At 47.3% G+C, this 127,757-nt stretch overlaps 6 protein-coding genes and 1 non-coding gene across 25 annotated transcripts; 4 read left to right on the top strand and 3 right to left on the bottom strand.

The window, feature by feature from the left end:
- Positions 1-1,710: 1,710 nt before the first annotated feature.
- On the bottom strand, positions 1,711-25,311 carry LOC122369215 (general vesicular transport factor p115-like). 2 transcript variants are annotated; one of them, XM_043343773.1, is made up of 17 exons: positions 25,283-25,311; positions 23,181-23,278; positions 21,798-21,932; positions 19,526-19,622; positions 19,018-19,168; positions 17,984-18,080; positions 17,124-17,659; positions 16,502-16,659; positions 15,051-15,256; positions 13,963-14,085; positions 13,301-13,411; positions 11,532-11,712; positions 11,127-11,245; positions 9,788-9,932; positions 6,767-6,996; positions 3,028-3,621; positions 1,711-2,799 (listed from the first exon to the last, which is right to left on the bottom strand). In XM_043343773.1, exons 2-17 carry the CDS (start codon positions 23,256-23,258, stop codon positions 2,779-2,781), a joined length of 2,982 nt encoding a protein of 993 aa, XP_043199708.1. In that variant the 5' UTR covers positions 23,259-23,278; positions 25,283-25,311; the 3' UTR covers positions 1,711-2,778. The 2 variants fall into 2 exon arrangements, with proteins under 2 accessions (XP_043199708.1, XP_043199707.1); XM_043343772.1 differs by lacking the exon at positions 25,283-25,311 and adding an exon at positions 23,460-23,497.
- Positions 23,763-31,651, top strand: LOC122369216 (growth hormone-inducible transmembrane protein-like). Of its 5 annotated transcripts, none has more exons than XM_043343774.1 (8): positions 23,763-23,911; positions 26,648-26,843; positions 27,835-27,946; positions 28,540-28,681; positions 28,952-29,127; positions 29,750-29,871; positions 30,333-30,504; positions 30,921-31,651. In XM_043343774.1, exons 2-8 carry the CDS (start codon positions 26,660-26,662, stop codon positions 31,003-31,005), a joined length of 993 nt encoding a protein of 330 aa, XP_043199709.1. In that variant the 5' UTR covers positions 23,763-23,911; positions 26,648-26,659; the 3' UTR covers positions 31,006-31,651. The 5 variants fall into 5 exon arrangements, with proteins under 5 accessions (XP_043199709.1, XP_043199711.1, XP_043199712.1 ...); XM_043343776.1 differs by having other exon boundaries at positions 23,780-23,899; XM_043343777.1 differs by having other exon boundaries at positions 23,909-23,941.
- Positions 31,652-38,500: 6,849 nt separating this feature from the next.
- LOC122369217 (DNA-directed RNA polymerase III subunit RPC4-like) lies at positions 38,501-41,564 on the top strand. The gene is made up of 7 exons (XM_043343780.1): positions 38,501-38,581; positions 38,821-38,965; positions 39,181-39,254; positions 39,542-39,646; positions 39,935-40,051; positions 40,466-40,612; positions 40,883-41,564. Exons 1-7 carry the CDS (start codon positions 38,531-38,533, stop codon positions 41,009-41,011), a joined length of 768 nt encoding a protein of 255 aa, XP_043199715.1. The 5' UTR covers positions 38,501-38,530; the 3' UTR covers positions 41,012-41,564.
- A 1,065-nt stretch (positions 41,565-42,629) lies between these two features.
- LOC122369211 (cytosolic carboxypeptidase-like protein 5) lies at positions 42,630-63,091 on the top strand. Its single transcript, XM_043343756.1, has 17 exons — positions 42,630-42,866; positions 43,183-43,314; positions 45,566-45,673; positions 45,885-46,030; positions 46,366-46,473; positions 46,907-47,899; positions 49,916-50,075; positions 50,743-50,881; positions 51,226-51,436; positions 53,510-53,622; positions 53,906-53,999; positions 54,429-54,597; positions 54,938-55,074; positions 55,704-55,821; positions 56,251-57,385; positions 57,684-57,801; positions 61,031-63,091. Exons 2-17 carry the CDS (start codon positions 43,206-43,208, stop codon positions 61,316-61,318), a joined length of 4,146 nt encoding a protein of 1,381 aa, XP_043199691.1. The 5' UTR covers positions 42,630-42,866; positions 43,183-43,205; the 3' UTR covers positions 61,319-63,091.
- On the bottom strand, positions 50,374-50,447 carry Trnat-agu. The gene has a single exon. It is a non-coding gene; the product is annotated as a tRNA-Thr (tRNA).
- Positions 63,092-81,089: 17,998 nt separating the features above from the next.
- Positions 81,090-118,396, top strand: LOC122369213 (core histone macro-H2A.1-like). Of its 6 annotated transcripts, none has more exons than XM_043343766.1 (10): positions 81,090-81,603; positions 111,046-111,252; positions 112,106-112,212; positions 112,527-112,611; positions 113,002-113,106; positions 113,955-114,028; positions 114,355-114,535; positions 115,001-115,066; positions 115,733-115,841; positions 116,267-118,396. In XM_043343766.1, the coding sequence occupies exons 1-10, from the start codon at positions 81,348-81,350 to the stop codon at positions 116,427-116,429; spliced, it is 1,353 nt and encodes a 450-aa protein (XP_043199701.1). In that variant the 5' UTR covers positions 81,090-81,347; the 3' UTR covers positions 116,430-118,396. The 6 variants fall into 6 exon arrangements, with proteins under 6 accessions (XP_043199701.1, XP_043199704.1, XP_043199703.1 ...); XM_043343769.1 differs by lacking the exon at positions 81,090-81,603 and adding an exon at positions 109,314-109,358; XM_043343768.1 differs by lacking the exon at positions 81,090-81,603 and adding an exon at positions 109,450-109,523.
- Positions 82,276-108,257, bottom strand: LOC122369212 (broad-complex core protein isoforms 1/2/3/4/5-like). 9 transcript variants are annotated; one of them, XR_006254375.1, is made up of 7 exons: positions 108,069-108,238; positions 105,001-105,186; positions 104,428-104,604; positions 103,563-104,067; positions 102,996-103,064; positions 85,485-86,465; positions 85,250-85,349 (listed from the first exon to the last, which is right to left on the bottom strand). XR_006254375.1 is itself a non-coding variant. In XM_043343760.1 (6 exons), the coding sequence occupies exons 2-6, from the start codon at positions 105,184-105,186 to the stop codon at positions 82,810-82,812; spliced, it is 1,179 nt and encodes a 392-aa protein (XP_043199695.1). In that variant the 5' UTR covers positions 108,069-108,241; the 3' UTR covers positions 82,276-82,809. The 9 variants fall into 9 exon arrangements, 8 of the variants coding, with proteins under 8 accessions (XP_043199695.1, XP_043199693.1, XP_043199694.1 ...); XM_043343760.1 differs by lacking the exons at positions 85,250-85,349; positions 85,485-86,465 and adding an exon at positions 82,276-83,051 and having other exon boundaries at positions 108,069-108,241; XM_043343758.1 differs by lacking the exons at positions 85,250-85,349; positions 85,485-86,465 and adding an exon at positions 83,233-84,629 and having other exon boundaries at positions 108,069-108,235.
- Positions 118,397-127,757: the final 9,361 nt, after the last annotated feature.

The following is a 127,757-nucleotide window of genomic DNA, read 5'->3' on the forward strand; positions in this document are numbered from 1 at the left end:
GATACTTCATCTGAAGTATCACCATATTTCCATTGCACTTCATCTGATATCATCTGAAGAAGTATTGACAGAAGAGTTAGGTATAATATCCGTCGCACCTGCATGGATTTCAACGCGCGCATCCCACCCAAATAATCAAAGTAGCACATCATGCGAGCGCCGAGCTCAGTGCCCCCCCCCCCCTCACATTTCAAATGCGACTGTGTATCTGCATATGATTTGTCAGGCAACGCATGTCGACAATCAAACACACCTTACACAGACTCACTCATATGCAGGCCGACGGCATTCAACATACATTCGGCGTTAGAAACGTGACCGGTGACCGGGGCTGGGCGAGTCGGCGACTTCCAGGAAGACCATGCGTGCCACTTTCTAGCACTCTGCAGGACACTCTGCACTGTGCAGGACATGGCTGCTTGGTAACGCCCCGGTATGGGCTGAGTTGACTGAGTATGTGTCAGTTAGCATAGTTTGACTGACAGGACAGTAACATATCAGGCTGGCGTGTGATTCAAGTGGGTCAAATGGTGCATTTGTCCCGAACACATGAGCAAATAAGTAGCATCAGGAACGGGTCTTCCTATTCGCTCAGCATAATCCATTCATAATACGGATTCACATACTCTGCTCTTGTATCCCCGGTCCTTGCCCGGCGTGGCTGCTTGACTAAATGTCAAGGGTTAGATGATCGTATGTATTAGAACTGGAGTGAGACATATATGACTTGTTATGTGACAAATGTAAGGCTGGGATAAAACCGTCGATAAAATCGTTATTCGTCGCAACCTGGCGATGGGTTTAGTTGGGTAATGCTCGCAGGGAACTCGTTTTAGTGATGTTACACGGTTTAAAATACCGTTTAAAACCGGCAGCCGTTAGATAAAAGGCCTAAAATCTCGATCTTGGCACCTGCTCACTCATTACCGTTCGGGTCCCACCACCGATATGATGCAATAAATCATCAAATAGAGATGTGCACCAACTCCTCGTAAATCGAAATATGGGCGACAGACAGTGGTTGCAACTTGCAAAGTTGCACGACTGCATAACTACATATATTTGCTGGGGAGAGGAGAAGAAGAGAGAACAGTCGATAACGTACTCCGTGTCTGCAAACACGATCGTGATAAACCACATACAGTTGTTGAAGGGAGAGCAACTCTATTACCTCCTCTCGTCCCGTGTTTAAAAAGACGATCGTTTATTTGTGGTCAGTGGTGGGGCGTTTTTTTTTTTTTTTAGTGTCGAATGATTCTCACGAGTCACGACGAGCATCGTTGAATGAAGGATGAAGGAATACCTTCATGCATTTTTCATCCATTCTCGACTCTTTCGTCCATGATTTAAGAGATACGATTAACAGTGCGGACTGCGGCTTCTGTTTTGACGGTAATGTACATACAAAAATAGGGCTGAAAACATCAGACGGGGCTGAAAAGTTAAGTCATATGGCAAACACTGCCGCAAAATGGCTCTGTTCGGTTGTTTTAAATTCTAGCATAGCAACAACATATTTAACCAAATTTATCCACTTCATACGACAAAGCGAATCACTGTTCATACATAGGCAAAGAAAACCACTTATTTAAGCACCACTTGGCAAGTGTTTGCAAAACAGTGCTGAACAGAATGCATAATGTATGTACTCGGGCTCAGTCATGCATAGGGTCAAAACACAATCAATCAATTCAAAGTTAACACAAGATGTGAACCATTTCAATGTATTTGTTACAACCCCACGTGGTCAAAATACAGGGCGGCGAACCTTTTACAGCAGGCAGCTTTGGTAGCATAAGTTTACACCAATCCATCACAAAACAGCATTATCTAACACTCATCGGGAATCAGGACTCACACCCCCTCCAATACGGAATCATAACCGGCGTCGCGAGCCTCACAAAAGGCTTGCCTTTGCCCCTCACAAGTCCCAACCATATCATTCCTCACATATTCAGCCTTATTTCAATAAATATGCTACCGTGCTACTTGCCCTCAATAGCAGCTTGTCAAGAGCTATGCGTCATATGGTGCCTTTTCGAATAAGCACGCGCTGATGAAAAACCTCGATACGTAGTGCTTCTTTTTGCTGTGCAAAAAAGGAAAATCGGTAGCACTAGTGTGGGAAACCCAATACGAGAGAATCGAGAGAATAATTGAAGATCTATTTACCAAACAGACCTGTTTCAGTACCACCATGGCAAAATACTGTATTTTGGCCCCTGGTAAGACACAAATACGCACCGATCACTTTCATCATTTGTATGATAAACTGTCTTATCACCGATAGTCGCAGGCCTTCAGAATAGTCATATTTAATAGCCTCGCTCACCCAATTACCATTGGAACTCGCCACTTGGACAGTTAACTACATTGGGAATGTGAAAAAACATCACATCACACGCACCGATCACAATTCACAACCGACACCATATATCCGTTCTCTCCTCATTTAAGCAGATATTTACGCTCGCTAGCTCTTGCCTAGCTAGCTCGCCCAATCTGAAGAAATACGTCATCGCTTTGATATCTGACACGACAAGCCTGTTTTTATCGCTTCGTGTTATAATGTTCCACTGTTTATCAAAGACGACTTGACAACAAAAATTCACCAATAACCATGGGTTTCATAGGCGGCAAGGTGCGTCAACTACGCTGGTACACTCGGTGCACCACGGCCCTTACCGGTGCAGAGTACACTCGGCGCGCCACGCCCGACCCTGTGTACGCCATTGCACTGCTTCTGTCGTTCTCAGAAGGTCGGGAGCATGATTTTCTTCAGTCGTCATCGTCTTCAACCTGTTGAGAGGAAAAACGGAAAGTGAGTGTTTGTCCCCAGCCTCCAACGATCACCCCTCCCCTCCCTTCCCCCAGCCAGTGTCCGTATAGTTTTCACCCCCCCCCCCCCTCGACCAGTGTCCGCAATTCCCCCCCCCCCCCAAGTGTCCGTAGTTTAACTAACCCGGTTGTCCATAATCCATATTTCTTATTAAACATCTTCCAATAGTTAGCCGGAGTTCAACTCACCTCCACTCCCAGCTGCCGGAGTTTCTTCTTGTACTCCTCCTGCCGCGCCTCCTGGTCTGTCAGCAGCACCAGCAGATCCTCCTGCTCCCTCCTCAGCTCCTCCAGCTCCTCCCCAGCTCCCCTCAGCTCCCGCAGCTCCTTCTCCTGAGCTGACAGCTTATCATGGAGCTTCCGCAGCTCCTCGGAGGCTTCTGAAGTCGCCGCCGCCGCTGGCGCCACCTCAGATGTGGCCTGGGTTGTCACAGACGCGGTCGAAGCGGGGAAGATAGAGGGCGCTGAGGAGGTCTCAAACTCAGCAACTCTCTGGCGTAGCTGTGAAAGCTCGGCGGCGCTAGGAGCGGTGGACAGCTGAGCTTCCAGTTCGCTGACTCGCTGTCGAAGCGTAGAGGCTTCCAACTCGGCCTCTGCCGCGCGCTTGATGGCCTCTGAGAGCTGTGTGGAGTCGATGGAGGTTTGAGAACCACTGGTGGGAGTGACCTCGGCCAGGCCGTTGACCCCGCCGGAGAGCCGCAGGGTAGCCAACTGCTGTTGGAGGTCGGTGACCTGGTGCCTCAGGGCGTTGACCTCGGTGGAGTCGGATGAGTCTGGTGCAGCCTGGTCGGTAGAGAACAGATAATTGGAATGTCAGAGAGGGAAAACGGAAGTGGAACGTTCTCGATTATTTCAACTTCCAACAGAACACTAGTGAGTGACAAGCGGTTACTTTACAAACGGTCCGACCAAACACGAATGGCAAAACGTCAATCTTCAAACAGGTAATAAAGTAAGTGCTATAACACACATAAGTTTATAGTGGGACGCGTGCAAAGAACGAAACGTGTTAGCAGGGCGGACCACCACACGCAGCGAAAACTTCGTCAGCCTGTCCAGAGGAAAGCTCCGTAACAATGAGCAAACCTCGCACCCAGACCCAGCCAGGGGCGGTCGCAGACTTAGAGTTTGGGGGGGGGGCCAACTTGGCAAAGGGGCCCCTGCGCTGACCCGGGGGGCCCAGTGCTAACTTAAAGGGGCCCACGGGCGTAGTGCACGGGTGCAGAAATCCAGGCCATGGCCGGTGAAGCGGGGGGGGGGGGGGTAGGGAGCGGCACTCGAGCGGAGGCTCGTTGCGAGCTTTGAGGATGTTCCATGTCGAAAAGGTACCGATAAGTGCATTTTAAAGCATTGATAATGCCAATAACTCACGCAAATGTGAATGGACTACCGCAAAAGTAAAGACGGCTAACTTTGCCATTTTCTGAGATCATCGTGCTAAAACTTTTGACAGTGGGTCATCGGTATCTGTTCACTGTTCAATCACACGTGTTCCGTTTCATTTTTGTTTTTTAGGTACTTGAGCACAAATGTAAGTTTTGAAGACCATTACTTTTTTTTTATTTTTTTTATAAATTTAGCTCGAATGTTTGAATGGACGGATTGACAGAGCCGGAGCCCACGCTAAGCAGAGCTTGTTGCGTAGACCCCGACCCCTACCGTCCGATCGCGCAATTCCGGGTATCGGGAGAATTTAGATGCCAAAGTTTAACGTGCCCTTCAAAGCCGGACACGGCCTGCCCCACTCAACTGACTTCAACTGGCTGCGGCTGCTCCCACCAACCGCAGACCATCCCCGTCAGGAGTCTCAAAGCTTACAGTAGCAAATGCTTCGAAAGATGGATAGTGGGCAAAATATCCTAAATTTGTCGTGCTGCATGGAAAGTAGTGTTGCTGAGAAAAGGGGGTTTGTTCCAGATTATTGTGGATGCAGAATACATTGTCTGCACCCTATGCAGAATTATTGTTGGTGCAACTGCGCCCACTGCACCCATGGTTCCTACACTTATCGGCCCATCGATTGCGCTTCAGCGATACCTATCGCCTAGAGGCTGCAATGGGGCCCTTATAGTACGGTGTCAGACCCCCAGAGGCCGGCGTTGGATCCAAGGGTCAGCGAAGGGCCTCAAAGGCCCCAGGTAGGGCCCCAGAGGCTGATGTGGGCCTTCAGAGGCAAGTGCGTGACGTCCAAAGGTAAGGCTTGAGCCCCCAGAGAACATAATAGGGCCATCAGTGGCCGGTGTAGAGACCTCATAGGCCAGTTTTGGGCCCCCTCAGAGGCTAGTGTGGGGCCTCAGGTGTCGGTATGAGGCACTTAAAGACCGTTACGGGTCCTCAGAAACCGGCATCAATCCTTCAGAAGCCAGTACGGGGCCCTCAGATGCACATAAGGGTCAGTTTGGGTCCCAGAGACAGAAATGGGACCATCAGAGGCCGGTGTGGGACCTTTAGAGGCTGGTTTGGGCTCTTAGGGGCCAGTTTAGGGCCCTCAGAGACCAGTACAGGGCCTCCAAAGGGCAGTTTGAGACCATCAGAGACCGAATTGGGCACTCAGAGGCTAATCTAATGTGGGTCTTTACAGGCCAGCATGGAGCCCTCAGAGGTTAGCGTGGGCCATAAAAGACCGACATGGGCCGGCGTTGGACCCCAGAGGCCAGTAGAGGCCAAGATGGGCCCTCAGAGGCCGATGCGGGCCCTTAGGGGCCGGCATCAGGTCTTCAGAAGCTCGTGCGGGGCCCTCAGAGGCTAAGGTGGGTCCTTACAGGACAGTACGGGCCCTCAGAAGTCAGTGTGGGGCCCTAAAAGATCGGCATGGGCCGGCGTTGGACTCCAGAGGCCAACAGAAGGCCCTCAAAGGCCAATATGGGCCCTCAGAAGCCGATGCTGACCCTTAGAGGCCGGCATCGGGTCTTCAGATTCCAGTGCGGGGGGCCCTCAGAGGCTAATGTGGGCCTTTACAGGCCAGCATGGGGCCCTCAAAGGTCAGAATGGGACCCTAAAAGACTGGCATTGGCCGGCGTTGGACCCCAGAGGCCAGCAGAGGGCCCTCAAAGGCCAAGATGGGCCCTCAGAGTCCGATGCGAACCCTTAGAGGCCGGCATCGGGTCTTCAGAATCCAGTGGGGGGCCCATAGAGGCTAATGTGTGTCCTTACAGGCCAGCATGGGGCCCTCAGGTCAATGTGGGGCCCTAAAAGACCGGTATGGGCCGGCGTTGGACCCCAGAGGCCAGCGGAGGGCCCTCAAAGGCCAAGATGGGCCCTCAGACGCCGATGCGGGCCCTGACCGGCCGGCATTGGGTCTTCAGAATCCAGTGCGGGGGGGGCCCTTAGAGGCTAATGTGGGTACTTACAGACCAGCATGGGGCCCTTAGAGGTCAGTGTGGGGCCCTAAAAGGCCGGCATGGGCCGGCGTTGGACCCCAGAGACCAGCGGAGGGCCCTCAACGGCCAAGATGGGCCCCAGAGGCCGATGCGGGCTCTCAGAGGCCGACATCGGGTCTTCAGAATCCAGTGCGGGGCCCTCAGAGACACTTAAAGGTTAGTCTTGGGCCTCGAGAGACAGAAATGAGACCACCAGAGGCCGGTTGGGCCCCTGAGGCCGGTTTAGGGGCCCTCAAAGGCAAGTGGAGGGCCCTCAGAGGTCAATGTGGGTCCTCAGCGGTCAATGTGGACGCTTGACCGCCACTGAAGGGCCCTCAGAGGTCAGCTGTTAATGGCTGGCGTGGGTTTCTCGAGCCTCGTGACAATCGAATACGGGCCAGGGCCCCTTACGGCCATGGGGGCCCATCGGTTGTTTGGGGGGGGCCAAATGATATGATGGCCCCCCCTGATTTGCCTTTGGGGGGGGCCATGGCCCTGATGGCCCCCCCCTGCGACCGCCACTGGACCCAGCATGCAATGCTTCCATTCAGGGCTGCGGCAATCCCCACCTGCTGCTGTTGCTGCTCCTGCTGCTGCACAAAGTACTGCTGCCACTCCTGGTGTTGTGTCTCCATCAGCTGTTGGAGTCGCACATTCTCAGCCGAGAGTTCCTCGCAGCGACGCTCCCAGTCGGCGCTCAGTGCTGCCATCTGTTGGCTGTGCTCCTCAGACAGTGCTGACATCTTCTGTCCGGACGGGGAAGCTGTAGTGTCGATCACTGGCGCTGGCCGGTCGGGGTCTGGAAAAAGGATTACGTGACAAAAGATCGTAAGACAAAAGATCGTATGGAAAAAGATCGTACGAAAATGATCGTAAGATGAAGATCGTATGTTGTAAAAGATCGTACGGTAAAAAGATCGTAAGCAAAAGATCGTAAAGCAATTGATCGTATGCAAAAGATCGTACGAAAATGATCGTAAGATAAAGATCGTATGTTGTAAAAGATCGTACGACAAAAAGATCGTAAGCAAAAGATCGTAAAGCAATTGATCGTATGAAAAAGATCGTAGGAAAATGATCGTAAGATAAATATCGTATGTCGCAAAAGATCGTACGACCAAGGATCATAAGCAAAAGATCGTAAAGCAATGGATCGTACAAAAAAGATCGTAGGAAAATGATCGTAAGATAAAGATCTATGTTGTAAAAGATCGTTCGACAAAAGATCGTAACGTTACGTTCGTAAAGTAAATAATCGTATAGAATAGTGTTGTTACGAGCGAGCGAGCGCGGCGCAGCGAGCGAAGCGAAGTCTTTTTTTGAATATAACGGGAAAATCTCAGTATGAGCGGCCCGGCCCGGCCCGGCCCGGCCCGGCCTGTAACGCTTTTGAGAGGCTTATATCTCAGCAACCGCTGGACCGATTGGCCTGCGGTCTTTTTTGCTGGGTAGCCCCATCCCTTCTTCCCCGTAATTGACTACTTTTGATACATCTCAGTGGCCGTCGTGGCACGTGCCACGTGAGAAGTCAAGGGTGTTCAAGCAGTTTTGCAAAAGTAATGATTTTGAGAGGCCCATATCTCAGCAGCGGCTTGAGCGATTGCCTTGCGGTATTTTTTATAGGTTAGCTGCATCCCTTCTACCAAAGGTCGGATACCCTTGATCTATGTGAGTGACCCCCAATGCACGTGCAAAATACAAAAAGAAGAGGTGCCAAATTTGTTCCCATTTCAGTAACTCGGTAATTAATGGGGCGATTTCGAACCAATGATGGACAATTGACATCTTTAAAGGGACTATCCCACCTTCAAAAAAGTCCCGTTTAGGATTCGGAAATGTTACTCAGGATATTGTGATGAATTCTGCAAGTTTTTACGCGTTTTCATCGTAGACTTTTTGAGATATTGCGACTTTTATATTTCTTCGTGACGTCATTTGGATCGGATCTGTGACGTAATGAAGGATTTACTTCATGTCAATGTGGGGGGGAAATTTTGCAGCAAATATATTTACTAACTAATATTTACTTACTAACATAATATATTTATAAATATACGCCGAATTCAACTTATTCGTAAAACAGGTCGAACGCGTGAAACGGCTGATGACGTCATCAAATGGCCGTTAATAGTTAAGAGATAGGGCCTTAGCTAAGGCCCACTTTTCAAATGAAGGGAACGAATTCCTTTAACACCACGAAACTGAGGATATTGCGACCAGGATATATAGTGGTTTCTGAACCTGGCCGCCAACTTGGCTATCTCAACTCAGAACTAATGCAAAGGTGGGACAGTCCCTTTAACCGGCCTTCGATAACAATGACTCCTATAACTAGGATTGGATTGACACTAGGATCCTATAACTAGGAGAATTGCGACTTCGATAGTGATAACGCGATAAACATCTGTTGATGACTCGTAAAGCGATGACGATTCAATATGAAAATGTAACAGTGCGAAGGAAAAAGTATTTTTAACGCCGTTTACTTCAGCCGCTTAAGCAACATTTTAACCTTCCAGGCGGTGGGGGGGGGGGGGGGGAACATGGGTTTAGTTGTATTCACTTCAAATAGGTACATGAAAACGGCAGCACATACATTCATTTATTCGGCACATATACAACGCGTTGCTTTTAGGTGTCATTGAGCCATCTAAGCTCTAAAATAACATCAATGTATGGTCGAGCTTACGACGGCCACTTACTACGCGAACACAGAAATTGATAAGCTTTGTATGTGCTGGAGTTGGGCTGCACCATGTGAATACCATATTTTGACTGTACGATCTTTATCTCATACGATCATTTGGCGTACGATCATTTTCCTTGACGATCTTTAGCGAATACGATCTTTTGTCCATACGAGCATTATGTCGTACGATCTTTATCCATTAAGACTTTTTAGCATACGATCATTTTCTTTGACGATCTTTAGCGAATACGATCTTTTGTCCATATGATCATTATGTCGTACGATCTTTATCCATTACGACTTTTTGGCATACGATCAATTTCCTTGACGATCTTTAGCGAATACGATCTTTTGTCCATACGAGCATTATGTCGTACGATCTTTATCCATTACGATATTTTGCATACGATCAACTGCCTACGATCTTCTGCCATACGATCTTCTGCTTTACGATCTTTTGTCCGGTTACCGGAAAAAGCGACGAACCGAAAAATGAGTGACAATAAACGCAATGATGTAAAACAAAAAGGGAACGGTTGTGACGAAAGAGGTGAGGTTTCAGCCTTGATTTATTGCTATCCTAATCAATGATAAAAGCGAACAATTTAAAAACATGTCTCACACCTACAACGAGCGTCTTTCCTGGCTGACTGCTTTCACATACCCGTCTTCCAAAAGCGCCCCTGATCTATCTCTCCCATTCTCCAATCTCCCGTTAAGATTGGCTTACGACACCCCATACAAGCCCCATCTACATCCAATCTACGTTATCCACGTCTACGTCTGCCTTATCTACGTCATTCCGTCTTCTAACTTATCCCAGCCCACCCCTCAACGGTCCTAACCCGCCCTACCTTCCCCTTCCCGCCTCCCCCCCCCCCCACACACACACACACTTCACCTGTACTGATCTGGGCGCGCAGAAGTGTGTTCTGATCCTTCAGCTGCTCCACGGACGAGGTCAGTTCGTCGATTTGCAGAGCACGCGCCTCCGACTGCGCCTCCAGTACGGAGAGAGAGGAGCGGAGCCGTGCCAGCTCCTCATCCTGGGGAGAGAGAGAGCGATCTTTAATGCTAGCGAAATTAGTTTTCACATAAGCTACACGTTCTAATGGAGACTGATCCCCTAAATGCTGTCACAAACATCCTGAAAACGATGCCCAGTCAAATTAATAGCCATGGTACAACGAATTCTGACCACCCTACTCACCTGGGCCGTAAGAAAATGTTTGCAGCGCTTCGAGCATTAACTGTTTGAAGAGCTGTTTGTTACCACACCTGAGTCCTGGTCAGGTTGTCTGTAGCGAAAAGCTAATTTTGAGAAAAGACAGGCTAAAAGGGTGCAGAATCCTGCAGCCTCCGAAGCTGCTCCTACTCTACCTCAGGGGCATCCCACCCCACCGTCCACGGCCACTGTCCGCCCAACCCAGCCAGACACAGGCACTGCTCCCGGGTCTGTGACGGCTGATCACCAGGGCACAGGCGTTACTGGTGCGACCGCATCAGGTGCCACCACGGGAAACTAACCCACCCTTCCTCCCTGCCATATACTCATGTCATGAGATTTATCCAAGCCAATGCCCGAAGATTAAATCCTAGCAAAGTACGCTTCCTCCATGATCTCATTGTTTCATCTGAACTACAGATTGTGTGCATTACAGAATCCCATCTCCTAGATCACATTAAAAATTATTTTATTGCTATCCCTCACTTTAACTTGTACCGAATTCCGAAGTGATGTCACAGGCAGTGTTTATAAACATGGAGTGTGCGCCTATATCCACGATAAGCCTAAAAGTTGACATGGTGGAGTCGCCCTTGCCCAACCTGCTGACTTTTCGCCTTTCCAGCCAGAATGTGCATGTCGTCCTGGTGTACCGACCCCCATCTAACACTCCCGACAGCGACTCAACCCTTCTCCAGCATATGTATTCCCTTTGTGAAGGAAAGGAAGTGATTGTCCTTGGAGACTTTAACCTCCCAGCCCTGGACTGGCAGTCAAATAGATCCCTCAGAGCATACCCTCCCCTGGAAAGGTCTTTCCTTGATCATTTAATGCGCTAGGCCTTCACCAGTGGATTCATGACCCAACATTTCCTAGCTCTGGGAATATACTCGACCTGGTACTCACCTCAGAGGATGATCGCATTGGAGAGATCCAGATCCTCCCTCCCCTGCCAGGAAGTGATCACTGCCCAACAGTAGTTGAGTATGTTTTCTCCGCTGTTTGTTCCACTCACCTGAGTCCTGATGAGCTGTTTGTACCGCTGCACCATCTCGGAGTCGTTCTCCGTCTCCGGTGACGGAGACTGAGTGTCGCCCTCGTCATCATCCAGAGTTACCACCTTGATCACACTCCCTAAAATAGAACTCATAAACTCAGTCACACGCTTTGTAGAGTCATTAATGGACATCATACGTGCTCAGTGTTTGGAATTTTTGGTGTTTTCTACACATAAAAGCAATGTCACTGAGCATGACCTTGCGACTCACATAGCCGATTGAGTCACAGGTTGAGCCTCACAACTAATTATCAAAATCAACAAAACCATAATCATTACAGTCTAGGCAATAGCACCAAGATTCCTACACAAGCAAAAATGCAAACTTCCCTTTCACCCACCGACTTATTCACTACATCCTACCTTCGAGGTTTTTGAACAGTTTGCAGAACTCGTGCTCGAAGACGAGCTGTCTCGGCTCTCGGGCGCTGAGCTGCGGGTGTTTGAGGCTGCGACTATAGAACTCGTGTTTCATTACCAGGCCGAGTTTGTTGAGGAAAGTTTCCACGCCCACACGACGCTCGATCAGCATGACAAGATCATCCTGAGGGAAGAGATGGGAGTGGTCACTCTGGGGGCCTTAGGGCTAGCTGCTCGTCTTAACCCTATTCCTGGCGGGGGGGGGGGGGGCCTCAGGAGCCCCCCTGAGGTTTTTTGGTTATATCTCCCAAACGCGTTGAGCTAGGAAGCTCAAATTTTCTGACTTTTCCTAAAAGGCTTCTACGCAACATGTCTGAAAATTTTGAGTTGATCTGACCTCAGGTCAGGTCACCAGAGGCGGTTTGGTGACGCTACCTCAGAAAAGTTTGCAATCACGCCAGAGCTAGAGTTTTTGACCGATCAATTTCTTCTCTTCAGGGTTTAGTTAGGGTACCAGTATGTGCAATTTGTATATCTCGGAATTTTGATATCGGTGACCTAAGGTCAGGTCAATTTCGCGACCTCCCCATTATAAGTCAATGGGGGAAAAATCAACTCCCTGTTTTTACCACTAAAACGGGTCGGAATGGCCCCATATACCATACATGACTTCATATACGATCAACCTTCACTACCTTGAGGTCTGTTTTGCTGTTGGGCAGCTGTGAGGTCATGTGACGTCATCAAAGGTCACCAAAGGTTTTTGGCCAATAACTCCGTACAGGAACAAGATACAGACGCGTGGATGGTCTCATTGTGTTCAGCTCGTCAAGACGCATCGAATGATATACATGATGACCTCGAGGTCACGTGACCTGAGGTCAACCTTTGACCTTGACCTTTCGAGGTCAACATATATATCATTCGATGCGGATTGACGAGAGGATCACGATGATGCCCTTAGTTTGTTCCTATCTTGACTAATTCGAAAGTTATTCGAGAAAAACTCTCCATATCTAGTGCGCCATTTTGACTTTTTCGACCCCTGTGACGTCATCTTTGACCTGACCTGAAAATGACCTTTGTAAAAATTGTAGATCTTGGCCGTGCGTATCCGATGCCGTTTACCGCTTGTCGCTATCTTGCTTCGTTCTCGAGATCTCAGGGGGGGCCGAATCGGCCCCCCCCCCCCCGCCAGTTTCTTGTCCCGGCGGAGCCCGCCAGGAATAGGGTTAAAGGGGAGCGGGTGTGTCATTGTGGCTCTAAAAAAACTAGTTCTTGAGGAGAGGAAGAAGGGGTGAAGCTAACGCTCTTAAATTAGCTCATTCTTGAGGATAAGACGAAGGAGAGGTAGTCAGGTATGCCATGGAACTCATGCATGCAAAAATGGAAACGCTTCAGGATGCATCATGACATCTTCACAGACGAAATACTGTCCATGTTTTGGTTTAACGCACTTTGCCCGACTAAAATAAATTATATTGATGCAGTTGGGGACATGAATGGCTTTGGCACATTTACTCAAATTAAACTTGTTGATTCTAGTGACACTGACATAATGGGTGGAGACTTCTATTTCGCGTCTAGCTGGACTCGTCGTAGTCTTAGACGCGTCTAGCTGGACGGCGGCTGCGTCTATCTGGCGACAGCTAACTTTAGACGCTAACTCCGTCCAACAGTAAAGTTAGACGCCAACTTGGACGTCTGCTCAGTTAGACGCCAGTTGGACGCCAGTGGAAGTCTCCACCCCTTGCGTATTTACTGACACTAACCTTTGTGTAGTTAGTGACGGAGTTGTCGGTGCCGATGGCACACAGACCCATGATGAAGGCGCACACACCCTGACACAGCTGCTCCAGATCGTCACTCTCGTTACTGTTCAGCTGTAACACGGCCGTGACGGGCGTCACAATGCGTAACGGGGTGTCACACTATGTCACGAGGTCACAAGAGGTCACTATACAAGAGGTAACGACTAACGAGAGGTCACCATACGTGATAGGGCGTCATTATTTGCAAGAGAACACCACATTACGTCGCAAATATTATGCCTAATATCCGATATGTAAAACTTGACCCGAAATCCCGATCCAGACAAGTCTAGAGCCTTATTAAGATCCACTATCAAATCCCGACAAAATCCCGAACCGATCATGCTTTCATCGAAACCAGGCTCAAGACTCGACATTGTGCTTATGTAGAGAAGGCACCAATCGCATAGTCTCACGCAACCCAAACCAGAGAAGAGAGAACTTCGCTTTGACTTCATTTTGATTTCGCCTTTCAAGGGCACTGCCTGTTGGGGATATTGTGAAATGAACAAATAAGCCCCAATATGACCCACACCGATGGGCGATGTCTGAGCCAGACCTGACCGAATCGTCAAAATCTGACCCAATGGTCCAAATCCGACCGAGACTGTTTCTCAACTGACCTGTGACATGAGGTAGGGCACCGCGCTGGGTATTCGTAGCAGTTGAGTGACCGCTGCTGGGCAGTGAGCCAGCCAGGTCCCCAGGAGCATCAGAAGGCCGATACGTGTCTGAAGACGACTCGTCTGTGATGAAACGCACGTGGGTGTGAGGGGATGATAGACTGAAGCATTGGTATTCAGCAGAGATACGCGTTTTTAGCTGAATAAAGGGGTGAAAGAAATGGTTGTTATTCATCTCGTACTTAACATGGACGTTTTCTTAGCACACAAAATATTCTTAATACAAAATCTAAGAAGTTATTAGCAAGCATAATAAATTCAATCAATCACCGCCTATAATAAGCTCATGGCAGTTTCCATTAAACCCGCACCTGAGCCATTCCAAAGAACCGTCCTCGGCTATCTAGAGTGACCCTTTAGATCGCTCTGTACGATGAAAATAACCGGGAATATACCAGCAAGAAAATCTGAATAACAAATCTTACAATGGGTTCATCATGGTAATCCGTTTGTAATACCCATCTGTCCTATCTTCATTGTTCATGTATCTTGAATAATTCCATGTTAACAGAACGGTATGAATGACATAAAAGAATGACAAGACGTTGCAAGCAATGTAAATACGTTGAATAGGTACATTGAGGACGTTAAAGCAATCTAAATACAGGAGCGGTTGCACCGCTCACGTCAGTCGATTACAGAATGATGTTCCACTTTTCACCGGCAGTCAGTTAACCGGAAAGGTAGGCTGTGCCGCATCTGCACACGGGAGGTCGAGTGACACAGTGAAATGCTGTGACCCAACGCTCACCATAGACAAACTTTTTTTCCATACATTTTATTAACACAATTCACATAAAACACAAACAAAAATAAGCATAAAACATTTTTGTGCTCCCATCGGCGACCCGCCTGGCCAGGCCGGGACGGTGTCAATCCGTGACATAGACAAACTTAATTGTATGACAAACGGTACAACTTACCGTTCAAGTCAACTGATAGTTTCTGAGGAGTGGAACATCATTCTGCAGTAAACTGTACCATCTCCGGCGATCTCTGACAACATTCCCTCCCCCCAAGCCACCGACCTGTTGTAGGATAGTGACGCTCTGCTGAAGCAGGCTGACGGGCGGGTTGCCCACACTGGTCGCCAGCTGGACCCTGAGCAGCTGCGCGCGCTGCTCCGAGTTGCCCACCAGCGCGTGGGAGAGAGCGACCGCAGAGAACCAGTTGGAGAGAGGATCGGAGGAGAACAGACCGCCGCACAGCAGCTGACCCGCCGTGATGCCAGAGGCTGCCAGATCCAGAGAGCGCGGGGAGGGTTAGAGCAAGGGTTAGAGGGAACCCGGGAGATCATCCTGCGATTCTACATTACTTTTTATCGATTATCAATACCTACCAGTATAACGCCTTATGGGGCGACTAACGGAGCGAGCGAGAGGGTGGGCCTTGCACGTGCGAAATTTCGAGGGGGTACCTCCAACTGACTTGTGCACGGCACCCTACTAACCGGTCTCTAGCGATGTGCCAAATTTGAGCACAATCGGCCCAGCCGTTCTCGAGATCTGGAAGCGGCACCCTGCACGTGCGCACGTGCAAAATGGGTCCCAACTGACTTGTGCACGGCACCCTACTAACTGGTCCCTAACCGTGTACCAAATTTGAGCGCCATCGGTCCAGCCGTTCTCGAGATCTGGAAACGACCCCTGCACGTGCGCACGTGCAGCAGCACCCCAACCTTAACACATGCAGATGAATTATCTGATGGAGACCTAACTGTGTACCGAGTTTCAATTCAATCGGCCCAACCGTTGTGCCGTTATTGAGGTTGCAATTTTGGGGGTTCTTAAAAAAATGTCCAACTTTACCACGCGCCACGTGCGGTGGTTGGCAAGAACGCATGGTGGCCATCACACCACAGAACTTTTACGTCCAAGTGACATTCAGTAAAGAAGACCGCTTGTCAATCGGATGTCCCGTTCCTAAGATATTAGCTTTTGAAGAGCGTCCCCACGGCCGGCCGGCCGGCCGGCCGCTCATACTCAGAAATTTCCGTTAATCTAAGGAAAGACTCCGCTCGCTTCGCTCGCTCCGTAATCATTTTAAAATAATTTTTGAATTGATTACAAAATGACGAGACGTTATATCGCTTGGCTACAATCGCAAAATGTCTTCTAATAAATCTTTTTTGCTGTTCAACGCACGTGCCTGGCTACAGATAACCATCCTCTTTCTAGCAATTATACCAACCTCTTACTGTAATTCTACCAACCTTCTACGGTCTGACTGGGTAGTAGCTCTGTACCACTGCCAACTGGCCGTGGTTCTACCAACATCCTACTATAATTCTACCAACCTTCCACTGTCTGACTGGGAAGCAGCGTCTGTACGACTGCTGACTGTCCGTGGTGGTTCTACCGACATTCTACCAACCTTCAACTGTCTGACTGGGCAGCAGAGTCTGAACCACCGCAGACTGCCTGTGATGATTCTATCGACATTCTACCAACATCCTACTATAATTCTACCAAGTACCAACCTTCTACGGTCTGACTGGGTAGCAGGGTCTGTACCACAGCCGACTGGCCGTGGTGGTTCTTAAACAGGTAGCACTGGAAGCAGTAGAGCACAGCACACCGAAGAACGAACGGCTGCTTCTCGTTAACCATCGACATCAGTAGGACCACGATCGCCGGACTGGGGGAAGAGATGGGGGGGGGGGTTATATCACGTGATATGGGGTTGCATTATATTCCGTACACGATGGGACGCTCATAAAATAGCATGTGGGGGATGTCACGTGATACATATGGGGTCGTATCATATTCGGCATCGGCACACGACGGGACGCTTTATGAAATACATGTCTGAGTGGTAGAGATGCCCGGGGGTCGGGGGTTGTAAAAAAAAATGTCACGTCATATGTAATATATGATACTCAACCTATTCTAAAAAAAAAACCCTCAAAGCTAACAATTTTACATAAACTGACCCTTCCATTCTGCATGACACTCTTACTCTTTCCACCCTTCGCTCCATTGATGCACAAAACCAGTTCTCTAGTTTTTGTTTACATCCCAAAATCTCCCACCTGCAACACAAGTCCATACCCGCATCTAGCAGCTCAATCCCTCCAGGCCCTCCCCCTCCCCCAAACTCACCGTGGGGGTTCTGACGGCGCCATGACCTGCGCAAAGAACTGCTGGTTCACATCCGATCCCCGAATCACCTCCGAGACTGCATTGATGGTCTCCGTGAGAATATCGGCCGGTACCCCACTAGCCATCAGGACCTCACACAGTAGAGTGAGCAGGCCACAGGCATGCATTACTCTCTGAGCTGCTGATGTGTCTTGTTTTGGGTTACTGGGAGACACCAGCGTCCGCACCACCTGTAGCATATAGTGCACGTTGCTGACTTTTTGCGCCGACCAGCCTACTTCAGGCTCCTCAGAGGCAAGTCTGAAGAAGGGAGTCAGCTTCTGGATGTAGCTGCCCTCCCTGAAGAAGCTCTGGTTGGAGGCGTTGTTCTTCAACAGGTTTAGCATCAGGAGGAGGCAGTCTTCGACGACGATGCCACCCTCGGCGGTTCCTTCGTCTACGATGACGTCGTAGAGACGGTCGAAGGCGCCCTCGAACGCGACGATCTTCTGGATGTTGGCGTTACCCTTTGTGAGCTGAGTGAGCATGATCAGAGCCTGAGGAGGGGAGAAAATGTGTGAGCAGTGAGCACTTCCCAAATTATCACAGTAATCAGTTTTCAAAGTAACGTTCGGCAGTTGTTAGAGAAAATACGAGTATCTTTCCAATGAAGTTGAAGAACAACGACATTTGTGGTTTAGTTTTGAACATAAAGTGGATGTAACAATGTTTTTTTTTTACAAACTAATGGTTCTGACAATTCCAAGCAACACTTCATTTCTATCACGAACACACGAACTTTGACAAACTAACAAACTTCTAGCTTCACATGTCTCCAACTCACGAGCTCTCACATAAGTCTCACAATCTCACAAACTCACATCATTCCTGATGACCTCCCTGGGGTCGTTAAGCAAGTCCATCATCTTTGAGACTGCCATAGGTGCCACCAGGATCAGGTCCTGCAGTTCGCGCGGCCTGAACATGACGGGGAAAAGACGTCAGCGTCAGGACCGGGAGCATTTCGATAACGTGGTAAGTGATGATACAAAGCATGGTTCACGGAACATAGGTCACGGCTCACAATATCATCACGTCCGTAGTATGACCTAATTATTCATTAGCTAGTTCATGGTTGGACGTTGGTAGCACGAAACACAATTGATAAGCATTCAGTGGCCTTTGCCGCGTTATACCAGAAAACCAGAAAACTATAGCCAGTAGCCACTATGTCCGACGTACTATGCCAGTTTATCCTCAAATCCATAATCAACGACTTGTGACGCTTATGTTAGCATCCTCGCGAATCAGTTGATTGCATAACAACGATACTATTTGTTTAGCAAGAGCAGAGATCGGGATAGCCTACTCAGCAGTTTTCAAAGGAGATGTGAACTCTCGGTACAACGCGATGAAGGTTGGTGAAATCAGCGATCTTAGCGGGAACAAGGTCACGCCCAGCCTTTCACCTTACGCTCCCGTTTAGCTATCTAGACTAAGGTTGAAGGGTAACCAGTAATCGCAATACGATATTGACCTTGAGGTTATGGCGTAACCACACCCACGCCCACGACCGCGAGACTGGCAAACCACAGTCTGCCTTTCCTCGGTAACGGAGCAATGGATTCGATTCCACGTTTGATTCAATAGCGAATGGTTGCTGGTGCTTATAATGCCGTCAAACAATTTTTTCACTGGACTTCGGAAGAAGGTCGACATCATAAAGTATCGCACCGACATCGTCAAATCAATCGATAACCGTTCGGACCGAAACAGCCCCACGTGAGATTATCGGAAACGAACCACAATACCATACCACGACTCTTCGAATTTTATCTGTCCTCATGACTCATACGCTCACATACCTATTCCGGCAGATCATTATCATTTCCCCACCCTATTCATTCCCTCCTACCTGTTGGTGAGCAGGTTAGTAATCAGCTTCACCGATGGGAAGCGGATCTTGAAGTCGTACTCTGCCAGCATACTGACGGCCAGGTTGACGTTCTCCGGAGATTTGATGAAGATCTCCGTGAATTGATCGCCGATCTCGGGGTGGGCGATATCTGTCAGGGAGAGAATGTGGTAATTATGATGACGATGTGATAATGAGCATTGATCATGGTGATCACGATTCAACTAGTGTTGATTATAATGTACAGATGGTGGCATATACCACTAAACATCATTCAATCCAGTAGTCTATGATAGCTATAGTGATGGTAAGATGTTGAATGTATTGACGGACTGACTAACTGAATGACAGGCTGACTAGCAGACCAACTGAATTAATAACTAACAGAATAAGTGACAGACGGACTGACCGAATACACAGCCCACAGTCAACAACCTACAGGCTGACATCTTGCCGGACAGACTATTACATCGACAAACATCAAGAAACATATAAATCTTCCACGAACCTTCTTCTTCGTCGAACGGTTCGCGACATGTGATATTACACAGGGCGTCCAGAGCGTAGCTGGCGATCTCAATGTCGCTGCTGTCGTTCACCAGAACCTAGGGGAGAAGGTCAGAGAGGTTATCGTATTGTTGTGTACATAAAGCAGCTGGGCAAAGAAAGCAACTACGTGTGAAGTGAAGGTGTCCAGGGCCTCTGTCACAGCCTCATCCATCTCCTCCACATCCTCCAAGCGGCGTCCCCTGAACTTCTCGCTCAGGCTAGGGAACATCCAGAAGCCACAGATGGCCAGATCTGGACTGTGGGGAGGATGAGGGACAGTTTTGATGCCCATCTGTGTTAGTTAGCTCGTCACCTTGATGGACTTGTGGGTGGGTGCGTTGACCTGGTGCAGGTGCCCCTGGCCAAATTTGAAGAGTTCGGATCTCTTGCGGCGAATTCCCTTTCTCAACTCCCCTAGAACTTTCATGAAACATTCCTTGTTAATCATCTGGCCGTGCACGGGACCCAGCTAATGAATATAATGCCTTTTTGTCAAAATACAGGATTATTATGAGCTTCACAGTGGACCTGCTCTGCCTGGTTTTCTTGGGTCTGGGGGAGTCAGTGTGCTTCCATTGAACAATTTCTCTCTTGGTGTCTGGATCGGTAAAAATACATCCAGTTTTCGTCCCAAGTCACTGAAGAGTCAATTTTAAATGTTTCTGGGGTATTTTATCAAGCTAATCACAAAATTGTATTGCCTAGCGACCCTCAAAGTTGTCCTCACATTAACAGCCTGACCATGCTGTGCACTAGCCGCTGTGACAAGCTGCTTGCGACTTGCCGTGTTCAGGGTGATGCCCTAGCCGTCTCTTGCAACGTACAAAAACAAAATTATGCAAGTACGTTTACGACAACTGTGGTAAGGACATATGAAAGCGACAAAAATCTAGCACTGTTAATAGGGCTTTTACGAGGGCAGTCTCAAAACTTCTGGAGTGGACGACGTAAATGGGAGCAGTATAGACATTATCAGATCCTTCTGTCTGGCCCCTAATATTGGTGCCGTGCCGAAACCCGGGAATCGGTTGTTGGAGCCTGGAGAGCGTGGTCCCTAATGTCGCTCCCGGGTTTCGGCACCAGTATTATGGATCACGCTAGTAAGTGCTCATTAACCCTCGCCCGCACATGCCATTTTCCCATCCTAGAACGCACATGGGGGGGGTGGTTGCCACCCCCCCCGCGCCATTTCGTTCCTGTTGGAGATAGAGCTTAGCAGTAAAGACCAAAAAGATTCTTTGGGAAGAGACGAATCCAATGATACCCAGTTTTACCTTCTCAGGTCAGTCATTGACCTTCCAGGTCAGGTCAAACTAAAAAATGTTGTTGTTTTGGGTCACCGTTGGATATCAAGTGCGCTGCTTATCAAATACCGATGACGATGCTGTTTTCTGGTGCCAAGCCAGCTAGAACCTCTTTGTCACACTATCCGACCAGAATTTTGCTGCTGAGGTCATTTCAGGTCAAGTTAGGTCAAGGTCAATTATATGTGTTTGTATGTCTGTGTGTGTCTGTGTGTATACTGATGTGTGCACCGATTGTTTTTGGGTCCATGTCACATGAAATCATGATCTGAGAAGCTTTTACCAAAAATGCAGTCAAAAAACTTCACAAAAAGTAAATTCAGCTTGCCTAAAACGCAATTATCTTAGATGACCTAGGTTGACCTTGACCCTGACCTTGACCCCTGTACATCGTCGAACAACATGTTCCATGATAGGTGGGAGGTAAGACTGGCAAAAAAGGCCGAAATCAGGGTGTCAAAAGCTCACAAGGCCCATGGCAAACGCATGATGTTGAGAATTGGCCATTTGGGTCATGACATGACCTGAAAAACAAGGTCATATCTCCGAAACCAAAAATCACAGAAACTTGAAATTTTCAGTGGACATCAAGAAAGGATAGACGAGCAGCTATACGAAAAATCAGCCTTCTAGCTCTAAAAATGTTGAGTGCAGAGCAGAAAGACTGCCTGGGGGGGGTGGCAACCACCCCCCCCCATGTGCGGGCGAGGGTTAAATCATTTTATCATACGTCATACTAGACATTACAAATTAGTGCAGTAACCAACATAATTTACAAAACTATAAGGTTCGCAACATTTGACGCATAACCAAACAACAATACCAATTTCATTTTTGCCGTTTAAACATAACAAACATTTCGCCAACGACCATTGTTTCAAGGGCAGTGACTGACTCCAAACTTTCTCCGGTTTCGCCTCTTCTCACCTCCACCAGATCGTTCATGGCCTGGGCGCCGACCTCCACCCTAAACTTCTTCGACATGGCCTTGAGTCCGCGGCACGCATCGCGCCTGTCCTCCAGCAGGGTGGACGATCGTAATCGCTCCACCAGACGCTCCACCTGGACGGTGCAGAGAATGCGTCAGTGACGTCACGGGGGCGGCAATACACTACTTATGTCTTCGGGGACCGGGCGTCAATAATGTCACAAGGAGGGGGGGGGGCACCACTAAAATACTTGACAGCAACTTGTCACTGATGTCAGGGCTGCGGAGTCAATGGATTTTCCGTGACTCTGACTCCGACCTACGACTCCGACTCCAGCATCCACAAATTTACTCGCGCTCCAACTCGAAATCTAGACAGAACTATCGACTCCGACCCACTCCGCAAGAGAGTTGTTAAAAACGGATTTCGGAAAAGTATGCGGACTAATGGTTCAGGTGGTGAGGCATTCTTTTCTGAGTTTAACGATGTCCTTTTTAACGAAAAATAATAACTGCTAGGGGCTCCCCAAACGGCTTGAAGTGGACCGTGTTACGCCCGACGACCGGCCGGTGTCAATAAGGGCAAGAATTTAGCGTCGCGCGCAGGCGGAAACGCCTTATCGCACCGTACGCTATCAGAGCCACCGGGCGGCCGGCTGGACTATATGGCCTTGGGCTGGACGGGGTGAGAGAATTCCTGGTCCCATTTCATACAATCAGGTTGGGCTCTCCCATGCTGTCGGGGGCGGAAAGTTTCAGTGTAGTAGCAGTGCTTCTGTCGCAGCCCTGGAAGGTTTGCGCAATCAATGAAGTTTCAGTGACTCAGACTGACTCCAACTCTGGCTTCTAAGCTCCAACCGCCACTGACTCCAACACCACAGCAATGACTGGTGTCACAGGGGTGTCGCACGATGGCAATTTATTACTTCACTGGGGATCACTGGGGACAGGGATGTTGGTACTAGCAAACAGCAATGGGACCATATAACCTACAGTCATCCAGTGGGTCAGACTATGTGTGGTTCTGCAGACAAACTGAACTCAGCTTTTAAATGCTTCTAGCAACAGCTTAGGCTTTCTCAATCCGATGGTTGATGTCTGGCCAGACAGCAACACGTTGGTGTGGTCACCGGTCAAGATCTCGTTGGTGTGGTCAGGGGTCAAGATCTCGTTGGTGTGGGCAGCAGCCACTGGTGCACGGCGCATTGCACATTTACTATGATGTTTAGCAGCGAAAGCAGGCCCTGAATGGAATTTCTAATCTTAATCACACCACCATAAGGTGTGACACTAATTACAACATTAAAACCCTTATTTCAATTTGTCATTATCACTTGTGATTCAAGTTTTTACGAACACAAAGGTAGGTACTTAGTACATACCGTCTCAGCACCAGACAGTTCAGGGCTGGGCTCCGAGTGGCCCAGGACCGTCTTCAGGCCACTCTTGAATAGCTCCATTGGTATGAAATGCCGCCAATCTGGAAACAGAAATGGTGAAAAATCAGTGGCAAGGCAAACACAGAAAGTACGCACACTGTATTGGCTATTGCAACATTCAGTAAAGAAAGTAGCTACTCATTTATGCTGCTGTTTTTATCAATTGTAATAATATCAAATGCATAAATATTTGAGAAAAATGCACGAAGAGCAGTAAGCAACCGGAATCCAAGCCGACGGCGACGACGAATACCGACACCGAGTGCAGCCGAGCGGGGAAAAACCACGGAAAAACGTAAACAAACTGAGTGTCGCAAGAGCGTCAGAACATTTTTTATCAAGAAGTAAAATCGAAGACACGTCAGCTTTTAGAAGAAAAGTTCATAATTTTGCAAAATGAAAAGAAATGTAATCTTGAATATTCATTAAAATTATTAACCAATCAAATTCTGCTGGCACATTTTATTTGTGAGCCAATTCACTTTGATTATTTTCTAAGAATTTACCAGAACCATTATGCAATAGACAGCTCGATACAAAATAGACGCGGCTGCGGTCGAAAGTGCGCAGTCATTTTCTCGTGACGTGATCTTTTTTGGGAGTTGTGCGTTGTGCGCAGGGATTTTGGAAGGATCTTGATCTAATTAATTAGCTTTTCTAAGGTCTGTATCCTGGTAAGTTACGTCAAATGTCATGAGATTTAAGTAATAAGTGTTCAGAGCATAGGCCAAGGCGGCGGAACGGGGAGGGCGCCGGGGCACCGTGCCCCCCTTTGCATTTGATTTTGGCATTTTAACATAAGCCCTGTGGGCGTTGCATGGAAAGAATGGGACCAAAAGTCGGCAGTGTCCCCCCCCCCTAATTGGATGTGTTCGGCCGCTACTGGTTTTTTAATTGTGTTGGCATTAATGTACAGTTCACCCGTACACTATGGGTCTGTTCCCGTCGCTCCTCCCAAAAAATCTCGGATGAGGTTGGATGAGCTTGGAGGAGAGCCGTTTCAGAGGAGCCACGGGAACATTTTCGCGAGGAAATCAGCTGTTTGCGGGCTGTAACGGTCGGCGATTTATGGCGCGCAAACATAAATCAAGAGATAATAATCGCTTTCTAATAAAATAACCTTAGATTAATATCAAACATTACTATTTAAAGATATCCAATCGTCATCAATCACTAAAATCATTTCTACTTCCCTCAAATCTCATTTATAAACAATTCACATTTGTATTACGTGCGCCAAATATGTCTACGCAAGAGCCTCCTCCAAAAAACCAACTTTCGTTTGGGATGAGGGAGGAGGCAAATAGTGGTGGTGAGATGTGAACTCACCTGTTAAACTCACCTGTTAGGTTTCCACAACCTCGGCTCGTAAAGGAAGGAGTGGAAACCTATTGCGTGCAGAGACGCGCCAATTCCTTGGGTGGGCAGATGGCTGGGCCTCAGGCAAGGAATTGGAATGGTGCGTCTGCATTTGGTAAAACACTGAAAAAAGAAAACTGGTGCGTGTTTTAAGTGCCAGAATCCTAGACAAGATGATCAATTATGTAAATGAGAAAAGAGGGTACCGAAATGTGATACGTTCTCGGAAGGAAAGGTCAGGATAGGTAACCTAGGTTAGTCCACCCGGTCCAGCTCGAGAAGGGCGGGCAGCAGCTACCTAGGGGGTAAGGGCGGAATATGATAGGTAGCCCAGGCGCGTATAACCCCGCCCCAACTTGGGAAGGGTGGGGCGCTTACCTGGGGGGGGGATGAAGGATGAGATGTGGATCGTTTGCCTTCACTTATCCTGTGTGTTCGTACAATCTACTGCCCAGTGCGGCTTTCAGTCCCTTTTTAAAATCAAGATGAAATCAAGTGAGCTTGGAGGAGCTTGGAGGAGCGACGGGAACGATTTTTTGAAACGAGAGGAGGTTAGAGGAGCTTGGAGGAGGTTAGAGGAGCGACGGGAACAAACCCTATGTGTTGAATGCTGCCTCCCTCTGAGTTCTGCGGGTACAGTGAAGGATAGGTACAAAATTGGGTAATTAGCATGTCTGTGTACACACCATCCTATCAGCTGTATCATGAAAATATCCTAATCTTTATCCTCTGTGCTTATGTGCCTCATATTCCTGTTCCTCGATATCAGCGGCCACCATGCGGCATGCTCTCAAATTGGACGCCGGTGAAAACAGGGCGCCGGAGGGCATATTAGTCACGTGACATTTGGAACTTCTCCCGCTCAATGGGCCTTCTATATGCCAAACATCACGTGTAAATTTCACGAACCTTGATCAAATCGCCCCAGGAGCCCTGTTTTCACCGTCGTCCCTCGAATTGGGGCACGTGAAGTTGCGCTGGATGTGCTGACATTTTTGCCACAACCAGCCACTACCCCAGAGCCCAGATATATTCAGCATAACATGTTTTTACCAGTCTGGGATAGGACGGTGGAAAGTTGCTTTGATTTGGACGCCAGATCAAGGCGACTCCAACTCTGGCATGCCAGGGTCCTCGCTGGAGCTGGCCATGTGGCTGGTGGGGTAGCTGTGACCCGAGCTGAGCAGCCAGTACAGAGAAATAGGCTTGACCCCAGCAGCCGCAATGTTTCCCCTAGCTCCTATCATCCTGGCTATGTGTTTGGATCTGGTTAGTCCCAAAAGGGTATTAGTATATATTAGGTCCGAGTGGACAATTGTGACGCTGTTGATACAAATATGTAACAGCAAAAAATTTAGGTTTTAGGTTAGGTTAGGTTGTAGGTTTGTAGGTTTTAGGTTTGTAGGTTAGGTTAGGTTAGGTTGTAGGTTTGTAGGTTATAGGTTGGTAGGTAAATAGGTAAGGTTAGGTCAGGTTTGATTATGTTTTTCTTTTATATCCAGGACATATAAGTATCATTTTTGGATTCAGGATGTCAAATAATGAAAGAATATGAAAACTTTATCTTTAAACAGTCACTCGGACTCAATGTATACTTTTACCCCCAAAAGCCTAACCCAATAAAACAAAAATGATGTCTGAACTCTGAACAGTTCATGAGCCCTCTGTAGACCCTGCTCACATGACTTCAACTGGGTACTGGTCTGTACTGCAGCTACTGCCACTGACCAAGCAGCAGCTGAAGCAACTCAAATTAAGATCTCAACATTGTTTTATGATGGATTTTTGGTGATTCCAACTTGATTCCAGCCTCCTAAACAGTAAACTAGACACTGACTCTGACTGAAGGCAGAACTGTTGATGACTCAGTGACTGACTCTGCAGCCCTGGTAAGTCTGCAGAGTCAATGTGATTTTGGTGAATCTGACTCCAACTCTTTCTTCCAAAAACCTGACTCTGCAAATCTGTTTCAGAGCTCCTCTGAATTGCTGAGTCAGGTAATCCAAAATCCACTTCCATCAAGAAAATAACTAATCTTTCTGACCTTCCAGAACACATCGACCATGCTGCTGTCGCGAGTCACGATGCTGGTGGCGCCATCCAGTCTGGCGCGCTCTGCCGCTCGGCTGCAGGTGGGCGCGCCGGCGCGCCGGCTGCTCTCTAATCAGGCGCGAACCGCCGAGACGCGGCGGGCCGCGCGTCGTGCCACGCTCGGACAGCGCGTCATGGCGCCGGCCGGAGAGGGAGGTGGGTTCGATTCCCGCTCAAGGACAGTTATTGTTGGTGTTTACTTAAAGGAAATATTTCACATTTTAACATGGGTTTTTAACTGGAATAGCAGTTTCGTAGCTTAGGCTGAGACGAGCATAAATCAGGAGCTTTTACAGCCCAACGATCACCCTAGGCAAAGATATTCTATTTCTCGTCCCGAAAAAGGTGCCTTGCGTTGAGGTTGTGTGCCTTGCATATATTTGCATCCAGTATGAAACGAGCATGGGTCCCGAAAATTCTTCAGAAACGCTCCAGTAACAAAAGAAAATTATTCAGAAAATTCTTCAGAGGCGCTCCAGTAACAAAAGCATGAGCAGATCGCCCAAATGCCGGTGGCCGCGATAATTTCTCTAGCTTCTGAAGAATTTTCGGGACCCATGCTCTTTTCATACTGGATCGCGTGTGCCTTACAGAAACTGAAAAGTTCTTCCTATATCAAAAATATAGAAAATAATATTTTGTTATAAAAAGGTTTTATTTTCTTTGCTGATCATTTTGAACATAAAAAATCATAAATCCATTGCAAAAAATATAATTTCGTGAAAGTGAACTATTTCCTTTAAAACCCACAAAATAATCAGTAGTTCGCTATTTGTCTTTGGATGATTTGTTATTGCTGGCCGACGATGGCCGGGATTTCTTTTAAAATTGAAACGTAATATGATTGCCTTAATCAGTTTGGGATGACTGCAAAGAGTGCATTAGGAACTTGTTAAACCTTAGAAGTATCTCAATGATACCAAAGAAGCTGTTTTGTACTTTTTGATATTGTGTTACCCTTTCCGCTGCTGTCCTGACGGTTTAGACTTTCGACTTTCCTCCCCTTATCGTTTGCGACTCAGAACCCAGAACCCGCGCCGCGCTGACCCTATAGCCTCATGCTCCCTCATTATCAGTCTGTCTCCAACCCCGATGTCCGCCCCACTCTCGTGACCCCCCCAGTAACCATCCCTCTTCTCTCCGGCAGCATTCACTGCCGGCCGGGGCCTGGTGGCCGGCGCCTCGGTGGTCGGTATCGGAGCTCTCTGCTATTACGGGGCCGGCCTCTCCAGCGAGATGGGCGCCATCGACCAGGCCGTGTGAGTGACTGTGACGTTGTACTGCATGTTTATAGGGTGCACCCTTATTTTGAAGTGTGCATACGTAATGTCGATGGTGCATCGCATGGATTTGGTTCACTCGTACTTCATTGCCATTTGCTCATTCATTCATTAACCCATTCATTTTTTCGTCGTCTTGAATTCATTTGTCACCGCCACTCATCGTCATTCATTCATTCATTCGTTCATTCATTCATTCATTCATTCATTCGTAGCCAATCATCATTTCTTTCCTTTTTCATTATCATTACCTACTCGTACTTCGTGAATACATTCATTCATATGTTATTGCGCATCCATTCCTCCGTCGTAAGTGTAAGTCAGTCGTTCATTTATGTACTGCAAGTCATTGCTCCATTCACGCTATCATCCACCCATTCATGCATTTAGCCATACATTTATCTATGAAAATTAGTGGATTTGATCTGACTGCCTAGTTTCACCACCCAGTGTCGCATAATCCCCAGTCAGCTTACCTTCCATTCCCTTACAGCCTTTGTGCTCAGTATATCCTCTCTCCACCCATGTGAGTCTGTGACCCCTATTTCACCTAACCTCCCGTTCCCTTGCAGCCTGTGGCCGCAGTACGTCCGTGATCGTGTCAAGGCCACCTACATGTACTTCGGCGCCAGTGTGGGCGTCACGGCGGCCTCGGCTGTGGCCATCTTCCGGTCGCCGGCCATGATGAGACTGGTCACCAAGAATAGCTGGCTGGTGAGTCAATATCATGGACATTTGACTGGGCTGCTGCGTCGTGCGAGGACTACGTGTGACTGAAGCGTACCTTTTTGCGCTAATCATCAGTTATGTTGTCATACTCTGTGAATCCCCTTGCCTTTCGACATACCCGTGTTGTCTGAATTTCTCAGCGTCCAATATTTATAACGTCCAGCATTCACCTTGACTAATGCTCGCGTCATCCAACTTATCGTTTCGTCCAACACTCGCAGCATCAAAAAAGTCACCCGTCTCGGTTTTTCACAGGCCATCGGCGCCTCGTTCGCTGCTATGATCGGCTCGGGAATGCTGGTCCGCTCCATCCCGTACCAGGAGGGTTTCGGCACCAAGCAGATGGCCTGGCTGCTGCACTGCGGCGTGATTGGCGCAGTGGTGGCGCCGCTGGCCATGCTCGGCGGCCCGCTGCTAATGAGGGCTGCCTGGTGAGTGAGCGGGAAACTGAGTGCTAGCGGTGATTATCCAAAGTGATAGATAGGTAAAGTAACGTTGAATCATTTTCTTGCCCAAATATGGCCGTTATGATGTTTTGAATAGCTGTGGAAACCATGATTTAATCAATCTCTTTTGGCACTGGCTTCATATACAGATTTTTGCAGCTGAACATATACATTTTTACAACGCATTTATCGTTTTGTGATCCCAATAACCCCCACATTACCTATCACTTATAATAATTACTCAGAAATCCCCAATTTATGGGCTCAATGAGGAGGTTAGCTCGACGTGACCTCTGTATGACCTGTATGTGACCTCTATGTCATCTCTGTGACCTCTATATGTCATCTCTGTGACCTCTATATGTCATCTCTGTGACCTCTGTCAGGTACACAATTGACTGCCGGCGTGGTGGGTGGCCTCTCCACAGTGGCTGTCTGTGTGACCTCTATATGACTCTATATGACCTCTGTGTGACCTCTATATGACCTCTATATGACCTCTGTGTGACCTCTGTCAGGTACACAGCCGGCGTGGTGGGCGGCCTCTCTACAGTGGCCGTCTGACCTCTCTGTGACCTCTGTATGACCTCTATATTACCTCTATCAGGTATACGGCCGGCGTGGTGGGCGGCCTCTCCACAGTGGCCGTCTGTGCTCCCAGTGAGAAGTTCCTCAATATGGGTGGTCCACTGGCCATCGGTTTCGGGGTGGTGTTTTGCGCTTCAATCGGTGAGTTAGGAGCAACCGCTGTGCTTAGATATTCTACTTTCATGAAACATAGTGCATGGTTCGTCCCGTCATATTGGTGTTTTTATCCTGTGTTTGTGAATGAGAGCGTTTTGAATTTAGCGCACTTCCGTTTTGAGAGCACATTTCAATTTTCGCGACACTTGCAGTGGAAATTATGAGTGAATAATTATTGCAAGGGGTTATCATTAATCATGAAACCCAGTACGCCCAAATAATCGCTGACCATCGGTGTTGCAATTCATAATTGAGGTGTATGAACTCACCATCTAAAGCCAACAGTTCTACCACGGAATATATAGTCTACGACATGAGGCCGTATGTCGACATGACAATGTCGCACACTGTATATTCCGTGGTTCTACTGACTGATCTAACTACGGGACATTATTCTGGTAGCTTATACCGCAGCGTCTCACAATTCCATTCCATTTGACCCACAGGCAGCATGTTCCTGCCGCCCACCACGGCCCTGGGTGCCGGAGTGTACTCGCTGGCAATGTACGGAGGACTGGTGCTCTTCAGTATGATGCTGCTGTATGACACCCAGAGGATCATTAAGAAGGCTGAGCACTATCCCATGATCGCCCAGAAGCCGTTCGACCCCATCAACGCGTGAGTGCCAGCTGATGTTGTTGTGGTTTGTAGGTGAAGGTGGAAGAAAATTTTTGTGAGGGCTGATGACTGAGGGTGATGGAATTTCAACTGTATTCGGTAGAAAAGTGGTGCTCTGACATTTTATTTTTTCATGCTCTTTTTGCTTTTATGTATTTTCGTTGAACTAGTTTTAACGTGGGACGAGGGAACTATTTTTCTATTAAAATAAAATTGCACCTTTTTCGGGAGTGCCTAAAAATTTGTATGCGTTTCAACGAAGTGAAGCCTTATTAATTTTTATTAATTTATAACTATGATATTATAATCTTTTTTATTTTTGTTTGGGATTTGTGGCTTTTGACATCGAAATTCATTGCTGTCTGTCTTTTTCTTAGCTTGCCGTTGACGTATTTTCCGTGTTGTTTATTTTTCAGTTCGGTGTCGATCTACCTGGACACGATCAACATCTTCATGAGGATTGCCATGATCCTCGCCGGCGGCGGTGGCCGGCGGAAGTGAGCCACGTGACTGAAAACTGAGCCGTGATTGGTGTGTGCTGGCCAATGGTGGAGACTGGAGAGTGATTGGCTGTGGCGCGCGAGGGGCGGGGCCAAGCCCGACTCTGGCTGCTCTCATTGGGCCGTCGGTGGCCGCCCGTGATCTGATTGGTGGAATCAAGGATATTCTACGCTCGTGATTGGCCGAGGACGAATTCTAATGTTACCTGCCGAGCGAAGATATAAGCGAACGAACGTTTGCGATGTTTTCTCAGTCCTTTGTGGCCCAGGAGAGTTAAATTGTATGTTGGTGGCTATGTAGCGGCAGCGGGTATCATAGCCTAGTCTCTCCCAGTAAAGAATTTGGCGTTTTATTCACTTGGCGTATTGGATTGTTCTGTTTGGCCACAGAACTGTAAGATATTGCCATTTAAGCCTAACAGCTTATCTTAGGTAGGAAGATGCAGAAGTTATTCGATCGATGCCTGCCAAGCCAAAGGGTTAAGCTATGCGATCGATGAGGAGCTAGTAATTAGTGTACTTGCTTTGTGTTACGGGGCTTCGAGTCAAATCGGCACACCAAGCTTCGTGTGCATCCCAGTGCAGTATGTGTATGAAGTGTTATGTTTGTGCTCGAGGATTTCCGAAATAAATTACCCAAAATCCGATATGGCGTTTGCTTGCGATCAGGCACTGACAGCGAGTGAGTCCTGCTCAGGGAATGGATCCATTCCTGTACCTGGTTCAATGGAGAAGAAACCAAAATTATGGCAGACAGGCAGGTAGCAGGTAGCATCGCCTTATTCCCTTTCCTGGCTTAGGAACGGAAGTATGGAAAAGAAGACACGTGGAAAGATCCGTCTCGACAGCTGGTCCGTAAGGACCAAGGTAAGGACATTTGGCTGATTGATTCCCTGGCCCCTCTCAGTTTCCTCATAAGGTTCATAGAAGTTTTTTTTCCCGTTTGCCTCCCTGTTATTGACGAATTGCATTATTTTCTTCGCACAATCACGTAGATAATTCCCTTTCAAACTTAAAGGAATTTGGTAGCATATGGCTATTCGGAATTGTTTCGTATGTGGCGTGAAAGTTTCTATTATGGAGTGTATCCCACGGGGCCGTGATTTTTTTTCAGAACATTGGGCCGCATTTAAAACGTGTTGGTTTTTTGTTTCCTGCTGGTAATTTCGTCGGGTCGGCTTGAAATATTATATTCAGGTAAATTTGCTTATTTTTCTTAAAGGATACTGCGGAATATCCAAACGGCAAACGAGTGAAACCACTGCTATAGAAACGGCGAAACGTGGTGCAACTCCGAGTTGTTCTGAAACGCCACGGCAACTCCCTTGGCAAATCCTACCTATTGCTCTCATTGATCTGTTGGGTGTACTCTTTAAATGGCCTTTTTATGAATGGATCAATTCTAACAATGATTTTGATGTTAAGACTGTTCGGTAAAGTATGTCGTGTGTATGTTCTGCATTTCCGTGCTTCCGCCCGTAGGACTTCCTTTATATTGTTTTCTTCAGTTTTCCAGAATTTCTGGGAACTAACTATTGTATGCTTTCATAAGAATGATATCTAGCGAGCAGCTCACTGCTTGCTAGATATCAATTAGCAGATAGAATTGCGAGCTCTATGCCAGCAAGCGTAGGTACAGTCACCAGCACTTGCTACTAATCACCTCGTTTTTGTTCAGTAGTTTGAAGACCGATCAATTCTCAGTCGCGCAAGATACGTCAAACGATCCGTTTGGTCATCCGATTTTCGAATATCTAACTTGTTTTTGTATATTCGAAGCATTTTGGGATTGGGAGCCAAAAAACCTCTTTTCTGCCCTAAAGTGTGCCCCAAGAAGTCGTAGAACCTAGCCCCGCCTCTGATCCACAGACCACTAGTGCCATCTCTTGTCAGCCGAACAAACCGCAGAAGTAAATAATGTCACGTGACCTTTGCACACGCTACAATTACTACGCAGCTGTAGTTGGGGAAGCGGGGCGGAGGCGTGGAGAGGGACGCGATCGGTCGGCTGGGGTCAGGTCGCCGAGGTCAGAGGTCATCCGCCGGAGGGTGTTTGAGCGGTTGGGCCGTGTGGGCTGGGGCCTGCGGAGTGGGGGGGCGCTTGGACCTGTATGGAAACAAGTCCTACAACGCTATGGCAGTCGAGAATATTGTGAGGAGAGAGAGAGAGAGAGAGAGAGAGAGAGAGAGAGAGAGAGAGAGAGAGAGAGAGCGAGAGAGCGAGAGAGCGAGAGAGAGAGAGAGCGAGAGAGCGAGAGAGCGAGAGAGCGAGAGAGCGAGAGAGCGAGAGAGCGAGAGAGCGAGAGAGAGAGAGAGAGAGAGAGAGAGAGAGAGAGAGAGAGAGAGAGAGAGAGAGAGAGAGAGAGAGAGAGAGAGAGAGAGAGAGAGAGAGAGAGAGAGAGAGAGAGAGAGAGCTAAGAAAGACTGGAGGGAAGGGATAAGGACGGGAGAAGAGATAAGAGTAAGGGATAAGAGTCGGGAGAAGAGAAAAGAGAGACAGAAAAGGATAACCAGAGAGGGTAAAATGAGAAAGAGGACAATTGGTAAATCAGCGAGAGGGAGCGAGAGAGGAAATATTTCGTTGTGTCAGCTTGTTTCACATGTAAAATGTAAATTTTCTTTCCATCATCACAGCTTCGGATTGCAAATTAAATCATAGCATCCTCATGATAAACCCACGCTGACGGGATTGGGACGTTTTTATGGTCGTCGTTGGGAGCTCGCCACTAATGACAACATAGTCACATAGGCGGCGGAACGGGGAGGGCACCGGGGCACCGTCTCCCCCTTTGATTTTGGCATTTTAACATTAGCCCTATGGGCGTTGCATGGAAAGAATGGGACCAAAAGTCGGCAGTGCTCCCCCCCTTAATTGAAGGTGTTCCACCGCATACTGAATGGGGATGATGTTGAGGGTTTAGCAAATTCATAAAAGAGATGCTTTTTTTGCACAACCTATTAAACATTTTTTTACGTTTGCTATGAAAATGTTAGGCCCAGTTCCTTCAAGATCAGGTCCACGACTCCACAGCTTACAACAGGAGCTAGCTAACATAACAATTAACCCGCGCCGTGTTGGTGGCATGAACTTTCCGTTGAGTGCCTGGGGGGGGGGGCGTTTCACGCCCCTCCGTCTAACTCGGCTCCTGGACCACGTAGCGACACGCGGTATGCGGCAATCGAAAGAGCGTTAAAAATAAGGAGGAAAACACTTCGGTCACCTATCCGTGCTTCTATCCTCAGGATACTGAAGTCCTTCTCCTCCGAGCCGCAACCCTCCTCCGGGCTGGACAGGCAACTTTATCTCATGCGGGCTGCTCCCTTGGAGCGGCACCGCTGCTCCTGAGGGAGCGCACCCCGTAGCCGGGTGCAGTGAGTGCCTTGGGGCTGGGTGGCCTGTCCTCTGGACGGGCTCAGCCCCGGCGACTCTCTAGGATGCCTGCCCAGACCAATGTCTCCCCCTAATTCCTATCATCCTTCCGGCTCTGCAATGGTCTTGTCGACCGAAAGGGCCTAACCCAACAAAACAAACAAACAAACAAACACTTCGGTCATTTTAAGGTCAGGGCAAAGGTCAGGTCACCAGGGTTCAGCAAAGGTCAAATTTTGTTGATTACAACGATTTTGAACACCCGGCGTCTAACTCGGGAACCAATAGAGCTACAGCGCCGCGGAAAAGCGCATTCGATAGCTCTTTTAACGCTCTTTAGCCAAAATGTCCTCAAATTTGGCCTCAGATCAACGGTTTAGCCCCTAGAGGGCACCGTTCTGATTGACCTCAGATTTGACCTCAGATCAACGGTGTTTTCACCGCTCTAGCACGTCTCTGTCAAAAGTAAAAAACTGCTGAAGACCTTTTATGTCCTAAAATGACCTCAGGAGCACACACAGGGGTCCCAGGTGCAATTTTCCGATTCAGTGTGTCATGTTTACCTATGGACCGATGTTTGAGAGAGTGTAGAACGAAAGTCCAAAAGAGGTGCATTTCAATTTTCTCCCATTGACTTACCTATACCTAATGGAGCAGTCGCAAAATTGACCTGACCTTAGGTCACATACATAAAAAAATCCGAGATATCCATTTTATGCATACTGTTAGCCTGTTACCCTAAGCAATTACTGACAGTTTCAAAGTGATCACTCTGTCGGTGTAGCTCCAGCGAGCTGTCGAACTTTTTCTGAGGTAAGGTCACTTGACGTTACCTAGTGACCTGACCTTGAATGACCGGGGTCTGAAATTTTCATAACAAGTGCGAAAAAGATGTCAGAACAGGTGTATGTAAAACAGCGGCGCTACGCGTCGCCATTTTTGAGATACCTATTCGCGAAAAACCTGAGGAGGGGGCGTAAAAACGCCCCCCTCTCCCCAGCGCGGCGCGGGTGGTCGACATAACATTAGCGACTCGGACTGAACAAATGCCTTTAACATTTCAACGGTTGAATGAAGGTGAGAGGATTGAGGAAGGCTTGTATCGGATTTTTCTTCTGTTTGTCGGTAGTTTAGGTTGAAGTCAATTTCGCGAGCTGTCCATAAAATCATTCAAGAGTGAAAATTCAGCTGCACATCGTTCGGGTCAAAGAAATACCAAACATTCTCAAATCTTATTTTTCGTCATCTTCAAAACTGTAAGCGTGACAGCTGTTCCTGCTAAACCTTTTATTGGGTCGAAAATGACAGAACATGACATCACTCTGACGTCATTTGTGACTACTGTTCATAAGAGCTCTGGAAAAATTTGGTCACAAGGTGTAAAAATGATGCCCGGAAGCGTCTTGAAAGTTTGGTGGCGACATTTGCTATACTTTAGAAGATATCGACTGAAAAGGAGAGAGGGTGCCGTTTCGCGCCGCCCTTTCCCCTCCCCCCTCAACGGGGCTCGAGGCTTTCAGTTGCTGCTCTCACAGAAATCTTGGTTATATTACAACGTAGTGGAATTGCAAGTGGCAGTATAAGCTTCCTGCCAGCGCCGGACCAGAGTTTAAGCATGCAGGCTGAATTTTAACATTTAACTTTTGAATTTTTTAACCGTTGAGCTTTTTAGAAGCTGTATGAACTGGTCAGCTCCATTTTGGTCCATCACAGCGGGTATGTCATTTGTCAACCAAAATCGAATTAAAAACTTTTATTTGGTCTGGTTACCTACCTCGCCAACTTCTTAACTGAATCGTTTAGTAGCTTTTGATTGGGCACTGCCCACGTTGTCTTTCTAGCTTTTCGTGTCATAGACACTGTCTATGACACGAAAAGAGGCTGCTGACATCGCTTGTCGCGGTCGGATAATACCAATCCACGTCCCAGTGGCTGCTCGATCGCACTTTCCCTGGCTCACCTCTCCCACCATGCTAGACTTTGCTCGGCACAGCCATCGCCTCAGTGCCTCGGGCGGTGACCCGTTCAAAGGGGCTCACAATTCGTATGGTGCCGTGGCTCTCAAACCAATACCTACAGAACAGTGAAACGCACAGGCTCACTTTCCATATAAGGCGAACGGCTGATTCTGGCGCCAGGGCTTCATTCATGCTAAGGCGCCCAATCACAGCGCCGCATTTCAGTTAGTGTCGGGCGCAAAAGCTACTATGCTCCACCCCTCCATCACGTGACCCTGCCCTCACGTGGCCTCAGTCACGTGGTGTTTCCATTTCTTGGCGCATGGCGGCGCTAGTCTCGCAGGGGCGGTGGTAGCTTGCTCCCCCGCCGTCCGGGGGTGATGGGTAGCAACTGCTGGTGACTGTACAACTTTGCTTTTTAAACTTAATTATTTGTTTTGTTATATAATCGGCAATAAATAATGAAAAATAAAATAATAATTATCAGTTACCTACATCAGTTGGATTTACAAATTACATGTGGCGTAGGCTGTAGTGTGCCACCAAGAGCATCAGCATTTGTCTTATCAACAACAACTCCTGCAAGCACACATTCCATATAAAATCAAAATTCTGAACTTAATTTTAGCACAGGAAATCCTGACAATGACTATCTGGCAGTTCCTGGAGTGAACATCCATGCCTTCCTTGACTGAATGTGTGTGACCCACAGTGTAGCCGACACAGTGTATTTCTGTATTTTCTATCAACCGAACTTGATCTGTGTACTGATTTCCCTCAAAACCTGACAAGACGCAGGACGAGTGTAATTTCCTAAAGTATAATGCATGGTGTAGCTTCACAGGGCCTTCACTACTGGGAGTCCAACACCGGCTTAGTGAGGTTGACTAGAACAAACGCTGACTACACCTCGCTGACTAGTTTCTCCACTCCACAGGTCATGGCCGGTGAGAGCGACGGTCCCGGCGGCGCCACGGGCGGAGCCAGCTCCGGCGCCGAGGGAGGCTCGGCACCGGTCCGACCGCGCCCCTCCCCGGCGCGCCTGCCGTCCATACGACCTCCCCGCGACCTGACCCTGGCCTCGGCACTGCGACCGGCGCTCCTGCACGCCACCAAAAGCAAGAGGGTGTTTGTGCCGAATCTGGATGTGAAGCGAGAGAAGCATGATGAAAAGGGGTGAGTACTGGGTGGGCAGATGAAGAATATTTGTGCAATGAATTGTGCCAAAGTTCTATTACCTACTTCCTATAAGTAACGTCAAACTAGACTCGTCGTTGGAACATTGGAGTGACACACGTCATACAACCAGTTTTTTGAAACTGTTCGTAGTTGAAAGTTTTGCGATTTGTGCCAGGTGAATAACATAAACCATACTAATTCTCTTACCAGCTCTGGAGCGCTGTTATTCACCACGTGAATTGTGAGGTGATAATCTGTAACCCTACCCCCACCCTTTCACTATTACTCTGACTTTACTTGTTATGACCTGTTAACCCAACCTGACCCTCTCATGACCTGTGAGCCTGACCTGTGAACCCAACCTGACCTCTCTGTGACCCTCGGACCCCCAGGCGGGACAGTGACCGGCGGGGCGGCCGCGGGGACCGCCGTAAGGACGGAAGAGGTCGCGGTAGGGACGGACGGGGCAGGGGCGGCAGAGATGGAGGAGAGAGAAGGCGAGACAGGCCGGAACTCGTGCAGATGTCCGGGTCGGTGTTCGGCGAAGGTGAGACGATCGAAGAAAGAGGGATAGGGGGAGTGAAATGGATTTGAGACGTTGTGAGTTAGAAGTAATTATATGGGAGATGACATGGGGAATGATTGATAGTTTGAAGTTGCTTTGCTTTTTAATTTTTTTTTTATAAGTAGGTTTCAAGGCTGTTATAAGTTGCTTGGCTGAATAGAATAAGGTCAAATTATTTTACCGAAAGCGCGAAAGCTTTGACTTAGCTCGACTGCGAAACCAGATTTATAGAAGAGCATGCTGAGGCGCCTGTCAAGTATTTACCATGTGTTATTCGTCGATTTTTATCATCTTACCTGCTGTCGCTCGTTATTTCCCAGGTATCGCCGCCCCAGAGAAACGGCCCAGCACTGGTGGCGGTGCCTTTGGCGGCTTTGGAGGAGGCGGCGGCGGCGGGGGCGGTGGAGGGGGAGGCGGGGGCGGCGGAGGGGGAGGTGGGGAGAAAGACTCTGCGATGACGATGCCGGTGTTCGGCGGAAATAAGAAGGTCGACAAAGAAGAGGAGGTGAGTCATAGCTGACTTCTTTGGTTCTACTGTTTTGCAGTGCCTATTTTAGGAGATTCGCATTTGAGTTTTTGTCGTGTCTATTTTCGGAGATTCGCATCGTCAACCTTAACTTACCACGCTGCTTTAGGATGTACTTTTCCTGCATTGCGTAGTGCGTACAGTCTTCAATATACCTCAAAGCTCCCTCTGTACCACCGGTCACCGGATGTAACCCACTTCCGGTTGTGCGCGCGCAGGAGCGGAAGCTGGCAGCGCTGTTGAAGGATAACTTCATTGACGACGACGGCGAGGAGGATGCAGCTGATGAGATGGCTCCCGTTCGGCTGCCGCTCATATCTTCGGCATCGGCCGGCTCCTCCTACCTCACCGATGACGTCAAAGGTGGGCCGCCGCGTCAAATGACGTCACAAGGGAGACTCTGCGTCAAATTACGTCAGTGGTGGATTGCGGGATAAATTTACATATCAGGGTCGATAAAGTAAGAGAGTAATCTGTCTGGCAGTGCCTGATGCATCAATAGTAAGAGGCTTCCTATGTGAAGGATATGCTGCGTGTCAAGTTATTAGGCACTGACCGGAAGTACGTCATTTTCGCAGTGAAATGCGGCGACGAGGATGAGGACGACAACGTACACTCGTACATGAAGCGCAAACTGCAGATCTCCGATAAGGTAAGGTGGCAGTGCTGTCAGCTTCGGAACTCGTACTCTGCTCACAAGCTTTCGGTTGGTTTTCGATAAACAGCGTTTTAGCGAGTTTTAACTCGTTTGCAGTGGTACGATTTCGATACATACGATCGGGTGCATACGATCGTCATGTGATTTGCCATCCTAATGCATTCATTAGAGTATTTGGTGTGTAAACAACTGCAATGTAAGTGTAATGCTGATCCAGTATATACCCGCTTCATCCCATGTATTGCCTTGTATCATCCTGACTCCGTTTCTATCTCCCCCAGAAAATGGACTTGGAACGTAAGCTGGCGGCCGCCCGACGCCGGGAAACCGACCTGCCTGTAGCCGCCATGTTAAAGGAAGGCCGCAAGGATCTCGTATTCTTCCAGGTAGGATGAGGGCAAGACCCTCCTGTAGGCGTGCGCTTTGCATATAGATGACTTGTATAACTGGGGCCTTAAGACTGGGTGTGGAATGCGGTGTTGGGCAGTGTGGCAGCCTGTTATACGCAAAAATTGTCCATGCTAAGCGGTGGGCTCTCCAGCATATTTACTGGTATTGCTGAACACTTTGATGGCATTTTTATGTCGCAAAATAGATTGTGCTTCATCGTTGCATATTTTATGTTCAGCCTTCTTAGGGAAATCAATTTAAATCCTGTTGCACCGCCGTTTCAGTTTCCGGACTGTCTGCCGGTGCTGACCTCTAACGATGACGATGTGAAGCTCAAGCCCAAGAAGGAGCCATCGGCATCAGCTGCCGCCACCACCAACGGCGTCCAGGCGGATACCAAGGTGGGCATTGTATTTGTATTTGTAGAAGCCGATTACAGTGCACACTGCACATGCACTGCAGCCCGTTTACATACAGTGACGGTTAAATAATCCCCTAGGCCCTATCCTGTTTTTTTTTCTGCATGCAATTGATACATCTTGGCAGTTAAAAACGCTGATTTTCGTGTGTTTGATAGTCATCTGTTTTGTATCGATTTATTATTGATAGAATTGCGATAAAATTAATATAGTATTGCGCCTCATATTGATATTGTTTTTCGTTTTTATGTAGGTATTTTATCAATTCAATTTGCTACCGACGTGTATGCTTTTGACTGTACACATGTGACATGTGGCTTTGTTCCATGTGTCTTTATGTGTCAGGAAGCACGCTGGTATCCACCTGTGACCTCGTGTTGACCTCTGACCCGGCAGGCGCCCAACCCTGAGCTGGTGACCTTCAGTGACCTGCCCGAGGGTCAGGTCGGCCGCCTCCAGATTCTGAAGTCGGGCAGGGCTCGCCTGCTTCTAGGGGACCACGTCCTTGAGCTAGACGCCGGCACCCAGGTCAAATTCCTTCAGGTAAGAACTTACAACGAGCTACTACAATGTTTGCAGTTGTTAATAGTTAGAAACTCAACCCTAGAAACCATATGGGGCTTAACCACGCTCTTAATGTTTGGCATCGTGAGGAACCTGTTCAATGTTCATGACAAGGATTACCCAAGGCTGTAAGGCATATGGGCTAAACAATAGTCAAACTCTCTTTCCATATATTGAATACAAACTACAACTCAGTCCCATTATAACCCCGCCCATTTAACACCCCCCCCTCCCCCTCCCCTCGCGCAGGAGGCAGCCTCGGTGTCCACCAGTGCAGACGGCTCTTCTGGCAGCGTGTCGGTGTTAGGGCACATCCGACACCGAGTGGTGGCCTCCCCCGCCTGGGACACCCTCATACACAGGGATGCTAACCGATGACGGCATCTGAAGAGCGGCTAGGGAATCATGCGGGTGTGGAGGGTGTCTCTGTCTTCACTCTTCATGGAGAGGCGTCTTTAATGGGCGTCGGAAATGGGCGTATGTGTTACGGTGCCCATCTTGGAGACGTTGATATTGGCGGGACGTCTAAGATGCTGTGAAGGTGCTGATGTAGGCAGGGCGCTAGTGTTAGAAGGACTCACGTGAGAAAGACGCCCATGTGAGAAGGACGCCCATGTAAGAAAGACGCCAATGTGAGCTGGACACAGACAATGTGAGATGGAGATGAGCTCTGGTGTGCAATACACAGGGTCGCTGTGCAGTAGCAGCTGCGTGTCCCCGTACTCTCAGCAACCCTCACAGGGAACAACGATAAGCGGTCGGAGAGCACGCACAGAAAACCTCAGCTGCTCTTGTATAGGGACCGGCAGTCGATATCAATGTTATCGGTTGTTACTGGACAGGAGAGACGGCTGGATTTGGGGTTCGTGCACAGAAGCAACTGCGGGTCCCCGTACAGCACAGACTGCACTTGTTTCAATACACCGTTGTTTCTGTTATGTTCTTTTACAGGTGGCGGCCAAAATCCATCTCCATTGTTTCATATGAGTCATCGACCTATATAAACGCCCAACTACAGGGTGTCCCAGAAGTCTTGAAGCTTTTTTATTTTTGGCGTGTGACCTGGCTATGCTACCGATTAAGGCAAATGACGCCTCAAACGAAAGAGAATGAACTGAAATTTTGTATTTTCATGCGTAGAGCACCACTTTAGTCGGGTGGCCCCCATTGTGAGTCGCACAAGATTGAGCACTGGTCAGCTTCAGAGCCTTATTTCATGAAGCGAGCCAGCCGCCAGGAAACAGAGTATTGGATCTCCGAGAAAACATTAGCAACATAATGATTTACAGATCAGAAAGTCTCCTGACGTGTTTGCACGCATCCGTTACGGAAATAAGGCTCAGCTGCAGCACGCTAAGCAACAGCCCGTTGTAATCCTTTAATTCGTCGCATTATTATGGGGCTAAAACAAATATCAACCCGTCGGAAATATATGTCGCTAATATTATGTCCCTCGTTTCAGGGAATAAGACAAGAAACAAGAAACTGACAAGAAACGGGCATGGCAACACCGGTGTTTCGCAAACCGGGCGATCTTGGCGGCAGCGAAGAACGTGATCTCTCGTACTCAATCTTGTGCGACTCACAACGGGGGCCACCTGACTAAAGTGGTGCTCTATACGCATGAAAATACAAAATTTCAGTTCTTTCTATTTCGTTTGCGGCATGATTCGGCATAGCAAGGTCACACGACAAAAATAAAAAAGCTTCAAGACTTCTGGGACACCCTGTAGGTCAATGGCCTGGTTAATTGAAGAGATCTAGGTTCAAAAAGAGGTGTGATCGTACCTAGTCGAGGGGCAAAACCACCGATATTTCCTAATCCGTGATCTCCGACGCGGCTTATCGGCACCTGGCAAAACATCACTTGGCGTTCCTATTTCGAAAGCCAAGTAAATCAAGGGAAGTGATTTTTCTCGAACGAATAGGGTCTTAGAAAGTCACATGTGATTTGCTGGCTAAATATTAGTCTTGATGACACTTGGCACCGGGTCGAGGCAGTGTGTGCAGGCAGCAGGTGCCGCTAACTTTACCGTAAAATACAAAATTATTCATTTAGCGGTCACGATTTGGAGCTTTCGCTCCGATGCGTCACATTTGCCTCAGGCCTTGAGAAATTGTTTTTTGTTTATGAAAGGCGTCGAGTGTGAATGGAGTGTTATGAGCTATTTCTAATTTCCTGAATTTCAGCATGAATATATAAAGCTTGCAATACAAAAAGCACATCCGCAAGGTCAGTCTCAGTTATAGTCTTCATGTCGTATCATTTATCAACGCTTCTTTATTCGGCTGTTCCAATTTCTCGACTTCCATTGTTTTCACACTAATTTACGTTTTCAGTCAGTTTTGTTTGTTTTACAACTATTTTTCGTGTATTATTGATGCATTATGATAAATTCTAACTTCTGAGAGACTGTGCATAAACGGTTTCTTAGCATGTATGCTTATATCAGCTCAGCAGCTAATTTTTTTATTTTAAAATGAAATCATTGAGGATGCATGATAATTATATCTTTGAACAGTTTCAACAGGTTTTTATTGTTTTCCAGGTCAGCTCAGAATCCCAGCCGTGATGGAGGTGGAGACGGATGGTGGGTTTCGCATCTCCTCCAACTTTGACTCCGGCAACCTGCAACGGCTAGAGAAAGTGGAACCAGGAACAGTCACCTTCGAGGGCCAGGGTGAGTGTCAGTTTTGCAACTTGCATCCAAGCTGCTAGGCTCACGCTGCATAACTATTGATAGCAAGTTGGTGGAGGGGTTCCATGCACATTCCACAAGCTTCCTCGTGCTGTTATTGTTATGAAATTTGTGGAAAACTTCACCTGTTGAGCTCACCTGCATGTTTATTTCTATTCTTTGTGGCCAGTCTACAAAGTGTGGCAATTTTGATGAGATCTCGCCAGTGCAGGCTTGTGCGGATTTGGTGTTGTGGGGTGCAGATTTTGCTTGGTGCTGTGCAGATTAAGCGTGGTGTGGTGCAGATTTGGCTTGGTGCTGTGCGCAATTGTCATATTGATGGACATGACAGACCAGATGAGATAGATGAGGAAAATCGGAAAAAAATGGCTGGAGCTTCAACAGGTGATACAGTGTACTCTCTGATCTAGATGTGTTTGCGGTGGTCAGAACAAACTATGCCAGCGCTGGCGGTTCCAGCAATCACGGGGATTGCCCACAAGTTCGCACTGTTACAACGGGCCCTACAACATGAAATGCATCGGTCAGATCTGCGAGGCGCCGGCGGTAGAGTGAGAGAGATTAGCACAGATGAACACGGCCGATGGGAAGGTTAGAAGATCACCGCTCCGCCGCTTCAAGGCTTCAAGCAGTCAAAGGCGAATGATTTATCCGTATCGTGTATATTCGATGCAGATAAAAAGTTGTGTCGAAAGAATCGGAGTTTGTTGCACTCTGCACTCTGCAGCACTGGTAACAGTTGGTAGCAGTTAAACGAGATGCTCTTGGCTCATATGATGGTTTGGCGTTGTTGCCCCGTCGTAGGGCGAGATGTGCATTGTGCGTGCCTGATGGCAGGCCTTGAGGACCACCACTTTGCCGGGCTAATTAATTAGTCCAGTCCGTTGTGAATGACATGCCTATCAGATTTGTTGTGCGATACAGCTTATGACCTAATGAGAGATGCCGAAAATGGTTGCATGCGATGGGTCCGCGTTTTGCCGTTAATATTTTTTACAACTGGAGCATTCACCTGTTGTCAAGCCGCTTAGCTAAATGGCATTTTCGACACCATTGGATAGCAAGAAAAAAAAAACATTGGGATAGCCAGGGGCACATCGCACTATTATCGCCCTGGATGAATCGCCAGGGGCTGGTACTGGATATAGCTCTTGTATTGGCGTGACATGTTATTTGTTTGAGTCGTGTGGTGTGTATTTCTCGTTTCATTTCTATGCTACTGAAAAAGCAGGCTTGCGGCTCATGTCAATAGTTGAGATCAGCGCAGCTTTCAACTGGTCACTTTTGAGGTCGGTGCGGATTTTTTTTTGTGCTCTCAGCCGACTTTGGGACGGATTTTCCGGCTCTGTTTGAAGGAATGGTGCGGATTTTGAGTTCGGCCGATGCGTCTCGTCGACCTGCAAGTCATACTTTGCAGTACCTATGGCTTTGTGGCAGGTCAAACGATCAGAAAATATACAATTGGCTGTCAAGCTCAGTGAGATGAAGGTGAAAGACACTTAACAGATCACACATGGCTAACATGACACCAGACACACTCAATCATAAATGGTATAAATGGTTCATTCTCTGTTGCACTAGGGTCACTCTACTGAGCTCATGCACAGCTTATACTCCCCTAAGCCAGAGTGGCAAATTATGGCAATAGAGTTAATAAGCTGCAGCAGAAACAGTGATAAGCCTGCACCAGCCCACACCATTGGACTGGAATCTACACCATGAGTCTTCAGCAAATCAGATCTGGAATTAATAGAATTACCACAAAATATACATTTGTAAACTTTTGATATGATAAATTACAATAAAGGGTCAATGATTCCCTAGCCAACCCTTCTGTGCCTCCTGTGTACCTACCTATCATTGTCTTGAAGAATGACGTGCATGCACAGCAGGTCACCCCATCAAATGTTTGTCTGAACAAATCATTATTCCTGTTGAGGCCTTAAATGCTGTGATGTCGTGTGGATGATGCAGATTCTGCCTGACATCAAACATTATCTTTGCCGTCAGTGATACCTTGAATCCGGCCCAACATACCTAACCTACCACAGCCCTATACATTGTAGCCTTTGTTAGACCCTTTGCAGAAGCTTGAAAAAAAAACAATGGATCAAGATTTGTTCGCGACGGTGATTTGTCTGGATACGGTGTCTTCGGTGTTGCCCCGTCCACCCTGCCCTTGCTGCTAACTGTTCGCTTGTTAACTATCGTCTGACCGATGTCCTCCCACCAGGTCCCGACGACCTGTGCGCCCACGAGTTCAACTGCTGGGTGAACCCAGACTGCGGAGGCACAGAGTACGAGAACAACAACCGGACATGGTTCCACTTCAGTTTCTCAGGTGAGGGAGAGGACGGAACTTTTGGCGGGACTGGAGATTGATCAACCGGCGTGAGACGGTCATGAAAAGGAATCAGTGAAGAAATTGTACATGAATAACTAATGTCTCTGGTCTGGTGATTCACTTATGAGTAACTTATGGTGACCGGTGTACTTCTTACCAATTCGCTCTGCTAAGACACTGTCTTGAAACCCTCTTTTTTCTTCACCAGGTGGCCCACCATTCGCCACCGTGCGGTTCAATATAATGAACATGAACCGCCAGGGCAAGCTGTACGCGCAGGGTATGCGGACGGTGTACCGCGTGGAGCCCCTGTTTCCCGAGTGGAAACGGCTCACAGACACACACCTCTACAAGGCGAGTCCTTGGGGAGGGGGAGCATCGTGTGGAACATCGTTAGCCGAACGGGGGATAGAACACCTTACCCCCCCCCCCCCCGAGGGGCAGTTCGAGAGCTATCCATCGTTATATAATGCTTATCTTTTTTTTTTTACTACTTGCTACTTTTCAGCCTCATCCGAAGCGTTGTCACGTCTCTCGACTGCCTGTTTCATACCTTGTTTTGTTGTTGGAAGCCCATCTAATGCCTAATTATAAGTAGTATCCTATGCGCCTTCATAATAGGCATCAGAGTTACTCATCCTGTGGCCTATCGTTCCTCTTTGCACTGTCACTGACGATGCTGTCCGCAGGTGGAGGACAACAACTTCATCATGAGCTTCAAGTACTACACACTGGAGGATGCCGGCTGTACGACCTACTTCGCCTTCAGCTTCCCCTACTCCTACACCGAACTGCAGGTGGGCAGAGTTATTGTGCGAGTGTTTTTCTGACGAGGGAATTATGATCACCTGCGCAAATTATTCCTATTGGCTAGGAATCGTAGAGCATGCCTTTGATGTGTAGATGCCGAAATGCACATAATCCAAAGACCAAAGCCATGCTTATTGTGATCAAATGCATGTACATGATGAAATGCAAGACTGACGAGTCCTCTCTGCTTAGATTGGGAATCAAAGCGTCGTTTTGGAAAGCGCTAGAACGTCAAGCTGTTCTCTTCGATTTCAGAGATCTCTGCATTCGTATGCACTGCGTGGCAGTGCTGATAAAATTTCTGGTTTGCTGTCTTGAATGACACTACTCTCATAATTCGCCTTCCGGCTGTTATCTTTAATATGAGTATTCGTTTCCTGTCCACGGTCATCATATGACATCTCTGTTTTTATTTTTCAGACGCACCTGAACGCTCGCGACCTGCAATTCCGTATCACACCACCTATCGGCATCTACTACCACCGCGAGTTGCTGACGTACACGCTAGATGGCAGGCGCGTCGACCTACTGACCATCACCGCCTCTGACGGTGGCGAGGGACGCGAACACCGGCTGCCCGGCCTGTTCCCACTGGCTCAGACTGAGCAGCGCGCAGTGCGCTTCCCTGGGAGGAAGGTGGTTCTTCTCTCAGCGCGGGTCCACCCGGGAGAAACACCCTCGAGTCACGTCCTCAACGGCTGTGTGAGGTTTCTGCTCTCCGCCGACCGCCGCGCGGTGAAGCTGAGACAGATGTATGTGTTCAAAATCATCCCGATGTTGAACCCTGATGGCGTAGCTCGCGGACACTATCGTACCAACATCCACGGAGCCAATCTCAACCGGATGTATGGTGACCCTGCTCGCGCACTACACCCAGAAGTACACGCGGCCAAGACGGTGGCGATGTATCACCACCTAGGTCGCCCGCCGGCGGATTGTGAGGTTCAGGACTCTGAGCCTAGCGTGGCAGAGGTGGACGCACAGTTCGTGAGACCTCGGGAGCTTGTGGCTCCGCCGAGGCCTCCCGAACCTGAGGATGTGTCCAATGACGCGTCGTGCTTCTGTGCTGGCGATGATGAAAGCAGTCTCGGGATGCCCGATCTGAGCCCGCTGAAGAGCCTGCTTCAGATGACGCCGAGAGTCCTGCGGCCGGGAGAGAGGACGGAGACGGCCAGAGTGCTTCCACCGCCGCCCCCTCCCCCTCCGTTTGGGGCAGCGGTGGGTGGGGCGTGCCCTCCCCCGCCCCCGCCCCCGCCGCCCCCACAGCCGCAGCATATAACTGTGACGGCGACTTCGACCGTGATAGGGAATGTAATGGAGGATAGAGCTTCTGTGCAGACTTCGGGAGAAAACCCGGCTCCGAAAGCTACACAGAAGGCGGAGAAGCCAACAGTGGTTGGTGACCAGGCGCAGGTAAATCAACCAATGAGGCAGTAATGATTGAAAACTAGGTGTTATGGCATATAATGATGTAGCTCTGGAAAATTGAGACTTTGTTGCTACCCATGTACTGCTGAGTAGCGAGGCTCATTTTCTTTATTTTTGCCGTACAATTTAAGGGTGCGATGCATCAATGATGTGCTTTTTCTTCGCGATCTAATGACAGGATCGACATGGTTGCGGGATCTTTGCATACGATTACGGTTATTTATTTTGTTTTGTTGCATCGTGTTGCTTATTTATTTGCCGCACCTTAAATCAGATCGAGGCTGCTTTGAATGCAGCAAACAGGCGGTCCACCTCACTTCAGGCAAGGAAGCCGGTGGCGAATATCGAAGAGAGGCCGATCGTGAGTGGGCTGACGACGGGGTGACGGTATCAGTATGATGAAAGTGGTGATGATACATAAGATTGGGTTTAGCCATGCTCCTTCGTCCCTGGGTTACGGCCACGGGTCTTCAACTGAACAGTGTGACAATGCCTGAGAACACCCGCAGCGTCAGAAAGGACTCTTATCATGTTGTGTCCGTTTGCATCGTCAAGGACGATGGGTGTAGCCGGACATTGAACTGGTGGAGGTATCTGGTATTTACTTTTTGCTTGCAACTTGGGTCTTTCACACAGTCCAAAAGTGGACGTTGATGATTGCTGTTCAGTGTCCCGTGTGCAATCGAACCACCTCACAATCCAGACTGACGCTAAAGTCGATCTAACCTGAAAACACCGGCATAGGCATGAACGCCGATGTCGTAGCCGTGCCAGGTAAGTTAGCCCAAAACTGAATCAGAAATCAGTTTGTTTCGGAGCATGTGAAGGCGGCCGGTGAACGCTTGAATTTGCGTGGAACTCAGACTCTCCTATAACTAGAAGATGGCAAAACCTGCGTTGCTTCATTTAATTATTTCTAGCGCCGTCTTTTTCTTGTAGCAAATTTGTAGAAAAGACCTATGTATGCAACAAACGTTCGCCCCCTCGCCTGCCTTCAGTTTCCGACTCTCCGGCATCCAACACATTCTGCTCTTCCCTTTGTAGACTGTGTGAAAGTCCTCAGTTTCAAGCAAAAAAGTGATACATCCACGTCCAGATACCTCCACCAGTTCAATGTCCGGCTACACCCATCGTCCTTGACGATGCAAACGGACACCACATGATAGCAGTCCTTTCTGACGCTGCGGGTGTTCTCAGGCATTGCCACACTGTTCAGTTGAAAACCCATGGCCGTAACCCAGGGACGAAGGAGCATGGCTAAACCCAATCTTATGTATCATCACCACTTTCATCATACTGATACCGTCACCCCGTCGTCAACCCAATCACGATCGGCCTCTCTTCGATATTCGCCACCGGCTTCCTTGCCTGAAGTGAGGTGGACCGCCTGTTTGCTGCATTCAAAGCAGCCTCGATCTGATTTACTTTGCCGACATGATAGTCTGGCAGGTATTGCTGAAATGCCTTAGACCCTAGAACATTCCCCTAATAATTCGTGAATTTTGTCGCGAACTCCATATAGACCCGCCTATTTCCTACACATGATGCAGCATCGATGATTCCGAATGCCGGCAATTGTCGATAGATCATTTCATCATGTAAACTGTATGCTTCAGCTTAACCGTAACTTGGAGGTCATCCAAGCCAAAACACCGTATTGGGGCATAAAACGCGATACGGTGTTTTTGCTTCGCGAAAAGGCACAAAATTTACATACAAACCAAGCCAAACACCATATCGAATGTTAAGTAAAATGATAATGATTATTATGAAATTTGAATAAATGTATCAATTCTGCAAGATCAGACAATTCTAATGGTCTTTTTCCTATCACGGAATGTTGATTCCTTCACATAGAAATCACACCTCAAAGTAACAAAACTTAAAATCGTTCTCCTGTAAAATTTGAAAAACCTGGGATACGGTGTTTTGGCTTTGGACGGCAGATTTACTCCGCTGAGTATCTATTCTCCCGACTGTTGACTCTGACTCCCCGCGCAGGCCGCCGCCGGCTCCGACTCCGAGTCGCTCGTCTCCTCCGGCGAAACTGAACGCTCGGCCTGGAGTGCCAGCTCCGTGTCCTCGGGAAAAGACGAGCCACCCGCCGTCGACTCGAATCTGTTCCTCTACATGGACATGCACGGACATGCGTCCAAACGAGGTAAGAGAAAGATGGTGAACCGGATGCGGGCGGGGGCGATGTGGTTGGGTGGTGACTGGTGGGTGCGTGGTGATACCTACGTAACAAGCCCCGTATAGTGGGCACCAGGGATTGTTAGCTCCTTCAGCAACCACCATTCGGAATTAAAAGAATGTTTTCAACAACGTCCCATATTTTTATGTCTCAAATTATGGAGAGATGTTTTGCGGGAGGTCGTGGTGCGCCAAAAAAAAAAGAAAAAAGGTCGTGGCGCGCCATTCGCTTGGCTCGTCGTTCGGCTTTGTGAACGACAGAAAAGAGGCACCACCGAGATTCGAACTCGGGATCTCCTGTTTACTAGACAGGCGCTTTAACCAACTAAGCCATGGCGCCGCTGAGTAGAGGTGTTGAAATGGTGCTATACAATGAAAGCTAATAAAAGAAGCGACTTGTGACGTAAAAGCTATTTACAAAATTGACACGTTCAGGTGCTCGCTTCGCGAGTTTGTTAGCCCTTCAGGGCGGTTCACCTCGCCTGTTCTAACCCTCCATTCCATTGTGTCAATTAAGGCATGGGAAATCGGGGTCCCCATTCCCAATCGGCCTAGCCTCAATTCATTCGCAATCGGCCTTAGCCTCGGCTCAATCCACTCCAGTGATCCTCACGTAACCACGGCGATGTCCCCAGGCTGCTTCATGTACGGCAACCACTTCAGCTGCGACGAGACCATGGTGGACTGCATGCTGCTGCCCAAGCTGGTCTCCCTGAACTCGGCCAACTTCGACTTCCTCGCCTGCAACTTCACCGAGAAGAATATGCACCACAGGTAGGCTTATAGCGAAAATCCCGGCCTATCTCGTACCTACATTTTTACAATCTACATCACCAGTAAAATGTTTCTTGGGGTGACAAACGAGCGAGCTAGAGTTTGCCCCCCACGTACGCAAGGTCAAATTAGTTTAATTTTCCGGTAATCTACGAAAAACTTCACTAGTTCGCGCTTACCTCGTCATAAGTGTGCGCTGATTTCATGAGGGTTTTGGAGATGGCATAAGGTGCATTTCGCTTCCACCAGACCCTATGAGTATGAGTCTCTCATTTCTTTCTCCTCTCATCGTAAGAACGTCTTCCCTTATCTCTCCCATCATTCTTCCCTTCTCCCTTTCGCAGAGGAAAGAAGGACGGCCTGAGCAAGGAAGGCAGCGGCCGGGTGGCTCTGTACCGCGCCACGGGCCTGGTACGCAGCTACACCCTGGAGTGTAACTACAACACGGGCCGGTTCTGTAACGTACTGCCTCCACTGCCCGCGGAGCCGGACCCGCCGGCAGATACGCCGCTAGTGTTTGAACCGGTGCCCTACACGCCGGCTCACTACGAACAGGTGGGTAGAGGAGAGATGGGAGGGAAGGGAGAGAGGGTGAGTGATATGAATGAATGAATGAATGAATGAATGAATGAATGAATGAATGAATGAATGAATGAATGAATCAATGAATGAATGAATGAATGAATCAATGAATAAATGAATGAAATTGTATTTTACCGCAAAGATGCGAGTCTTTGTCTGTGGAATTATACATAGATCAGGTTTAATGAGTAAAAATGCTTAAGTGAAGATTATTACATTACTCAAGCGATTTTGGCTGATTGCTAAAGTTGAGTGTTTCACAGAAAGTAGCCCAAACTTGTCCCAAATACACGATGAACTATGTTGATTGCTTCGGTTTATTAATATTCATGTACCTTGAAATAGCATATATGAGTAGTACAGAAGAATGCACTAGCCCAAAACATTCGGCCTTTAGGGTATTATGTATGTATCATTGAAACTCAATACAATTTTACTGAATAGTTGAATATTGTTGAGTCAAAATGAAGGGCTTCGAGTAGAATGCTGAGTCTTGCCAGAGGCTTTTTACTGAAGGCCTTTTAACTTGCGAGTGTTATTTTTGGCGAATAAAGACTTGTGTCAGGGTTATAGCACACTCTGGCCTGCATATCGAGTTATCAGTAATGTGAAAATATCATCAATCTTGTTTATTAGTGGAGATCCTGATCCTATCAGAATGTAGCCGCGTATGATTAAAGGGACCCTCCCACCTTCAAAAAAGTTTATGAATTGGCATGAAAGTGATGTCGCTCGGTTCAGAAAGAGCGAAAACGAATATCTACCAAATTTCACCGAAAAATATTCACCGGTTTTCAAGATATTAGACTTTTACTTTTGTTTACTTTTTTTGGGATCTCCGCTGTTTCTAGCGACTTTATTTTAGAAGTGCGGCGTTTGCGGCAGATGTTGCGCGCAAATAGCATATACCAGCGCGTGCTACAAAACGTTTTAGTCAAACATTTAAAAATAGTTAATATTTGCGCTGACGTCACACATTCAGAGGGGTATTCCTAAGCATTAGCCCCTCTGAATCAAAATGCTGCAATTTTGAAATTCAATATTTCCGATTTAAGGCATTTCTCGATGTTGTGAGTGCCGAAACCGGTAATTGTGAGCCAGGGACCTCATTTTGGCTATCTCAACTCAAATCTAATGTTAAAGGAAGACTGCCACCTTCAAAAAGTTTTCTCAGATCGGCCTATGATTTATTGCCTGGACAAAACAAAATTTTAGAATTCACCTGACAAAGTATCATCACGTGAATCGCGAAAAAAAAAATGGTCGATTATCATACAATTATCAATCGGTTAATGTCTAGCGACAATGTTTACACATCACTAGACTTCAAGGTCATAAGATTATTACATTTTATTTGAAAAAGTAAGGTATTTTATGATTTACTAATAAATGATTTCATAAGAAATTGGCCATGTTTAATTTATTTTGCATTTAAGTTCGTAAAACATTTAAAAATCATGGCTCGTTTGGAATGGGTCCATGGCCCATGTTAAACCCCATTTCCCACACTTTTTTGGAAAAAATGAACTGCTGAATATATAAGTTTCACTTTTATTTTGACACTCCAAAATTCTTCTCTGATCTCGAAACAATCAAAGTTTTGACATATATTTACCAAAAGATAAGAAAATTCATGTTTCAAAGTTATCGATAAACAGTAGAGATGTCGGTTATCTTGGACTGAAAAAATGGCATCAAACTGAACTTTGGTCTCCGATTTCTCGCAAACGGGTTCGAATTTCGGAAAACCGACTTCAGTCTGGGACATAGGTGGCTCAGCTCTAGTGAAAACCGTTTTGTGGAAAAAAGGTGGCCGTCTACCTTTAAGGTGGGAGGGTCCCTTTAACACATGTGAACGATGTGGGATGTCTGATATTCCTTTGTGATTTCTGAATTGTGTCTGTGTTTGTCAACTTTGTTCAACCCGACCGTAAAGTCGAAACTCTGCTGGTATACCACACAAAACTGACCCTAACTGCCTGTGTCCAGGTGGGCGAAACTCTGCTGTAATACCACACTAAACTGACCCTTACTGCCCGTGTCCAGGTGGGCGAGGCGCTGATGATCTCCATTCTGGATCTAACCGGTGACAACCCGCTGTCTCGGCTGCCGCGCTCCGAGTACAGGGATACGGCCGGAGTACGCGCATGGATCAAACGGTCAGTGAAAAGGAGGAGTCGGGTCAGACAGTTAGTGAAGAAGATCACCACGGTCTGTTGATAGGGAGAATGATCAGTCAGTAATTCACTTTATCCAGACGTTGGCCGAAAGTGGCTGAAATTCATGGGTCAATAACTGTATCAATCAGTCTATATATTCCAACTGTATCTTGGAAGTTCCATAAGCAATGTTCCAAAGATAAATCGCCTTCATGCTTTTTAAGATGTTGTGTGAATTTTCCCATCACATTCACATTCGCGTCCGATCCGCTTCTCGCGACAGGTTCATGACAGTGACGAAGTTCGGCGAGAACAACATTCTGTTTTCGCCGGAGAAAACGGCTAGAACCATGAAGGTCACAGAACGACACAGACAGGTAACTTTACCACTGTTTATCATCAGAACATTTTAAAAGAAAAGACGAGAATCCATTTTGATATAGGTAGTTCGTGCTTTATGGATTGTGCTCCCAACGCATGTTGTTTGGTTGCTTTCGTCGATATTGCTCTTTGTTATTTTTTGTTATGTCGCCTGTTTTATTGTTTAGGCTTTGTTATGTTTGTAACTGATTGGTTCATCCCCGTGACTTATTTCTAGCACGATATTTATCATCCTGTGACATAAAAGCTACCGAGAGCTTTATTGTCTATACAGGATTCCTTTTATTTCGCTCGAATGGACATTACATATTTATCCATTGTCGTCATTGATCAGACGTCCATCGAGAGTACACTAATAAAGCTGAACCACCCATTGTACCACACACAACACTCACCCTTATTGACCTACCCCATACGTTCGTCAGGCGGCGGCTGAAGAGCGAAGTCCAGGAGCCGGCGGACGCAATGTCTCCTCGACTCCAGCAGGAGGGACCGGAGCACAGCGCAGACTGGCGCTGGGCACCACCTCCCCGGGACGGTGTGGGACGGACACCAAGGACCGGAGACGACCGCCACTCAGGAGGGTCCGAAAAGGTTGGTGTGGGGCGTGTTGGGTTTAGGGGTGTGTGTTGATAGTGTGATCAGGGTCTGCAAACTGGTCAAGCTATCACAGATGTTTGCCCGTGCTGTCGCGTTTTGTATTTTATGTTTGATGCGGGGCTCGACTTCATGTTTTTTTTTTTTTCATTAGTACATTACTCATGTCGCTTATCAATTGCATGTATTACCGATTCAACATCGATAATTTATCAAACCACGCATTCATAACTTGGAGCTATGCTCAAAACACAGAAGCCAATAGCATACTCATCAGTCACCGACCAGTGTATTATTATATACAGAATCTCAATTAACCCCCATACGCCATCCACAGCCAAGAAGCTGTCGCCCGGCAAAGTCGAGGACCAGGAGAATGCTACGGTGGCCAGGCCGGCCAACAAGCGCTCTGCTGACGCACTTCTGGCTCCCAGTACGGCGGTGAAAACCGACCCGGAGATCAATCTGGATAAGGTTAGTTCGGGTAATGGGTTTTACTAGTTTACAAAGGGATGTGTTCGTAGGTCAATGCTGGGTCTGGCGAAGTGAACCTCTTCAGCCAACGTTCGATTGGTCTACCGATACTTCCCAACAAGCTCTGAATGTTTTCAGAAGCCTATGTGGGACGTGTACCAAAGTAAACGCCTGATAAGTCCTGTTCGGTTGAACGGACTTTGACTCAGCTCGTGGCGTGCTTGAAAGACAGTTTGTCCTCTTGTTTGTTACTTCTCATTTGTACGATTTCATTTATGTCCAGTGTCGTGCCATGGATAGCTGCTGTCACAACATTCTCTGACCCTTTATCGCCATCCTTTTCTGGCTGTCTGTGTCCTGTTTTAAATAAAAACAAATATCACAATTTTTGTAAAATGCGCGTTGTCCATATATTCGGCCCGGGCACCAGCGCCATAAAAATGTACGATGTTGAGAGTCTGGCTATCGGATGGTACACTCGGGGGCAGATTGATGTTCCACCACTCCCTACCTATCGGGCTCCCATGGCTCAGCACTGGCAGCAGCCAGTGTTGAGCCGCTACCTCACCCTAAAGTACCTAAGTCCCTCTCCGAATGCCCCCTCTGAAATTCTCTCTCCGTTGTTCCAGGAGACTGCCGGCCCTGCGTCGCAGCCGTCAGATCTAGCCAGTCCGGCCGGACCCAGTCAACTGCGAGTCAAGAGCCCCGTACTGCAGCCGCGCTTTGGACAGCAGCTCACTCAGACAGGTACGGATAGGGAAGGGAGAGAAAGTAAGGAAAGGATGGAGGGAAAATGGAGGGTGGGCGACAAGGGGAGATGGGAGGAAAGAAGCTAAATCGTACATGGAGACAAGACGGGAATGTGCAGACCTGTGGTGAGGATGATAAAAAGAATGCAGAGAGTGAGGTATCGTATGTGAAAGATTGAGGGACTGTGTTTGTGATGGGTAATGTAGGACTCGTGCTTACATTTTCCTCGGGAGCAGCGGTGCCGCTCCAAGGGAGCAGCCCGCATGAGATAAAGTTCGGAGGTGCCGCTTCGGAAAACCAGTCCGGAGGGGGGTTGCGGCGTGGAGGAGAAGGATTTCAGTATCCTGAGGATAGAAGCACGGAACGGTCACTTCAGACTAGATATGACCTCAGATGTGACCTGACCGGCGTCTCCCTCCCCACCAGGCAACTCCCCAGCCGGGCTGAGCCGCAAGCCAGTGCGTCGCGCCCTCTCTGAGAAACGCAAGGTGCTCAAACCAACCCCCGTCAAACTGGGAGAGAGTGGCCTTCAGACCGGCGCCGCTCCCAAGCTGCGCCGCTCCGGGAGCCTCGTAAACGCCGCCTCAGCAGACGCACCGCTGGCAGAGACATCTGTTGTCAATAATCTGAACCTCATCTTGGGGGACAAACGTCAGGTGGCTGGCCTGGCCTGGCCAGAACCGGTTGCCGGGGCAACGGCGGCGTCTGGCGCGCTTTCAAAACGCCCGCCGAAGAGGAAGAAGCGCGCGGGGAAACCGGAGGCTGCGACAGCGAAAAGCGATGGTTTGGCGCCTTGTCGCAGTCTTGGCCATTTGATTCAGATGGTGAGCACTCCGCCAAGCTTTGCCAACCTCTTCATGGCATCGGCCAGCACAGGCGAGTTGGAATCGAGCGCGCGGAGTGTGGGGTACGCACAATTAGCGACAGAGTCCACGAGTGGAGGAGCGCCGTCAGGGGCCTGGTCTGGGCGCAGTGAGTCGACACTGGACGCCCAGGATGAGTCGGCCACACTGCCGGATCAGCCGGAGCCGCGCGCCAGACGACATGAGAGCTGCGAAAGCTCGCCACTGAGCTTCGCCGGAGCTTTGAGTAGCGCCAGTAATAGCCCACGTGGTCACCAGACAAGCCAGCCTGCCTCTCCGGCGTCGCCGAAACAGCCAAACTCGCCGAAGTTTGGTCACTCATCGCCAAAATATAGCCAAGATCTGCCAAAGCTAGGCGAGAGTCTGCCGAAGCTTGGCGGGGCAGGTTTGGCGGAATCTGACAGCGCGGTGGCGGGGTTTGGCCAAGGCGGGTCTGCCCCCGTGTCCACTACACCTTCGGCCGTGGCCTACGACGCCCCGGTGTTGTCTCCGCGCAGTCCACGCATGCGCAGACCGTCAGTCAAGACGCGCTGTTCCACCCGCATGGCCGCCAAGAAATCCGCCAAGACGCTGAAGGTGAAGCGGGCGGTGCGTCCCTTGGCGGATCCGGCCGAGCCGTCCACCTCGGCGGCTGGAGCGGCCGGCGAAAGTTCCGCCGAGAAACCCGCCAAGGCGCCCAGAAAGAAACTCGCTCGCAGGTGAGAATGATGGGGAAAAAGTTAGGTGTTATCAGAGTTTCAGCTTGTTTTTAGGTTTGTATCAATGCGTACGAAAAATGTTACTTTTTTCTCATGGGCCAACTGATTGCACCAGTTAACAGTGTTCACTTGTATATCTTCGCTTACAAGTGTTCTTCTTCAATAAGCTTTCTTCAACATATTATTTATCCAACTGCAGACGCATTTTAACGTTTTTACTGTATGTTTTTCGTAATGAAGCATGTGTTTTGACGTACTCTGACGTGACATCTGTTCCGTCGTGTTTTCGGTCCCGCAGGGCGTCTGCACCTGTGGGTCCCGACCCGCTGGCCGCCCTGGAGCTGATGACGTCACCGGGCGGCAGTCTGGCCGGTGACGTCACCACTGCCCTGGACGCGCCGCCTCTGAGGGCCAAGGTAGGTGTCGTGACGCGTGCCGTGTGGGACCTCAGCGTGTTGGTGTGTACAGGTGTGAAAGGAAAGGAGCGCCGTTGACCTCTGAAGTCCAGACGCCATAAAGCACAAATCACACAGATGAGAGGACAGGAGGACCCAGCTGGGGTTAGAGATTCGCCAGAGCCATATACTGCATTACAGGTAGAGGACAGGCGTTGATGTAGGGCTGCGGCCCGCAAGTACCGAACGGAATGATTTGATTCTGTATTTATCGTTGAACACGATTAGGTATATAATACTATATAGTGGGTACAATTGAATGTGGAAGGTCACAGGCGAGCGCTGCGAGAATGGTGTAGAACTTGGAATGGAGACGTTAAGTGTTCTCGGTTCCTCTCGGTGCTATTGGGACTTGAAGTTGCTATAGGATAAGTATATCGATAGATGTTTCCTAACAACTGGCTCCATCCCGTTGGGACAGTCTTATCCCTAAAGAACAGACTTCCCAGACGCTCAATCGGTCACCCAAGCTGCTCACAGAATCCCCCTTCTTTCTTTCCCCTTTCATGTGCGTTCAAGCTCATATTTCCACGGCATTAGGCTCAAATGAGATGGGATTGCAGCTGGTCATTTTCGTTTGCCTTTGGCGGAAGACCTGTCCCGACATGACATTAATTAGTGCTAACGATGCGTACTTATGACGTCATTTCCGTCATTAATGAGAATACTGAGACGCGGCCGGTATAAATTAATTCCTCGTTACTGTTGTGAAGTGCATAACCTCACTAAATTTAAAGGTGCATTGGCTTCAGTACAACTCCTTAACCCGCGCCCTGGTGGGGTCTCTTTATAACGCGACCTGGTGGGGGGGGGGGGCTATTTTTTGCCCCCCTCGTATCTCCGAAACTACAGAACGGATCCGCAAAATTCAAACGGCGTTCGAAAGGCCAGTCAAATTTGTCGAGGGAAACCAAATTTCATTGACCTCGGGGTCACCGATGACGTCACAGGTCAGGTCAAAGATGCCATGTTTCACCGTTCACGGGTCATCTAGGGAATGCGCTATAACACCGAAGAAAACGCATTTTTTTTTCGAGAATCAGCGATAGGGCGTCAGTTGCCTAGTAGATATGTTGCTATTAGAGGTCACTGACAATACCAGGTCAGGTCACAGGTCAGGTCACCAAGGGTCACAGGTCAGGTCACTTGAGCCCAACTTTACTAAGGTTGTGTGATGCATGTTTTATGGCCAATTTTTCATTTCCAACTCAATGGTGTTGGTTATAAGCAGGGCTGCGGAGTCGGAGTCGGAGTCGGAGTCGGAGTCGGTCGGAGTCGACAGTTGTGACCGGAGTCGGAGTCGGAGTCGGAGTCGATTTTAGAAACCCGAGCCGGAGTCGGAGTCGGAGTCACCGAAAATCTGTCGACTCCGCAGCCCTGCTAGGCCTGCGGAGTCGGAGTCGGGAGTTGGAGTCGGTCGGAGTCGACAATTCTGCCCGGAGTCGGAGTCGGAGTCGGAGCTGGTTTTTGGAAGCCGGAGTCGGAGTCGGAGTCGAAGTCGCCGAAAATCCATCGACTCCGCAGCCCTGGTTATAAGACTATCAGGTATGGCTTAGGTCACTTTCTGGTGAAGTTCAGGTCAAGGTCAGGTCAAGGTCAGGCCAAAAAAGGTCAAATTTTAAAGTTGATAGTTTTGCATAAAATGGGTATTGATTCGATGCAGCTCGTCACGGGGAGTCTAATGGTGGTCTTTGTTTTGCGCTACGGGGTCTAGAATTGCTAAAAATTGAGTTTGAAAATTTGACGTCATCAATTTTGAACAGTTTTTTCGCTGTAACTTCGCCAAAAAACGAGTTATCAATCTAAAATTTGGTATGTGGATGGAAGGCAGTAAGGACTATCACATATATTCCGGTTTTTCCGAAATTCAAAAAACTTTTTGGATTTTTCGATGATTATACCCAAAAAATTATTTTTTGATTTTTGGGGGTCAAAATCCAAAAATTTAAAAAATCCGAGATAGCAGTTTTGTAGCCCTGTCAATTCTACAGCTTTTATGTCCTTACCATTTTTCTGTATTTGCAAAGCTATAGGCCTGACAGCTCTTCCCGCGAAACCCTTTTTTGGTCCGAAAACGGCAGAACATGACGTCACTCTGACGTCATTTCCGGCCAACCTATCATAGCCTTTGGAAAAATTTTTGGTCACAATGTGTAAAATTAATGTCCGGGAGGGTACTGAAAGTTTGGTGACGATAGGCGCAGCGGTTCTGGAGATATATCGAAAAGTCTAGAGGGGGGGGGGGCAAAAAATAGCCCCCCCCCACCAGGTCGCGGGTTAATTCACCAGCTACTTCCTTTCAACTCCTAAATTAACCTGTTGCTTCAGAACAATAGTTGATTGTTTCAGAACTTTGTGTTTCAACAAATCCCCAATGGGGTTTTCGTCACTTAGTAGAGCGAGATCGAGCGCTCCTAACCATTTGCGAGACAATCAACCCGCGCGCCTGGAGCCGACTTCAATTCACGTCTAGCGGTGCGGTCGCTGCCGAGCCTGAGGCGCTGTCAAAGCAGCCCGTATTTACCGCCGGGGCGAGGTATTGAACGCGGATATCGCGCTTCTCGGAGACGAGGCGGCTGGTCGCCGCTGGCCGCTGGCGAGGCTGGGATGGTGGGTCTATTTCTGGTGGTGACGGTGGATAGCCTTGGCTGGTGGGTTTATTTCTGGGATAGCGGTGGGATAGCTTGGCTGGTGGCCTAGTGGGTCTATTTCTTAGATAGCGGTGGGATGGCTTTGCTGGTGGGTCTATTTCTTAGAATGCGGTGGGTTGGCTGTTGGGTCTGTTTCTGTTGGTAGCGATGGGTTGACAGCAGTGGGAGGTTCCTGGTGGTAACGGTGGGTTGATTGGGATGGTTGTTTACTGGGATGGTTGTTGTTTACTGGTGGCAGCCGGCGGCAGTGGCGGTCGGAATAATTGCTAGCACCGATGGTGGATTTTCGTTGGTACCGACATGATGCATTTGGTAGCCGCTTTTGTGACATCCAGTGGCATTGTTGGGAGATTTGATAAGTCCCCACGCCCCTCCCGATTTAGTTAGGTGTCCACTGTCCAGTGGTCACGCCTAGGCGTGCCTGGTATCGTTATGAAAGGTTTTATTGCCCTCATTCAATGAGACTCGGGCAGTGTTCCTTCAGCCGTTGTAACCAAAGTATTTCCCGCCACCCCACTTCACTGTCTATTCTCCGGCAGGTGCGGAAGCCTCGCGTCAAGTCCAAGCCGCGCTCACCGGGCGCCCGCTCTGTATCCGTCTCAGGGGGGACGCTCTGCTCCCTCACCGCTGATCAGGATATCCCGGACGGACCGCGGCGCGCCGTCTCAGAGGGTCACGGGTCCCCCGAGCCGGGCCCGGCCCTGCCGCCCGCCGCTGGGAGACTGCTGAAGAAGAAACAGGGAAAGCTGGCCCGGCGCACGGGTTTGGAGCGAGGAAGGCCCGCGCTGCAGCAGGTCAAGAAGAGGAAGCTGAAGGAAAAGGTCTGAGCGACGGACGGTGGTTGATGTGGGGTTGTTGAAGAGAGTGATGGACGCGAGGGAGGCGGGTTGGCGGTGAAGGATGCTCCCATGGTAACTCTATGGGACAGTTTCTAAGATTTTGACTTCATTGACCAGCACTGACGAACGTTTTTATTTGGGGGCTGCTCAGCGCTGGGTTTTACATTCAAACCGCGAGGCAGAGGGTTCAATGAGCTAACCCGTGGAGTGGTACATATAGAGGGCGCAGCTGTCGCTCTATACCACTGACGTCATCATGGCGGCTGGTTGTGCCGCCATGACGTCATCATAGGACAAATTAATGACGGCAGCGGGGCACTGCCTCACGAAAACCGCGTATTTATTGGCGAAGTCTCGTCGCTGGGACGATAAGAAGACTGTGATAGCCTTGTTTAAGTTAATAATTTCATCTTTTTGTTGACGTGGCACCGAATATGGCGCAGAACGCGACGGTTTTCGGAGTTGAGAGCTGCGATGGACGATGAGGCTTGGTGTCGGAGCTCATGAACTGAGAGTTTATCGTAAGACTATTTTATTCGAAAGTGAAAGCATCCTTATGTGCTCTGCGAACGGCGAAAACGATGGTTAGCTTTCCAGCGAAGTTTTGCTTTTAATCTGAGGTTTTTTCACGATTGTCGTTGCTAGCTTGTCAGATAGGAAGCTGGTTCGAAATTAGACGTTGAAAGGGTCCAACGAGTCGATAAAAGAACGAACGAAAGAGGAGGAAGACCATTGTACAGGCCCTATTATTGTTTATTGCTTGGCTATGCTTTATTTTCCAAAATCCTGAGTAATCAGTATGATGGATTTTCTCAGACCAGCGTCAGTATTTGTATCTAGAGAATGATTCTCTAGAGAAAAATCGGAAGCTTTGCACAAACAAAAGGTTTTATGCAGCATGATCTGTGTTTCTCAGTCCGTTTTGATACATCATTTAAAGTATTGTCATTATGATGTTTCACGATTTTTCGCTGCAACAAAAAATGTTGCCGAAATTCGTTATAGAACGAGCTTCTCGATCGAGAAGAATGAACTTTCTCGACCGATATATTTTCGTTTAGTAATATAGTTTGTTTTAAGAGGACGACCTCTTTTCTGTAACAGATATCCTGGCTTGTGCTGAGTGTTGTTTTTGTGTTCCCTCCAGTTCAGTCGCTGTTTTCTGTTATGGGACTGATCAGTGTTGCGGTATATTCTTTAGAGCACGTGTAAAAATGATGTCATAGCCAATATGAGATTAACCGACATCTTGCAAGTACCAGATAGGATTCGTTACCACTAAAATTGTACTGGATTGTTGTTATAGTGTCCTCTTTCTTCGGCCAGGAATTGTATTAAAGATAATTGATAAAAAGTATCTGAGTGGCCTCTGTCCCTATGTATAAATAGTAAGGACGCCTTTCTAGCCCGCTTGCGAAGAATCGTAGCGATCTTTGAGCTGACCAAATATGCTAGAACTGGAAGGGAATTGCTTCGTCCCTTTTTCGCTGTTGCATCATAGATAGTAGTTACAACGGGAATGGATTGTTATACGACGACATCATAGCACACGCGAAATGCTGATCGCTTCTGTTGTGGTGTAGACTTTAGCTACTTCCCGTGCTAGTTGTTGTTTTGTAGCCGTGATAATACTATCTCGATGTTCTAGATGGTTTTATTTAAACGAGAAATAAGATAAATTTGTGTGCTAATGCCTCATTAACCATCGCTTTGCTGACATACAGATGTACATTTTTGGAAATACACATGAAATGTGTTCTATGGTGACTTTGTTGACATAGTTGGTCTTTTCTGTCCTGATAAACGTCGACGGTTTAAGATTATGCCTCATGGAAACCAGATTTTTACATTTCTATTTCCTTCGCCTTTTTTGCAAAGAGGCCCGGGTCGCCTTCGCAGTGTCGGACAGTATAAGCATTCTCGGGGCAGTATGTCCTGGGGTCCAACGTCATCCCTGAGCTGGGACGTCGGTTTGTCATACCTCATGCTTGTCGAACAGCCCTGCACAAACAAGGTTTCCTGTCAGCTATCTGCGTCTCCGGGCAAGCTCACATGGCTTGCGACTGGGAAGGGAATATAAGTCGCTCCCATGACAGCGACGCTGACTTCGCTAACCCGGCCGGGCCCGGGGGGTAATCCCAACCACCGCAGCCCGGGGGGGGGGCGTTTTTCGCCCCCCCCCCGTCTAACTCCGTAAATATGGGAGCTACGGAAACAAAGGCTATACCAAACGAAATGTCCTTACGAGACGATTGTAAAGCACCTACAATTTTTACCTCAGGTCAATTTTCAAGGTCAGAGGTCAAGGTCAAAGGTCAAAACCGGCACATGTGTAGTGATCTCAAAGTAAGCGTTCTAAACGACGGCAGGATGCATAAAACCGGCAAAATTGGGTGTCAAACGAAAGAAGGGAATCTGAGGATTCCGAAAATGTGCTCAAAATCAAAGGCCAAGGTCAAGGTCATGCTTAAAATTGACCTCAAACTTTGAACGTTTTCGTAAATCTTGCGTGCTAACTTCCGAGATGTTTTGAAATGTTTTGAGGCTTATCAGGTCCCTATTTGTGGTTCATCTTACGATACAAGGGTGCTCAAAGGTCGAGGTCACAGAGTAGTATCCTTGCTAGAGGCTATTTCACTGATTCAAGTTGGTAATAATAAATAAGACAATTTTGCCCTCCAGAGGCTCTAAATGAAGGCTTAGAGGAAAATAGATGCCAGCTTCGTGATCAGCGGGTACGAATCCATCATAAACGACCTTTCATGTGTCAAGGTCAACCAAAGGTCATTCGAGGTCACATGAGGTCAACATAAAACTTTACCTTTTCCAAACAAAATATACATCATTCGACGCGGCTTGACAAGGCGAATGCGATGGTACCACTGCAGTAGCTCTAGGACCATTTTTGTCGAATTTATTTGCGAAAAACTAAAACCACAGCTCTGGGTCGTTGACCTGACCTGTGACCTCAGGTCACCGAAACTATTTTTCTATTTTCGCTAGGTCAAACGCTACACAACCGTGCTCGTAATTTGTCTTTATCTCTAAAACTCTATTTTTGGCAGCTATTTGAAGTTCGCGTCTGTGACGCCGAAGTTTGCCATGCAGGGGTCTAGAAAAATCGACCCTGTGACGTCATCAATGGGACTAGGTCCAAATTTTTTACTTCAGAAGATGTCAAATTGATGGGAGAAAGGGTACTGAAAGTTTCGTTTTCCTATCCCGAAGCGTTCGGGAGCTATCGCAAATATTCGCCAGGGGGGGGGGGCGAAAAACGCCCCCCCCCCGGGCCCGCGAGGGCTAACGCATCAATCACCCGCCACTAAACCGGATCCTGATAGGACATTATTTCCCATTCCTACATTACTGACGTTCATTCTCTATTCGTGGAACTTATAAGCTATACATTAGCGTCTCGTCCCGTCTCCATCGCTGCCGTCCCAACGCTAATCTTTCTGCTGTGATGGGTAACGCAGAAACCTGCTAATGTATGGAGGAAGTCACACAGGTTCATGAGTTGTAGGTAGGTATGTCTGTCCTCACGAGACACGGGGGATGAAACGATTATATTGTAACAAATGTTCATACTGTCATGAGAACCTGTCCTTAGTCACGATACAGGGGCTTAGCGAGGAAAGGCTCCGTTGTGATTTTGCTAAAAAAAAAAATTCGGCTGTATATTGTCCGTGTTTTCAACGTACTTACACTGTGTAGCTGAATTTCTTTTAATTTGTTAATATCTATTAGTTATTACCTATACCTAGTCAGTAGTCACCATGTGGGTATCATGAGCCTGGCAATTGCTAATGGATGTGAGACGAAGCTGATGCAATCGACGATTATCAAAAAACTCAGTAGTTGACATTGGTGCCGTCAGGTAAGCATGTTCCCTTTTTAGTCGTAAGTCGTAACATTTATATTCAAGACAAATACATTAGCAGATCCAGCCGGGAGCAAAAGGTTTACATCACATTTGATGCTCTATATGCATTTCTTTCCATGCATTGCCTCACGCCTTATGATAAACATTTAAAGGAAATAGTTCACTTTCACGAAATTATTTTTTTTGCAATGGATTTATGATTTTTTATGTTCAAAATGATCAGCAAAGAAAATAAAACCTATTTATAACAAAAGATTATTTTCTATATTTTGATAATAAGAAGAACTTTTCAGTTTCTGTAAGGCACAGGCGATCCAGTATGAAAAGAGCATGGGTTCCGAAAATTCTTCAGAAACTAGAGAAATGATCGCGGCCACCGGCATTTGGGCGATCTGCTGCTGCTGAATGTCCTTATTGATCAGTACGAGAATTTCTCTACAGTTCTCGTAGATAATTTCTCTAGTTTCTGAAGAATTTTCGGTACCCATGCTCTTTTCATACTGGATGCGAATATATGCAAGGCACACATCCTCAACGCAAGACACCTTTTTCGGGACGAGAAATAGAATATCTTTGCCTAGGGTGATCGTTGGGCTGTAAAAGCTCCTGATTTATGCTCGTCTCAGCCCAGGCTACGGAACTGCTATTCCAGTTCAAAACCCATGTTAAAAAGTGAACTATTTCCTTTAATGTGCCGTGACTGGGCGGGCAGAGCTCTCTCTCTCTCTCTCTCTCTCTCTCTCTCTCTCTCTCTCTCTCTCTCTCTCTCTCTCTCTCTCTCTCTCTCTCTCTCTCTCTCTCTCTCTCTCTCTCTCTCTCTCTCTCTCTCTCTCTCTCTCTCTCTCTCCCACCCTTCCCTTCCTGAACCGCTCCTCTCTCTTTTCCGCTAACCCCTCTACCCTCTTTCTGACGGACCTCTATCTCCATCGACGGCATCTCGCCAGCTCACTGACGTCATAGCCACCGACGATGTCTCCAACGTCGCCACCGACGATGTATCTAACATCGGCACCGACGTCTTATTCGACACACCGGCGGAGACGAGAGGGGACCGGCACGTCCGACGGGTGGGCTTGGAGCGCTCCTCGGTGAACGACACACCAGCCAGGAGCCTGCGCATTCAGGTATTACATTGTCTAGCAGTAGGTAATGTGTGCTCATTGTCTAATGTGTTTCTGTAGTTCCGTTTTCTGTGTTCTGTAGGTAATGTACTCGTATGTTCGTGTTTTTTGGTGATTTTGGTCACTCTCTAGGCTATTGAGGTTTCTTGAAAGGTACGAGTATTTGACCGTTAAAAGGTGATATAAAATAGTATTTCTGCGCTAAGGCACAAGAATGCCTTTATTTTTACCACCGTATTTTCTAAAGGGCGATCAATAAAAGTATTAATCTCGAAGTCGGGGACCGTGAGGCTTGAGGAATGCCTGCAAATGCAGCTATGGGATGGGAAGTATCTATCAAACAGGAAAATGACGTCTTATGTGGCACCAGTATTTCCCCAGGGAGAAGACTTGTGTTATTTCCCAAAGGATGGTAGCCGAGGATAATAACACGTTTCATCAGCGTTTACCCTGAGGTCGTTATATCGGGGAAATTGCCCGCTAGGCGCTATTGCCCGCTACCCAATTCCTGAGGCCATTTATTAGTTATCGCAGCTATGGATAACTGGATCATGACCGGTGTCCTATCCTTTATTTTATTGGGAAGAAGTACAACATGCTGTATTATATGAGATACGTTTCATATCATGGGAAGATATGCACGGAGAAGTGCAACCGTAAGGATCTCGGTACACAGTGAAGCATTTACGAATAAGCAGGCATAGCTAATAACTGTGCTAATTAACTATACATTTAACGCCATTAACTCCCGTGAGCTACATGCGCCTGACCGCTTCTTCTCGAGTGACCATCATATGCAATTGTGAACGTTTTTAGTGAAGCAGCGACGCACCATGAAGATGCATGGCTACTATCTGGCTTACAAATCGCAGGCCCCTTTATCCTTAGATTTAATGACTGATCAGGTATTTCATCAAACGCTTCCGCGATGCGGCCTCAAAGATGCATAGTTTATGACCGTAGCCGCACGGGGCAGTTATCCACGCCTCATCTCCCAAATGCGCACCGGATGATAGTTATTTTCTGTTGAATACCGTTTACCGATGTATTTAAATTTCAATATTGTTTGGGAAAGCAACGTAAGCCTATTTTATCCCAGCAAGCTGTAAACTGCGTCATCGGGGTGCCACGAGCGACGACAGCACTTTATATGCGACGAAGACCAAACGATGTACCTAGGTAAATGTTATTCGCATGCGACCTAAGCCTGGGCTTGTGCTCGTGCGAGACTAATCCCTACTATTGTTAGCTCGTGGCTACCCCCGGACGCCCCCTGACTCACCCTCCTCCCTCCCCCCCCCCCCCCAACACGAGTACCATTAGCGTCAGGCAGAGGCTAACCCCTTCTGTGCGTCAAACACTGGTTAGCACTGCAGTGCACGATCTCACGTACTAACGAGCTTCCGGTAGCCGCTGACCTAATCGATCCCTGCGTAAAATAAAGCAGTCGTTGCTAAGCAACCACCTGTTATAATACTGGGTTCTCGCAGGAGCAAGGAGTCTCATATTTTTGCTCATTACTGGTGACCGTATAGTAATGACTGAAAGTTTAGTATTTCGTTTTTTTAACCATCCGTCTAAGGGGTCTTCGGAAACTCGAGGCAATGTGCAGGTTTGGAAACCGTGTTAGTACCTACCTAACTTTCTTTAGCCAGACTGCGAATCTGGACGGATTGACGGAAAGCAGAAATATCATAAGTGAGCCTTTTTCGTACCTGTTATCTGCCCACCAAGTACCAACCTAGTCTGCCGATAAGATGCACGCATTAAATCATCATAAGCAAGTGCGCGTGTACTCAATAGGTAAATCGCATGATTTACTAGTTTCTAAATAACTAACAACCATTCTACCCACACGCTTCACCTTCAGGAAGTCATTACTGTTTCTTTGTCGTTCACCTATCACGCTGACTGCTTGAAAGAACGCCGCACACTGAAGACTCTAATAATCAGGAAATGATTCAATGGACGAGTGAACAACTTCAAAGAGTGTCCGCATCGTGCGTGAGACATATTCGCATCACCCACGCGCAAGTAAGTCCGTCTCTAGAAATTGCTCGCGAGTCGCGACGCTCTCTCTGCCTCAAAGCACAGGAGGGTGCCTTCTGGGAGTTATAAATGTAGACACAAATATTGCGTCCCATTATCTGAGTCCGGGAACGGTGGTCAATGTTTTTGACGTGACTCCGACTTGCTCCGATAACCCTCATTACACGCGGGTCACGGCGCGGCACAATCTCGGCGCCCGTATCATCTTGACGTCTTTTTACAGAGCCGGGAACAGGACATTGTGCGCTCCATTGCTACTGCGCAGTCGGTCATGGGTTGCGTCTACATAGTGATAGAAGTGCGGTCCCAAAATAGGCTTAAGTGTAAGTGTATTACCTATAGGTTTCTTAGTTTTCTTCTGAAAGACTCCTGAAAGTGACCTTTTATCTTTTCCGAAAAAGGCAACGCAGAGGAAAAACCATCGAATACTACACATGTTAAACTAACGGACATGTTCCCCCTAACGAGCATTGAATAGTTAATATTTATGGAGTTAATATGCCAGGACAGTTATGAATGCATTTCGCAGATAAATTGAAAATGTCTGCAATAGGATCGACTTCTCTCAACCGGACAAACATCTTATTGCTAGTTATATATCCAGGTTTGATGTGTGCAGCTATCGATACAGCAGGCGCATCGTCGAATTAATGATTTTTCATTGACTTTGGTTTTTAACATTTACGATAAACTTTTCACAAATCGTGTCCTATTGAGCTTGGTGGCAGTGGTCTTGGCAGCATTAAAAATTAAAACTGGTTGGTGTCAAAGGCGACCTTTTGAAATGGGGACATAAGTGATAAATACGTAGCCTGGCAAATTATTTTGCTTATTTGAACATTCGACCATTCACAGACGAACAGTCAGCCGATATAACTTACAGAACACTGAAATAAGCAGCGCTCAAGCAGGACTTCCAGCTTTATACGATAAGCACTAAGCAGCTTTGTCTGAGACGAGAAACAGTCAATATATCAACGATTACGTACAGATACACCTTAGTTCGACTGTCTTCGAGAAATGTATATTGGCCGTTTTCACGACGGAACTTTCGCAGAGGAACTTATTTGATACCTAAAAAGTACCTACCCTTAGAGGCCTTAACATCCCTCAAACTGAAATATTTTATGTTCAAAATAATTTTAGAAGTTTAAATCCGGGCATTTTTTGCCCTCAAATCACTTATTTATTTACAAACACAGCAATTTTTGGTTCTAGTAGCCCACCTTTCGACTATGAGGTATTAAATCAGCGTGGCAACTTGCTCCCTCTTTGCTCCCTCGGGTATCTAATTCCGGAATTCTTAAAAACAAGGAAAGTATATATCGAGTTCTCTTTTATACCTATTCAGTTATGTTTTAATGGTGATTAAAATATGACAAATTTTTTAATTACATTTCATATAAGAAAACACGCAAAACAATGAAACAAAAATAACTACGGCAGATATTACCTTCAGGTATCTAATTCCGACCAATCAGCACCTCAGTAGGATATGACGTCATACAAGAATGGTGGTGAAGGCCGTTTGCAGTCCCAGCCGGTAGGGCACGTGACCGCCGGGCGCCTCGGGTCACGCGGCGGTCGGGATTCGGACGCGGGGCGTGGTCGCGGGCGGACGCGCGGGGCATCATGCTTTGCTTTGCTTGCTTTGTCAACTTCATATAACTTACTATCGCATTCGTGTGAAAGCCAAACACTGCTCAGTGCCTTTAGAAATTGAGTTTTGGAAAGCTCAAGTCCCTATAGCTCCTCAGGTCGGCAACAGTTGAAGTCTCATCTGAACCCATGTGAAAAAAAAACGAGGGTAAGGAACCTTGTGTTGCTTTTTCTTTTACCGTCATAATTATCTCAAACCATCACAATTTTGAGTTGCCACATTGTCTGCTTCACTACATTCGTGTAAAACTTGGGTGAAGGCTGGTGGCTCAAAGAAAGGTGAAGATATTTCTTTAAGTGCCTAATCCGTGAAATTGAAATATCCCGGCTTTACAAATCTACACTTTTCATTTTCTCCACGATACATTTTTTAAAATTGTTTAAATTTTATCTACATTTGTTAAAATCGGGGCTTTGGTTTTGTGTAAACTAGATAATAAAGTTTACTATAGTTTTGTGTAACCTGATGGCTGAAGAAAATAGTAATTTTGCTAAAATGATGTGCGGAAATTTGTTGCTTTCCAAATCAAATTACTCATACCTATATTTCATTCAAAATTAGGCAGGGCCTCGGCTAACATGTTAACTACTGGGGCAAATGCCCCAGTAGAGTCGAGGAATGCCCCAGTAGTGGCCAGGCTTTGCCCAGCCTCCACAAAATGAGAATATATCAATATTAACGTACATTCTTTCAATCGGGAGCGGTTGAAGACGTTTGTGTCAAGAAATTAGGGGCGGCGGAAGAGGGAATGCACGGTGTGCAGCTGCACCCTCAATTTCCATCCAAAAACATAGGCGTGCATTGGCAAACATATCTTTTTGCACCCCATAATCCATCTTCGTTCGAAAGAGCGTAAAAAAATAATGACGAAATTACTTGGGACACTTTTTTGGTCAGGTCAAAGGTCAGGTCATGGTGAAGGCCAAATTTCGCCGATTTTCAGGTCGAATATCGCAGTTTACAAAATGCCGACGCATAACTCGGGAACCAATTAGAGCTACAGCACCGCGGAAAAGCGCATTTGATAGCCATATTAGCATGCTTTCTGTTTATTTCTCTTAGATTTGACTTAACGTCAACGGTTTTGCCTGCAAGGAGCAAAAACTACCAAAATAGACGTTTTTTTTCGGGAACAGTTTTCTGCAATAGCGTTTCACTCATGCCTTGCACGAGCTTTCTTTTACCGACATCGTGTTCCTCTCGTCAAGACGCATCAAATTAACTACAATTTGACCTTGAAGGTCAACTTAAAAATTCCACCTCAGGTCAAGGTCATGATCTGACCGGAAATTGTCATGTTGCCTATCAGTGGATCTGCATCGTCGAGCCAAACACAACTAAGGCATTTTCATCTCTCTAGCATGCGTCTTTCAAAAGTTATTCGCGAAAAAAAAAAACTGTTAGACACCATTCGTGAACTGAGATGACCTCAGGGGCATAAACAAGGGTCACGGATGCTATTTTCATGTTCAGTGTGTCAAAGTCACGTACAGCAAAAGAGTGGTTGGTTAGCCTGTGTGCTTTTGGTGTAATAACTTTGAATGACAGAGGCACTCCTGTAGAATGACTCAATAGAAATGAGAAGAGGGTTCTTGCACACTCTTTGGCAATGGTTTTCAACAGCCATTAGACGTATTCGTCAATGCAGATAGCTTATTGTGATGTTGGCAACCAACCACTACCTGGACGGCCGTACAGTGTTTTATAGTGTTTAGAATAACTTTCGTCCAAAAGAGATGGTTTTGAATTTTCTCCCATTGACTTAGGTATAATAGAGGTCGCAAAGTTGAGCTGACCTTATGTCACCGATATGAAAATTCCGAGATATAAATTTTGTACATGCTGTTGCCCTTATCAATCGCTGAAAGTTTCAAAGCGATCGGTCACTCGGTGTAGCTACGGCATACATTGAAACATTTTATGAGGTGAGGTCACTTGAAGTGACCTGGTGACCTGATCTTGAATGACCTTGGTCTGAAATTTATTGATGGATGATGGAGCGCCACCGTTTTTGAGATATCCGCGAAAAACCGCAGGAAAAACCGCAGGTGTTCAAACACCCCCCCCCCCCCCAGCAGGGCGCCAACACACTTTGACGATTTGCCCCAGTAGTCAAAATTCCTTAGCCGAGGCCCTGAAATTAGGAGGCATTATTACTGCTTTTCTTGTAACATGAACTGAGTTTGGGTACGGTGCTCCGGAAACGTTGTGGAACTTTAAGCTAGCTAGAGCAGTTTCCATAAAAATTGTTTAGATAGTTGACATGGCTTGTTGACAACTCTTTTGCTGTTTCTAAAAAAGTGAAAAAATATTTTCCTGCATTAAGCACACAAGGCATGTTATTCTCATAAGCTATCGAATGTGTGTGTGTTTTTTAAGCTGTTTTTTTAAGCTTTTAAGCTGCAACTTCAGTTACTTCACTTTAGAACATATTGCCCAGAATGCGTCACTGATCATGAGCTGGTATATCATATCATATGTAGCAAATACATAAATGAGAATAGTGTGTCATGAATTTCTGTGCATGCTTCTGGATCATCTGTAATTACATCAAAGGCTCGGCTCAAGAGTGTCCTGCCGACCAGCTTATGCCCAACCCTTTCTGTCCGCAGAACGTCGCCTGCGACTCCCGCACGCCGTTTGCCCCGGCCGTCCGTACTGGTCTTCGCGCTGCGAGCCGCGCTGGAGTTCGCGGCGGCGTCGTGGAGCTCCCATCGGGACGGCGTGTGATGCCCGCGTCGAGCTTATAAGCCGTGAGCTTTGATTGGCGGCTCACGCGGTCACCAGCTGTATGTACAGCCTCGGCCCCGACGACCCCGCTAATGGCCGAGACCGGCCTACCCCCGGCATGGGTCCGCTGTCCGGCGCAGCGCTGGCCGCCCGCATGCTATGCTACTTTTGGCTGTATCGCTGCCCAGCGGGAGCGCGCTCCACGCTGCGGAAGAGGTACACGTTGCGACCCGACTGAGGACTGCAACCGGATGGTGACACGTCGGCCTCTGCGCCCTGGCCGGGGCAGGCGTGACCGACGTCACAGTGGAGGAACGCCCAAACAAGACCAACCCACCGTCGGAGCAGCATGGAAATATCATGTTCTGCCTGGACGTCGGACCCGGCGGCCGCAGTGCACCTGCACACGTGCGGAGAGGGGCGCTGGAGGCTACTCTGGAGCTTCTGCCATTCCGCGGCGCGACTGCTGGCAAAACGGCGGCGATTGAGGCGGTTGGGAACAGCTGCAGCAATGGTGATGGCGGTGATGGCGACATGGCGGTTTGGGACTTCATCTCAGCGCAGCCGCCGCCCAGGCGCCGCTGCGCCCGGCTGCTCAGCCACCTACCGGATGGCGGGGTGGCCCTTACGGCCCTCACGCCCGTTCGGTCTGCGGCCACGTTGTGGGGTGGCGGTCGCGGGGTTAGCGGCGTTGGACTTCGTCCTTTATCCAGACTGCACCGTACCATCTGAACGGATGGATCTGCCAAGAAAGATGACATCCAAGGCGGCTATGAGGCGATCACAAAGCTTCACCAAGAGCTTCTCCTTCATGGGGCCGGCCGGCCGTTAAGTCACAACACCGGCTGCCGAGTGCCAACAGCTGCGTGCGCTGGCGCCGACGCGTTGTGGGCCGCGCTGCTGACGCCCAAGCTGCGATATCAACCATCTATGAATAAGTGGCAGCGGTGGCGGCTTGTCAGTTGTTAACGTGCCTTAACAGACGTTGCGAATAGCCCGCGTTGGAATCGCATGGTTGGGAACACAACGCAAGTTAAAATGGGCTTCCTTGATGAACCTACTTTTTAAGCATTGTAGCCTTTGTAATTTTGGATGTTTTGCTGTAGATATTATTTTCTACATATATACTATATAGGCACTCACGTGCTTTAAATCGCGCAATGCAATTGAACCATGGTAAAGACAATGATAAATGAACTGAGAGCTGACATGCCCCATGCTTTGTGTGTGTATGTGTGTGTGTGTGTGTTTTTTTTTTTTGACGAGTCGATAAAAGTGGTTTTGGACACTGGATGAGTTTTTAGGGGTGTGGTGAGGGGGGATGTAATTCCACAGATCTTCTGTCAGATTCACTAATGCAGTAGGTCTGTGCGGTGTTTAGTTATCGGAGCATTCTTTGAAAGTCGTGAATAGGGCCACCGAGTACCTAAAGCCGTGATATTCCCCCACAAAAAAACTTCTTTTAAATAACCGGGGATAGGTACATGAGCAGAGTAAATGCTATTACGAACGCCTATCACAATGCTGAGCGAATAGGAAAATCCATAGATGGAGAATTGTGCCGCGTTACGGGTGCTCGGGCGCAGCCAATCCACCGTTACCCCAGCGGTGACCTTGACCCGCACCGTCTGTCTCGGCTCCAAAGCCAAACCGGCGTGGAATTGGGAGCGTTCGAGCACTCATGGTCCAGCGCAATTCTCCACCTAAATCCATTCCTGATACACATTTGCTTGCTCATAGTCATGTAACCCCGGTAAATTCACCCAACTTTCATATTGGTCGCTCCATAGACAGATGGCCACAGAGATCAACTTAAAAGGCCATTGTTGCATTCATTTAGTGGAGATCATTAAAGAGCCGTCGTGACAGGCCACAAGTCGCGTGACATCATACGTGTAACGACCAATGACGTCGGCCTGCAAAACCCAATGGAAGCGGCTAGCAGCGTGCAATAAAACAGGGCGCTGCTTTCTAAATGTCTGTCGTGCGCCATAAATGAATATATTCTTTGTAGCCTGGCAACTCAGTATCTTTTTTTAACTATTGTACTAGTATTTAATAATTTCATAATTGTATAGGGGAAGTTGGGGGAACGCCGAAGACTTTTTTTCTGACGCCCGTAGCACGCAAGGTAGACAACATACGCTATTCTTGTTGGCGTCATTCGAGAGGCCAGTCTTTTGCCTTTCAAACATACCAGGCGCATTTGATGAATTCGCATACCGTTAAGCGCACAAACCAGAGGCGGCGGAAGGTATTTTGGGATGGGGGGGGCACACCTGATCCTTCCCGGAACCTAGGGTACCCCCAAATCTAGTTTTCTCACCGGTTTTAGGCCACTTATTTTTCACCCCTTGGCCTTTACAACGAAAAATCGAAACGAAAACATTTGCAAAAAGTGAGATATCCCGTCTCATCTGAGTCAAGGAACTACCTTTTTGGTAACTTGGAATAAACGTTTAAAGCTTTCACACGTGAGCTGTCAAATCAGGTATAGAGGGGGATTTTTTTACTTAAATAGGTATTGTCTTCCATTCAGCTTTTCTTTGAGGCCCACGGCCGCTAATATAGGGAGGACAAGCTGCCCCGACGGTTCCTGGCCCTATGAAACTTTGTGGGGGCAGCGCCTGCGCCCCCCACGGCCCCAGAGTTGTGGGGGCAGGCTACCCCCATGCTGCCCCCCGGCTCACGAGTCTATGCCGGCTGGCGTCTGGCAGAGTCGCGGGGAAAGGCCTGTGTGCCACAGGCTCAGACGCGCTTCTGTGACGTCCGCATGCCGGGCCACTCGCGTTCCGTCCTACTCTTCCGGTTACCGGTAGCTCGTAGATAGCTGCTTGATTTCTGAGCATTATGTGTGGAGGGCGTTTGGTGGAAATGTATGATATTTAGAGAATGAATATGTGCTTACATGTTGTCACAGTCTTCTGCGTTAGAACGCTCCATAATGAAGGTTGTTTCTGGTTAACATTTCGAAAAGGTAATAAATCTATGAAATTATGTTGGTAGATTTCCGATTTCGATTCCTCCGGTTGGAGGGTCTCAAATACCTACATTACGAGCCCTCCCCCCGCCGAAAAGTTGGAGGGGCTCAGCCCCCGCTAGCCCCTCCAGCCGGTTCCCGGGAACCGCCCCTCTGGTTCCCGCGCCACTGCGGCAAGTCCAGTTCAAATACGTGTAGCACGCTGTGGCTGTCACCGTGACTGTTATTCGCGTTGAACAACTTGCTTCCTTTAAACCAATGACGTCATTAAAGTTAGCCAATTATTGGCTATTGCAAACCTTTTTGGTTGGTAACACTCGCACTGCAAAATGCTAGCCAATGTGATCAAAATATGTACGACGACATTGACAACAATATCAATCCATTCCAAATTACTCGCTCTATTAACTTAAAAAGGTACTCAGCCAAACTGGCATATGTTCATGACGTAGTATGGAAGTATTGTGGTACTTCGTCGATAACAATTTGGGGGGGCAAAAAGATATGTTTGCACCCCCACCCTGGAAGATGGGGGGGCGCCGTGCCCCCGCTGCCCCCCCGCTTCCGCCGCCACTGGCACAAACTAAAAATATCAAAGAAGTGACTTTTTCGGCGTTGCCCCGGACTGCGGGGAAAGCCGAAAATGGGAGAAATGATCTACGGGGAATGCCGACATTGATGTTTTGCCATTTTATCTCAAACTTTATCCAGAATTCATCAAAGCTGACACACGTTTCAAGAGCTTGAGGACGCGGTGCACACTGGAAGTTATAATTGTGTGATATAATAAGAAAATGCCAGGTAAATCATTCCTTATAGGTAACATGCCGTTGTGTCGGTTGAAAGTGTAATTTGTGTGACTAAAAATACGCGTTGCTATTCTACAGCAGTAAAGTCCACGTAGCGTGCTTTTAACACGTGCGTAATCGCACGTTTTCGGCATTACCCCAGCCAGCCATACTTTCATTTGCAGGCCCATAACTTTTCAACGTGCTGTATAAACTTCAAATAGGCAGCACACTTATGCAAAGACATGCTAAAGATTACTTGACCGAATTGGCCAGACAAACGGTAGCATAATGAGTAAAAAATGCAGCTTCAAAGGCGCATGTAGTACAAGGGAAACGTACCTTGAAAACGCTCTTGGCGCCCTCACAGTCGAAGTATTCCGAATGACGACTCGTAACAAACATGCGATAATTGTAGTCACTTAAGCTTCAGAGCATCACTGACAGGTGGCATCCATGTCTTACGGTTTTCGAAATATCTCGAATTTCGGCTTTGCCCCAACTCCGGCATTGCCCCAACTTCCCCTAATTGTGCTTACGCTTTATGTTGATATTAGTGATAAATCCTTAGATAAAGTAAATCGATGTGATATTTTATAGAAAAATAGCAAACTAACGCACCATTCATTCGAAAGCTGGGGAACCTACTAAAAAGAACTACTAAAATTCCTGAGGAACCAAAGGATCAAATGGGGATTAAATAGATGCCTGCTATTCCGTCGTGAAAACGGCCACTGTATACCTAATAACATGCGCATTATGGACAAATTCTATCACCGATACTCGCTGTCTAGAGTTCATCCCAGTTTTCTAATTGCAGGTGTGTGAATAAAGAGTACAAAATATTTCAGTTTCAAGTTAGCAGTTCTCATCGGCAGCAAATTATTCCGTCATATGTATGCCATATTTACCGTGCCATACTGCCATATTTGCCATATTTGCCATATTTACCGAACACCATTTCTTGAACGACATTTACTCCGCCGTGTAATACCTTACCAATATACGGCCCAAGTTAATGAAATTCTGCATCGCCCCTTAGTGCTCCCGGGAGACGGCGTATTGCTGCTTTATTGCTCATGTCCCTGACGTGACGGTTTATTAGACAGGCGGTTTGAAGGTTTATCTGACTATGAACTGGGCTGAGCGACGTGATTGCTTGCAATGTTAGTTAGCATTTCTTGAGCCTTCTCGGGAAGGAGTCGTAAGGCTCATTTTTTCTATTACCAGAAGATGGCCAAAGGATATTTTCTATCGTCCTTTTTTATTATCAGACGGCCAAAAGTATGGGCAGAACTAGCAATCTGATTATATATTGTAGGTGGGCACTGGGGACACGACTACCTACTCGAAATGGTTCACGTCACCATAGCACTAAACTAAACATTTATTTTGTGTTTCTTTGTTGCAGGTGGCTTCGCTTCAGGAGAAACGGGCACCATTCCTGAAGACTGAACTTAACTTTTTTACGGCAAGGAAAATTTACAACCGTGAAACGTCCAGAAACACGGTAACCGTAGCAAAACTTTGAGTATAAAGGGCATTTATGATAAGTAATTGACCCTTTCCATTGCACCGTGCTGTTTGTCCATAAAACTCAATAATTTACATTTATATCTGCAAGTCCACCTCGTCACTAAAACCTGTTCAGAAAAAAAAACACAATGAACAAAGGCGAAAAGGGCGAAGCGTTGGTAAACACTCTGGCTCAGTTCTGTGGTGCTCCGAAGACGTCGGAGCCCCAGAAGAGGTCTTCCTGCGTCACCCCAAATCAGCTTCAGCGGGAAGAAACGGACCCACACCGCAAAACTAGCTGTCCCGAATCGGTGTTCAAGCATGATGATGAAGTTCAACAGCACGACATCAAAGCTTCGTCTTCAAGTATGGACATAAATAGGATTCAGCGAGATGCCTCATCTCCTCGCTCCTCAAACGCGTTCCTGTCCGTCCCATTCTGGCACAAATTCAGTTCTGCAATCGATTTCAAAATGGCGCACCGCAGCAGCTCCGCCCGCTCTAGTCGCGCTAATGACCTTGACCCGGACGGTGTCAACCAATCAGTGACGAGAACGCCTCCGACGGCACCCAGAGTCCGAAAAAGAGGAGTTACATTCAGGGCCGACGGTTGTCCCTCGCTGCCACCTTCGTTAGAAGTTTCGCCCGCTTCTACCCCTGAACTTCCACGACCCATTGTTCAGGCAATCGTAACGCCACCTAGCGGTGCCTGCAGGAAACTACCGAACGGGCGCTGTCGACGATTTAGTGACGTCATGGAACATCGTCGTCAGGTGAGAGTACGTCGAGTTAGCTGTGAGAACGTGACACATCCCGGGACATCCAACACGGCACCTCTTAGCTACGGCACATCCCCACATGACGTCAAACCAAGCCCAGATGACGTCACGTGGGACCATTCTGATAAAAGCTCAACCAGTCCCATTCGTCATCAATCTGATGCCGGACGAAGATCTCCAAACTCTCGTGGAAAAACTGGAGACCAACGCACCATCAAGTCACCCACCACTGCCGCCAAGAACACCGGGAGGGTCAAACAACTGCTCCGAAAACTAGACTCTGCTCCGGTCCCCATACTCAGCTCTCAGTCACGGCGTGTTGCCCTCCAGCGCAGCCGGCACTGTGACCTCTCCTATGTCGGCGATTATGACAGCTCCGGAGGAGGCAGTAGCAGCGGAGAAGGCTCCATCCGGGCCCGATCTCGGTCCCTCTCAGCTGTGGAAAGTTCCACAGTGCGCCGGTCAGGCGGAGGGATAGTCTGCACCAATCAGGACATCATACGCTTCCAGGATAGTCCTAGAGGCGTGTCGGGCAGGGCGGAACTCTGCGATCGTGACGCTCCACTGCGGGGGAAGAGGAAAGTCGAGTGTGCCGTGTCGACACCAGATGGCAGTGTTGTGTCGTGGCAGGGAGAAAGTATGGTGGTGAATGTTAGTGCGTTAGGGAGAGCTATGGAGGAGTATCTAAGTGGGGGCATCAACTCGGATTAATGTGTTTTTGATGTGCGTTTTATTTAACGGTTCCTACAGAAGCACCTAGAGATTGAGAAGTTTGTCAACTTGTGTGTTAGTAGGTAGGTAGGTGTGCATTTGGAAGCACCTTAAGTCAAAGTCCAATGCGTACCAAGAATATGAAATCGCCAGCACGAGCATATGTACATAGGTACTGTGAGCAGATGAAAAAACATGCTTTAAAACCGTGACTGTGATGCGCCAAATGGCTGAGATAGACCGCTGGATATATGTATTTTGGTAAGTTGACGGCTAGATCATTAAGAAGGCGACTATAGGTAAAAGTACGTGCCAAGAAGCTTCGTTGCGTATGTCGATAAAAGGTTTTAAAGGTACCTTACATGTGCAATTGCTTCAGTATCTTCGCATGTAGCACGTTCAACTTCAGGGGATGGCATGGGCATGCCGCATTATGGCTAACGTTGCCAAATATTTAATATTTTCCTCCGACGTTTTTGTGAATATGCGCGTGGAGATTGGCAGAACGTGCTGATCACGAGTGTGTTTATTGTCAAGCCCAGTGTTCCTCGTCTTGTTCATTGTCCTCATCCAAGGCATGCTCTTTTTATGTTCCGTAGGTACGTAAGCCTGTACGTTGAGACAGGCTTTTGTCAGAGTCTAATGGATGTTGTAGGCTGTCATCTAGGGTTCATTGTCGTCGACAACTAGTTATGTTGATTCGATTTATGAGTGTTTGTTCCGGAGATGTTCCTCCCAGTCCACTCCGAAACAATAAACATATTTTGTGTGGAACTTTCTACGCACAGAGTTTGTTTGAGGCATCCGTTTGCCTGCGGTTTGTAGGATCTGATTATTCGCTGTTCTGCATATCAGAAGACCACATTATCATGAATATATCACAGACATGACCCTGAAAACGGACACACACTTATTATCGTCCTGTCTGAATCGAAAATACCTCCACCAACCACCCACTCCTCCCCCTCCCGTCCTTCGGTAACATGTCATTCACATTCCCCGAGGCCCGAGGCCCCCTCATGTACCTATGCATGCGAAACTAATTGTTCATACAGTTCCCGTTGCGACTCCCACCGAAGCCTTGCAGACTGGTGTTTTGGCCAACCGATCGTCCCTAAATACTGAGTCTACCGCCCTGTTACAAAGAGTCTGAACAGAGTTTCAGACGAAGTTAGGACTCAGAGGCCTGTTAAATTGAGCAATTAGAGCATACCTAAATAACCTACTTGGGTACAGACGTCACTTTATTGGACGATTGGACCTAGATTCAACGCCGGTGAGCTTAAGTTACGACCAGACGATCCTATGCGTTCTGTTGAAGTGCGCTACATCATCACTTTTTTTAATAGTCTAGAACCGTTCCGTGTTATCCTGTCAATAAAACGTCTCATGATTAGACATCTGTCGTCACTGTATCGATATTCAAAAAAGGTTCTATGTTCGTAACCTTTCCGAGTATATTTCCTTGAAGCGCCTCTGCGGTTACCGCCCCCCGCACCACCGTGCCTGGCGCCGCCCCTGCCCTGACCTGCCCGGAGGCTATGCCGGTCTGCGCGGCCTGCCCGCTGTCTGGAGCGGCGGGCCAGTCGCGTTCCTCTCGCTTGTTATGCAGCAGTGTCCCTCCCGCGCCTGTGTGTTATAAAACCGACCCAATCCCTACATAGAACCGATACACAGGTTACACGTCGCGTTTACAATCATGTGCACGCGAATTATAGTGATCAGTGAGTAGCCTCTACGCGTCGTTGATTTGCGTTCTACTTCGCACTTCGTCGGCGTTCAATCTGTGCAGGTCTCGCAGATGGCGACGAAGGCTGCGCACGGTACTGAAAGTGGCGCAGCAGACGTGACACTTGGTGCGTCCCTCATGGTGCGTGCGGTGGTCGTAGAGGGAGTCTCGGCGCCGGTAGACTGCGCCGCAAATGTCGCATTGGAACCCAGCCGCAGTGCGGCAGTCCCCGCCGCCGCTCGGGAGGAGAGCGGGAGCGACCGGCCAGACGGGGCGACCTGGAAGGAAGGCGAGAGAAGTGAACTCCAAGGCGACACGAGCTTAAACGGTAAGCCATTGTGGAGGATTTACCATGGGTTTGGGGACCGATAAATAGCCTCGGGGCCTTGGATAGTAAGTAGTAAACACACACACACATTCACAATTTTCTTGTCCTTATCTTTTATATATTGGCCCATGCCGCTTATGACGGGAGGGAAGGTTAGTTAGACAGTTGTTAGAGATAAGAGATCCAATCAACCAGCTGCCCGTTTCGACCCCGATCAGATTATATTCTTTCAAACATTTCATTATATAACATTACATGACCCTAAGAAGGAGTCCGAAAATGTCGCAACAAGAACAGTTGTTGATAACTCACCCGAAAAGCTGATTACGATTGCGAGAATGAAGTGAAGACTGTAGAACCTAACATATATTTAAGCATTCAATACGTTTAATATCGTTGATGGTGGGATGCTTGGTCTTGTACGTACTTCTTTTGCTTTTGTGGAGCATGAGACGTGGAAGTTGACGTAAAAATCAGACCTAAGTAAAAGCTAACTATGAAGTATTATACAATGCAACCATCCAACTCCACTGTCATCCAACTCTACAGCACATATTATGATAGAAAAATACGTCACGTTACAAATATTGGATGACCGTAACTGCTAAATTAAATAGGTTACTTACATAGCAACACAACAAAGAATAACTATAACATCGCATAAAACCATGATTTCGGGTTCTATCTGTATTATCACAAGCTAACCAGGCCGTCAGTCGATATTACCTATTATCTGAAAGGAGGGGGGGGGGGGGCAGAAAGCTTTAGCGTGGAAAAAAGTATCCCGGCCAGGGAGGGGGAATCATTGCAAGTCGGACTTTCCTTGGGGATCAAATACAAATGAAAAACATACCAACAAAAATTCAGCTGAATACTCTAAGCTCATAAATTTGACGATTGAAACAAAGAAACAAAATAATGAAGCAGTCAGCAGATCTGTCTTCGGACTAGATAGCAACCCTAGCAATCGATGTCTTTCGAACAAAAAACACAACCACGAAAACCGTGGACACACGCGCTTGAAAAGCCGCGGCAGTTCCTTCTACCAGTTGGCGAAACTCTTAGGATCATCACCTTGAAATTCCTGATCTAGACCTTAAACTTCACAAAAGACTACTAATGATTCCATTTAATCACGCAAACCGCAAACCATCATCCTCTCACATATCTTGCAAAGATCATCTACATCAACTTCAGATCACTGCATCAGAGCCGCGAGAGCCTGCTCGTCGCCATCACAGAGTGCCGGCTCTTGGGGACGATGCGTCCAATGTCCTCCGCCGACATCCTGTGTGACCTCTCCAAGTGTCTCCTGAGGTTGGCCACCTTGCTGGAGACTTTGCCACAGACCGGACATCGGGTGAGGCCTTGGTGGACCTTCCTGTGCAGCGCCAGTGAGCTGATGTGGTGGTAGATCCTGCCACAGACGTCACAGGACAGCGGCACACCTGTGGTCAGGGATGAGCGTGAGGGTAGCATAATGGGCCGGCATGAGAAGGTGTCAGAAATGAGGGAGAGTTCTATAGCCTTAGTATGAGAGGGAGAGAATCTATAGCCTTAGTATGAGAGGGAGAGTTCTATAGCCTTGGTATGAAGACCGTGAATTAATAAGGCATGAGAACCACGTCTGCTAGCTTTTCAATCATACTATGATATTACGCATGGAACCCAGATTCAATTAGTCATGCTGCGGTAGGCTATACATATGTTAAGAAAAAGTCCCATAGGAGTACCTACATAAAAGACAAAGGCACCGGTGAGATTCTCATCACTTTCCTCAGCATGTGACGAAAACATGTGACCGAGCTTAAACATTCTCCCCTCATACTATGAAGCCAGAAGAAAGACATTGTGAAAACGTTTCTTGCTTTTTATTTCAGCTTTAAAAAGTGTACTATACCAACAAATCTAGTTACCTTTAAACTGCACAACGGACAAAAACTGGAAAAATGAAGATGACAAACCAAACTAAGCATTTGCAAAAAATCATATTCAAAACGTTGCTATGAGCCGTTTAAGCTCCTACGCACAACGTGCGTTTGCACGCGAACATGTTCTAAAACCATACGATCACGGTCAAACCTTGCGTGCCTGGCTATTTTAGCTGCGCGTTCTCTTCACCGGACGAGAACGGAAATTATACGCAAATGACCACCTATAGCCTAATGACACTCCGGAACAAATGCGTCACAAAGCAAGGCATCGCACATAATACTAACAGTGTCATTATCCCGACTTACAAACGTGTTAGCCCTTCGGTCAATGGTTCCGCACGCACAAAATCAAATTTTCAAACGTACCGCCAGTAACATATATACAAGTACTTTCCTCGAACGCCTACAGAAAAATGACGCTGCAGGGCAAAAAAAGAAGCATCGCTATACAGACACAACACGTAGGTATAGCTTGAACTAAAGCCACGCACTTGGAGGTATCAGCTCAAAACGAAAATCTGACGCAACGTTGGGCCATTTCATCAGTCCACATCACTAGATCCGACAATTTCTTGGCGTGTTACATACTAGTTCATCGTTAGGTGCTGAACACTAGGCGACAATCAGCATTCTTATTCAGCCCAAATCAGATGTGTGAGAGCTGTATGCTATCCAGTACCACTGAATGCGCTTCAGAGCTAGAGGAACTCCGCGTTTGATTTTGAGCTGGAAGAGAAACATGTTTATGCGAGAGCTGTATGTTATCCAGTGCCACTGAATGCGCTTCAGAGCTAGAGGAACTCCGCGTTTGATTTTGAGCTGGAAGAGTAACAGTCACAGAACTCCGAGTTTGAATTTGAGCTGGAAGAGTAACAGTCCGGGTACGCCTCCGACCACCCCGTGACATCTCTCGGGCGTCCTTCTTGGACATGTTGTGCGCCTTCATCAGGTGGTTCCGCAAGATGGTGACCCTGCCGTAGACGCGGCCACACAACATGCAGGTTGTGAAGCCGGCGTGCTTCTTCTTATGCAGCAGGAGGGAGCTGAGATGGGAGTAGACGCTGCCGCACTCATTGCACTCGAGCGAACGACCTGTGAAGGAGGATCAAAGTTATGACGAATAGTGTTTGTCTATTTCAAACAACCTGCGGTTAGAATGTGGAAGTTGAGGTTAAACTGATTGGCAAAGGGTTGAAGTGGCAAGTCCGCTTCCCCAGTGACAATGCATGATAGGAAGTTCGTTAGCATTGGCACAAAGGTAAGGGCTAGGTATATATTCACACTGCACATTGTACGACACATCAGATTTAGAATAGCCGAAAGGATGTCGCATTCTAGTTACATCGCACCCACTTTTTTCACTGCTAGCGAGCCATCACCTGACATACTTACTCTTTTATTCATGAGAATGTGTCGAAACTTCTGGCGTGATTTAGCGCTCAACCGATGGATAAAGGTATAAAACAATGAAAACTCGTATTACCTTTTATTTTCAGAATAAGTAAGACGATGTGGGACCACGACGGCTTTTTGACACCACCACCAACAACACTTCTAGATTTTCAAGAATTACACAATTATAGGATGCGTTCACATATGAGGCGCTCACATACAACATCTATATTTTCATGGGGTCTAGCGTTATCTACAGTTCGGTTTATCCTCTGATACCGAAAATGACAAAACTTTTCCTAAGTACCGACTTTTATTTGTTTAGATGGTTGGCATGGTTCAATTCAAAACATAACCCTAGTATAAATAGTCCCTGGTCATCCGTTAAGCCTGACACCTACTCTTTCCACAGTCAGGAAATCGCATGCGAGAGCCTATTCAACTACATTAAATCACGCTCGCAGCAATCGCACGCACCTCCCGCATACGATAGATGCGCGCAGAATTTTAATGTGTTTAAATAGGCTCTCGCATGCGATTTCCTGACTGCGGAAAGTGTGCTTCAGCCTTTATTTCTTGTTAGGTATATGTCACATCTGCCACATGTTATGAACCCAAAATCGGCAGTCATCTTAAGTAGCAGTCATCTTAACAACATCCTCACTCCTCTATATCCGGGTTTGACGGGCACCAACTCTCCATCACTATTCACTACAAAACTCTCGCCGCAATCTTGAGCGCAACATTTTTGTCATAAGCTCCTTTAGCTCTCACATTTGTATGACCATCATTTTAACTTTTCAGTGCAAATAAAGAACCAAAACAATACCGCCAACTTCGCTAATCAGACGCCAGAAGGCGAACTAAATTACTTACGCGTATACAGTTGGCTGCACTTGAGGCTCGTAATTCTTCAAAATGCCCATCGCCCTAAAACTGAATGAGTTCCCACAAGGCAGATTCACTTAATGCAAACATTACAGTTCCGAACACATACAAGGTTTGAGCACAAAACATGCGTTAATCGCAATTGGCAAGAGAATGATCACCGTTTTGATTAACTCTCGTTAGCAAGATCTCAACACCTGGTGCAAAACAAAACTTGCACACCGTCATCGGTTCTTCTAAGTCCGCATCACAAAGCTAGCCCTAACGCTAACGATACCACCAACATAGCATCATTCGCTGCTGCCACTGTCTGTTCGTTCACTGACACCATTGGTGTCATATTCACTAATGCCACTGACGGCTCCTCCACTGCTGTCGCCTGTCACTGCCAACCTTTTCACTGATCCGGAGGCTGTTCCCGACTTGGCACCCTGTTCAATCGCCAGCGGTCACTGGGCACCATCGCCTTGACTTCTTCCCTGGTGAGCTTGTGTACGGTACGCATGTGGCTGCGAAGGTCTGCGACGCGGTTGTTGACGCTGCCACATATCGGACACGTGGTCAACCCTTGGTGCACCTTCCTGTGCAGCATCAGGGAGCCGCTGTGTTTGTAGATTCGCCCACAGTCTGGGCAAGGCCGGCCCTTACCTGGGGAAGAATGGCATTGTAGGTGATCGGACGGCAGAGAGGAAGACGCATGTTTGCAATGAATGGGCACATGAACAAATACAGTCAAGTTAAGCTTATCTGAAGCTCACATGATCGACAGATCGACATGCTTCTAGGGACAAGCCGCGGTTGGTAAGTGGTAAGTTAATTGTATATTGTAAATGTAATGTGTATAATGTAATTGTAAGTTGATAAGTGGTAATGGTAAGTTGGTACTGTAAACGGTTTAAGACAACGCTTTTTAAACTGTAACGGGTCAAAAAAAAATTAGAAGTACTGGTAATAAACCAAAAGCAGATAAGGACTAAGGTTACTGCCGATGGAACTGTCCAGTGTCACCAGAGTACTGTTTAAGGCACTGTGTTACTACCGCAGCTTGTCAACACCACCCAACCTATCTATGCACCTATTTTATTGTAAATACACCAGAAATGTCATACAGGTCATACACGTTACGAAGCACATATATCACCATCAGAACCGGAGTCATCAGCAGACGAATGTTGTCAGACTTAGAAACAAACTCAGGGCATTAGCATATATTTTCCCCGAAGATTAAAACAAGACAATGAAACGTTTACAAGACAGTCATCAAACGTTGCAAGTAGCAACGGTGAACAGGCAAACGACATTAGAGTGAATTGACAGGAATGCGTCCAACTGTCTATGAAGGAACATATCTCATGTACAAACATTAAATGAAAAATCACGTGAATCATTGTCGTGTGATATCGTTCCAACAATACCTTAACCAATCCAGTTGACGTTACATCTGTTAGTGTTGCGCATATCCGATTGACGAACTGAGGGCTATTTATGACAAACAGACCCGAGCACTATATGATAAAAGTAATGCGAAATTGTGGCATTGTGTTGGACCAAGTCACAAGACAGGATATATTCGAAGTATATCTCAGGCATCGCTAGCAAAGAGAAAGCTGCGTCCAAAATAGAAGAACAATCCGTTCCCATGTCATTCCTCATATCCTGAATATGAAATCATCAAACACACATTCATTGAACTCAGGTCACTATTCGATTTTAACCACATGGCTGCCATCACATATATTGTACAAGCGACTCCACTGACATAGAGTGGACACCAAACGGAACAACTTGCTCCAGACATCCCTGACGCAAGACAGTCTCCTACATATCACTAATCACATTACAATTCACACATTTGTTGAATTGGAACACCTGTCCACTGATCCTTCCCACGACATTCTCACGTCCCTACGCTTTCTCGCTCTGAACATTCCGTATCACATATATCTCGACCGCATAGAAGGCACAATCAGCTGCACTTGCTCCTTGCTCAGTTTATGGACCATGCGTATGTGTTCCCTCAGGTCCGCCACCTTGTTGAGGACCTTGCCGCACAGTGCGCACGTTGTCAGTCCTTGATGAACCTTCTTGTGCAGTCCCAGAGAAACGGCGTGGGCGTAGCCCCTGCCGCATATGTCGCATACGAAACAACCTGTGGACAAAATTGAAATTCACAATGATGCTGATGACGAAGAGCTTTTACGAAGGGAGGAGACTAGTGGACTAGTAAAGGACATGGGTGGTCAACGGCCAGGGGACTGATGATTTCAAGAGACGAGTGACATGTATTAGCGTCAGGACGTGAAAGGCCATGGATCTTTGCATCGCCAAACAGACTGATGTGTGTGATTACTGGCGGTTCAAGTGACACATAGATACCCGGATCACGAGGTTGTTTAAGGATATAAGGACTTATCTAAAGATGCATGCCTACAGTGCCCCTCCGCAAGTTTGAAAAGCAGCACTTTTTATCATAGTAATGCCATTGACAAGTTAACATAAGTTAACTTGTTAACATAAGTGACTAACTATTGGGAAAATAAAAAAGAAGGAAAGAAGGAAGCAAGGGAAGACGAGGGTGAAGCGTGTGAAACTGATGGGTAGCAATGGCCACTGGTGCATCTTTCTTCCATAATTACAAATTGATACTGGCATGGTGACTGAATCAGGTGTCTCCAAATCAATGCATGTGTTTATCAGCGGGTGTCATTGGTAGCTTTTTTGTTGAATGGCTCACATAACAAGCGTTTCACTATCTGTTCTCAAATATTTCGATGCACACTTTATTAAACACGATATCATCGACGTCATTAAAACACATACGTAACTCCAAAAAAAAAAAAATGTTTCGCTTCAAGACTCCACTAAAAGCGCGATACATAGTACGCCAGAACACATCGAATAAGAAAATACACAAGACGGTCTTATCTGGGCTGTAAAAAAGTAGCAACTACATTCTCCCTGAAATGAGTTAGAGTAACACATGCTGCAAATGACAATGAATGTTCAGCTTCCATTCTTGTCACCACAGTGACGAAATAAATCAAGGCTTAGGTTTGTTCATCTGTCGGCGAATCCTTATACAGTAGCGTCCTATGCCAAAGCTATCTATGCACATCGTCTGATTTAGCAACTTTAAGACGGTACTTGTAAGAAACTTTCCATATTCTTGTTATCAGTCATTCTTCCGTTGAAAACAAGGAGATCGCGAACAGTTTGCAGTCTCGCATAAACCGCAGTAACTTTGGGTCATCAACATCTAAGCACTATCTACCTTTACACCGAACCATTTTAACTAGAATTCGGGACACAGCTGTCTGATAACTATGAAACCATACAAAGGTCTTCATTCGCCAATTCTTGATGAAACATTACCTACCCTAACATCGCATAGCGTCACTTTTCCAAGAAATCAACAGATCCTCCACTACTCGACTCCCGGAACAGAAGTCTCACTGCGCCCCTAAATGGAAGAACTCAAAACATTCCACACGTTGGGAGTGTCTTCGTTGTAACGTTCAGACACTCATGAAAGAAAATGGATCCTCCTAAGGCCTCCTGTCTACCTAATTTTCCGCATCGATGTCTATGCTAAAACTATTGCCCGACAGTCAATATACATCACACACAGTCCCAACCGTCTCAGCGACTCCGAGAAAACTTGCTCGGCACCAGAGCGTAGACTTGCTCCGCCGGCAGCCGGTGCACCATCTGAATGTGGCGTCGAAGGTGACCCACGCGACTGGCTATCACGCCACAGATGGGACACTTGGTGAGCCCCTCGTGAACCTTGCGGTGGTGCTCCAGAGACAGCAGGCGGGAGTAGACCCGGCCGCACGTTTCGCACGTGAAACGATCTGCCGGAAGGAGGTGTAGTCTTAGGTTTGGTCAGTGGTTACTGGCTGACCCGCAGTGGTACCTGAAATACAGTGAAGGGGAGATCAAAGGATGATGTGAGGCGGCGACAGTTCACTCGTCTTGCCTATCGGAGAACAATACTGACTAGAATAAATGAATCACATTGTCATAAAACATAAGACAGGTAGCCATAAGGAAACCCGGAATTGAGCAAGATATTCTTGCGTTCAGTTCATCTATTTATTCCGATAGAATGTATCAGTTCAACTAATAGAAAGTTACATTACAAAACAATGGCCGAAATGATACGTACCTTTTTGAAAAAGAAATAAAAGCCATCAATGGAAAGAGTAAAAGGAAGGGCAAGAGGTAGTCTTCAAAGATCAAGGAATGTTCTGCGGAAATCCAAACCAATTCAAAAGTTCACATTTCGTGTAATATAATTTGTGAAATGGGACGTAGAACTGCCACTGCATGAGTAGATAGTGCATATGAGCGAAGACATCCGTTTTGAGTCTGACTTTGTGAGTGTACGTACTCTGTATGTAAAATATGTTGAAGAAGTATGCAGCCAGACGCTGATTCTCTCTAACGCTGAAGAAACGACGATTGAGCGACGACAGTGATGATAATACAATGTATTGTGATGTATTATCATCACTATTTCCCTTGAACAACAGCCGCAACAAACGTCGTAAGTCGAATCCTTGAGATAGCACCCGAGCCGGACCTCGCATGGCAATAGGAGGCTGGCACCTCAGGGTGCCATTTCAGCTAGCGATCGGACCTGTATGTGATTTATAGCGGAGCCCGCATGTCTGGATCTCCGAGGGGGCAGACCGCCCGACGACGGGTCAGATATCTGGGCGCGCTAACCGGAGTCAGGGTGTCTGATGCTGTCAAAGTAACAATGCTAATGGAATGTGAGTGACATGAGGTTGCATGGTGAGCTGGTTTTAGTTTAATCAACGCAATATACTTGCAGTATAACAGAATGTTATTCAGTTTTATTCAGATTAAAGCTCATTTTTCTTCAGGCTTTGTCCATCAGAATAGTTAATAAACGCATTACTTTTGGCTTTATTTCCAAGGCGCATGATGAGTAACATACATATTAACGAGCTACAATGGAAAATATCATTAGAATATGGTACCTATTACAAAATCGCTAGCATCATGACATGCTGAATCAACTAACACGCTTGTAACCGTTATAACCGCTAGGAGATTAAAATAGTTCATGAAATTGAGAGTATAACACTTGTGTTACTCTGCAGCAGCCTGGTCACTGTTACCGCCACCCTTACCATCTGAGCTCCCCCAAGATTCAGATTCCCCCAAGCGATGCTGCACTGGCGTGTACGAAACAGATCCTTCCTCCTGCTTAGGCAATGACTCGGCAGTCAATTCTGCATCCCCGACACTAGAGTTTCTTTCAGTTCCAACTCCTGAACCGCCCGGTCTCACAGGTGTTTGATCACCAGTGTCTCTACCCGCAGTCGCCCTCAATCCGAGGCTCGAACTCCCACTCGTTTCCACATTCCACATAGTTGAGCCTCGTTTCATCCGCCCAAACGCTTGCTCAAAACCAGCTCTTACAGACGGTTTGAACTGCGCCGCGCTTGGCGCCGCCATTGGCATCATCCCCTGCGCCGCGCCTAACGTCGGCTGTAGCATCCCGGCCGCTCGGAATGGGGCCTGCATGATGCGTTCTTTGGGTTTCGTGGGCACGAAGCGGCGCACTTCCTCTTGAGTCAGGCCGTGGTTGAGCTCCAGATGTCGTCGCAGCTCCGCGACGATACAGCACACTTTACCACACACAAAGCAGGTTGTGAGGCCTTCGTGCTTCTTCCGGTGGTGGTTCAGCGATTCTCGATGTTTGTACGACTTGCCGCAGACGTTACAAACGTGAAGTCTCTGATCTGGAAGAAAAGAAAAAAAGGCTGTTAGAACTTCAATGTGGGGAACAACGATCAGCATTGCTCCTTTAGTGCAGGTCGGTACCACGCTATGACTAGCTCTTGATATCGCATTTTGTTTGTTGCATCTACCAAGCCAATTTTCATATGCAAAAAGCCCATGTAGCTTACTGCTTTTGCGTGTCACATTATTTTCTCAAATTGCTGATCGTATTTGATTAAAACGCATAGTTTGCGTCACAAATGTATTCAGCAGTTGCATTCGAATGGAAGCAATCACATAAGCAGCGAGCTACATGTTTGACGCTTGTCAATTGAATAAATAGGAGACTACACGAGACTACTTACAGCAGCTTGTAGGAAATCAAAAGTGTCGTCGGAATACCATTCCTCTCGTGCGCCGCGAGATGTATTCACTTGTGAAAACTTCAGAAAAGTCACCCACCCGTAGGTACCCCTGACACTGCAAAAAATATGGTTATAGAATGTCCTCATTCTCGTAGATTTGACATTGGGTTACCACTCTCCTTGTACGGTTGGACGTTCAGCAATCATCAGGTATAAAGGCACACATGCGCGGTAAACCGTTTCGAGAATTAAGCAAACCTTGGTCGGAAGATGACATGTTTTGGCTAAAGCATAATTCCAGCCAACATGGAAAAGGGCAGACTAAATTCAGGGACGAATTCAATCAGCTATAAATTTTCAATCTTAATGGCTAGACCTGACAAGTTATTCAGTTCACATATCACTAACAAAGCAAAAGGTTTTGTGACTGCTGACTGCTGTCATACAATGGCTGCTTGAAGTCACCAACTGCCGAACTTCAAAATTAGTTCCACATGCTCGGCTGTATGAAAAGTTAGGAAAGCAACTTAGACGCATCACAACATTTCATTAGTCCGCGAACAAGGTGAATTTTATGGCGTTCTTCATTTGGAGTTCATCTTCTCAGACATCTTCCCAGTACATCTAACATCCGTCATGTATTTTCCACACCAGAATTGTTCAGATACCAATCTGAAACAGGAAAATCATTAAGATGATACACATATGCGAAAGAAGTGGCACACACATACAACTTGTAGTTGTGACGACATGGCGTTATGGGTTTTTAGGCACAAATCGACATAAAAAACATAGCTTCAAATAGGTTAAAATGCAGCAAACCGTTTTTCTCATTTTTACGGACAATTACGACGAAACAACCACCGCACTGGCAACTAAAAGAACATACATACCTCGTTTGGTTGCACGATCTAGTTCTTAAACGTCATACCTGTCAGCCTTTCGATAATGCTGTGAAATATAGCTTGATTTGTATTGCCAACGATTCCATGAATTAAGAGCAAGGGCATTGTCTTGAAGGAATTCTTCAATGAATCAAGGGACATGTCTTGAGAACGGCGCAAAATAACTCAACGATATGGCAAACTAAAACTTTTGGGCTCTGTGGAAAAGTGTTTCTCAAACAAGTACTGCTTTCCTGTCTGAACACACTCATTCACACCATTTAAATTCAACCGATGTAGTTGTGCGGGCGGACAAAACGAAAAATGGGTCCAACGCATCCGTAAAACTAAGTTTTATGGGCTAAAACGTGGAAAATACCAATTATTTTCCAGTGAATCTACCACTAGGACCACTACAAAGAATTAGAAATGAATACAAAACATTAAACGACCATAATTAGATAAATAAAAGAAGTTCACCTTTTCCTCGACATCAAAAATGCAAAAAAAAAAACGAACAAATAAGCCATTGTGATCATCCACTTAGCTAATAGCTTTGGTCCAACAGCTACATATAAAGGAATTCATTTTAGGACTTGGACTACCTGGTTTCATCAAAAGGGGGCACGATCACAACTGTGACCATTTAACCAATACATAACCTACCCTTTTTATAAGGTAGGGGAGAGCAGGGCACTTTCGTGCATGGGGCACATTCGTTTTCAGCAGTTTATGGGAATACGAGTGACTGCCCGAGCTCAAGGTAAATTATGAAAATATGTATCATTACCGCCCCTCGTTCACGGTAGAAAACAACACTGCACCTGCTACCATGCTCGATAAAAACCCAAAGTTGTATTATTCGTGAGCTATCCAATCTTTTTTCAAAGCATCCATTTTTGTGATCCTGACTCGGAAATGTGGTTCAGCTTTTCAAAATTGGCGGCGAAGAAGCCCACTCTATTCACGGAACTTCTGCAAACTGAAAGCGTCTTTTTCCTAAAGAAATTTTGAAATATGTTACAAATAACGTGGTGGGGCAGGTTCTCGTACGCACTGCCTAGCGGCAAATTCGTGCATATTTTGTTTTCGTTTTTGCAATTTATGACTTAATCTGTAGTAGCTTTCACTTATGACGCTCGCCTGACTCAGTCTCGGCTGCTTGCGACGTCGTGACAAGTAATTCACGCGACCTTGGCGAGGTCACGGAGGCCGGCAGTTGGCACATTCTTGTTGGCCAGCTCATTCTTTCCATATTTGTTGTGCAATGCCTTCTTGTCGAAAGAAATCGAGTGAAATGGCCCGCTGCCAATTTCGTTTGGTAAATTTCTGGTAATGCCCGGTAATTGCTCAAACTTTGCAGGGTGCACGGAAGTGCCCCACCCCTTGCACAAAAGTGCCCTATAACTATCTGGGGCAGTTTCGTGCAGACACGAGTTATCAAAAGTCATTCTTTCTAATAGAAAATATAATTTTAGAGGATAACGTTTAAAAAGGTAAAATATCTGCAAAAGTTAGTTCCTTTCCATACTACAAACAACAATTTTATCATTGCACCCAGGGGCGTCGCCGACGGGGGGGTCGGGGGGGTCGTGACCCCCCACTCTTGAAAACTGGGGGTGTCGACCCCCCCACTTTTTGCGATGCTGAGTATGCTTTTTTAGCTTTTATGTCAGTGAAGCAGGCGTCAGCAACACCAACAAATACATCAGATTCAGAATCGCCTCAAGAGCTCCCTAAAGCCAATTAGCCAATTAGCTAAAGGTCAATTAGCTGTGGGCGGGGAACACCAGCACAACAATATTTTTAAGTAGCCACCATTCTAGTACCTTTTTATCCCTCAAAGGATTGGACGCGCCAAAACTGCCCCGAGCGTTCGTCTGATCGTTAAAAAAAATGGTCGCAGTCGATTCGTCGGATCAGTACCTAACTACAAAACTACAAACTAGCCTCAGGGCTCAGCCCCATGGCTACCGTCACAACTAGCTGTACAGTGCACATGTAGGGGAAAGGGAGTCAGATGAAGCCGTCTCGGGCTTTCGCAAAGAAGTTGCGTCGCGCAAAAAGGAGCCGATTGCAAAGAAAGTTCCGGTGCGCTCGAGTTAATCACCTACTTAAAAATAAATCGATATCTCTGATTCAAATAAAGATGACCTTGGTTCACTTTTTCATAACATGCTTTTAATTTAGGTATAGGATAGTTTTTGGAGCTGATTTTGAACTTAGCGCCCATCTGAACATTTAAGAAGTAGTTGTGTTGCTTATACATATAACATGTTAGGAAGCAATCGGTGGTGGTCATCCACTATTAGGTACTGGTCGATCTGACCTGACCTGATCTACCCCAAATGCATGGAGTCATCATCTTCGTTCAAAACTAAGAATAACAATTCGTAATCAGAACCTCGAAAAACCATCACAACTTACATTCGCAAAGTTCTAGCAGGTCCCGAGTTTCCCTACTTATTGGCGATGACCTGAGTTCTGAGATGACCCGAAACCTTGTAAATGGGTATCATCGGCTTTCTCTCGTCACGGGCAGCATGCTCTTTTCCCGCAAACCTCTAGATCGATCAGGGGTCGAAAGCATACCTCAGCGTTACTTCAGTATACGTTATACGTTAGCGACTGGGAACCCATAGAAGGGCTACAGTGAAGCAGAAAACATATTCGATAGCTCTTTCAACGCTCTTTCGCTAGCAGAGGTGAAAAAGACCTGCTACTCGCCTGCGTGCGTAGGTGACAGCCATAGGAATACAGAGACAGATTCGAGGATCTCAGTTGATGCATCTAAAATTGATAACTAGGCCATTTCCGATAAAATCAGAGCTGTCTTCCCATAGAGGGCCACTATGGACCACGGCACAAAAATTTAACAGCGTCATCTCTTTGTAGAAAGCTGGGGCTGAAAAATCCCGCCGGTGCGACAGCCGGTGCGTTGTAAAGCGCCATAGACAACGCAGGAAAAACGGCGACAGTACGACAGCTCGTCCCCGCTCGTCGCCGGTTGAGCGGTGGCGGGGACCGGCGCACACTGGTCGGAAACGCCCTCACGAGAGGCCACGGGTGATTCCGGAGTTTCGGATTATTTTTTATATAGATCGATTTGAAATTGATCAAATAATTATACTTAGGCCAAAAAAACTAATCCGGGTGACCAAAAATAGCTGTAATCAGCCCCCGAAGATGGGGTATCCCAGAACTCGGAAACTGACGCGGAGCAAGAGGTTTCTTGAGCCGGATATTCAGAGTCTTATTGCTGATAGACACCAAATTGAAATCCCACATATTAGGCATCAAAATGTTCGTTATGAAGTTGCCGACTGGTCAGTGCAAAATTTTTGGTATACTTTTTCCCTAACTAAGATGTACTATAGCTTTTTTATGAAGGCTTTCCTACAGTGATTCTGGAATATAACTGCAAAGTTTAGGTAAGGAAACAACAGGTAGTCCCATCTAGTTCCACTCTGATTTTTTGTGAGATGAAGTAGGATTTAAATTTACACCAGGGCAACATAAAAGCTAACTGCGCATATTTGCGCAAAATTTGCAGGAGCCGCTCTTCCTACCCAACTACCGCCCGCCCCGCCCCAGTTTCGGCTCGGCCGCCGCGCCCGGTTTACGCTGACCTGTGTGGCCTGCACGCATCCATGCGTAGTTGACTGGTCATTAAAAACAGATGCGCTTGAGTTTATGAATTTTGTGAAAAGCGCGTTTTATGTATGCATTTATGTATGTATTGACATCAAAAGCCTTCCACATATTGCGTGGCGATTACGGCTTGCATTTAGAGAGCCTTGCTATTGACAACCATCACTCGGCTGAAGAAAGTGGAAATTGAAGCCTTCGTGAATATAAGACGCTGCAAATATAGGACACCTGTCACTGACATCGGGTTACCTTGGGCCGTCTCTTTACATTAGATCACAATTCCGGTATTTAACCCTGGCCGGACCGATTGGTTTTCTACATTGGCCGGAGAGGGTTGGTATGTACAACTCCCTCGCCGTTTCGCCTCTAATTGAGCTAGAGCCTCGCGGAAAAAAACAAGCTTGTGTGCCGTTATAAGACGCAAAAATTAGGTACTACCCGATTTTAAGGTCTTAGGTCAGCCAGTGACCTCTTAGGTCAGGTAAGTGCCACAAGGCACGGGCTCGGTTTTAGGTTAATTACTTTGCCAAAAATGGTCGCACTGCCGCGATTTTGGCATAATCGTGTTTGTCTAGCTCAGGCGCGTTGAATGCTATACTTAGTGTTCGGGTGAAGTCAACTTAACCCTCGCCGGCACAGGCCATTTTGCGCCCTTCGACGGCACAGGGGGGGGGGTTGGTACGACCCCCCCCCTCGCGTTTGGCCCCTGATCGAGCTAGAGCCTCGCGGAAAAAAACGAGCGTGTTGCCCGTCACGAGAGGAAGCCGATGATACCCAATTTTAAGGTCCTAGGTCATCGGGTGACATTCTAGGTCAGGTCAATGACCCGAAAACCGGGAAAATCGGGACCTGTTAGAAAGTCGTAAATTGTGGCTGCTACGTGGTTTTCCGGGGTGCTGATCACGAATATCGTATTAGTTTTGATCAGAGATGATGTCTTTAAGCATTTAGACCAGGTCGGGTCAGGTGAGGTCTAGCTCTTTGTGTTGCTGATCCGGGGGTGATCACGAATATCGTATTAGTTTTGATCAGAGATGATGTCTTTAAGCATTTAGACCAGGTCGGGTCAGGTCAGGTCTAGCTCTTCGTAACTACTTCGTAAATGTTCAAATGGTTGCTAAATTAGAATTCAGCTCCAAAAACTAGCCTAGGAACATGTAAAACTCGAAAAAGTGAACCGAGGTCACCCGAGGTCACCAAAGGTCAATGACCTGACCTGACCTTCAGGTGACCTTGACACCCATCCTAATGTATGGGAGCAACATCAAATCACATGTTTGAACGTTTGAAACCACGAAAAGCTTGCAAACGCGCGGCTAATGCGAGCCGACATACGCCGAATCGCGATTTCGGCCAAACATAGTCACGGAAAAGAGGTCACAGGTTAAAGGTCATTGGGGTCAGGGTCATGAAATTTTCAGGGTAGGTGTAAAATTGATCAATGCGAAGGTACTGAAAGTTTCGTCGCGATTAGCCGCTTTTTACGCGAGTTATTCGCGAAAAACCTTGGGGGGGGGTTGCATCAAACCCCCCCCCCCCTGTGCCGGCGAGGGTTAAGGTGTTAACCTCGGGTCAAGGTCAGGTCGGAGCCCCTCAGGTCACGAAAATGGTTGGAGGAGGTCATATCGCATATCATTCGATTCGGCAGGTCTTCCTGAGTCCAATAGTGGCTTTCCCGACTCTCTAGCTCCATCTGATCAGGAGTTATTGACGAAAAACTTACATGGCCTTAGTGACGTCATAAATGACGTCACGCAAAGTCAACAATGCTTAAGTCAAGCACTGGACCTTGCAAGGAGTGCATGAAACCATCCATTCCCGGTGCCCGAATAGCAGCTCCCAATTTCCCTTGTTGACTTAAAGTGGTGCTAGATCCTGTATTATACTCAATTATGACGTCATAACTTAACAGATTCACGTCATATATTCAGTGCTTGACATCCAAATGATAGCTTACATATGACAGAGAAGGTATGCAAAGTTTTATGAAGTTTGCTTCACTAGTTGTGGAATAACAAGCAAAAAACTTTTGCGGAAAGGCCGCTGGCCTCTCGCTGGAGCGTTTCCGACCAGTGTGCGGCGCGGCCTTGGCCGCCGCCGGAGTAGGGAGGGACCGGGCGGCTGGGACGGGGAAGTCACATCTGGGCCACAACTGGGGTGGGGTCCATGACCATCGGTCCCAGAAACTTGGTAGGAGCGTTGATAATTGGTTCTGACTACTGGAGTAAAGGCAAGTGAATCAGTGACAACTGACAATCCTTTCGTGAGTTCTGATTAAACTGGATCAGGAAGCCAGGACGAGCTAGGAAGTCGATCAGACCCATAGGTAAGTTGGATGATAGTGACCTATTTTTTGTTGTGTCACTGAAATGTGGTGATGCGTTGTAATGCCCACAGGCCGAAATTTGAAAGGTCACTTTCTTTATAACATTCTAGCCTCATTTTCATTTTTTAGGCCTTCAAAGGTGTTGAGAAAACGTAAAAAAATATGGTACCTACTGTTTCAAGATGACGTGTAAAAAAAATTGTGACAGCTAGACATCGCGTAGGTGACAGCTTTTTAGTTTTATTCACCTCTGTTCGCTAGCTTCGCGTCAGATGTCATCTCAGGTCTATGTTTTGCCCATAGAAGGCAAACAGCTACCTGGACAGATTCTGCCGAAACATTTGCTTTGCAATAACTTTAGATTCCGTGAATTTGTATGGTATTTACATATGTTGTCTTGTCACCACCATGTTTATCTCTTTGAGACGCGTCACATGAGTTAAAATTTGACCATTCAGAATTAACGTTAAAACGGCCTCAGGTCAACGTTATGTCATGATCTAAAAAGGACCTCCTGGCTCCTGCTGCACATGAATGGATCCGTGTAGTTGAGCTGAACAGTGAACACCTTCCATGCTGTCATCGCTCTACCGCGTCTTCGTCAAAAGTTGTAGAAAAAAAAATGCTGGTGGCCATCGATGGACATTTCCACTAATGACCTTTCGAGTCATCACTCGCCATAATTTGTTTATTATAAATAATTTTACTCACTCGCCATAAGTTGCACCCTGTCCCTGGCAATGATGAGCTGATTTGTCATGGCTCCAAAGATATTTTGCGCTTCTGACGAACTTTTTCAAAGCAGGAGGCGTTCGTGCTTTTTCTAATTTCTCATTATTTTCTAATGATGAGGTCACGTATTTGACCTGCCTCCAGATCATAGATGTAAATCCTCAGAATCATGAATTGCTGACACGTATAACCCCATACGTCATTAGTATACAGTGTACCAAATTTCGAAGTTATGGGAGAAAAGCTACAAGAATGGCGAGAGGGGAAAGTTTGATAGAGGTATACCGTATAACTGAACTTGACATGGCGACCTGACCTTAAGTGACCAGTGATAATTTTTACGCAAGTAATGTAGGTAGGTAGGTATACCTACCTAATAGGTTATACCAAATTTCGCGGCGCTGCGCGCCGATTTGTTACACGCGCACACACACACACACACGTACGCACGCACAAAACTGGGAAGTGTGGCAAAAAAACACCCCTACCCATCGGGTGAAGACTAGAAACCCGACCCCCCCACTCAAAAATCCGTGGCGACGCCCCTGATTGCACCAACCAAAGAGCAGATATATGGATTCATCTTTTTTTTTGCACGAATGTAGGTACCCCACTCCCCACAAGTTCCCAACATAATGCACTTATAATAAAATGCACAAATGCACTCAAAATAAAAGGTCTTACTATCACTAGCATATGCACATAACCAATTGTTAGGAAAAGTAAAAGACGTGAAGACCACTAACCTCGATGCACCAGCACAAGTAGGCGAAGTCGGAATCCACTTAATCTTCAAAGAGTTCACTCGTATGTATATAATCTCGAAAACGATTTTATTAGCGAGCATCAAAGAGATAGTTCGCGTTATACTTAATATTTCATCAAGTATGTCCTCGATAAATGAAAAAAATTTTAGCGTTGGCAATCGATGGCCTAAGCCCATGAGTTTACGGCAAATTAGCAGCATTTATCAAAAATGCTAGATGCGACTATAAAATACAAAAACGTAAAACAGTTAGCCATTCTACAAGCTATAAAAACACATCAACGATAGAACAAAATTTACTATTAATACAATTAACTAAATTCATCGGTTTAGGTATCTTTAAAAGGAAGATTTGGACCTATGCTTTGCATTATAAATTCAATTGCTTGTAGGGTTCTCCTGAGCAACGAATGTATCATCAGACTAGTAAATTAAAAATATTAATGATTCAATCGCAAATCAGCATTTTGGAGTGATCAGAAAAGCAAGAGCGGAGGCAGCTACAAAAAAAAACATACATGCCCAAACAGACTCAAAATCATAACGGCACGGCTGATGGCATAATAAGGCACATCACACAAATAAAATGACACAGAATGTTGTGCGGGGACAAAGGTGCAGCCAGGACTTCTCATTTTCGCTTGGAACTAAAACGGTCTGAATATATTTTAACGCTAGTTTGAGAGACATAGGCCTCGTTTCATAAAGCGAGTCCGTAACTTACGGCGGTTTTTGGTCTTGTATTGCAAGCGCAAGTGAAGCGATGACGTTAGTTTGAATCGTTGAATTTATTTATCTTGCAAGCAAGAACAGTAGGGAGAAGGGGAAATTAGTTTATCGCTTCACATGCATTTGCAATACAAGCTCAAAAACCGCCGTAAGTTACGGACTCGCTTTATGAAACGAGGCCATAGAGGCATAAAGCGACAACGATGAGAGACGTTATTGTTACTATGCAATTAAAATAATCTCAATACCGGTCGCTACTCGCTAGTAATCAAAATGAATGAATGATTCAAAAGGGGTACGGGGACCCGCAGTTGCTACTGTACACGAACCCCAACTCTAGCCGTCTGTCCTGTCCAGTAACAACCGATAACATTGATGTCGACTGCCAGTCCCTGTACAAGAGCAGCTGAAGTTTTCTGTGAGTGCCCTCTGACAGCTTATCGTTGTTCCCTGTGAGGGTGCTGAGACAATTTACTCAGGGTCGCTGTACAGTAGCAACTGCGGGTCCCCGTACGATTCCGAGATGGGGATCAGATCCAAGCATTTGTTTTCAGACGGTGCTGCCAGCCACCAAACGTTTTTAAAAGCTGAGCTTAACTAAATAACGTTTTTTTTTTACTGTATGCCTGGCAAATCCTAATACATTACCCGGAGAGGTGCAGTGAAATATGGTGTGAAGAAATCGACCACGGTCAAAAATGTTCACCAATTTTCACTCAGCCAAGATTTTGGGACGACCTCTTTTAAAAGTCGGCTGAGCTCCGGTCTAAAAAATAACCTTATCGTTGGGATACAGAAAAATACAGACTAAATCATACCAAAATAGGTACATATCAAACTCGGCCTTCGGCCTCGTTCAAAAATTTGGCAAGTATCTAGGTTTTTTAAAATTTAGTTACACCGGCCTCGTTCAGTATGATATATGACCAACAGTCTCTTTTTAGAACTACCCGAGTTGTGCTGGTAAAATGGGTAGTGTAGTGTATTGTATTTATAGATATTGATTGATGCAAGTAGAAACTATGCAAAAATAACCTGTCAAAAGGTTTAAATATGGCATCGCCATCGCGGTTAGCTCCACTTAGCGGTGACATCTGTTTTACAAGAGATATGTTCAAGCATGGCATTTGGCAAGAGACGTAAAAACTACTAAGACGTATTGCACAGAAAAAGAAGTGTCTGGCTGCACCTTTGTCTTCACACTCCGGGGCCGACACGCCGATACATAGAGGGAGATGGCCGGGAAGGGAATGGGACATAAAGATCGATTCTGAAGAAATGGAAATTGGAAAAACAATCTAGCGGGCCGACAATAACTACCGCACGTTTCGGCACCATGGGACCGAAACCTCTGGTGTTGGATTTTGTCAGCAGCACCATTCCAATACATCCTATCGCCCCTTCTGGTGCAAATCACGCGAGATCTTACTTCTCCAAAAGTTGCCATCAAATAAAGTCAGAGTTAGTGTCAAGTTCATAGTGAAAACTTCTGAAGAAAATGAAGACCGCTAAGCCTAAGTTGTACACTTAAAAAGCTTAGTGAGCTTCGGATGAAGAGACATTTACTCAGGCTAGTAGAAGAAATAAAGTTAATGTGCGATTTTTCGAAGCCTGGTCCTCCAGCAGATCGTAGATGCCGTCAATCCACCCGTTACATTTTGATGAAGTCACTTTATGACCAAGTCATTGATGACAGTAGGCCTTTTTGGCACTCCACCTCTACTTTAAACAGAGTTTAGCTGTTGTTCGGTACAAGGACTATCAGTGACCAGTGTCCTATGTCAGGCCGTATGCCACTTATCCCGACAACTTCGGGACGAGCAAATTTAGAAGACCGTCACACCTACGTTGTGTATATTATGTCACGTGAAAGTGTATGGGAAGAGGGAGAATATAATGCCAGAGGAACTGAGTTAGGGACGATTTTGGCGTGCCGGTCCCGGTTTCGGGACGTAGCGTGACACCCACCTGACTGGGAGCCGTCGTCCGGGGGTCGCTGAGAGGGCCCTGCCACGCCCCCGCCGCCTCCTCCGCCCACTGAAAACGGGTACACAGGAGGTCAATGGGAGTCACAAGAAGCTGTAAAAGCGGGCTACCGACTTTGGACAGAATGGGAAAAGAGATGTAAAATAATATTTGTTATTTAGATGCTTCGAAACCGAGTAGCACTATTACTGTTGTACACTAAGATAAAAAACACGATAGGCCACAATATAGTTATTGAAAAAAGTACAAATTTTAACCAGGTACTCAACGAGCACCAAGGGACGGTTGTTTGACAACAGAGCAGCAACACACCAATGATAAAATGAAGACATTTGAGTAGGTAAAGTGCATTTTTGTTAGCATTATAATCATTAATCATGAAGGCCACTAGGTTTTTGAATTGCTATCCCATTTTATATCCCGGTGATCAAAAAACTTGTACCGTACCCAAATAAACCTGAATAAACCTAAACCAAATAACCTGAATACACTGAATAAACCAAATAAACCCGAATAAACCTGCCCCACACTGAAATCCCGTCCACTTACTGATGGCCGCAGCGTCTGCCATGGACAGATCGGGCCCATCTCTGTATCCGCCCTCATAATCGGCCACATAATCCAGCGTCGAGTCCAGGGTAGCATCGTCATCCTCCTCTTCAGTCAGGTCCACCTTTTCCACTTTGATGCTCTCCTCAGCAATCGCTTGTCCCCCTTCCGTGGGGTGTCCCGCAGGGGTCTGTACTGGGGCCGATGCTGGGTTTGATGAAGCGGCGAGCGGCGTGGAAGAGCTTGGAGGAGGGCTAGGCTGTGACGACGGCATTCTTGGAGGGTTCTGCGGTAGTACGTTCGACTGTTGTGATGGTGTTGATGGCGGCTGTGACGACGGTGGTTGGTGGGGAGGTGTCTCGGTAACCGTTTCTGAGGCTCTCCTTCTCTTAGCCGGTGGTGTTCCGTTTCGGTGAGGTCTCTGAGGCGTGGAGGCGGCCATGGGTCGAGGCTCGTGAGACGCGGCGCGTCCGGGGCTCTGGTGGGTAGTTGGTGACGGCGGCATCTGCGGAAAGGCGGGGACGGGTTAGTTGGATACAACTGCTGTCAGTGCACCGACGACAAAAAAAAAAACACGGGAAAGTGGTAACGCAAGAGAATGGCAGCAGATGCAGTGATCATGAACACTAGGTACACACCTTATCAAAATTACTTTTTACTTTATAGTTCTGTATGTAACACCAAAAGCAAGTCAAGACAACAGAATTTCAAACAGCAAAAAAAAAAAAAAACGACAACACTAGCATTACCATCAGTTAAGGATCTATGGTTTTGACACACTATAGTAGTCAGTACAGCTAGAACAAGGGAAATTAAAGAGATTTTACAGTCCAACTATACACATGAAGAGGAGTTCAGTTTTTACCTTTTCCTCATCTCCACTGAGTCCTTTAATCTGCAGCATCTCTGCCGTCCTGATGAAGCTGGCCAGCTGCGTCTGACTGACGTTCACGCTGCCCTTATACATGAACTCAATGATGGCAGACAGGTCCTCTGCGCTTGTATCCTTCAGGAAGAACACCATTTGTTGGCAGGGGTTGTCCTGAAAAAGGTGCATGTCATTATGCATTATCATTAATGTGCACATCATTAGTGTTGTTGAATCTATGCTATTAACACTGATTGTTACAGTGTAGAAGTTAAGTGAGAAGGTAGCACTTTTGAATTGAAATCAATCAAAGGAATCAATTGAAAGGTGTGTTCTTTGATTAGGTATATGGTCAAATTATTCAAATCCATGCAGGATTGTTGAGGCAATGCTAGCACTTCTAACCTATGTATGAGTTTAAAATGGATCCTCATACAGCTCATCACCTTCCTGACCTCGACCTATATCATTGTTCCGGGCTTCTCACTTCTACAAACACCTGTGTCTTCAGGAAGTCAAAAACAAAATAAAAAACCCAAATTTAAGAAAAAGCAACTGCAATAATCTCACCTTGAGCAGCTCCCTGAAGTAAGGGCTGCAGGCTGACAGCATCATCCTGTGCGCCTTGACACGCTGTCCCTCACAGCATAGTGTGATGTCCACCAGCTCACCGTCCCGCCGCAGGTGGTCAAACACGGAGGTGACGCTGCTCTGGAACCCATCCCACTTGAGGCAAAACTTCTGAGAATCCATCATCTGTGAAAAAGGTGGTCGGGCAATCACCATGGTTGATTGGTGCATAGGAGCTAAAGTATCCATTGACGACAAACAGTTCTTTGTTCTTAGTTTGTATTTGCCTTATCAGTGTGTAGAAAATGAATTAGACTATATCGAGAAATTAGGAGAGCTAAGTTCCATAATAGAAGGGATAAGCTCAACATCATATATCCTTGTAGGTGATTGGAATGCAAATCTAGGACGGACAGGACAAGCTATGTTTGCAAAGTATATGATTGAGTTCTGTGAGGAACATTCACTCATTAACACTAGTCAAGCGCTATTGCCTTCAGATAGCTTCACTTTCGTCTCAAGTAGCTGGGGAACTGTGTCCTGGCTAGACCATGCAGTGTGTAGTGCGGACATGCACAGGATCATATCATCAATTGAGATAGGATATGGCATTGCTCAAGACGATCACATGCCTGTTAGTGTAAATCTGAATATACCCAAATTGCCTAGTCATTCGGAGAGTAAGATGGCTGGAAGTAAGAATGTTGATTGGGATAGAGTAACCAAACAGGACATAGCGAGGTATAGAAATGCTACAGACCATTATTTAAAGAAAGTGAAAATCCCACAGGCTGTGAAATGTGCAGATGGAAACTGTAAAGAGGTAAATCATGTACAGGACATATTTGTGTTGTATGAAGGAGTAGTGAATTGTCTCAGCAAAGCTGGGCAAGAGCTACTTGCGGGAAGGAGGGAGAATGGTGCTCAATCTTCCAAACCTGGCTGGAATGACTATGTTGAGGAGTTATATGAGATATCAAGGGAGAATTTCATTGTTTGGAAGGAGGCTGGTAAGCCGAGACAGGGCCCCGTTTATGAAGCTCACAGGGAGGCCAAGGTTAGATTTAAAAGTGCCTTGAGATATATTAAGAAGCATGAAAATGAGTTATGCAGGGAAGCATTGGCCAAAAAGCTAGTTGAGAGGGACACCAAAGGTTTCTGGAAGGAAGTGAGGGTAATGAGTGGCTCACAGGTACCTAGACCTACTATGATGGAAGGGGTACGTGGAGAAGAGGATATTGCCTCTTTATGGAAACAACATTTTCAAGATTTGTTTAACTCTGTTGTGAGTAAGATGGATGAATTGAGTGAGGATATTTCAGGGGACTGCGAAAGTGCTCTCGTATCAGTAGATGAGGTAGATGCTGCCATCAGGGAGCTAGCTATAGGTAAATCGTGTGGTTTAGATGGGATCTCTGCTGAGCATTTAAAGAATGCGTCAGGTCGAATTGTACCTCTACTGAGTCTGTGTTTCACAGCCTGCATGGTTCATGGAAAGTTGCCAGATTCTTTGATGAAAGTAGTTCTAGTCCCTGTGATAAAGAATAAGGCTGGTTCCATCAGTTCGATGAATAACTACAGGCCAGTAGCATTAGCCAGTATCATCAGTAAGGTGTATGAGATCATTTTGCTCAAAAAGTTAAAACCTTTCTTAGGTACTCAAGATAATCAATTTGCTTATAAAAAGGGTATGGGAACAGATCAATGTGTATATGCTCTAAAGGAAGTTGTGAGTATGTATAGATCTATGAAGGGCAATGTGCACTTATGCTTCCTTGATGCCAGTAAAGGTTTTGACAGAATAAACCACAGTCTACTCTTTGATAAGCTGAACCGCAGGGGAGTACCAGCATGTTTAGTTAGAATATTGTCTTTTTGGTATACTAGTCAAAAGATGTGTGTGAGATGGGGATCCACATACTCAGAGTTCTTTGGAGTGTCAAATGGTGTAAGGCAGGGAGGGATTCTGTCCCCATATCTCTTCAGCGTCTATATGGATGACCTGAGTTCACTGCTCAATAGGTGTAGTACAGGCTGCTATATTGGAGAAAGAATTGTAAACCACTTAATGTATGCAGATGATCTAGTTGTGATGGCACCGTCCAGTGTAGGATTGCAGCGTTTGCTTAATGTGTGTACTGAGTTTGGAATATCTCATGATGTTAAGTACAATGCCCTAAAGAGTTGTGCAATGTGCTGTAGGTCAGATTTTCTGCGGAATGTACGAAAACGAGAGTTTTATGTGGGAGGGGTGCCGGTTGCCAATGTAGATCGAGTTAAGTACTTAGGTCACTACATAACTGATAACTTGTCCGATGATGCAGACATAGAGAATCAGACTCGTGTCTTGCTTCGCCAAGGGAACGCAATGTTAAGGAAGTTTCACATGTGTAGTACTGATGTAAAGATGAAATTGTTTAATGCTCATTGTAAGCCTATGTATTGTTCGCAGTTGTGGTGGTGTTTCAAAAAAGGAACTATGAAGAGGTTTGTCACTAGTTATCATAACCTTCTTAAAAGGACCTTAGGGCTATCAAAGTTTGAGAGTACCAGTGCTACCTGTGCATACTTTAGAGTACCCTCATGTGAGGCTGCCATTAGAGGCTTAATATATAAATTCATGAAAAGGGTTGATCTGAGCAATAACGGTATCATGGCAGCTATATGTTTGAGCAGTTTGAGGTACCAGTCAAGGATCAGGAGGTCATGGCTGGGAAGGCTGTATACAAGGGCAGACATGGATGTCACCTGACTCCCCTGTGTTTAGGCTGCAGTGTGTGTCTTTTTTAGCATGTGTGTTTGTGTGTGTTTTTATGATGTGAAGGGTTTTTTATGGACCAGTATGGTCTGGAATAAAGTTTTGTCTGTCTGTCTGTCTGACCATGGTGATGGTGGTTCAATATCAATTTATCAATTGTGCTGGGTTATGGACCATGCCAATGAGCACTGATTTTATATTTCAGGCTGATTTAGCTGCAAGTCATATCATATCATTTTCCATTTTCTTTAGTGAGCCATCATAATTGAAAAAAGGTCAAGTTGAAGTGAAAGATTAAAAACGCACTCACATACGTTGACAGATCGACCTCAAAACCACTCCAACCAGGGTGACTGGTTCAATAATTTGTTCAATAAAAATTTCGCTTTCCCCACTAACCACTGTTTCAAATTTAATTAGTGAACAACCGCAATCCCCAATAATCAAATCATTCGCACTCTCACATCAAGTACGCCAAATACGCCAACGCAGCGTCCTCGAAACCCATCGAAACCACTCTCAGCGTGGCTGGTTCTTAAATATATTACGTCATAAGCTACGACTGAAATCTTTTGTTTCACACGCCTAAAACGGGGAAACATTTGCCTAAAATTTATCTATAAGACCCGATGTAACGGTTTTTGTTGTAGATTATGAGGTGAGAAGGCTGTTAAACATTTTTCAAAGCATTTGACTGTTGAAATTTTTATTTGTTCTGTATGCTCCATAGACGTCATTTATTATAGGTTGCGCATAAAAGAAAATATTATGCTTGGGAGGTGCGTTACTTTTGTCTTTATTCTCATTTTATGTTCAATTTTCGTGTGCAGGCTAGACATTGAGCTGGCATTGCATTGACCATGTGACATTGCAAGCTTTTTTCACCAAAAAATTTGCCTTTAAATTGCATACATTCTGTTGCAAAACAGATCTTGTAATTTTTAAGCAATTTTCACAAAAATCTCCTCATAATGTAGGTTAAATCATCATCATCTTCTTACGTGAGCAGCTGCCCGCATAACAGCATGGAACACTAGCGCTGTTCGGCAGCCGGCTATTTTGTGTGCAGGGTATGACGTATTTCGCGAGCCGACGTCACAGGCGGTGACGTCGGCTCGCGCGCGAGCCGAGCGCCAACGACAAACTAACGGGAACCCTCGGACACCCTCGGGGCATAAACTGCGGAGTAGCATATTGAGCGAGTCTTATAAGGAAAATTCATATATTTTCGTTTCTCAAATGATAATCAGGGTGTCTCTTACCTTTTTACATATCATTTAGGCTTACCTACCACTTCAGTTGCCAAATATCTGCAATTTATTCAAGCGAAGGTATTTTCAGTAAATATAAATGGTATAGACCGAAATCTTTTGAATAAAAACTCCAATCAACAGAAATAAAAATAACCTAATTTATTCCAACCATTTCCTCCAAATAAACAACATAAAAACTTACTTTTACACACATCATTCATAATAAAGCATACTAACACGCCGCTTTTGACAATTGCGGCGTCGAGTGGCGCGCTGCTAGCGCTCTTTTTCGATCGCAGAGACCCTGCACGCACGCGAGCACACTACGTCACGTCCGGGGGGCACAGGTATATGAAAAATCGCAGTGACGTAACACTTTTCTCGCCTCTCATTGGTCAATAGCCCGTTGCCGGGGTAACGTGCACGTATGTGAGCGCGGGCAAGAGTACTAGCCGGCCGCCGATCAGAGGGGTGTTCACGGGCACCGCACACTGCTGCGTGCGGTGTGTGCGGTACGTCCAGCAGGCGTGGGGGTAGGGGATGGGTAGGCGGCTCTGACGTCACGGCTGCGTGCGGTGGACGGTCCGCTGTGGCCAGTCCCGACCGGCCACAGCGGTCGCTGTGTGCGGTGACGCAAGGCTGACGTAGGGACGAAGTGGGCGGAGCTTGGAGGCTGTGTGCGGTCCGACCGCACACAGGGTCCGTGAACAGCCCTCAGGGCTACTGCTATTGTGGTTATGGTTGTAACCATATAACGATGACCCGCCCCCCTCCCCGAGGCGACAAGTGACCCGCCCTCTCGATTCGATCTCCCCTCCCCGGCCCTTGCCCGGCCCCCTTCCTCGTCGGCCACTGGCCAGTGCTCTGCCTGCGGCACGTCGGCACTCGTTGTTGGCCCGGGTCGCGCTAACGCAATCTCCAGGGGATTTTGTAAGAAAGGAGGTTGCTGGTAGGTAAGTAAAATGTGGGGGATCCGTGAAGAACCGGCCTTCCTCAGTGACCGTTAAATCAAAAGTGTTGCTTGCTTTCTCTTATGAATAACGAATGATGATGCAGTGTTCTTTGGTGTTTCAGTTTGTGTTGCAGTAACAGCACTTGAACCAGTTGAGTAATATCAGGATGCACCACATGACATATTGCAAGGAGATCATATTTATCTTGGCAAGGTTTCTGCAATCTGCTGAAATTAATTTCATTTTCAACTGCTAACTAGGCCATGTATATCTGAGTTTGACTTGCCACCCTTTAATCCTGATTTCAGAGGGAATGTCCAAGTGCCCCTAGCCCCACCAAGATGCAAAAATTGCACTTGTCTGACCCTGCCCCCTCGTGTAGACTCAACCACTGACCAGCTAATTTAGCTATTGTGATAACTTCATGGGATGAAAGTAAGCAGGGATCAGCTTAAGTTATAGGCTAAAGTATCATTTTGTAATGCCTGTAAAATAATGGCACTCAAGTGTTGTGCAAAAATGGAAGCTCATTTACCTTCAGTCTTGCATGAATTTCTGTAGTTTGCTCCAGAATTGCATCTAGATAATCCATTGCAGACATAAATCTGAGGCTCATCTTCTGATCTTCTGCTTGAGATCTTCTGTCTTCAGGTCAGAGTATGTCAGGACACCCTTTTCCTCCCCTTTCACCACCAGTTACAGTTCCTGTTCTCCTGTGCATCTAGATCAGATCATTCACTCTTTTCCTTGTAAAGATGTGTAGGTAAATACAGACTTAGTAAGTTCCCACTACCAACAGAATACTTGATGCAGCATCCCAGAGCACATTACACAAGCTAGACCACTGGACTCGCCTCCCTAGTTTCAGAATAAAATATAATATTAATTGACTCTCTCTCTCTCTCTCTCTCTCTCTCCTCTCTCTCTCTCTCTCTCTCTCTCTCTCTCTCTCTCTCTCTCTCTCTCTCTCTCTCTCTCTCTCTCCTCTCTCTCCTCTCTCTCTCTCTCTCTCTCTCTCTCTCTCTCTCTCTCTCTCTCCCTCTCCCTCTTTCTTACCCTCCCCTTCTCTCCCCATTCGCAGACTGCCTCGCTCACCAAACCGCGCCAGCCATGAGTACCAGCCGCACGGGAAAGAAGCGTCGTCGCCCGGCTTCGCGCTCCGCCCGCGCCGGACTTCAGTTTCCCGTCGGTCGTATTCATCGGTATATGAAGAGCAGCGAGATGCGACTGCGAAGGGTGGCCGTGGGAGCTCCCATCTACACTGCGGCAGTCATGGAGTACCTCAGCGGTAAGTCATGGATGGAAGGGAGGGGGTGCTACACTGGATATATGTCATATTGTCATAGGGTACCTCAGGTGTTGGTCTTGGGGACCTTATAAAGGTCTTTGGGAGAGATCCATGCCTTCAGTAAGAATCAATAGCGATAGTTAACAAGAGAGACAGGGGAACGGGGATCGCCTCAGCTGAGAAGTTTGGTAATTTCAGGCATCGAAGTGTCATTTTTGTATCTTCCTCGGGCCAATGACAATGTTTCGTTTTAAAAAGCGGTGGCTCGTATCCCGCCCATGCCTCATCCCCCTCGCTATATTTCCTCGTCCTCGCACCATTAACCCATGCATTATATTGAGACGGGTTACACAGCACATTGGGTGGACGCGTTTCGTCTAACTGACTTTTTCGACACCCTCTCGGGAATTAAAACAATACAAACGCGTCCACCCAATGTGCTGTGTAACCCGTCTCAATATATATATTTGTCTATTACTACTCAACATTAACCCATGCATTATATTGAGACGGGTTACACAGCACATTGGGTGGACGCGTTTCGTCTAACTGACTTTTTCGACACCCTCTCGGGAATTAAAACAATACAAACGCGTCCACCCAATGTGCTGTGTAACCCGTCTCAATATATATATTTGTCTATTACTACTCAACATTAACCCATGCATTATATTGAGACGGGTTACACAGCACATTGGGTGGACGCGTTTCGTCTAACTGACTTTTTCGACACCCTCTCGGGAATTAAAACAATACAAACGCGTCCACCCAATGTGCTGTGTAACCCGTCTCAATATATATATTTGTCTATTACTACTCAACATTAACCCATGCACAATCTCTCCGCCCCCAGCCGAACTTTTGGAGCTGGCCGGTAATGCTGCCCGGGACAACAAGAAGAGCCGGATCACACCGCGACATCTACTGCTGGCCATTGCCAATGACGAGGAGCTTCACACGGTGGGTCTCGAGGGACGAAATCTGAGCACGGTAGGATGTCATACACTAGGTACGAAAAATTATACGCAGGTCATAAGTGACAAAAAGTTGCACGTGGAAAGTGAAAAAGACGGAAATCTGCACAGGATAGGCGGAACATATAAAATTGTAGGTAGGGTACTGTAAGTAAAGAACGACAGAAAACTGTAGACTAAGAAACGATGGAAGACAGCAGCTTGTACATTATTTTCTTATACTAATGTACATGGACATTGGACATGGTTTGTTACAATATTTACGACATTTTGAAACCAAAGTGATGTTTTTTGTTTCAGTTCTTGCGTGGCGTTACGATACCTCAGGGAGGTGTACTACCCAGGGTCCATCCTCTTCTGCTGATGAAGAAGGGAGACCCCAATGGTCAGTATATCGAATATCTCTGTCAGATGAAGGAATTTCTGAGGGCAGATTGATCAGATGACTGGCGATTTCAGAATGACGTTGATTGATTTGAAGCTATAGTACCAGATTTTCATCAGTCATCATTTTCTTGCTTTTCTTACTTCTGAATCTAATCTCTGATACCAGTCCACAGGCACAGGCCTTTGTTGAATTGAACTCAGTTATCAGACCATCAACGAGGTACTAACCCATGAAACGATCAAGCAAAATAATTAATAAAAGTGGCATTTTTATCACACAAATGCGTGATTTTTCCTTCCGTAATGACCTTGACCCTGTGCGATGACAGTTTCTTCCTATCTTGGCCCTTGTTTACTGACCTTGACCTCTGACCTCTGACCTACACAGCGTCGTCAACCACAGCGGTGCCCCCGCAGTATTCGGCGTCCTCAGTGGTGACCCCGGCGCAGAAAAAGGTCGGCGTGGTAGCGCCCACACCGCGACCCAAAAAAGGTCAGTCGGTGAAGTCAGCTAGTGTGGGGGAGGCCGGTAGAGGCTGGGAAGGATATTTAAAGGGACTATCCCACCTTCTAAAATGTTGTTAAAACCAGTTAAATTGTGCCCGACTTTATAGATTGGATGACCAGGAACACGGTTCTGGCATTTATTTTTCAATAAACATCTTAGGCTTCCCATTTTCCAAACACAAACTTTCAAATATGTGACGTCACAGCCCAAAATTGCGTCCTTCCCCAGGCCACATTACTGTCATAAAGCTGATTCTTTTTACTCTGTAGGCACCACAACAAAGTTCAGACCAAGTTTTAAGCGATTTTTCAACGAACAAACCCATTTAAATCAGAATGACTAAACGAGGTGACGTCACACTAACGGTCGCTCCATGTTGAAGATAGGGGCTTGTACAAGGCCCATTTTCAAATGAAGGGAACGAATTTCTTCAACACCAAGAGGCCGCGGGGGTTGCAACCTAGATAGATAGTGGTTTCTGAACCTCGCCGCAAACTTGGCTATCTCAACTCAAACCCCATGTTAAAGGTGGGATAGTCCCTTTAATTGGTGTATTGGTGGCGTTGGTGGGAGAGGAAGGGAGGGAAGGAGGTAGAGAAAGAGGGGGAGAGGAATAGAAGAAAGAAAGAGACGTCTTGTTTCATGCTTGCTAAGTACTCTGCAGGGACTGAGATGATATTTAAACTGAAAACGCTATCGTAGACGATTTCTGGGCAAGGTTAAATTTATCTTTAAAGAAGACTGAATATGTAGGCATGCTTACTTTGCGTGGAGGTCGGATATTTCGTTGTTTTGTTCAATCCTGATTCATTTCTCTCCATGTCATTACGCAGCTTCTGGAAAAGGAGCCAAGGCCAACGCCAGTCTGAATCCGCTTTACAAGAAGAAACTCTTCCTTGGACAAACGGTACACACATCAAACAGGGGTTGTTTTAGTGACTACCATGCACGTGACTACCATGTTCTCATTTGCAAACCTCGCGAGATCATATCTCTATTCCTCAGGTCTTCTCGTGCGAGCATCGTCGAACTTTTTGCTATTTTTTCATAATAAAGTTCCATTTAATTAAGATCTCGGTGGCAGCTTTTCGCTGGCCTTTGGCCACTGTTTGCCTTACATATTCGGCTTAGTTATATGTCATAATGTCGGTATTTTGCTCTCTTGCTAAAATGTTTTTCACCTTTATTCGTCACCCTTCCCTGACCCCTCCCGTCCCCCCCCCCCCCCCCCAGCTACACGTCGTCCAGGGGGACATCGCCGCGGCCAATGTGCAGGCGGTGGTCCACCCGACCGGTTCCAAGTTCCCCCTGGCGGGTCAGGTGGGGGCGGCTCTGGAGGCTGCCGAGGGGTTTCAGCTGAAGAAGGCGCTGGATGAACTGATTAAGAATCATGGTCCGCTGGCGCCCTGTGGAGGTGAGAGAGGGGGAGGAGAGAGAGAGGGAGAGGGAGAGAGGGAGGGAGAGAGAGAGAGAGAGAGAGAGAGAGAGAGAGGGAGAGAGAGAGAGAGAGAGAGTAGCAGAGGAGGTAGGAGGGATAGAGCTGGTTGGGCGAAAGGTGTGCAGGTTCTCTGTCAGGGAAAATGCTAGGTGAATTCATAAATTTACATTTGCAAGGGAATGGATAGCATAGCTGTAACTGACTTTATTTATCAGGCTATTTTTCATTTAAACCCAAACTAGGTTAGACTGAGAGGCACGAACTAAGACATGCACCTTTTTCATGTCATTGATCATTGTTGCCTGTACCATCGTTCATGTGATGCCATTGTTCATCATGTACAGGTGCAAGGAATTGCATTTGAATTCCCTGCCGTTTCGGCAGTCGATAACCCTGTTCCTTCTAGCGTTGTCTGATCACGTGACTGTGCCTATGTTACAGCCACGCTGTCTCCGACCAGTCACGTGCCCGCCGACTGGATCATACACGTGAACGGGCCCACACACTGTGAGTTGAGGGACGTTAGGGATCGGGCCCCGGTACCCGCGGGAGCATTGCTGTTTTCACGCATATCTTGATCTCATGTAACGTTAATTAAAGTCATTCCACTATCATAATAAACAGCGGCATCGATGTGACCTGTAAAAGTTTGTTTGCTTATTTTCACCTACCTCGCTTTTCACCTGGAGACTACCCAGCTGTCGGCGCATACCACTGCTTTGGTTTTTGTTTGTTTTGTTTGTTTTGTTGGGTTTGGTTCTTCCGGTCTGACGAGACCATTTCAGAGCCGGGAGGATGATAGGAATTAGGGGGAGACATTGGTCTAGGTGGGCACACTGTAGACCTGTCGGGACTGAGCCCATCACGAGGACAGACAGACCACCCAGCCCCCTGACACTCACCACACCCGGCTATGGGCCTGCTCCTGGGACGGAGCTTCCCGCATGGGATAAAGTTGTCCGACGTCCAGCCTGGAAAGGGGTTCAGGCGTGGAGGAGAAAATTTGATTATCCTGAGGATGGAAACGACGGACGGGTGTTACCACTACCTTCGCGACGGGACGAGATTGTTCGTCGGTAAGTCTTTTGACCGAGCTGGCCTCTCGTCTATCCTTGTTAGCTGACCTCAAGTGAGATAAAGCCGCGTTTTCACGCTCTCCGGTCCCCCCTTCAGCGGATACGAACGTGGAGGACAAGCTGGCCAAGTCTGTAAAGAACTGTCTGGCGGTGGCAGACCAGAAGAACTTGGCCTCGATCGCGCTGCCATCTATCGGCAGTGGCAGGTAAGATGGAGTAGAGAGCGCTAGTAGGCTTGGGAAAAGTGACGACCAAGTGATGAACTCGGGTGCTGTCATTGTCCCAGTTCCCAGTTACTATATGACGAGGTTTAATCCGCCTTGCAGCCAAAAGTTTCTGCCAATCCTCAGTGAATATGAACTTTTCTGTTTTACATAAATAAAAACAATTCTAGTAGCAAATATTTGCTGGTGTCTGTGTAGGATACGTTCAGCAACCGTTAACATCGGTAAGACGCCCTACTACTTATTTATTGGTAGCATACTATCTACGGTAACAACACAACACTATCGCAACACATATGCAATATCGGAGATGCACGCTTTCAAATACCGAAACAAATGATTACTGCACCATCCACTCAAAATACCGCTCGTCTATGATGTAACCCACCATCTATTTCATCCTACAGAGGAGGTCTGGAGAAGTCGGACGCCGCGCGCATCATCCTGAAGGCCATTCACGACTACTTCGTGAACGTCATGGCCTCCTCCCTGAAGGACGTCTACTTCGTGCTCTATGACGACGAGAGTGTCCGAGTCTACAAGGATGAGCTGGCTAAGCTGGATGCCTAGTGGAAGACGTTGTGGGATGATCTGATGTGAAGGAGGTGGGAAGACATGCTGAAGAGCTTGGTGACAATCAGGATGTAGCAGCAGCTGGTTGAGATTGAACATGTTTGAAGGGATTCGTGAGGAAGAGATGGCAATGTGGGTCAGTAAGTGGTAGGATTTGATGAATGAGTTAACTGTTCGAGGAGATTACTAAGACGATAAGGCGTACAGCTAGGTGATAATCACTGTAGGTAAAGGATCGCCCCGCTGAAATATTTACGCTAAAGCAGATGGCAAGGCTTGCGGGCGGTTACAAATGTGATACCGATGAAGGAAAATCTCGGGGTTTCTTGTAACATGAAAAAAATGTTGCCTTTGCTCAGTCATTCGTCAACGCATTGGTATTTCTTGCGTTGAAAAGCTACGTTATGGTTTGTTACTGTTGTGATGACATTCTACGTATAGACAAGATATGCTCCGTAAAATAATTATTTTTTGTAGTCACAGTGTTACACGTTTCGTTGATGCCTCTCGTTAGTCTTGGCTGTCTTATCTTTTCATTTTTTTTTTTGCTGATTCAAATTACCGATTCAAACTGAAAAGCTAGAATATCGAATAATTTCGGGGTGGCGTCTCGACAGGATAGGAGTGGTTGAAGCTGTGCGGTAGAGCTTGCCGTCAATGAAGAGCCAGCTGTGAGAGCTATGTTTGCTGTGTTGGTGCACTGCCTTAGCCTGTAGCCTCGTGTTCGGTAATGTAGGACTGTAACGCTCTGTTGGTATAGAAATATCGCTTCGAAAAGTCAGGAGATTATTTGTGATATTTAAAAACTTTCAGTGCCTCCTGTTTATCTTTATCACCCAGGGCCTCGTTTTCAGTTAAATATGTCGCCACTTACTCTGAGGTATGGCGAAAGTTTGCGTCACGAGAGCAGTACGACAGCCTTTTGGACTGTCATTGTTGATGGACCGTTGAGCCAGCGAATTGCTCATGATCCTTGTTCTGTTGATTATGTTTGTGATAACGATCAGAGGACATCTATTGCAAAGATGCCATTTATTCTTTCGTCACTTTAGATGAACAGACTGATATAGAAGCTGTCGGTCTTCGTTTTCGCTTTCAACCGCGAGTTGTGTGTGTGTGGGTTTATTCGTGTGTTGTTTGTGGCACACAGGTTTTGGCGGATGTATATTGACACCATTGGGCTTGTTGGGTGGCACCTTAGCACAACGACAGCGCTGTCGAATTATTTCTTTGCTTGTTCGTTTGTTACGCAGTGTGAGATTCTATGGTGTGTTTGTGTGTCGTTTGCTGTGTGTGAAATAGGGCCACCTGTGGTTCGCTTATGCGGGATAATTAACGAGATGTTTCAAACGACGCTAAATGGTGAATAACCCTGTATAACACCTAAGCTTTCAGCAAAATCATCGCATCCCAATTATATTACCCTTTGGAAGCGCACGTGCCTATTGGAAAAGTTTCGTGAAGTGAATATTTATGTTACGAGCATCAAACATGAAATTGTGTGTCTTCATTTAGTGATCACGTGTGATAACAAAACCTAGTCCCTGCAGAAAAAGATATATGCTTGAGGTTACAGTGTTGGCGCACCAAATATGTATTCGAGATGAAAATATTAGTTTGATCAATGCCTCCGCTTTTTACTAACTAGCCTGTTCGATTTTATTATAGTGCGTTTGGTATTGATTGAACACGAAAGAGGTTTCATTTTGTTCAGTTTGTATCCTGTGTAGCTCAACTATTTACCAATTTCAGTGTCAAAAATGTCATGTCTTGTTAATGGTGATCATTCTATGTGTTGAGATGTTTATATTTACTCGTAACATAAGGTGCAATCTTCAGTTTGTTAATTACGCAATATCTAACCGGTTATGTAGCATATGATTTGTCACTTATGCACTCGTTTCCCGAATAGAACTTTTGGGCACGTTATATTGGGTATTAATACAAATATACCATTGACACATTTTTGAATTTATTTCTGTGAAGATTTTGGAAGAGCGTTTGGGACTGTGTAGTGTGTATGTTATGCATGTGTCGATCTCTTGGACTTGGTTATCCTTATGTGACTGAGGGTTGTTGACTGTGCACTGTGCAGCCACATTGCTATCTTGTTCGACTCAGGCAGTCATGAGTATTTTCATGTATTGTTAAAAGCTGTCTCGAACAATGGAATGTGTATGAACTGAAGGCGCAGTGAACGGCTTTAAGACGGCAATGGTTTACTCACACCGAGCATAGCGCTGAGGAACGGACAGATGCAAGCCATAAGGCAAGTTTCAACACCCGTTAGAAACAAAGCTGTGGTGAGTTTGAATAGAAAATCAAAATCAGCCGACAGTCATTCAATAGCATACGAGACGGTTATAACCCAAAAATGACACGACACGAACACTTCCCATGCGGCGAACCCCCGGCGCGGTGGTTTCTCACGTTAGTTGTCAAAACTGCCGCTAGATGACACTACAGTACAGCGCCTGCATGTAGACTGTACCGCCGTACACGCCTCCGCGTATGGCTGGTATAGCGCCTCCGCGCACTGGCCATTGGCCAAGGAACGACTCCGCGCATTCATATATAGTTGTATTGTATTGTATTGTATTGTATTTACGTCATAGACTCATCCCTTCATGAGATCGGAATCACAGGGCTATTCTCGAGTCAGAGTCAACACACGCTAAGAAATGCAATGATGAGGATAAAACAGTGTTCGCCATGGGCCGGGCCAGCCCAGTGGGCTATGGGCTGGGCTGGGCTACGGGCTGGGCTGGGCCCTCAAATATGAAGGATCGATGGGCTGTGGATGGGCTGGGCCAAAACCTGTCAAGTAGAGTCAGGGGTTCGCAACTGAGACAAAAACTATAACTACATAGCTTAATTACAGTGCAAGACTCAGAAACGGGTTAATAAAGCACGCATGCAATGTGCATTGTGCATGCTGCTCGCAAAAGATTGTTTCTTTGCTACCTTTGGATACCTGTGTGGTGCACTGGCGGTCGCAGCCGCTAGCAAAAGGGGGGGCCAAAGTCACACTCGCGGGACATAACATTTATCCGTCACCGGAGGGGGGGATAATCGGCTAATCGGCTGATGCTAAGGTGATCGGCTAATTTTTTACGCCCACGAGGCGCCGCGTGGTTGGCATTACTTAATACTTATGCTTCATCCATCTCATTCTTGCGTGATATCTTTAAGCTCAATGTAAGGCAAAATCACCAGTTCCATTTCTCGTCCCACGGTGTTTCCACCGGTCAAGCCACTGCACCATGACGACGGATCGGTGTAGCATATGCTGGAAGGTCGGGCACGCGGATGCATGACCTTACCACTATAAAACAATTCGGAAAATACAGATACCTCTTGTTTTGAACAAGCATGTGAAACCCAGAGAGCATTTTCAGACTATGACATTTACCAATAGGTATCATGGGTGTCGATTTGTATACCTTTGGGGGTGCTGCAGCACCCCCAATGCTCAAATGAGCACCCCCAATGGTTTTCCGGGCACCCCCAATGATTTTGTCCCTCAATAACTCCCACTAACTGCTTGAGGAAAATAATTGTTCTGCAGTCTTTCACTAATAAAAATAAAACAATTACGCAATTTACAAGGCATGAAATAAAGATGTAAAGCCAGAAAAGTTAGTTTTAAGAAGAAGAGCGAAAAAAGACGTTAAGTTGTAAAGACACTGGTGTGGGTCCGTCGTACACGGGTGTCGGACCCTTAGAGCTGCTGGCGCGTATCCTTTACAAGCCAGCAGGGGGCTCCAGAGACCGGCGACGGGCCCTCAGAGGCCGGCTAAGGGCCATCAGAGGCCGGTGGTACCTTCAGAAACCCTGTGGGGTCGTCTTTAGAGACCGGAACGGACTTAGACGCCGATGGAGCCCTCAGTCGCCGGTGTGGGGCCTTCAAATGTCACCGGTGGCAGGGTGGCCGTCACATGCGCACTTGTGGGGCCTTCAGAAGCTACGATGTTGGGCCCTCAGAGCCACCGATATAGGGCCTTAAGAGGCACTAGTGTGGGACCCTCAGATATGGCAATGTGGGGCCCTCGGACTGGAGGCGCCGGTGTGGGGGCTTCACAGTCGCCGGTGACGGCCCTCACAGGCGCCGTTGTGGGGGCTCTCAGAGACACTGGTTTAGGGCCATCACAGGCGCGCGTGGGGCCCTCAGAACTGCTGTTACGGAACGGACCCTTCATAGGCCGACAAGAAGATATCAAGAGGTCACCGGTGCCTTCAGGAGCCTTGTGTGGTTCTCAGAGACTGGCATGGTGCGCTCAGACGCCGCTGGGATCCTCCGAGTCACCTGTGTGGGGCCGTCAGGGTCGCTGGTAACTGACAAGGGCCCTCAGAACCGCCCATGTAGAGTTTTTAAAGGAATTGGTGTAGGGCCTCAGAGTTAAGGGTGTGGGGCCCTCAGAGACGCCGGTGTGGCGCTCAGGGGTGCCGGTGAGGGCCCTCACAGTCGCCGTTATAGGGGCCCTCAGAGAAATGGGTGTGGGGCCATTACAGGCGGGTGTGCAGCTCCTAGAGCTGGCCCCCTATAGGCCGGTTAAGACCCACAGAGGCCGGCAAGTGGCCCTCAGAGGCTGGTTTGGGCCCTTATGAAGATCTTAATGTTGGTACTTGTGGGCCCATGAGGTGTTCTTACGAGCCTTGTGGGGCCCTTCTGAGTCCAAATATAGCCAACCTGGACCCTCAGCGGCCAATTGGCGCCGCAGTGCCCCTCAGGCCCGAATAACCCGATGGGCCCCTGAACCTAATGAGGCATGTGCCTCACGGGCCCACCTGGCTACGCCACTGAGGAAAATCGTAAACCCATAAATATCGAAATGCGATCACCTGTCATTTTTTTAGCGATTATTGTGATCGTCTGATTAACGCCAGAGCCTCGTAGCTATACCGTTGCCTCCCGCGCAATGTCCGCCCCTGTGGACCGCAGGGGCTGCTGCACCGGTGCTAACCGCGGTCATCGGTTTCTGTCACCTTATTACAGAGGTGCTGGGGCTGCTACCGAGCTGCCGGCAAATGTACGACTTTTTTTGGAAAGATGTTTATGTAATGAGGTAGTCAAGTACTAGGACGAGCAGAATGATTTTGAAGAACGTTCAACCTTTGGGAAATATTAGTGGAAATCCCGGGATTATCAGTACCTTATGGGGATACCCAACCATGCCTTGTACGGTTGTGTCCATGGCAAAGCTGCAATCTTTCACCCGGTGCAGGGGTTGAGCACCCCCAACCATTTTGAGAAATCGACACCCCTGATAGGTATAGTTGTGTGGCGGCGGGAGAGAGCTGGTAGACCGACCTCTGGAGACCCCCACAGGTTCCTGGTTTTCAAAATTATTGGCATCTGAGGGCCGTGCGCGACTTCTGTGGGGCTTCGCAACGGCTCTATTGGGGCTCACTCAATCTGCCTAGTCCTACTGCTAAAAAGACTGGCCCTGAGCCCTAAGGACTTCATCAGTCACTGCCAGCCCCAGGACCCATACCGGCTCATGGGGCCCCGACGTCGAAATAGGAGGGAATCTGCGCGGGACCATCAGGACGTAAAGTAACCTCGATCAGGACCAACGTAAGGCTGTGCAGGAGTCTGCGTGAGCCCTGTGATCTTCAGAAGCCCACCCATGTATGTTTTCACTTAGAGGCCAGTTTAGGGCCCTCAGAGACCAGTACAGGGCCTGCAAACTGCAAAGGCCAGTAGTTTGAGACCATCAGAGACCGAGTTGGGCTGTCAGAGGCTAATGTGGGTAATTACTCATTACAGGCCAACACGGGGCCCTCAGGGGTCAGCGTGGGACCCTATAAGACCGGCATGAGCCGTCGTTGGACCCCAGAGGCCAGCAGAGAGCCCTCAAAGGCCAAGATGGGCCCTCCTCAGAGGCCAATGCAGGCCCTTAGAGGCCGGCATCGGGTCTTCAGCAGCCAGTGCGAGGCCCTCATTGGCACCTAAATGTTCGTCTTGGGACACCAGAGACAGAAATAAGGCCACCAGAGACCGGTATGAGACCCTCGACGCCGTTTGGGGTCCCTGAGGCCTGTTAGGGGCCCTTGGGCCAGAGGTGGGGCCTCAGAGGTCGATGTGGGCTCTTAGTGGTCAACGTGGGCGCTTGACCGCCACTGAAGTTCCCTCAGAGGTCAGTTTAGGACGCTCAAAGACCGGTGTGGGAGCTATATCGGTGGAGCTGGGCGTGGGATTTTTTAGCCTCATGACGATCGAATCAGGGCCAGGGCTCCATACACCTATGGGGGCCCATCGGTTGCTTGAGTGGGAGGGGGCAAATGATATGATGGCCCCCTTTATGTGCCTTTGGGGGAGGGGGAAATGGCCCTGATGCCCCCCCCCCGCGACCGCCACTGTGTACACATTACACACAGGCCACTGAGATTACATACTAGCTCATGCAAACTCTATGCTGGCCCCGGAGGTCCCACGCTAATCCTTAAGAAACCAAGCCGGCATACGGCGTCACCACCGGGCTTCTGAGATGCACAGCACCAACCCATGAGGTCTTACTTTAGTGTCGTAGAGCCACGCTCATTTGGCAGGGCCCACCCGCCACTACCGAAGAGGGTCTCATGCCAGCCATTGCTGGGCCTACGAGAGCCTCAAGTAAACCCACGCTGATATTCCATATAAGATCCGGCCATACTCGTGAACCGGTGCCAGCGACGCTGACCGCCAAATTGACAGAATGCGAAACTGAACCCACTCATGACTGAAATTCACGTCCTTTGATGGCTCAAGAAAGAAAATGAAACATACAAAAAGCTCTTCTAGGACTTTTGTTCGATTTGAAAGGTGGGGCCAAAAGATAGTATGGCCCCACCTTTCAGCACCAAAGGGGGGGCCATGGCCCCCGTGGCCCCCCCCCCCCCTGGGACCGCCAGTGGTGTGGTGTCAATAATTTTTAGTCCATTCATTTTTGACGGGCTGGGCCGGGCTGGGCTTTGACGCTTTTATCATGAATGGGCTCGGGCTGGGCTGGGCTGTGAACCCATGGGCCTGGGCTGGGTTGGACTGGGATTTTGCGGCCCGTGGCGAACACTGGGATAAAAAGTGAACACACATAAACCACACTACACACACGATGCAGAAGCTAAAAGCGGTTACAGTGACGTGTCAGCTCATGTCACCGAAGATAAGAGTTCTAAGACCTTGCTGGTAAACATCGAGGTGGACATGTCCCAGAACTCGCGTGGTAGGGCGTTATAGCCTGCGGCAGCGCGGTACACGAATTGCCGCTTCCCCGCAGCCGAGCCGTGTATGCGGGGAAGACTAAGCAGGTGGTCCTGCCTGGTGCTGCGGCTACGGTCTGGACGCTCGGCATTAGTGGCAAATAGTGCAGCTAGTGACTCGGGCTGACCTGTTCGTCTAGCTTTGTGTAGGATGTTTAGGGTTTGGGCTTGAACCATAGTGGAGGGGTCCGACCAGCCGAGGGAGGCACGGACAGAGGAGATGTGGTCGAATTTCTTTTTGCCGGAGATGATGCGGGCCGCAAAATTTAGAATTTTGTTGATGGTGGCGAGGTTCTTGGCAGACCCGTTGCCATAGACGGAGAGGCAGTAGCGGACGTGGGAAAGGACGAGGGCAGACACAAGGATTGGGAGAGTACCGGATGGTAGGTAGTGGCGGATGTGGGAGAGACCGATAAGGATGCCGAAGCACTTCTGTGACAGTTGCGATACGTGCGAGTCCCAAGTGAGATGGCGATCAAAAGTGACACCGAGATTTTTTGCTTCAGTGCAAGGTGATAGCACGGCTTGCCGAAACTTGACCGTGAACGGTGGGAGGTCTCGCAGATTTTGACGTGAGCCGATGGGAAGTAGCTCGAATTTTGACTCGTTAAGTTTTAGACCGTTCGAATGAAAGTAATCACCAAGCGACTGGAGAGATGCCTCGAGTTTTAAGATAAGGTCAGGTAGCTCGGACTTGTGTCCAGAGACTAAAACCTGGGTGTCATCGGCGTACTGAATGATAAAAGAGTCGCCAGCGTACAAGCTAAGATCGTTAACGACGATGCTGAACAAGAGAGGACCCAACGATGACCCCTGGAAGACGCCCTGGCTAATGTTGAGCGGTTAGTTATTTTGGGATATTATATTTTGATAGCTAGGTAGATAATAGATAGCGGGATATTTTGTGCCCTCTCCCTAGTTTTTTTCTCTCTATCCATAGGCGTAGGAACAGGGGGGGCCAGGTGGGCAAGTGCCCACCCACTTTTCGAGGTGGGGGGGGGGGGGGGGCCAACCATGTGTTTTGGCCCACCCACTTTTTACTCGAGGCCCCTCGTCTCGATTTGAGAGGACGTCGTCACCTTCCAGAATAAACAAACTCGGTAAAAATAAGTTCCACGAATCCCCACGCACGGACTCCAAGGGGCCGTGATGGATCCAAGGAGGCCCTCTGTTCATACTTGTCAGTCGAAGCCCCTGAGACTGATGGCCTGAGAGGCCCTAGTGGATCTGAGGAGGCCCCAATATCCACACTGGTCTGGGGAGGCCCCTGACACTGGCGGTCTGGGAGGCCCCTCTATCCACACTAGTCAGAGGTCTGAGACTGGTGGTCTGGGAGGCCCCTCCATCCACACTAGTCAGAATACGCCCCTGACACTGGCGGTCTAGCCGAGGCCCCCTACCCTCACTAGTCAGAGGAGGCCCCTCTATCCTCAATAGTCAGAAGAGGCCCCTGAGACTGATGGTCTGGGAGGCCTATCCATCTACACTGTAGTCAGAGGAGGCCCCTGAGACTGATGACCTGAGAGGCCCTTATAATCACACCAGGCAGAAGAGGTCCATGAGACTGATGGACTGAGAGGCCCTTCTATTCATACTGGCCACAGGAGACCCCCAAAACTTTTGGTCTGGGAGGTCCCTCAATCCGGCACCAGTCAGAAGAGTCCCCTGAGACTGATGGCCTGGGAAGCCCTTATATTCACACTAGGCAGAGGAGGCCCCTGAGACTGATGGTATGAGAGGCCCTCATATTCACACCAGTCAGAAGAGGCCCCCGAGGCTGATGGCTGTGAGGCCCTTCTGTTCATATAACTGGCCACTGGAGGCCCCTGAAACCGGTGGTCTGGGAGGGCCCTCTATCCAAACTAGTCAGAAGAGGCCCCTGAGACCGATGGTCTGAGAGGCTCTTATATTCATACTGGTCGCAAGAGGCCCCTGAGACTGATAGTCAGAGAGGTCCACTCCTAATGAATCTGAGGGGGCCGCTATCCATATTTGCACTTTTCTAGGGAGGCCCCCGAGACTGATGGTCTGAGAGGCCTTTTTATTTATACTGCCCACAGGAGCCCCCTGAGATTAATGGTCTGAGAGACTCTTCTATTTATACTAACCAGAAGAGGCCCCTAGGATTGATGGTCTAACAGGCCCTTCTATTTATACTAGCCAGAGGAGGCCCATGAGACTGATTGTCTGAGAGGCCCTTCTATTCAAACTAGGCAGATGAGGCCCCTGAGAATGATAGTCCGAAGAGCCATGCGGCGGCAACTGGCCGTGGCCATATTTCGGCTCGGTAGGGCCCCACAGAGCTCATGAGAGCACCTCAAGGGCTCCTAAGTAGACACGCAGACGCTTATCCCCATAAGGGTGCCACGCGTGCTTCTGAAGGCTCCTTGTAGGCATCTAAGGGCCCTTTCCGGCTTCTAACGGCTCCACCCGCCTGTGATGGCTCCACACCAGTGTTTATGAGCGCCACACAGCGGCGCCTTTGAGGGTCATGTGTCTCTTAGGGCCCTATATCGGTGGCTCTGGGGGCCCCACACCGGCGCCTCTGTGGGCCACCACACCTGTGCATCTCAAGGCTCTATAGATACTTACATCTGAAGGACCCACACCGACACCTCTGAGGGCCCCACACCAGTATCTCGGAGCTCTGAAGGCCCCACACCGGTGACTCTGAGGACTCACCGGCTCCTGAGAGCACCATGTTGATGTCTAACGGCTCCACAAGGCCACTGAAGGCACCACACAAGCTCTCACTGAGCTCTAATGCCCATGTACCGGCCTCGCCAGCGCATTCATAGCTCCACACCAGCAATTGTAAGGGCTTCACACTGAAGTATCTGAGGGTTCCACAACGGTGTCTCTAAGGGCCACATACCGGCATCTCTGAGGGCCCCATACCGGCGTCTCCGAGGGTCCACATCTGGCGGGCACTCATCAGCGACTGAAGGTCCCACACTGTCGACTCCGAGAGCCCCATCTGCGTCTGGGAGCAACATGCCGTCTCTAAGAACCACGGCGGCTCCTCCGTCGAAAGATGGGCGTCTGCATGCCAAAGGGGAGCGGTTCTGAGACAGTAGGGCACCTACGTGCAATAGAGGGGCGCCTATGAAGCCCATAGGGGTGCCTCAATGCGAAAGAGGGGTGCCTCTGAGGCCTACTATATGGGCGTCCACATGCAATAGAGGTCTGCAGACTGCAATTGATCAATGCCATGGGGGTGCATTCACAAGAAACAGGGGCACCGGCGTGGCAAAGAGAGGCGCCTTCAAGTGTCCATAACAGGTTGTATATGCGACAACGGGGCGACTGTGGGTGTGGGACATATAGGGATGTCTCTGATGACTATGCATAGGGCGCTTATATGCCAAAGAGGGCGCCTATGAAGCTAATGGGGGCACCTGGGAAACGAGGAAGACATTTGTGTAAGGGTTTTCAGGGGTCATGCGCCGTTTGCGGCAAATAGATTCTAAAAAAAAAAAATCGGAGGGGAAATAAGTTTTAAAAATGGTGCGGACTTTCCGCACTGTTCGCTTAAGCGGTTACGCCCCTGGGTACATCTGCCCGATCTCTGAAGCTAGATTTGGAGGTCATACTTGAAAGCAGCCATCACGACGATGCAAAAGTTGGAGGCCCCTGAAAATAGGAGGCCCCCTGGAAAAGGAGGCCCCTTGACAGGGTGGCCCACCCACTTTTCATGACGTTCCTACGCCCGTGTCTCTATCAAATGCGAACTGTTACATATATGAGAAATATGTCATCTGCAAATAGTGCCCACATTTTTAGTCGCTGGTCGGTGGTGTGGCCGCTCAGTCACGTTGAGTGACCGATTGGTTTGACACTTTCGCTGATTTGTAAGGGTGACAATATGCGTGGAAGTACACGCATTTTGAATATTGATCTGAACTGAATATGACAACTGAATATTGATCAGATCTTTCTAATACAGAAAACCCCGGCGCCCAGGACTCACAGGAGTACCTAACTCTTCCAGCTCACCATCAGTGCTATCCCGTATGTAACCACGAAAACAATACATAAGGCAGAAACGATGGGAGAATGACAGTCAATCATTTTTTTTTTCTC

The sequence above is a fragment of the Amphibalanus amphitrite genome, unplaced genomic scaffold (assembly GCF_019059575.1).
Source record: "Amphibalanus amphitrite isolate SeventyFive unplaced genomic scaffold, NRLGWU_Aamphi_draft 001016F_arrow, whole genome shotgun sequence".
Classification (NCBI taxonomy): Eukaryota; Metazoa; Arthropoda; class Thecostraca; order Balanomorpha; family Balanidae; genus Amphibalanus; species Amphibalanus amphitrite.

Bases quoted from the DNA above. Each gene is read 5' to 3' on its own strand.
- LOC122369215 (XM_043343773.1), bottom strand. From the start codon at position 23,258: ATGGAGCTATTCAAGAGTGGCCTGAAGACGGTCCTGGGCCACTCGGAG. The intron at 19,169-19,525 runs GTTCGTGGAAGA...TCTCCCTGACAG, and splicing joins ACCGTTCGACGAAGAAGAAG to ATATCGCCCACCCCGAGATC. The intron at 2,800-3,027 runs GTGAGTTGAACT...TCCTCTCAACAG, and splicing joins TCCGGCAGCTGGGAGTGGAG to GTTGAAGACGATGACGACTG.
- LOC122369216 (XM_043343774.1), top strand. From the start codon at position 26,660: ATGCTGCTGTCGCGAGTCACGATGCTGGTGGCGCCATCCAGTCTGGCG. The intron at 29,872-30,332 runs GTGAGTTAGGAG...TTTGACCCACAG, and splicing joins GGTGTTTTGCGCTTCAATCG to GCAGCATGTTCCTGCCGCCC. The intron at 30,505-30,920 runs GTGAGTGCCAGC...TTTATTTTTCAG, and splicing joins CCGTTCGACCCCATCAACGC to TTCGGTGTCGATCTACCTGG.
- LOC122369217 (XM_043343780.1), top strand. From the start codon at position 38,531: ATGACGATGCCGGTGTTCGGCGGAAATAAGAAGGTCGACAAAGAAGAG. The intron at 39,255-39,541 runs GTAAGGTGGCAG...TATCTCCCCCAG, and splicing joins AACTGCAGATCTCCGATAAG to AAAATGGACTTGGAACGTAA. The intron at 40,052-40,465 runs GTGGGCATTGTA...CTGACCCGGCAG, and splicing joins GCGTCCAGGCGGATACCAAG to GCGCCCAACCCTGAGCTGGT.
- LOC122369211 (XM_043343756.1), top strand. From the start codon at position 43,206: ATGGAGGTGGAGACGGATGGTGGGTTTCGCATCTCCTCCAACTTTGAC. The intron at 46,031-46,365 runs GCGAGTCCTTGG...TGCTGTCCGCAG, and splicing joins CAGACACACACCTCTACAAG to GTGGAGGACAACAACTTCAT. The intron at 47,900-49,915 runs GTAAATCAACCA...CTCCCCGCGCAG, and splicing joins TGGTTGGTGACCAGGCGCAG to GCCGCCGCCGGCTCCGACTC.
- LOC122369213 (XM_043343766.1), top strand. From the start codon at position 81,348: ATGGCGACGAAGGCTGCGCACGGTACTGAAAGTGGCGCAGCAGACGTG. The intron at 111,253-112,105 runs GTAAGTCATGGA...CTCCGCCCCCAG, and splicing joins AGTCATGGAGTACCTCAGCG to CCGAACTTTTGGAGCTGGCC. The intron at 112,213-112,526 runs GTGGGTCTCGAG...TTTTTGTTTCAG, and splicing joins ATGACGAGGAGCTTCACACG to TTCTTGCGTGGCGTTACGAT.
- LOC122369212 (XM_043343757.1), bottom strand. From the start codon at position 105,186: ATGATGGATTCTCAGAAGTTTTGCCTCAAGTGGGATGGGTTCCAGAGC. The intron at 104,068-104,427 runs GTAAAAACTGAA...GCCTTTCCGCAG, and splicing joins TCAGTGGAGATGAGGAAAAG to ATGCCGCCGTCACCAACTAC. The intron at 91,595-102,995 runs GTGGGTGTCACG...CTTTTCTTCCAG, and splicing joins GGACGACGGCTCCCAGTCAG to ATCAGAGACTTCACGTTTGT.